Source organism: Saccopteryx leptura, chromosome 3, assembly GCF_036850995.1.
Source record: "Saccopteryx leptura isolate mSacLep1 chromosome 3, mSacLep1_pri_phased_curated, whole genome shotgun sequence".
Taxonomy (NCBI): domain Eukaryota; kingdom Metazoa; phylum Chordata; class Mammalia; order Chiroptera; family Emballonuridae; genus Saccopteryx; species Saccopteryx leptura.
Genome location: NC_089505.1, coordinates 37,547,357 through 37,669,252, shown reverse-complemented (window position 1 = coordinate 37,669,252; position 121,896 = coordinate 37,547,357). Strand labels below are relative to the sequence as shown.

Below are 121,896 nucleotides of genomic sequence, written 5' to 3'. Positions count from 1 at the left end.
ACAGGACTTTGCATTACCTGTGCATGAGGAGTGTGAGACAAAGGCCGCTATTTTGACCTAGCTGACGCTGTTAACAAAAAGAAAGCAGGCGTGAGGTCCAGTTTTGCGCATTTTCATCTTAAGCACCTACACTTACCGGGCTGAAAATGCATGCAAAAGCATCAAACATGGTCTGTGTTGCAAAGAAAGCTCTAGAAATTTTGTTTCTTCTCTTAAGACCTACCACTTTTTAAAATCCTTTGTCTTTTACGGCAGCGTAATACACTCGCAGACCCTCCCACATCACAGGATTTGGGGAGAGAACAGGTCTCGTCTGGCGGGACGTTAGGGCGCGCTGGTGATGTCACCGCGACGCGGGGCGTGCTCCTGCGTCTTGGAGGACGTCGTGCATCAGTACCAACGAGACACGGCGGGCGGGGCACCTCCTCTGCGCCTCTGGCTCCTCCCGGTAGGGCCCTGCGCGTGCTCGCGCGCCCCCTCGTGGCCGCAGGCTTGCAGGCCAGCCCCTGGCTTTGAGGCCCAGCACCGCGTCGCCCTCCCGCTAGCGTCCGCCAGGTCGGCGCGTGCGCCCAACTCGGCTCCGCCCAGCGCCACGCGAGGGCGACGCCTCGAGGTAAAGCCGCGAGGTGCTGGAGCGGACTCGGTGTCGGGCCGGCAGTCCCGGAGAAGCCGAGGCTCCGGGCCGCGGGGGCGGGGGCGATGGCTGACGAGCAGGCGCGCTGTAGCGCGGAGTCAGATCCCGGCGCTAAGGCAGCAGCGATGGCGGAGCCGACGGTGTCTTCATCGGACTCCTCCGGGGTCGCCCCGAAGTCACCGGCGCCCGAAGACTACAATAGCAAGTGCGTGTTCTGCCGGATTGCGCGGCGGCAGGAACCGGGCACCGAACTCCTGCATTGCGAGGTGGGCGGCTTCGAGCGGCCGGCGTGGGGACCCGGCCGTCCCCGAGCTCCTGGGGCGGGAGGCGCTGGGGGCGCCGGGTGGCCTGGGCCGTGTCGGTGGCCGGCCGCCTTCCTCCGGGCGGGCGCGCCTCCAGCGCTCTGCGCCGAGCCCGGGACGCGGAGTGACGAAGCGGGGCACTGGGGCCTGGCCCCGCGGGGACCCGAGTGTTTGGCAGAAAATCGCACTTATGGCCTTTGTTTTTTTGTAACAGACCGCCCCCCACCCCCGCCTTTCTAAACACTGCTTTTCCATTCTGCACATTCAAATGCTGATACCGAGGCGAAAACTGGGAGCAAATTGAGAATAGCAATTGTGAAAAATGCTTTTTGTGTTGTTGTTAGATTGATAGAAAATAGGCCGGGGGGAGTAGATCTACGGTCACAGTGGTACCCGGGGCCCCGGTTCCCACTGCAGGGTCCAGTTCCTAGAAGCACTGTCGGTTGTAGTGCGTGCACCTGTTAAGACCACAAAGTGTTGGCCCAGGTATTTAAGGACGGATATCGGATACACGCTTTCTTCTGTCGGTTCTACTTGTCTTTAAAAAAACAATCTTTTGAGAAACCAAAGATTTTCTTTGTATAGTTAGTCATTCATTCATTCAAATTAGTGGTGGAGATTCAGTGGTAAGTAAACGATAGTCGGTGTCCAGATTTTATAGTTTAAAGGGTGGAATGAATACCGATAGAGGAGGCAGCTGGTCACCCTGCCCGGTGCTCCTGTGAGATGATTTCACCGCCTGCAGTATTTTGCAAGCCTGTGGGAGGGACGCCGAACCCAGATTTAAAGGGTCCGGGAAATTCTTTCCAGAAAAGTGAGACGTGAAGTGGGAGCTGACCAGGCGAGAAAATAGTGTCCTGGGTAGAAATCGCCTCCAGAGGTTCATTTTGTGCCATAGGAGAACTGACAGAAATTCAGTCTAACTGTGGAGTATAGAGTTTGAGATGAAAGATGAGGCAGGAGAGATAAAGGACTATTTAAAGGTGTTGTAATTAATTTCATGGAATTTTATTTTTATCTGAAGAATGAAAGGAAGCTTCACAGTGTTTATTTAATATTGGGTTGGAGGAAGGGGTTTGATTTTTGAAAGATCATTCTGGAACCATTCTGTAGAGACCAATCTAGAGGCAAGGAGATCTGTTAAGAGTCTGTTGAAGTAACCCAGCCTGATGATGGGCTGAAATAAGAACGTGGTAGTGGGGATGAAGAAAAGTGGATCAATTTAAAGATATTTCGGAGGTAAAACAGGGCTTACTGATGGATGTACAATAGATTAGGGCAGTTGTTCCCCAGGGGACTTTTGGCAATGCCTTGAGACACTTGATAGTAACAGTTGTGGGGTCAGGGAGGACTGCTGTAACCTAATGGGTAGAGGCCAAGTTTGCTAGTATTATACAATGCACAGGACAGCCTCCTGCAACAAAGAATTATCTAGCCCCCAAAATGTCAATAGTGCCTGGGCTGAGAAACCCTGATTCTGATGTAGGAGAGGAGGCAGAGAAAGGGGGAAGTCAGGGATGATTTCTAGATTTCTGGCTAGGAGTAACTGGTAGTCCTGGTTCTATTTCACTAAGACTGGGAATATAGGAGGAGAGCAGATGGCCAGGTGAGTGGTGGGAAGTATCAGAGTGATGAATTCAGTTTCGGGAGTGTGGTGTTTGAGGTGAGTGTGAGGTATCTAAGTAGAGATGTTCAGCAAATGGTTAGATAGTTTGGCACTCTAGAAATTTGGATTTGTAGCCAGATTATAGGAACTGCTAGTTTATAGATGGAAATTGAGGAGATGACCCAGGATAGAGATATAGAGTAAGAAGTGAAGGAGGACCTACCGAGAATCCTAAAGAACACTGACATTACCTGACCAGGTGGTGATGCAGTCGATAAGAGTGTCAACCTGGGACATCGAAGTCCCAGGCTGAAAACCCCCAGGTTGCTGGCTTGAGTGCAGGCTCACCAGCTTAAGCGCAGGCTCATTGGCATGGTCACTGGCTTTAGCCCAACGTCACTGGCTTGAGTAGGGGTCATCAGCTCGGCTGGAATCCCCCGGTCAAAGCACATATGAGAAGCAGTCAATGAACAACTAAAGTGCTACAACTATGAGTTGATTCTTTTCACCTCTCTCCCTTCCTGTCTGTTGGTCTGTCTCTTTCGCAAAACAAAACAACAAAAACAAAACACTGACATTATAAGAGAGAGGCAGAGAAAAAGGACCTGAAAATGGGACAGAGAAAGAACAAAGAAATAGAAGGAAAAGTAGGAAAGCTCAGAGAAGGGAGTATGTCAAGACCAAAGGAATTGGCAGCTGTGTCAGCTTCTCTAGTTCTCAGGTCTGGGTTAGGTGACTGTCCTGCTTGTTTGTGGAGAGGCCAAGTTAGATTAGAACTAGTGTTGTCCCCAAAGTGATGGTCATTCGCCTCTAGGTGCACAGTTGCAGTGCAGTAGTGAGACGGAAGGCAGATGATAGTTGATTGTGAAGAACCTGGGGCTGAACAAATTGAAGAGAGCAACTATAGACAACTTGTGAAGGAAGTTTGGCAGTCTTGGGAAGGAAGGAAAGGAGTGATAACTGCAGGAGGAGTTGGAGTTGAGAGAAAGCTTTTCAAAGCAGTGAAGACTTTGGCATATGTAAATCCTGATGGGCAGATGCCAGTGGAGAGAGGTTTAAAACGAGAGCTTTGTCCCTGAGAAAGAGAAAACTCAGTCACTTATTCTAGACTCAGTATGTGAATGAGCACCTTCTCTGCTTGGGAACTGTTGGAGGCAGTGGGATACAGCACTTAACAAAACGTGCAGAAATCTCTGTCTTCATGAGCACAGGCGATAATCAGTAAGCAAAATACCAAGTAAAACACATAGTTTATTAGGTGGTGAAAAATACAAGAGGAAGATATGCAGTTTTTAAATATTCATCAGGAAAAGCTATGTGAAGAAGATGGCATTTGAGTGAAGGCTTGAAGGAGCAAATTACCTGGTTATTAAGAAGTAAAAAGTTTGAAGAAGCTTCTCTGGAGGCCAGGAAGGAGGATTGGGACCGAGAAGGATTGTTGTATAGTGATGAGGGTCAGCTAAGGTTGAGTACATTGTATATATAATATAATGTCTGTTCAACTGTGATTTTTTTTTTTAATCCTCTCAGCTGCAGGCTAAGTCTGGTTTCATGTAAGCTGGAAGTTGTGTTGACCCAGGATTGTGGCGTGGCCATGTGGGTGTTATGGAAATGCAGTGGGACAAAGCTAAGACTGTTTGGCTAAGGTTGGCCGAAGTGGTAGACTGAAGTCTCTGCTGAGTAGGGGAAGGAAGTGGAGATAGGGGCGGCTGACAGGGAGAAAGAACAGGAATGTCAGCTGGCTGCCTGCAAGGTAGGCTCTGCTGGACCGATCCACAGCGTCAGAAGGGGCCCCGCTCTGCCTCGTCACTGACTCTTTATTTTACTAAGTATGAAGTTAGGTTAGCAAGAGGGAAAGTGAGTTTGTTAACTTTGCAGAGTTCAATACTGCTTCAATTCCTAGAAACTGCTTTTAAATTTTGTACACTCTGGTACCAGTGTTGAAGAAAACAAATAGAAAATTAATACTAGTAGTTGTGGAAAGCTTTGTCTAAAAATAGTCATGTAGAGGGGGTGGGATGAGCATTTTTTTCTTTGTTAGAAACATTCTCAGCCTGACCAGGCGGTGGCGCAGTGGATGGAGCATCGGACTGGGATGCGGAAGACCCAGGTTCGAGACCCCGAGGTCGCCAGCTTGAGCGTGGGCTCATCTGGTTTGAGCAAAAGCTCACCAGCTTGAGCCCAAGATCGCTGGCTTGAGCAAGGGGTTACTTGGTCTGCTGAAGGCCCACGGTCAAGGCACGTATGAGAAGGCAATCAATGAACAACTAAGGTGTTGCAATGCGCAATGAAAAACTAATGATTGGTGCTTCTCATCTCTCTCCGTTCCTGTCTGTCTGTCCCTGTCTATCCCTTTCTCTGACTCTCTCTCTCTGTAAAAAAAAAAAAAAATTTATAAAAAAAAAAAGAGAAACATTCTCAGAGTAAATTATATGAAGACTTGGGGGACATTTTTATAGAGGAAATAGACACAGTAAATATTTTTAACTAATTTATACCCTGACTAGGGGGCACAGGATGAATCCATGAGTAGTCCATTAATACAGCATATGCACATACGTGTGCGGAGTGCTCCAAAAAGTTTTGTATCTTTTTCACATCGAATCTAAGATGATTTGATATGTAAGAGTGAAGTGAATAGTCACCTAATATTTAATTTGTATGTTTTACATTGTATTAATAATATATTTGTCATAAACATTTGGAAATTGTTGGGTTTATATAATGTAAGGTAATATACTAAAGTGCAGAGAAGAGAATTTGAGTCGGAATAATTTGAGTTACCAGCATCACTGTGGTTAGCTAGAGAAGAGTCCTCAGCCTGTAACCTCTGTATGGTGTTTTCCTTGTCGTGTAGTGAAGAATTAAAGCTTAAGCAAAGGCCAGAGTATGCGTTCTCAGTGAGGGAGCTGTCACTCTCCAGGGGTGAGTATTGGTTCTTGGAGGGCAATATCTTACTCTTTTTATGTATGAGGCAAAGCTATATGTTGAGCATATAAGCAGACAATGAGTATATCTGTGGTAATAAAATGCCATGGGGTATGATGGGGGAGGGGGAGACTTAAAAATGTCCTAATATGGGGCAATAATGAAAAACTGCCCAAGAAACACTGGGCTAGATGTTTATTTGCACTTCGTTTGAGACCATAATGAGGAAATACTAGTTTAACTTGAATGTTCTCCCCCTTCTTGAATCAAAATTGCCCTACACCTCAGAAGGCATGGTATTCAAGTGTTCTTTCAAATGTTATTTCTTTTTATTTGCTTTACATACCAGTCAGGGCTCAGTTGAAGGAAAGAAAAAATACTCTATTTTAAGCAGAAATTGATTTGCTCTAGACAGATATTTGCTTTAAAAATGTCATTGCCAGGCTGAGGAGCAGGTTCTAGAAAAGCCTCTGAGAGCGCCACCCAGAACAGCACTGCAGAGCTGGCCCACTGGGAGCTGTCTTCCCTGCTGCAGTCAGGACTGCCCGCGGAACCGGGTTCATGACCATTCTCTGGAGGTGTGATTCAGACAAGAGGAAACGGGGTTACTGCCACTTTTGAGTGGTTTTTCCAACAGCAGTACTATTGGCATTTTTGGTTGGACTGTGTTGTGCTGGGTTCTACCTATTCTGTCTATTGCAGGAAGCTTCATGTCACTGACCTCTGGGTTTTTAAATTCATTTTAGAGAGGAGAGGAAGAGAGAGAGAGAGAGAAAGAGAGAGAGAGAGAGAGAGAGAGAGAGAGAGAGAGAGGAGAAACAGAAAGAGAGAAGGGGGGAGGAGCTGGAAGCATCAACTCCCATATGTGCCTTGACCAGGCAAGCCCAGGGTTTCAAACCGGCAACCTCAGCATTTCCAGGTCGACGCTTTATCCACTGCGCCACCACAGGTCAAGACCTCTGGGTTTTAAATGTCAGTAGCATAGTTGCTGGACATGGCCCTTTCCCCTCCCCCATTACATGTTGCCATGGTGGCAGATACCGGCTGTGAGCCATAGGATAGAGGGTAGTAAAACTGTAACTAAGGTTTTACTAAGAACAATGGAACTGAGTCACCAGGTATGTATCAAGGAGAAAGAACACAGAGTGGCACATACCCTTCCCCCACCCCTACCCTGGTTTACCTGCTTGCTTGCACGGAAACAGAGTTTTGCCTGATGCCCAGGGCTTAGCTATTTAAACTGTGACCCCACCCAGTGGGTGCAGAACTTTCACCAACCTGCGCCATTGGTGCTGCCCCTATATGTAAGTAATAAAGGCTATGTCCACTCCATCTAGCCCTCCTTGTGCTTTCTTTGGGATCTTGCAACAATACTGGACTGTTTTACCAGGTCTGGACCCCCTGTGTTGCAGCATCCACAATCACAAGGGCACATACATATTTGTAGTCTCCTTTGAGAAACAGCACTGCTTCAGAGCTATGCTGCATCTGCCGGGTCCACACTGCTGGTCCATGCTGATACCAGAAAATGGCTCATGCCTGTCTCTTCTCTTTGAGGAAGCTAGTAACTAGACTCTCCGAGGAAGCTAGTAACTAGACGTTGGAATGGGCGGCGGGGTGGGGGGGGGGGGGGGGAGGGAGAAACTGTCTCTGTAGTCTTAGAGAGCTGGAACTAGCAGAAGCGACAGCTACCTTTGCTTCAGGTCAGCTTTTTTTCCCCTCTCTCTTCTTTTTCCAAGTGAGAGGAGAGGAAATAGACAGACTCCTGTTTGCGCCCCCACCAGGATCTACCTGGCAGCCCCCATCTGGGGCCAGGCTTGCAACTGAGCTTTTTTTTAGCATCCTCAGTGCCTGGGGCTGATGCGCTTGACCAATCAACCAGTTGAACCATGGCTGCGGGAGGGGAAGAGAGAAAGACTGTGTTGGACTGGTTAGCTTTTTAAAGCACCTGCATCCTAAGTACATCTACTTGGCAAGATCTGAATTCCTTCTGGGATTTTTTAGCTTATTTAGTTTCTATAATACAGAGTTATTTGCAGTGGAGGTAGTATGCCAACTACGTTCTTCACCACAGTTTATTTGTTGTATTTAAGTTGATGCTTAGCCCAGATAGTTAGATTCAGTGCTGATAATGAAGTCAAGATAGACTAGCTGTTTGTCTAATTCATGAGTTTTCAAGAAGGGTAAAAATTGATGTACTTGTCTGGGGCAGGAAAAGAGGCAGACAAATGTTTATTCTTTATTTATATAAAGTATAGCTATATTGTACAGGGTATACCCCTGTAGATATATAATATAGCTGTGATATTAAAATATCATGGGATGGGGGGGGGAATTAGGGAAAAAAATCATGCCTTAGGGGGGGCAATAATGAGGAAAGGTTGAGAAGACTGTTCTAATTAAATAATGGCCATAATTCCAACTTAAAGAAGGTGTTTTGCAAAGACAGACTAAAAGATCATGCAAAAGCCTTCTCTCTTACTGGAAAGTATCTGAAAGCCTAGTGACACCGTGTACTTTTAAGGCATAGAGGAGGGGTGTTGGTAGCTTCATCTTTCTGTTTAAGCAACTGTCATTTATTTATTCAACAGTTTTGCAGGCTTAGTATGTGCTGTTCACTTAGAATTCAAAGATAAATATGGCATGTCCCTCACTTTGAGAAGCTTGTTGTGATTTGAATTGAAAGCAGCAAATAAAAAAATTCTCTTTCAGTGTGTGTCATTAGGGATGGATAATCAAAATTTTGTATTTTAAAGTCACTTGACATCACCTTTCCTTTGTGTGGTTATGCTACCAACATGACATACAGTTAGGTTCATTTGTTTCTTTTTGCTTTCAATTTGTATGGATCACCTATTATTTTTTTTAATCCAGAAATGTATGTTAAATTTTTAATATTTTAAAGTCAAAATTGTGAAGCAAAGTACATTCAGAAAAATCTAGTTTCTATTCTTGTCATCTCTACTCTGTTCTTCTTCCCTCATAAGAAACATTTAAAATATGTTTTTTTCCTGACCGGTGGTGGCGCAGTGGATAGGGCGTTGGCCTGGGATGGTGAGGTCCCAGGTTGAAGTCTCGAAGACATTGGCTTGAGAGCACGGGCTCATCCAGCTTGAGTGCAGGGTCACCAGCCTGAGCAAGGGGTTGCCAGCTTGAGCACAGGGTCACCAGCCTGAGCAAGGGGTTGCCAGCTTGAGCATGGGGTCCCCAGATTGAGTGTGGGGTTGCCAGCTTGTGGGTATGTAATAGAAGTCTTAATATAATATAGGAAGGGATTACCTAATACCTTGTTTTTGCCACTTTTCTTTTCAGTTATGGCTCTAGTGGGAGCTATAGTAGACAAAAATTGTCATTCTCACCACAACTTGTCAGTCACCCGAAGCGGATATGAGCAGTATGGACAGTGATAAGGACACTAATGATGTAATATATAGAATTACCTTTCACCATTATTCTCATTGAAACCAAGATTACTAGCATGAGTATGGGGCCTCATTCAGATTGAATTTTGGATCCTGAAATGGAGAACTGATGAACTACGTTGTATTGTGGGAATTTTCCAGAGGGAACCTCTGCTTATTGATACCGGTTTTTATTTAATTTTGGCTAATTTTTTTTTATAAGATATTGAATAAGGTTATTTAGGGAATATATATTTTTCTCTTGGAAAAACTTGAAACTCAAATGTTAATAGATTGGAAAACTCCCTTTTTTGTTTCCTTTGCTTTTTTCTTTACATTACCGTATGGACTATGTAAACCAGAAAACTGATATAATGCACTGGGCACATAATGTAGTACTATAATGCGGAATTTGAACATTTCAAAGGCTTTTTTTTTAGAGTTAGAGAGACAGAAATAGAGAAGCATCAATCTGTTGTTCCACTTATTTATTCATTCATTGGTTGATTCTTGTATTTGCCCTCACTGGGTATTGAATCCACAACCTTGGTGTAACAGGATAATGCTCTGAGCTACCTGGTCAGGACCTCAGAGGCCTTTTAATGCTGTAAAGTGGCAAGTAAACAGAAAGAAAAGGTATTTGTACCTAATGGCTGTAAAAAACATTTAAAATGTAACCTCTGGATATGTAGATGCTAGGTGATGTTCTTGTTAATATTGAAGAGTATGCTGCTTTGGAAAGAAATTAAATGTAAAAAAGTATTCATCAATTTTACTATGATTCTGTAGTCACACCTCTAAAAGTACATATCACACCTTAGGGTAGAGATGGAGAAATATACAGTGAAATAATAATAATTAAAAAGAAAACTTTCTAGAGTGTTGATAATGAAGTTTTAATGAACTTTATTCATAATTGTTTTTCTGAAATTAACTTTATATAAGTCTTTTTATTCTCTGGAATAAATAAGCATCTCATGAAGTAAGCTAAAGCTTGTCTTTATGTACTGAATTCATAATCACAAAATTGCCCAGTGGACCTTAGTTGTAACAGAACTACCATTTTCATATCAGACTGAGATTTATGATATTTAAGACATGCCAGAATAGCATTCGGTAATTCTTTTTAAAAATTCACTAACAAACGATGTTTTTGTTTTTTTTCCTTTAGAATGAAGACCTAGTTTGCTTCAAAGATATCAAACCAGCAGCACCTCATCATTATCTTGTGGTGCCGAAGAAGCATGTTGGAACCTGCAGAGATCTAAAGAAAGAGCAAATAGAACTTGGTAAGCTGATGACAGAATTCTTCGTGGTTCTATCATCTTAAATTGGCATCAATTATAGCAATGGCAATTAAAAAGAAAACGTCTAATCAGGTGTTATGAAAAGGAGCAGTATGACTTTTTGAAACTTTCATTATGAAAAATTTTAAATATATACAAAAATAAAGAAAATAGTATAATCTCCATGTATTATATTTATCACCCAGCTTCAACATTTATTAACTCATGGCCAATCTTTCCTCATCTGTTAATCTTCTCCCACAGTGGGTTTGAAGTAAATCCCAGATATGTTGTTCTTACATTCCACTGAGTTGGCTCTGACTCCAGGAGACCCTCTGAATGACAGGGTCCTGTCCTCGGCAGCCCTGCTCAGCTCCTATGGACTCCTGCACATGGCTGTTGTGGAGTCGGTCCAGCTCATATTGGGTCTTCCCCTCTTCCTGCTGTCTTCTTTTTCTCCCAGCATTATTGTCTTTTCCAAAGAACCTTGCCTTCTCATGATTTATTTACTCTTTAAACTCTCTAAAACAGGGGTCCCCAAACTACGGCCCACGGGCCACATGCGGCCCCCTTAGGCCATTTATCTGGCCCCCGCCACACTTCTGGAAGGGTACCTCTTTCATTGGTGGTCAGTGAGAGGAGCATAGTTCCCATTGAAATATTGGTCAGTTTGTTGATTTAAATTTACTTGTTCTTTATTTTAAATATTGTATTTGTTCCCGTTTTGTTTTTTTACTTTAAAATAAGATATGTGCAGTGTGCATAGGGATTTGTTCATAGTTTTTTTTTATAGTCCGGCCCTCCAACGGTCTGAGAGACAGTGAACTGGCCCCCTGTGTAAAAAGTTTGGGGACCCTGCTCTGAAAGATAATGCTTTTTACGTTTTTTAAATGGTGGCTTTTCTTGACCCTGAAAATGAAAGGTGCCATGAAAAATTACATACAGATAGGTGATGTAGCATATGAGCTCATAGTGCCTGGGAGTGAGACCATGTTGGTACCTGCTTTGTAGTTTTTTGTGTAGATGAGATTGTAGTGTGAACTTTTAGCCTCTGAAAGGAGGTTCTGAATTTTGTCTTTTACAGGATTATCCTGTATTTTTATACTTATGATTTCTGTGACTTCTCAGTTATCATTTACTGAGATATTTCTAAGTTCATTTCCAAACTGCTTTGATAGCCTTTGTCACCAGTATTTGAGGTTAGTTTGCTCCATACTTTCAGGTAGCTACCAAGATAGATAAATTGGGCTGGATGTTTAAAAGTGAAACCTCTTTGATAGAAAACCTCAATGTGTAGTTCATTAGTATTTAGACTACTGAATTACCAGTTTTTCCCCTTAGTCATCTGTAGTTCTGTCAATACATTTCACACTCATTCCAACAGATGGAGGCCAGAATGCATGTAATATTACTACCTGGCAACAGCCACCACCATAGCCTTAAGTACTGATATACTTTTATACTTCTTTTTATACTGTTTTTTTTTCTTAAAGAGGGAGAAATTTTTTTTCTAGTACTTCTATTTTTTTATTAAAATTTTTATAACTGTTGCAAATCAAATGTTATTAATTTTGAAGCAGCATGGTGGGTACTTGAGATTTTATTATACTTATGCTGTTCTTTCTGATTTTGTGTACATTTGAATATCTCCATAATAAGTATTTTTAAGTTCTTGCAATTAATATTTTGGAAGTTCTTAAAATTAATATTTTTAAGTTCTTGCAATTAATATTTTTTATAAAGTTGGAAAACCAGTAAGCATATGGAAGAGCTCAATAACACTATTAAGCTTTGTGACTATAATTGACATTTTTAGAACTCCACCTAATTATATATAGGACACACATTTTGTTAAGAGCACATGTTCACCAAGATAGAGCATGTTTTGGGCAATAAAACATGTCTAAATATATTTCAGATCATTTAAATCTTCTCTGGTGACAATGAAATTAAAAATTTATCCTTGGACTAAATACTTTTAAATTAACATTCTTTTGAATAACTTCTAAATAAAAAGGTCAGAGAAGTCAAAATTTTGGATTGATTCGTAACAAAAATACAATATACCGTAATTCATGGAATGAAGCTAGAGCTGTGCCTAGAGGGAAATTTATAGCTTTAAATGCTCATATTAGAAAAGGTTTAAAATGAGTCACCTAAGTTTTCACTTTAGCATGCTAGAAAGAGGCAAGCAAATCAGACCCAAATAAGTACAGTGGTACCTTGACGCATGAGCACTTTAAATCATGAGTAATTAGAGAGGAGCAGTCACTTGCGAGATTTTTTGCTTTAAGTCACAAATGGATATTTGAATCACGAGCTTCCGCTAGATAGCCTGCCGAACGTTCTGGAAGGGAGGAAGAAACAAACTTCCATGTAAAGGTATTTGTTGAAACGGCCTCTAAGAGAAAGTGAGGTAAGTATGGCGAAAAAGCCAAAAGTCAGTGAAGGAAATAAATGATGATTGTTGGGCAAATATTTGTATTTTCTGAGTTTCTTCACTTTTATTGTTAAAAATGGCACTGGGCAGCTGTCTGTGAAATTGCTAATTACCTTCCTGCTTGGGAAGGGCCATTGTTATGCAAATGTATCCCCCCTTTGCCAGCATCTTCGCCTGACCTTGAAGGTAAATATACTTCATAAACCAGTTTATTTCTTTACATTCTCTCTTATTATGTATATATATATATATGTGTGTGTGTGTGTGTATTTGTTATTTATAAAGTACATTTTCTTATTTAAAAGCATATAAAACAAAAAATTCATGTGGTTTTGGGGGACTAGAATAGACTAATTGCATTCCCATTAATTTAAATGGGGAAATTCGATTTGACACATGAGCAAATTGAGTCATGAGCTCGGCCATGAAATGAATTAAACTCGTGTGTCAAGGTACCATTGTGTAAAGAGAAAAATAATGAAGAGTAGATATCATTGACAAAGGAAAGAGACAATAGGTTTTTGCTTCCATGTATTTTGGATCTGATTTTAAGTGAGAACATACTTATAATTGTTATTTTCTCTCTGTTGAGTCTTTTTATCATTATAAAATGTTTCTCTTTATCTCTAGAAATACTTATTGAGTCTAGTTTGTATGGTATTAATTTATCTACTCCAACTTTCTTATTACTTACTGTTTACACTGGTTATCATTTTCTATCCTTTCAACCAAATTGAATATTTGTATTTAAAGACTTGAAAATGGCAATGTAGTTGAGTCTTTACTTATTTTTTTAATGTGGTATGAAAATGTCTTTTACTTAGAGTTCTTAGTTCCTAAGCATTTAATGTAACCATTGACATAGTTGGATTTAGGTCTACCATTGTGCGATTTGTTTTCTCTTTGCCCCATTTGTTTTTCTGTTGCCATTTCTTCTTTCCTGCCTTCGTGTAGTTGAGAATCCCTCCCCCCCTTTTTTTTTTTTTAGTATTTTGCTTCATCTATTCCCCCCCTTTTTTTTTTACAGGGATAGAGAGAGAGTCAGAGAGAGGGATCGACAGGGACAGACAGACAGGAACGGAGAGAGATGAGAAGCATCAATCATCAGTTTTTCATTGCGACACCTTAGTTGTTCACTGATTGCTTTCTCATATGTGCCTTGACCGCGGGCCTTCAGCAGACCGAGTAACCCCTTGCTCAAGCTAGCGACCTTGGGTCCAAGTTGGTGAGCTTTTGCTCAAACCAGATGAGCCCGCATTCAAGCTGGCGACCTTGGGGTCTCTAACCTGGGTCCTCTGCATCCCAGTCTGATGCTCTATCCACTGCACCACTGCCTGGTCAGGCTCTATTGCCTTTTTTTTTTTTTTTTTTTTTTAATTTTTTTTTTTTTTCCATTTTTCTGAAGCTGGAAACAGGGAGAGACAGTCAGACAGACTCCCGCATGCGCCCGACCGGGATCCACCCGGCACGCCCACCAGGGGCGACGCTCTGCCCACCAGGGGGCGATGCTCTGCCCATCCTGGGCGTCGCCATATTGCGACCAGAGCCACTCTAGCGCCTGAGGCAGAGGCCACAGAGCCATCCCCAGCGCCCGGGCTATCTTTGCTCCAATGGAGCCTTGGCTGCGGGAGGGGAAGAGAGAGACAGAGAGGAAAGCGCGGCGGAGGGGTGGAGAAGCAAATGGGCGCTTCTCCTATGTGCCCTGGCCGGGAATCGAACCCGGGTCCTCCGCACGCTAGGCCGACTCTATTGCCTTTTTAAGAATTCCTCTTCACACTTTTAAAGTGGTTTCTCTAGAGAGATTAAAATACATATCCTGTTATTATCATAGCTTATTTAAGTTAACATTGTTTCACTTCATAAAAAATGTGCAAAACTTTGCTATACTTTATTATGTTATCTACATATTTTAGAGCCTCTACAACGTTAAAATGATTGCTTTAAACAGTCATATATGTGTTTTAAAGGGATTAAAAGATAAAACAGCCTTACACACACACACACACACACACACACACACACACAGGCTCTTTGTAGTATCCTAAAAGAAAACAATTACACTCTGGCTTGAAGTACTGGCCTTGTCATGGAAGTCTGGCAGCCTCCTGGCTTTCACACACACACACACACACACACACACACACACACACACACACTCACTCTTTGTAGTATCCTAAAAGAAAACAATTACACTCTGGCTTGAAGTACTGGCCTTGTCATGGAAGTCTGGCAGCCTCCTGGCTTACACACACACACACACACACACACACACACACACACACACACACACTCTTTGTAGTATCCTAAAAGAAAACACACACACACACACACACACACACACACACTCTTTGTAGTATCCTAAAAGAAAACACACACACACACACACACACACACACACACTCTTTGTAGTATCCTAAAAGAAAACAATTACACTCTGGCTTGAAGTACTGGCCTTGTCATGGAAGTCTGGCAGCCTCCTGGCTTTCTCTCTCACACACACACACACACACACACACACACACACACACACACACACACACAGCCTCCTGGCTTCAAGCCTGATTTAGAGAAGTAAACGTTAGCAACAAATTTACAGCCTCATAACAACTATGTAAATTCTCTCACTTCTACCCCTTTTAAACAGTTAATTACACCCTTCAGAAACAAAAGAAATCTAAAGTTTGTGATTGTGCTTTGAAGATGTCAGGTTACCAGAATTCTTCGAAAGGAGAGGAATATTCCATCTGAAGCTCATAAAGCACTGAGAGGATGAAGACGCCAAGGGCATAGGGTTTGGACCCCAGAACAGTTATACACCTATTACCTAGTCAAGGCCAGGCTGACGTCCCTAATTTAGGCTCTTCTTAATTCAAACAATTTTTAATTACTTGATCTCCTTATAATTAGAATTAGGCATCAGTAGGATCAGATGTCCTAAGTAGTCACTTGATAATATACCCTCAAGAGCCGTTCAGAGTTAGCCTGTGTGTGGTCTTTTGTGATAAGCTGAACCTTCATTTCAGTTGTAAGCTGAACCTTCATTTCAGTTGTTTATAAGCAAACTTCTCAGTAACTTAGAGCTATTGAATGTGTCTTTAAATGTTTACCTATTTTGATACAATTCTGACTAGGACCCAAAGAGTTAAGATTAATAACACTTCAGAATAAAAAAAAATTATTTTTTTTAAAAAGAAGGCCTGACCTGTGGTGGCGCAGTGGATAAAGCGTCGACCTGGAACACTGAGGTTGCTGGTTCAAAACCCTGGGTTGCCTGGTCAAGGCACATATGGGAGTTGATGCTTCCTGCTCCTCCCCCTTCTCACTCCCTCTCCCCCCCATCCTCTCTAAAATGATTAAATAAAAAATTTATTTTAAATAACACTTCAGTGAACTTAATGTCTCTAGTGTTATATAGTTTTTTTCCTGTTTTATAGTTGAGAACATGGTTACTGTTGGAAAAACCATTCTTGAAAAGAATAATTTCACTGACTTCAAAAATGTGAGGTATGTATATTTTCATATAGAAACCATTATTCACAGCTGGTTTTTCTAAAATATTATTTCCTCGTGGAAAAGGAAAGCAGAGATGGCAGACTTCGTAATTGAAATGGTTTTCCTGAAAGTGAGTGTATAGGTTGTTCGTAGTGTAAATTTAATTTAAAAACCTTCTTCCTCTCATAGCTCAACATCTTCTAGGAATCACCACTTACAGTTTGCAAAGACAAGTATATTCAGGCAGTGTGTAGGTAAAATAGTTACAGGTCCATGTGTCTTTGTTCAATATGTACATATAAAATTGTGTGTAAATTGAATTTCCTTAGAAAATATTTTATTTTATGTGATTTTAAAATACATTATTATATACTTCCAGCAAGAAATTATTTTGAATTGGTTGCCTGCTGGACAAAACTCTGGAATTTGTTAAAGGTTGAGCAAATGTCCAAAATAGGTCAATTTTGCAACTGATTTTTTTCTTTTAAAAATATTTCTGATACCTTGGGTGACCCGAGTAGTCCCAAGGCAGGTATAGTGGAGGCTGCTCTGACACCTCTGGACTGGAATTCAGAGAGACGGGAATTTTAATGCTATCCATGCTACTTGCTGTGTACTGTGCTTGCACTGTGTGTATAGAGCTCTCCGAGATAATAGCTGCTCTGCCTACTTGTAGACACAGATGAGACTGTGACAATCCTCTGAAAACCGGTAAGCACTGCCCAGTAGCGATAATGACAAGGAACATATGGTATTGGATAGCCTTTCCCCAAATGCAGCACATCCCTCCCCAGTCATAGGAGTGCTCGCTTGTTACGAGAATGGACTCTGGAGCAGGAGTCCAGAGCCCTAAGCCTAAATCCTAACTCTGTCACTCCCGAACATTAGGAATTTAGGAACTCTCTTACACTTTTGGATTTTGGCTTCTCCATCTTTAAAATGAAAGGTTTGAGGGAATCTTCTAGCTTTTAGATGACTTAATTCTACATTATATGACTCATATTTCACAGAGGGAAAACCTGAGTCTCCTTTTTTAGGTACTGGTGGAAGCTTTTCAATATGTGTTGCATATCTGACTTGCATTGTTAGTCCTGTATTGATACAATATAGCACTTTTCCTTCCACTTAGAATATGTGAACTTGCAAAATGATAAGTAGATTTTTTTTTAAGTAAGAGGAGGGGAGAAAGACAGACTCCCACATGTGTCCTGACTGGGATCCACCCAGCAGCCCCTGTCTGGAGCCGATGCTTGAATCACTCGAGCTATCCTCAGCACCTGAGGCTGACACTCCTACCAGCCCAGTCATCTTTAGTGCCTGGGGCCGATGTTTGAACCAGTAGAGCCACTGGCTGCAAGAGGTTAAGAGAGAGAGAATGGGGAGAGGAGGGTAAGAGAAGCAGATGGTCACTTCTCATGTGTGCCCTGACCCGGGATTAAACCCGGGTTGTTCCCATGCCTGGCTGGTGCTCTTTCCACTGAGCCAACCAGCCAGGGCCTGTAAATTGATTTTTAAGAGAGTCAATCATATTTAAATTTTTTTATTAGTGAAAGGAATTCTTTAATGTTTTCATAAAGCAAAATAGTATGAATAATTATAATCTAACTTTTCAATATTAAACAGAAACTTAAGTGATGATAAAGTTTTTTAATGATGATATAATAATTTCACTACTGAAATATTGATTGGTAAGGAAATGATTTACTGCTTTTATTAAAGGAGAAAGCACACCATCTACTGGCCGTGTCCCGGAATAATGGAACCATACTTGAGTGTCCTGTAATTTTTGAAAAACCAGATTCATTGCAGAGGCTTACCTTAGGAGAATTAAAGCAGCTTAATATGATAAAGACTGAAAGTTATAGGACGAAATACCAACTCAGAATTCATGAAGGTTATACTAACGCATGATATGCTGTTAAGGCCTTCCTTGATGAAGAGTTTATGCTACTGCACACTTAAACATGAAAAGAAGAGGAACTGGGTGAATACTCTGAATTGTAGAAAGAAAAACAGTAAAAGACATGTTTGGTGGAAAATCTGCCTTTGGTAATCTCTTTTGGATATCTTCAGTATTTATGGGTCTTAACATGAAAAAAATAGTGTTAAACTATTTTCGAACTGATTTGTTAATTAGCTCTTACCTTTCTCCTATAGGATGGGTTTCCATGTGCCACCATTCTGTTCCATTTCCCACTTGCACCTTCATGTTCTGGCCCCAGTTGATCAGTTTGGCTTCTTTTCAAGATTGGTTTATAGAATGAATTCCTATTGGTTTATCACAGTAAGTGTTGTTATACTAGTAGCATACAAAAATATTTGTCTTTTTTTGGAAGTTTTACATTTCTTGGCAACAGCTTTCACAGTCTTGATCATCTGTTTTAACAGATAGGTACATATAACCTGCATTTGGTAATAGTACCTGCCTCTAGGGTTGATAAGAGAATTGATAAAATAATTTATGTGTAAAGCACTTACAGCTTACCTTGAAAATAGTAAGTACTCAGTAAATGTTACTTGCAGCTTCTATGCTTATATCAACATTATTGTAAAAATTGAGTTATTGTAATTTTCGATAGTTTAAACTCCATAAAAAAATGCTGCAGCAGTAGTATCAACTACCAGATCTGAGGTTGAAGCTTTCAAACTAAATAACTGCAAAATTCTGCTTTGCTAGGACAAAGGTGTGATAGAATTCAGCTGGTTCTAGACCTGTGGCCTCACAGTCGAACCTTAACTATTAAATGACTCTTCCTTCCAGGGCTTCTTAACTAGTAATTAACCAGTTTCTTATTTTATGAGTCCATGATGCTATATCTGAATAATAATTCAGTTGCAGATTAAATAATTACCATTAGTTGATGCATATTATTATAGTCATAACACATAAGAAATTAAAAAGCATCTAATTTCTAGAAACTTTATATTTCAAACTTATTATTCCTCTCTTCAATTTGTCTAGATATTTTCATTTAAAAATAATTTAAGAAATGTGTGTGTGGGTGTGTGTGTATTTGAAATAAAATTGTGGGAGATACTGTAGAACAGTTGGTGTGGTCTCTAAAATATCAATGTGATAAAAAAAGAATTTTTTTTCTTCTTTGCATTTCTAATTTTCTACATCAGACATGCTTTTATAATAAAAATTAATTAAAAATACATTTCTGTAAAATAGTCATGGGGATATAAAGTACTGTATAGGAATATAGTCAATAATATTGTAATAACTATGTATAGTGTCAGAAGACTACTAGACTCTTTGAGGTGGACACTTCCTAAAATATATAAATGTGTGCCTGACCAGGGGGTGGCTCAATGGATAGAGCATTGGACTGGGACGTGGAGGACCCAGGTTCGAAACCCCAAGGTCTCCGACTTAAGCGCAGGCTCATCTGCTTTGAGCAAGGCTCACCAGCTTGAGCCCAAGGTCACTGGCTTGAGCAAGGGGTCACTCAGTCTGCTGTAGCCCCCCCCCCCATCAAGGCACATAAGAGAAAGCAATTAATGAACAACTAAGGTGCCACAGTGGAGAATTGATGCTTCTGATCTCTCTCTTTTCCTGTCTGTCCCTATCTGTGCCTCTCTGTCTCTATCTCTGTCATTAAATAATTAAAGAAAGAAATGTTTAATCTCTGTTGCACACTTGAAACTAATATATGTCCACTATTTGAAAAATGAGTTTGAAGAAAAGGGAGGGAATTCTGACCTGTGCTACAGTATGGATGAACCTTAAAGACATTGTACTTAGGGAAATAAGCCAAATAGTATATGATTCCACTTATCTGAGATACCTAGTATACTCAGACTCTTAGAGACAGGAAGTAGAATGGTGATTGCCAGCTGTTGGGGCCTATGATGGTGGGAGGGAGAGGATGGAAGTTACTTTTTAATCCATTTTTTTCATGGATATAGAGTTTCTATTTTGCAAGATTAAAAGAGCTTTGGAGATGGATGGTAGTGATGGTTGCATAACAGTGTGAATACACTTAATACCATTGAACTATGTATTCAATAACATGATTTAGATATCAAATTTAATTGTGTATTTTACTGCAATAAAAAATTAAAAAACAAAACATTCATTTTTGTAACTTTTTATACTATTTTGTCACATAAAATTTTAGTTGGAAAAAAACAAATGAACAAAGTTATAAGATTTGTTAATGCTTCAACCTGGGAACCTGAACTCTTAAACCTGTGTGTGTATTAAAGAGGTTTATTTTTTTAGATTTTATTTATACATTTTAGAGAGAGAAAGAGAGAGAGAGAAGAGGGGGAGGACAGGAAGCATCAACTCCCATATGTGCCTTGACCAGGCAAGCCCAGGGTTTTGAACCTGCAACCTGAGCATTCCAAATCAACACTTGATCCACTGCGCCACCACAGGTCAGGGTAAACCTGTAAATATATAAATGAGGCTGTGAAAATCAAGATAAAGATAATAAAGTATACTTCAAAATCTCTTATATATTGTTCCAGATATATAAGATGATTGAGAAAAGTATCTGAAATGATACAACTAGAAAACTTTAGTTTACTTTTAATTTTTAAATAGATTTTATTTGTTTAGGGCAGTTTTACGTTCGCAGAAAAATTTAATGGAAAGTACAGAGCTCCCATATACCCCCGTTCCCCACATAATCTATTGACAACCTACAATATAGTGATATATTTGTTATAATCCATGAAATAATATTCAAAAATCATTATAACCCAAAGTCCATAGTTTACATTAGGGTTCACTCTGTGTTGTACAATACATTCTACTGGTTTAGATAATGTATAATGAATGAGACGTGTCCACTATTATAGTATTATACGGAATAGTTTTACTGCCCTAAAACTCCCTCTGTGCTCTGCCTATTCATCTGTTCCTCTCCCCTAATCCCTGGTAACTAATGATCTTTTCAGTATCTCCACAGTTTTGCCTCTTCCAGAATCTCATATAGTTGGAATTGTACAAATTCAGATTGGCTTTTTTCATTTAATAATATGCATGTAAGGTTCTTCTGTCTAATGTACATTTTAAAACTTTATTATTATATTTATTGTTATTTTCTTAAGCTTTTTAATAACTATGCAATGTGGACAAAATATGCCTATTTATATACAGTGTAGAATACCTTTACAATAGTTTAGGGGTTTTTTTGTTAGATTTTTTAGGAACTAAATATGTATTATCCAGCTCGTCTGCTGTGGTTTATTATAATAGAGATGCCAGTGGAATTATTTCACATTGGCTATGATACCTGGAATAAAAAGTATATTTTTTAAATTGCAGGCTGATTATTTGATTGAAAAACTAAGAACATGAAAATGACAACAGTGGAAGATTTTCTTAATCTTGGCTCAACATAAACTAATATTTTGATCCCTTTTAAATCAAATTACAATGGTAGGGTTTATTGGGTTTTATAAAAGGCTGTTACTGAGTAACCTTAAATCTTTTCTGAATGTCTGTTTCCTGAGATCTGTGATATAGTTATGTGAATACTTTGTCATTGACTACTCTGTTTTAATGATTACTTGTCTAAGGTATAAGATACTATATATAAAATTCCATTAAAACAAATTCTGTTAATCAAGAAGGGCTCTGTATTTTTTAAAAGTTCAAATATTTTCATTTTTCACTATAGTCATTTATAATGAAGAATAAACTGGTATTGAGAGTATTTTGTTGGAGTCTTTTGAAAGAGAAAAACAAATTAACTGTCTCTTGACAGTTCTATGATTTTGCACATAAAATTGCAAAGTAAACAGTACCTTGTTTCACTGTGATCCCTGATCTTGATGGAAAGAATTGTATATATACAGAGGTTCCTTGGGTTACAATACTCCCAACATACAGCGTTTTGAGTTTATGACACTCACTTCCATAAAAACTTTAAAAAATTGAGACGTGAATGTTTCAGTTTATGCCGTTAGCATTGTACTTTTTTTACATTTTTTCTGTTACTATAGTACAATGTACAATACAGTATATTTATGTTCTTTTTCCCTTTTTTGTGGCTTAGTTGTGTTTTTATGTTCTAGATTAGGACATTACAACTGTGTTAGGATAGGTAAGTGACTTAGGCTAGGGTATGTTTTGACTTACACCAAAATTCGGGTTACATCACTGTCATGGGAACAGAACTGTGTCGTAACCTGAGGACCCCCTGTATGTCACTTTTACTCAGATTTCAGATGCTGGTTTTCACTTCTTGAAGCCTAACATTCATAATGAATTAGTCCTGAAAGCTGTATAATATATATAATTTTAAACAGTGACTTTGCAATAACAATCAATTTGACTCTCTGGGGGAATTCACTGTAATGGAATTTTATCTGTAAGAACATAAGCAGGGAAGAAACATAAAATGGTTATATTAATTTATTAAAACTGGAAGAAACTTGCTTTATGGCTTGTTTATTATACCAGAAGAAAATTAGAATTAAAAAGTGATTAGATCTAGCCTTTATCATGAAATGTCCTGGTTTGAAAGCAGAAATAGGCAGTCGTGGTTAAGAAAATTTATGTTAATAGCATAATGTTAATTTTATTGATATATCGGCCCTGGCTGGTTGGCTCAGCAGTAGTAGAGTATTGGCCAGCATATGGAAGTCCTGGGTTTGATTCCTGGTCAGGGCACACAGGAGAAGCAACCACCTGCTTCTCCACACCTCCTCCTTCTCTCTCTTTCTTTCTCTCTCTCTACCCCCCTCCTGTAGCCATGGCTCAGATGGAGTGAGTTGGCCCCAGGCACTGAGGATGGCTCCATGACCTTGCCTCAGGTGCTAAAATGGCTTGGTGGCTGAGCAACGGAGCAGCGGCCCCAGATGGGCAGAGCATCACCCCCCAGTGGGCCTGCCGGGTGGATCCCTATTGGGGCACATGCGGGAGTCTGTCTCTGCATCCCTCACCTCTCACTTAATAATAATAAAAAAAATTATTTTATTGATATATAATTTTATGAGACATTTTATTAAACATTTCTTTTGTTGCTAATCTAGACTCATAATATCACTATGTGAATGAAGACTAAGGTTCAAAAACTAATTCTACACTGTGCCAGTGTATTATAATACTATATATATATATTAATATAAATGGACATAAGGATTAAAATATCAATGTTAGAATTGGCTAAGATGACTAGTTTTCTTAATTTTTTGTATAATATTAAACATACTTTTAAATAATGAAATACTATTACAATGTTTAATTAAAACATTTGGAATCAATATTGTTTAGTTTATTCTTTCATTTATTCATTGAGCAAACATTTTTTGAGCATTTGTTGACCAGTGTACCAGACATTGCCAGGATTAGGAAATACAGAAATGACAAAGGACTGCCATCAATGACTAATACAGGGTCAGACAAAACCAGAGATTACAATTGTGTTAAGTGCTATAAAGTCTACAGAAGACACTGTAGAGGGAAACACTTTTGACAGGAGGTGGCTGTAGAACTGAGTGTTTAAGACTCAATTTTAGGCAAGTAGACAGTGGGACTTCAGGTTAAGATACCCAAATGTACTTTCCTTGTGTTTTGCTTCCATTAGTATTTACTTTATAATTGATATGAATGCCCAAATTCCCTTTTCCTCGTTGGAGGTGGAGAGAGGGATATGAGAGTAGGGCTTATGGACTCTCAAAATTAGATTTACAGTTTTTTGAGTACTGCTTTGCTAACTAGCTTGCTGAGCACCTACACAGATTCGCAGCTGTGAGGTTATATAAATCAGTTCAAATATGACCAGATACAGAAAAGGAATATTCAACATGTGCACCATGTTGTACTATGTGAACTTGAAATGATATAATTGACAATATCATGATAATAACATGTAGTACTTAAGGAATTTGCAATGCCTTATGAACCTTTTAAAAAATGAGATTAGCCAGTTGATTTAATTTATATAGGTTTATGCTCTCTCACATTAAGTTTTCTTTGTTGGAAAACCCTTGGAACCTCACACTTTTAGTGGCAGTTTTCTTTTACTTGTAAAGATTAGTCATCAAATTACTGCAATTAAAATTTACTCAGCTTTTTCAGTAGTTTAAGAAACTGTTAACTCTCTATAACATCAGCTCAACATAGTTAATTGAAAAGCTGTCTTGAAATGCTTAAATTAGTATCAAAAGCATTATTTATACATGTTATATTTTTTGTTTGTAATAGAAGAATTGTATAATTATTAATAATGAGCTATTTCAGAATGTACTTAGCTAAAAGAAAGCTGAATAAATGTGGAAAAAATACTGTGTCAAATTTTGCCTTTCTGAACTTTTTGTTTGTTTTTAAAGACTTGATTTTTTTAGAGTACTTTTAGGTTCACAGCACATTGGAGAGGAAAGTGAGATTTCTTGTATACCACCTCCCCCACACATGCAGAGCCTCGCCCACTATTAAGACTCCCCACCGGAATCGGGCATTTGTTATAATTGAGGAACCTACTTTGACACATCATTATTACCCAAATCTGTAGTTTACTTCAGGGTTCACTGTTACTGTTGCATATTTTGTGGGTTTGGGCAAATGTGTAGTGAGATGTATCTAACATTGTAGTATCACACAGGATTTTCACTGCTATAAAATCTCTGTGTTCTGCCTATTCACCCCTCCTTCTCCAGCCTCTGGCAACCACTGATCTTTTTTGTTGTCTGCATAGTTTTACCTTTTCTGGAATGTCATATAGTTGCAATCATACAGTATGTATTTTTAAGATGGCCTTCTTTTACTTAGCAACACATATTTGTTTCCTCGACATCTTTTTATGGCTTGATAGCTCCTCTTTTTAATGTGGAATAATATTCCATTGTCGGGATGTACCACAGTTTATACACATCTTCTGAAGGATGTCTTGGTTGCTTCCAAGTTTTGACAGTTATAAATAAAGCTGCTATAACCCCTTATGCAGGTTTTTTTGTGAACATAAGTTTTCACCTCCTGTGAGTAAATACCAAGGAGCACAATTGCTGGATTATATGGTAAGTGTATGTTTAGTTTTGTAAACTGCCAAACTGTCTTCCAAAGTGGCTGCACCATTTTACATTCCCATCAGCAGTGAATCAGAATTCCTGTTGCCAGAACTTGGCATTGTCAGTTTTTGGAATTTTGGCCATTCTAATTGGTATGCAGTAGTATCCTGTTGTTTTAATTTGCATTTCCCTGATGACATATGATATGTAGCATCTTTTCACATGCTTATTTGCTATCTGTATATCTTTTTTGGTGAAGGTTCCGTTAAGGTTGTTGGCTCATTTTTTAATAGTTGTTTGTTTTCTTAGTGTTGAGTTTTAAGAGTTCTTTGTGTATTTGGATAACATCCATTATTAGATGTGACTTGCAGATGTTTTCTCCCAGTGTGGAGCTTGGCTTCTCATTCCGTCGACATTGTCTTTTATAGAGCAATAGTTTTTCATTTTAATGAAGTTCAGTTTTTTAGTTATTTCTTCCTTGGATGGTGCCTTCGGTCCTTAATCTAAAAGTCATTGCTGGCCCTGGCCAGTTGGCTCAGTGGTAGAGCGTTGGCCCAGCGTGTGGTAGTCCCATGTTCGATTCCCGGCCTGGGCACACAGGAAAAGCGCCCATCTGCTTCTCCACCCCTCCCCCTCTCCTTTCTCTCTAGCTCTCTCTTCCTCTCCTGCAGCCAAGGCTCCATTGGAGCAAAGTTGGCCCGGGCGCTGAGGATGGCTCTGTGGCCTCTGCCTCAGGCGCTAGAATGGCTCTGGTTGCAGCAGATCAATGCCCCAGATGGGCCAAGCATCGACCCCTGGTGGGCGTGCCAGGTGGATCCCGGTCAGGCGCATGCAGGAGTCTGCCTCCCCACTTCTCACTTCGGAAAAATACAAAAAAAATAATAAAAATCATTGCTGGACTCAGGGTCATCCAGGTTTTCTCTGACTCTATGAATTTTATAGTTTTGCATTTTACATTTAGGTGTTGTGTTTTTAATTTTAAATTCCACTTTTTCATTGCTAGCATATAAGAAAGCAATTAACGTTTGCATATTTTGTGTTCTGCAACCTTGCTATAATCCCTTATTGGTTTTATTTTGTTTTTTCTTTAATTTACTATATAAATGATCATATCATCTGTGATCAAAGACAATTTTCTGTCTTCCCAATCTGTATACCTTTTATTGTCTTATTGCATTAAACTTTCCAGTACAGTATAATGTTGAAAAGGAGTGGTGAGAGTTGACATTTTGCTTTGTACCAGATCTTAGTGGGGAAGCTTTGAGTTTCTATGATGTGAGCAGTAGGGTTTTTTTTTTGTAGAAAGTCTTTATCAAAGTTAAGGAGGTTCTTATCTAGTTTTAGTTTATTAAGAATTTTTAACAAGTGTGTGTTGCATTTTGCCAAGTGTGTTGCATTTTCCTGCATCTATTGATATGATCATGTGATTTTTCTTTTTGGCCTGTTGGTATGATGTATTACACTGAGTTTTGAATGTTGAACCAGCCTTTCATACCTGAGTTATCCCACTTGGTCATCTGGACTTTTTTTTTTTTTTTGTATTTTTCTGAAGCTGGAAACGGGGAGAGACAATCAGACAGACTCCCACATGCGCCCGACCGGGATCCACCCGGCACGCCCACCAGGGGTGACGCTCTGCCTACCAGGGGGTGATGCTCTGCCCCTCCGGGGCATCGCTCTGCCGCTACCAGAGCTACTCTAGCGCCTGGGGCAGAGGCCAAGGAGCCATCCCCAGCGCCTGGGCCATCTTTGCTCCAATGGAGCCTTGGCTGCGGGAGGGGAAGAGAGAGAGAGGAAGGAGGAGGGAGGAGGTGGGGGCGGAGAAGCAAATGGGTGCTTCTCCTATGTGCCCTGGCCGGGAATCGAACCCGGGTCCCCCGCATGCCAGGCCGACACTCTACCGCTGAGCCAACCGGCCAGGGCTGGACTTTTTTAATAGCCCTAAAAACAGAGGTACAAATGAAAGATGTTTAGTGAATTGGCCTATTCTAATGTATGGAAAGTTCACTGTCAAGGGATGTAGGTATACCTCTTCTTTAAGAATCCAAGGTCAAAAGCACAGTCTTTATTATTACAATACTCTTACATTTCTAGATTTTTAAAAATCTTTATTTTATTGATTTTAGAGAGAGGAAGGGAGAGAGGTAGAAACAGAAATATTAATCTGTTCCTGTATATGCCCTGACCAGGTATCAAACTGGCAACCTTTATGCTTCAGCGCAATGCTCTAAACAACCAAGCTATATGGCCAAGGCATACATTTTTAGATTTTTCCCCCCCACAAAGTTAGAAGCGGGCAGGCAGTCAGACAGACTCCCACATGCACCTGACTGGGATCCACCTGGCATGCCCACCAGGGGGTGAAGCTCTGCCCATCTGAGGCATCGCTCCATTACGGCCGGAGCCATTCTAGTGCCTGAGGCGGAGGCCATGGAGCTGTCCTCAGTGCCTGGGCCAACTTTGCTCCAATGGAGCCTTGGCTGTGGGAGGGGAAGAGAGATAGAGAGGAAAGAGAGGGGAAAGAGTGGAGAAGTAGGTGGGCGCTTTTCCTGTGTGCCCTGGCCAGGAGTCGAACCTGGGACTTCCACATGCCGGGCTGACACTCTACCGCTGAGCCAACTGGCCAGGGCCTCTAGATTTTGATGTCAAAATTCATCTACAAAAGTTGATGCCCACACATTCATTAAGTGCCCACTACTCCAGTTTACTAAAATGAAGCCAATACCTGTTGATTAAGCTGTTTATGAATTGGCTTCTATTCTAGCTACATAAATACAGTGTACTTCAAAAGTAAGCTTACAGTTGTCTGTATAGAAAATAATATAATAATATAGTACAAGAATAAACTGTTTCATGTTCTCACAACTGTAAAGCTATTTTTGCCCCACTCTGTATAAAAATCATCTCTGATTTAGCTTAAATGTACTAAAATAAACCTGGTTTCATTGCAATTTCATTCCCACTGCAAAGAATGAAATTAAGGATTGACCCGAAGAGGAGAGGCATCCCAAATTTTGCAGGCCCTAGGTTAGGCTTCTTCTGGAAAACTTTCTATTTCAGCCAGCAGCTGAAATAGGAGGAAAGTTCTCTAGCCTATATCAATCAGTCTGCCATCTTAACTTCTGCCTGGAAATTTGCATCTGCTTGATTGATTATTTGAATTGCGGCAGCATTAGTTTAAGGATGACCAGGAGAGAAGGCTGAATCTTCAGCCTGTCCTCCTTCACATTTTTTTTCTGTGTACAGAACCTGTTTCACTGGTGGCAAATTAGTGGGGCCTAATCAGCAAACAGAGCTTCAGATTTGCTCTGGGGGGTCTTGACCAGCGGACAAGATCTCCTTTTCTCCACTTCTGCATATCTTGCTTCTTGAGAACTTAAGCTCCAGGAACTGAGTCCTACTTAAATCACCTACAGCTGTTTAAGTTTGAACTGATGCCTCAGAGGCCCCACTCCTTCAGTGTTGTTTCCTGAGAGCACCTGATGTTCTCTCTTCTTCTGTTCCTGAATTATCTCCATTAGGATTAAAGAGGCTGGAGGCCCTCTGGCATCTCATGAAATTAGAACTGCCACAGGAATGCTTCACTAGCAAAGTTTCCATAGTTCTTATATAATATGTTCCGATAAAATTTTATTCTCCAAGCTGTTCTAAAGCCCCCTTTGTTTTTATTCATTACAAAAATCTTCAATTATTAATATATTTGCAAACTTTTCACCATCTTATAGGCGCACAAATCCCTGTGGTTCTCCATGATACCCAGTCCCTTTTCTGGAGTTAGATGCTCCATCTGATACAGGTGTATGAGCAGTTTTGACATCACACACGACCTTTGCTGTTGGGATCTGTTAATTCTGGTCCTTGCCTTTCTTCACTGACTCTGTGTCCAACACTGTAGTGGCTTGGTATAATGAGAACACAGCACTCTCTTCTTCAATTCCTGGTCCTTCCTTCCCAGCCAATGTTTCTGGTTTTTAATAATCAACGGTTTGTACCAGAGGCTTCAGTGCTTGCACAACAGGAATCTTAGGGGTGAAGCCAAATATCTTAAAGTTCTGCCCTGGTAGGTGAAGCAGGGACTGAGCTTTGGATAGTTCTCAGAAGAAAAACTTATGAATTTCTGCCCTTCCAGTACATATATATTTTTAATTGCCTGGATTCTAGCTTGAATACCAACTTCCAAAATCCATACTTTCCTGTGGCTCCTTTACTGTAGTAAAAACTCAGTAACATTGAACGGGTCTGGCCCTGAATCCTGCAAAGGTAGTTTAATTGATGTCGGAGTATTTTTACACTAACCCTAATGGCCTGTGCAGGGTTCATTTCTATATCCCTAGACCATGTATCCAGCAGTTTGAGATTCATGATGTAGATGTGGATGCTTTCTCCTGCTTATTTCTAGAATGAAGATCTGCGGGGATTTAGTCATTTATCGGCCCCATACAACATGCCAGGTACTGTATCAACACTTTATGTACATACTTCACTTAATCATAACCATCCCTTGAGGGAGGCAGTGTTGTCCCATATTTTTATTAAAACAGGCTAAGGGCGGCTAAAGAATTTGTTTATGAGCATATAGTTGGTAAACAGTGGAACTGAGGTTTGAACCTAAGACTGACACCACACACAGCCTATGTTCTTAATCACTACTACAAAGCATCTGTTCCTGGCACGTGGTGCTCAGGTGTAGGATACCTATTCTTTTGTACTTTACGCAGTATTGCAGTGGAATGCCAAAGAAAGCTCTCAATAATGATAAAGATTCAGTACTCTCAAATTCAACATCACATATACAAGGAATATGCAAATTATTAAAATTTATAAATAATGCTACTACTTATTTATGTGCTACAATGACATTTGTGCCAGAGTAAATAGTTAGAAGCAGTTTCCATCACTGTTTTAATATACAATCGGCTGTGGTCACGGGAGTCTACTATCACAACCTTGTAAATATTGAGTAGTTACTCTGAGGAAGACATTGTTTTGTTTTCTATTGAGGCCCAGAATGAACCGGAAGAGATGTTCTTGAGCTTATTCTAATGGGCTTGCAAGGCATGTATCATTAAAAAGTTATTGCAAAAACAAACTGTACTAAATGTAAGGTGACCAATCGTCCTCCTTTAGGGAGGACAGTCCTTTTATAAGTTCCGTCCTCCCTCGAAAAGTGTCCTCCTACATGTCCTTTTTGATATTGGAAGACTAATCTGTAAATGTCCATATTCGATCGATGCAGAGTCAATCCATTGCGTGTGATGTGACATATTTGTATCTAAATGAGTACCTTTTTCTTAGTTATTAAAAATTAATAGGCATGTAAGCATAATTACAATATAAAATATTGTTTTTGTTATGCATTTATATTATAGTGTATTATTTTTGCAATGAATAAAATGTTTCTTTTATTTATGATATTGTTTCCTTTGATTTATTTTTGTCCTCCTTTTCATTGTAAAAAAGTTGGTCACCTTAACTAAATGTTAAATGAGTGGTCCAGGTAAGTCCCCAAAGCCTAGAATGGTTCAAGAAGTCTGCAAGAAAAGGGGACATTTGGGTCCAGTTTGGCAGAACTAGGGTTTGAGGAGTTGCAGAGCAGGATGGGAGTACATCCCAGGTGGAGAAGTACTGGGAACTAGGCTGTCTCATCGTAGCCAGCTCCTGAACACCACGCGGCCGCTCCCACTAGCTACTTGTAGTTCGGGACCTCCACCACAAAGCGCCTAGCAGCGGCGACAAGCTCCGAGCACCGCCAGGCTCAAATTGCCCAGTGAGGATCCCCGGGACAGCGCCTGCCCCGCGCTTGCGTTTCCGGCCTTCAAGCTCCTCCTCAGCGGAAACGAGTATGTGGGGGGGTGTGGGGGGTGTGGGGGCGGGGCCCGCGGGGGTTGCGCATGCGTGCCGTGGCGGCTGCAATGGCGTTGCCGTGCTCCCTGAATAGATATCTGCTGCTCATGGCGCAAGAACACCTGGAGTTCCGCCTGCCGGTGAGAACTCTCCGCAACTTCCAACCGGAGAGGGCTGCGCAGTGGGGGTCGGTGTGCAGGTGGCGGAGAACCGCGCAGCCCGAACACGCGGGGGTTCAGGAGGCGTGCTAGTCGGGGATGTCACGCACCCCCAGTCCCTCGGCCCCTGGGACGGGTCCTAGCTGGGCGAGGGGTGTGGGAGAGAGAAGTCCGAGACAGACTTCCTCAGCCTGGCTAGCACGTTCATTCATTCCTCTCCCCCTGCGCCAGGTGCCGGGGTCAGGCAGTGGATGTGACTGTCCTCTTGCTCCAGGAGCTTTTTGTCTAGCGAAGACTAGACAGCCGGCAGACATGCTCAGTGCAGTGTTTTAAGTATCAAATATGCTGATCAAACTCTGGAGGAGGGTGGACTGCTGCTGCTGGTGGGTGGTAGGGATTAGTTGCTGGAGAAGTTGGGAAAAGTTTTACTTATTCATTCAAGAAACATTTTCAGAGTACCCCTAATTGAATGTGCAGGACGCTGGGGATATAACGGTGACAGTTTCAATCTTAAAGGAGCTTACTGTTTAGGCAAAGGGCTGAGCAGATGCATAAACAGCATTATGAAATGACGTTGGTAGTTGCTGTGATAGATGCGCAGGAAAACATGAGAACATATAGAAGGGGGAATCTGATCCACCTGCAGGGTGTTCGTCTTTGAGATGATTTCCAGGAACAGTAACTAAAGGATGAGTAGAGGTTAGCCAGGCCAAGGAGAGAAATAAGTAAATTAGAATTACAAGCTATTCTTATTATGGATTACAAAGTATGTAGCAGATAAATTTAACTTTTTTTCTGTATAAAGCCACATAGCTACAATTTAGAAGAACTGAAAACTAAATTGTGACCTGACTCCCAAGTCCAGCGATTCAAATTTGTGTCACCCATGTTGCAAAATGACTTTGGAGCTACCTTCAGTGATGATCTATGCTAGTTCTTGGTCTGGATGTATGATTCAGCTGAATGCAGCCCCTTCTAATCCCAGGGATTTAAAACAAGCAATCAAACAAAACAAGGTGTGTTGCATAGACAAAAGGAAAAACAGAAAGGGCCACTAAATTTTCAAACCTTCCGTTTTTTCGTTTTGTTTTGGTTTTTATTTTTGGTCTTGAAGGACTTTGTGGTCTGGGAATACTTTCTCTCATGGTGGCTGCGGGTCACAATGACTTTGGTGTTAAAGGCTTCTTCTCCAAATTGGGATTGTAGGCACCCAGCAGTGGGGACACTTACCTTTCATAAGGTTACCTCCTCTGTAACTACTATGTAGAGGAGTGGGATTAGACCTTCTTTATGTTATTTGAGGAGACAAAATTTGGTAGGAGTACAAACCAAAGTTTGTATAGTCACCTTGCGTTTATCATTACAAAATGATTGTTTCATAGAATATACATGATATTTTAGTTTTGTGTACTTGATGTTTTTTTTTTTTGTATTTTTCTGAAGCTGGAAACTGGTAGAGACAGTCAGACAGACTCCCGCATGCACCCAACTGGGATCCACCCAGCACGCCCACCAGGGGCGATGCTCTGCCCACCAGGGGGCGATGCTCTGCCCCTCCGGGGCGTCACTCTGCTGCGACCAGAGCCACTCTAGCGCCTGGGGCAGAGGCCAAGGAGCCATCCCAGCGCCCGGGCCATCTTTGCTCCAATGGAGCCTTGGCTGCGGAGGGGAAGAGAGAGACAGAGAGGAAGGAGGGGGTGGGGGTGGAGAAGCAAATGGGCGCTTCTCCTATGTGCCCTGGCCAGGAATGGAACCCGGGTGCCCCGCACACCAGGCCGACGCTCTACCGCTGAGCCAACCGGCCAGGGCTACTTGATGTTTTTAAGGTAGTTATTGTGTTCTCTTTCTAGTTTTATATCTTTATCTAGAAAGAAGGGGAACTTACCATAATTTGTGCTTAATGAATTCACAGTGATGTTCCCTAGTTAATCATTTATTTCTTTTTTAATTCAACATATATTAATTTGTCTAATTAAGTGAAGACAACAAACAATACGTAATGGGACTCTCTTCACTCTTACCTGTTACTTGGTAAAATTGTTGGTCTTTTAATCATAATTAACACATCACTAATGACTTTAGTTTCTAGATAAAGAGTGGTTCCAAATGTGGCTTGTAAATGGATATGTTAAAAATACTGCGCTAGTGCTCTGGCTGGATATTTCGGCTGGTTAGAGCATTGTCCCTAAGCTCAGAGGCTGCTGGTTCCATCCCTGTCAGGGCACACACAGGAACAGATCTATGTTTCTCTCTCTCTCTCTCTCTCTCTCTCTTTTCCTTCCTCTCTTGCTAAAATCAATAAATAAAAATTTTAGGCCCTGGCTAAGCTGCTCAGTGGTAGAGCTTCGCCTGGTACATGGACATCCCAGGTTGATTCCCAGTCAGGGCAAAAAAGAGAAACGACCTTCTGCTTCTCTCTCTCTCTCTCGCCCTCCCCCCTTCCCAGCCAGTGGTTCTATTGGTTCCAGACTTGGCCTGAGGATAGCTCAGTTTTTCCCAGCATCAGCCTCAGGTGCTGAGGATCGCTCAGTTGATTTCCAGCTTCAGGCCCCAGATGGGGTTGCCATGTGGATCCTGGTCGAGATGCATGTGAGAGTCTCTCTCACTTAAAAAAAAAATTAAATAAAAAAATATTGTGCTAGTAGTCAAAAGTTAAAGTACCTTCTTCTAATCAATTGACAAAAAAAACCCATATATCTACTTGAGAAGTAGTGAAAGGAAATTAATAGTCTCAACATTATAATTTAGGACAGTCTTTTAAGAAAATATTTTGGGTCATATGGTAGTTTTATTCTTAATTTTTGAGGAACCACCATACTTTCTTCCATAATGGTTGTACTACTTTACATTCCCACCAACAGTGGATGAGGGTTCCTTTTTCTCCACAGCCTCTCCATCACTTGTTATTACCTGTCTTGTTGATAATAGCTAATCTAACAGGTGTGAGGTGGTATCTCATGTAGTTTTGATTTGCATTTCTCTAATAGCTAGTGAAGATGAGCATTTTTTCATATATCTGTTGACTATTTGTATTTCTTCTTGGGAGAAGTGTCTGTTCATGTCCCCTTTCCATTTTTTTATTGGATTGTTTGAATATTTGTTGCTGAGTTTTGTGAGTTCTTTATATATTTTGGATATTAGCCCCTTATCTGAGCTGTTGTTTGAAAATATCTCACATTTAGTTGACTATTTGTTTTGCTGACAGTTTCTTTTGCTGTGCAGAAGCTTCTTAGTTTGATGTAGTCCCATTCGTTCATTTACCCAGCAGTCCCTCTACTGGGTATATGCCCCCAAACTTGAAAACATGGGTACATAAAGACACACGCAGCCTCATGTTCATCGCAGCATTGTTCACAGTGGCCAAGACATGGAAACATCCAAAATGCCCTTCAATATAAATTGTATAAAGAAGATGTACATATATACAATGGAAACTACTCAGCCATAAGAAATGATGACATCGGATCATTTATGACAACATGGATGGACCTTGATAACGTTATACTGAGTGAAATAAGTAAATCAGAAAAAGCTAAGAACTGTATGATTTCATACATAGGTGGGACACAAAATTGAGATTCATGGACATGGACAATAGTGCAGTGGTTACCAGGGGAAGGGGAAGAGAGAAAAGGGAGGGGTTGGTGGGAAGGGGAGGGGCTTAAAGTGAAACAAAATATAGGGTGACAGAAGATGATTTGACTTTGAGTGATGGATGTACAGCATAATCAACTTTCCAAATGATGTGGAGATGTCTTCTCTAAATCTATGTGCTCGGGTTGACCAATGTCACCCTGTTAAATTTAATTGTCTAGATAAATAAATAATGAAAAGAAGAAAATATTTTGGCCATATAACTGTAAGAAGCCGTTAAATTTTCATATCTCTAGATATAGTAACCCTACTTATTGTGACTCCTAAAGAAATCCAAAATATGGAAAAAGCCATATATTCATGAAATGTTTATGTAAGTCTTATTTTAAACTGAAAAAATTGAAATGTTCAGCCTAAAGTATATTGTTTCCTACTGAAAAATTTACAGTCTTGATGCCAAGGAGGAAAATGTTTATGATATTAAGATATAAAGGGAAGCCTGACCAGGCGGTGGCACAGTGGATAGAGCATCCGAATGGGATGTGGAAGACCCAGGTTCGAGACCCCGAGGTCACCAGCTTGAGTGCGGGCTCATCTGGTTTGAGCAAAAGCTCACCAGCTTGAGCCCAAGGTCTCTGGCTTGAGCAAGGGGTCACTTGGTCTGCTGTAGCACCCCGGTCAAGGCACATATGAGAAATCAATCAATCAACAACTAAGGAACCCCAACAAAGAATTGATGTTTCTCATCTCTCTCCCTTCCTGTTTGTCCCTAGCTGTCCCTCTCTCTGACTCTCTCTGTCTCTGCCACAAAAAAAAAGAAAGAAAAAAAAGATATAAAAGGAAGAGAAGAGAATCCTAAATGTGCTTGCGAACGTGTTATTTCCTGAATATTCTCAAATCATCTCTGTAATTTATTTTATTGCTCCAGTATCAGATTACTAATCTATAATTCTTGTAATCTGGGTTTTTTTCTCTTTTCGAAATCAGGACATTTTCTGATCAAATCTTTTGGCACCTCTCCTAGTGTATAAAATTTCTCGAAAATCGCTTACTATTTGTGACTGTAAAATTTTTCAGAACCAGTAGTTGTAATTGATGGTGTTAAACTTTAAAATGCTTTCGGTAGACCAGTCCACTCTTTTCTTTTTTAATTGTATTATTCCTGTGTGTTTTAATAGACTTTGAGTTCCCTGTGTTAAAATGCATTCTCTGTAACATTTCCAATATAGGAAATAAAGTCTCTGCTTTCCCTTTTTGGAGGCCAGTTTACCAATAATCAAGAAACTTATGGAAAGGTAAGTTGAATTTATATTTTTCATTAGCTCATATGTAATATATTTATAAATAGAACCTTAAATTTGAAGAGAAGAACTGTAAATCTTAAATTTGTATTTGTGTCGTTACTTGTAGCTGTTACCAGGGGCAATTGAATAAAAAGCATATTTTGGGAAAAATTGTGGTCTTGGGAAATAATTTAGATTTCCAGTATTTACTTATTTTACTAGTTTATAATTTTTTTTTCTTCTTTTCCAGGTGAGAGATGGGGAGATACAGAGATAGACTCCCACATGCACCCTGACTGACCAGGATCCACCCAGCAACCTCCCTCTGAGGTGTTGCTCTGCCCACCTGGGGCCGTGTTTGCAACTGAGCTATTTTTAGTGCCAGAGGTGGAGACTCCATGAAGCCATCCTCAGCCCAGACCAATGTGCTGGAACCAATTGAGCCATGGCTGTGGGAGGGGAAAAGAGAGAGAGAGAAAGAGAAGGGAGGGGGAGGAGTGGAGAAGCAGACGGTCATTTCTCCTGTGTGCCCTGACAGGGAATCAGACTCGGGACATCCACACATTGGGCTGACACTCTACTACTGAGCAAACTGGCCAGGGCCTCGTTTAAAACTTTAATTCATCACTTGAACCATAATTTGTACCTTTTTCTTCATTGAAAATAGGACTGGCTTTCTTTAATGAATTGGAATTTAGCTGAATTTCAGACATATATTGGTATTCATTTTCAAATTTGAAATTGTGTATGTGTGAGATTATGAATTTATGAGCTTTCTCTTTTGTTTTTGATAGTTTATCAGTATGTTAGAGAAATTTGGGAATACAGAAAAAAAATTATTCATAATTTTTCCTCCTTAATGTGACCAATAGTTAGGGATAGTCTTCTAGTTGTTTTTTTTCCCCTAGTTTTTTTTTTTATAGACTTTTCCCCCTCAGCAGTAATGCTGTTTATGAACTTCTACAGTCTCTTTTTCACTTGGTTATATTCATATAAACACCCATTTCTACATAGTCTTTTTCACTAATGATGTATAATATTTTCCATTGATTAGTTCTGTCATAATTTATCTAATAATTTCATTTCATTCAGGTTGCTTTTTAAGTTTTTCCTAATAATAATAGTACTAGGATGACCATCTTTCTTCCTATTTGGATTATTTTGAACTTTTTTTGTAGGGTACTGTAAATACTGGAAGAAGAAAGACTGGGTGTGACAGGGAGTATTTCTTGCGAAGGAGGAGAGAAAAATTCCTGATGTTGGTCGTGTCCTCCTGAGTGACTGGCTTATTGTGGAAGGGAGAAGAGGGAGAGTGTGCATTTAACTGGCTGAGGGGATGAACTAAGGCCAGGGTTCTGCTGGATTTTGCTGTGTTCTAGAGAAGTGCCTATAATTTGGGTCTGGAGACAGGGTGGGGGAAAGATTCCCTCAAAGTACCTATCATTTTTTGTTTTAGCTAGAATAAGAAAAATTAATAATAATGTAATGATTTATGCTATTCCTTCATCGTTATTTCAGAGCTACCCCCAACTCAGGTGACCACAACTACCTAGAGGAAGAGGGATCATAGAAGTCAGAAATAAAATAGCTGTATTATAAGGAGAAATGATTAGCAACAATAAAAGATTTCAAGATTATACTTTGGGATTTTACATATGTTAATTATTTTTGGTTGAACTATATAAGAGAGCAACTATAAAATTAATGTAAAGTTTAAATAGCCTTAAATTAGCTGATCCTTTCCTTTATAGAGTTACTTATCAAAGTATTCTGACATACTATAATATCCTAACAAATTACCTATTAAAATAATTTTTTTTTTTTACTGTTAGACCAATTTTAATTTTGGTTAGAGTCAAATCATGTATTATCTAAAAGTAGCAAATAGGAATCTCTCCTTATTGACTTGAATAAAAGCATATGAGGCCAGTAAGCCTCTTAGAGAAGTACATTGTGTATTGCTTTTTTCTTTCAGTCTCCTTTTTGGATTCTAAGTATTCCCTCTGAAGATACTGCCAGAAACTTAATGAAACGGACAGTGTGTGCCAAGTAAGAAAAACTTACAGTGTTCTCCTGCAGAGAGTATACCATACTTCTCATATCGACTCTGCCCTACTTTTTGCTATGGTGGCACAAAGTAGAAGGGGTTGGTTGTTGGGAGGTCAGTTTAGCTTGCAGTTACCTGCGTTTGCCACTGGGTGGGGGTGGGGGAACAGAGGAGAGTTACCTGCTGCAACAGGGTGAGAAAATCTCAGTGGTGAAAGGCAGAAACACTTATTTTGGAATAATTTTTTTAAATTTCTGTATTAAGCAGGAGTATGTTATAAGACATAAATGTTACATTATTACATAGGATAAATTCCACAGTTAAAAAATTATAACCAAAGTATTGAAATCCTAAAGATGTTTTTTGTAGACAGTTTTTAGTTGGATGAGCAGAGTGAAGTGTAAGACTTCAAGTGAGGACTGCCATGAAATAAGTTACACTGTTTCATTTGTTAGAGAAGGGAATTCTGATGATCATGGTGTGGATTAATGTAATTACGTTGTTCACTGTTTATCCTAGAATTCATTGGCATCTGCTGTTTTTCCCTTTCGTGTCTTCTTTTTATTTTATTATTGGAAAATACCATGTCTTTGGGTTTGAAAATTAAACTATATTTTCAACACGCATCTTAAAATTTGACCATTTTATGTTATCTTTGAGTTGCTTTTCTTCCTGAACATTTTTGCAGATTAGTGAATGTTTCTTTTCCTTAGATAGTATAATATTTAATAATGCAGTGTGAATATGAATTTACCTATATATATAATTTTACTAATGTGGTTGACCATTTTTTATACCATGATAGGTAATTGCTGTGTTATTGAATAGACTATAACTCCATATTTAGTTTAATTCATTCTATCAAAAACTAGCCCTAATAATCTAATTTCTTAATATGAAGCTTGTTAATGGGTCTAACTTATTTATTTATTTAATTAAAAAATTTTTATTGATTGATTTCAGTGAGAGAGGAACGAGGAGAAAGAGAGAGACAGGAACATCAAGCTGTTTCTGTTTGTGCCCTAACTGGGGATCGAACCAGCAACCTTTGTGCTTCGGGACAATGCTCTAACCAACCAAGCTATCTGGCCAGGGCACTAATTTATTCAATAAAAATGACTAGAAAGTGCAAATATAAGTTTAAAAAGACATCCTTAATTAATCATTACTTTAGATGAGCATCTTAAAAGTTATGGCTCTAAGAAGTCTTTGTTTTCCAAAGATACGGTTTATTAAGTTTAAAATGGTTACTTGGGCCCTGGCCGGTTGGCTCAGCGGTAGAGCGTCGGCCTGGCGTGCGCGGGACCCGGGTTCGATTCCCGGCCAGGGAGCATAGGACAAGCGCCCATTTGCTTCTCCACCCCCGCCCCCTCCTTCCTCTCTGTCTCTCTCTTCCCCTCCCGCAGCCAAGGCTCCATTGGAGCAAAGAAGGCCCGGGCGCTGGGGATGGCTCCTTGGCCTCTGCCCCAGGCGCTGGAGTGGCTCTGGTCGTGGCAGAGCGACACCCCGGAGGGGCAGAGCATCGCCTCCTGGTGGGCAGAGCGTCGCCCCTGGTGGGCGTGCCGGGTGGATCCCGGTCGGGCGCATGTGGGAGTCTGTCTGTCTCTCCCGGTTTCCAGCTTCAGAAAAAATACAAAAAATACAAAAAAAATGGTTACTTGAGGACCAAGAATTTGTATATTTCCTTCAAAGCTCAGATCTTCGGATGCATATATTTGATTAATGGTACAGTTAATACTTGTGTAATGTTTATAAAATATTTAATAATTTCTTTGGCTGCTTTTTATTCTCTGTGCATTTTGCATGGTTGAGGTTGTATCTCAAGTGATAGGTAAGAAGGAGAAGTACTGCTGTAGAGGCCTTCTCGCTATAAATTGAATAGAATGAAAAGGAAGGATTCATTTTCAGATGATAAAATTCACAATTGTAATTGTAGCATTAATTGTGCCAGAACTAAAATTGACTATTATAAGCATAGATTTAAAACTAAAATTCAATTTTTTGTGTAGTTGAGTAAGTATTGAAAGTTTACTTTGTTGTTTTCTTTTAACATGTAATCTTTTGAGCATAGCGCAAAAAGAGTGAAAAATGTAACAAAAACCTCGGTATCTACCTTGTTAAATCGCAACATTTTGAGATATTTGCCACATATTTTCTTTTTTAATGAAAAAATATAATTTTATAGAAACCATTGATGCTCCTGTGCACTTTTCCCACTTTCATCCCCTCCTCTCAAAGAGTAGTTTCTTAAAGCTTTTTTTTTGTCAGAAAGGTTTTATACTATTCTAATCGGTGAAGTAGTTTAGATCATCACTGATTTCATATTAGTACGTTGACATCCATGCTTATTTATGTAGCACCCGTGAAAAACGTGGCAATCTGTGTAAACTTTATAATCTCTAGGATAGGGATCATCATAGTGTAGTCTTACACATGAAACTGTTCATTCCAAAAATCAAAATCATCGAAGGTATTACTATAAATTAATATTCCAGTTTTACCTGAAGCTTATTTTGTCCAGCTTTTTATTTTGAACACTTTAAATACAAATTTGTTAATGGTTTGTAAATCCTTTCTGTGAAAGAGGACATGATGTTATTTCATATTTTATTGATTCTAGGTAATTAGAAGCATTAGTTGTTCCTATGTTATACTGTGTGATATCACGAGGGATAATTATGATTTATGGAACTCTGTGCACCTTTTCTGAGTGGCTAAGGATTCCTGGATTTTTGCATTTTTGTTTTTGAGAAGCAGTGTGTAATAGTGGTAAAGAGCGTGGAGTCGGGAGTCAGTTGGATTGGATTTGAATCCTAGTTTCAATTGCTGAGAGTTATTTAATCCCTTTATGCCTCAGTTTTCTCATTGTTTAAATGGATAGTAATACCAGCAGCTACGTCAGAGTCCTATGACCTGTGAGGTTTTTCCTTTCCGGAGGGTGAGTTAAGTATGCTTTCCCTCAGTTATGCCTCCAGGAGTCTTTCTTCTCTCTTAGTTTCATGAATGCAGTGTGCTTTGCTCTGTGTTGCGTCCTAGTCGATGATTGCAAGGAAATTTTGCTTGTAATCGTTTTAGTGTTCCTTGAAATATATAGAAGCTTGAGAATATTTTTATATAAGATTTTTTAATAATAGTTATGAATGTATTTGTTAATTACTGAATAATAGCTAAAGATTAATAGTAACATTTTTAGCTGGTCATTTTTCCTTTTGTTTTATGGAGAAGACGTTGAGAAAAATTGGATTTCCTGCAGCTTTTCACCCATTTCACTAAAATAATTTCAGTGATTTTACTGCATCATTTGTGTTCTAGTACAGAATACAGTGATGAAAAGTTGGGAAAATCTTGACATAAATTTCTCTTCTTTTTTTTGTGTGTGTGTGTTTTTCTGAAGTTGGAAATGGGGAGGCAGTCAGACAGAATCCCACATGCGCCCGACTGGGATCCACCCGGCATGCCCACCAGGGGGTGATGCTCTGCCCATCTGAGGCTTTGCTCTTTTGCAACCAGAGCCATTCTAGCGCCTGAGGCAGAGGCCATGGAGCCATCCTCAGCGCCTGGGCCAACTTTGCTCCAATAGAGCCTTGGCTGCGGGAGGGGAAGAGAGAGACAGAGAGGAAGGAGAGGGGGAGGGGTGGAGAAGCAGATGGGCACTTCTCCTGTGTGCCCTGGCTGGGAATGGAACCAGGGACTCCTCCATGCCAGGCCGACGCTCTACCACTGAGCCAACCGGCCAGGGCCTTTCTCTTCTTATATGTAAAGTTCAAGTCTTATTTGAACTCAAGCTATATTTGTTTCCAGGATACATGTTTTTTTTTTATTTATAGCTTAGAAAACATGGGCAATAATTGTTTCAGTGGAGTGAGCATAAAGAACTAGTGAAATTAGCCTTGGCTGTGTGGCTCCGTTGGTTGGGACGTTGTCCTGATGCACTGGGGTTGCCGTATCGATCCCCGGTCAGGGCACATACAGGAGTCAACCAATGATTGCATGAATAAGTAGAACAACAAATTGATGTTCCTTTCTGTCTTTCTCTCTTACCCTTCTCCCTCTCCCTCCCTTCCTCTCTCTCCCTTCCTTTCTCTCCCTTCCTCTCAATTAAGAAAAAAAGTAGTGAAATTATTGTTACATACTACTGTGTGAACTAATTTCCTAACTGAGGTTAGTATAATCATTTATTCCTAGGTCCATATTTGAACTATGGGGTCATGGAAAATCGCCAGAGGAGCTGTACAGTTCTCTTAAAAACTACCCTGTGGAGAAGATGGTGTGTAACAAAACATGGTTTTATATAGTATGTTTGCAGATACTGTGGAATTACCAAGTTTAAAGAATTTATTTGCTTTTATTTTAGGTTCCATTTCTACATTCAGATTCTACATATAAAATAAAGATTCACACATTTAATAAAACATTGACACAAGAAGAAAAAGTCAAACGAATAGATGTAAGTGAATTTAGCATAAACCAAAAATCCTGTGAGACGAATGTAGTGTGGTCCCTGTTGATATACAGGAATGCCCAATGTCTGTTAAATACTTATTTTGTAGCACACTGTGTGGTACGTATGGTTCATATTTTGTCTTGAATCCTGATACCAAACTTATAAGATAGCTATGATTATATAAGCACTATTTTTCCTTTTAAATTTTTATAAGACATTAGAATTACTTTTATTTTGTAGGCTCTTGAGTTTCTGCCATTTGAAGGAAGAGTAAATTTAAAGGAGCCACAGCATGTATTCTCTCTTTTGGAGGATTATGGTTTGGACCCAAACTGCATTCCTGAGAATCCACATAATATTTATTTTGGTAGATGGGTAAGGAAGTTCTTTTTACCTATTTCAGTCTCTTTCTCTTTCAAAGCTAAATGTTAGGCCTTTTTATTTAACGTTATATATAGACCTTTATAATAGCTGAACAGAACTGCATGAATTAAAATCTGGAAAAATAGGTAGTTATGCGTTTCCTTAGTTTTATTTTTCTAGAGATTCCTATGAAATGCAAGAGGTTGTTAGACATAGGGCCTGGGTAGGAAGTGGTTGTACCTGGAACATTAACCCAAGACTTGTTAGAAAGTCTGAACTGCTTTTTATTTTTATTTATTTATTTATTTTTTTGTATTTTTCTGAAGCTGGAAACGGGGAGAGACAGTCAGACAGACTCCCGCATGCGCCCGACCGGGATCCACCCGGCACACCCACCAGGGGCGATGCTCTGCCCACCAGGGGGCGATGCTCTGCCCCTCTAGGGCGTCGCTCTGTCGCGACCAGAGCCACTCTAGCGCCTGGGGCAGAGGCCAAGGAGCCACCCCCAGCGCCCGGGCCATCCTTGCTCCAATGGAGCCTTGGCTGCGGGAGGGGAAGAGAGAGACAGAGAGGAAGGAGGGGGTGGGGGTGGAGAAGCAAATGGGCGCTTCCCCTATGTGCCCTGGCCGGGAATCGAACCCGGGTCCCCCGCACACCAGGCCGACGCTCTACTGCTGAGCCAACCGGCCAGGGCCGCTTTTTATTTTTTTTATTTTTTTATTTTATTGTATTTTTTATTAGAGACAGAAGGGAGAGAGAGAGAGGGAGAGAGAGAGAGAACAGGGGGAGGAGCAGGAAGCATCAACTCCCATATGTGCCTTGACCCCGCAATCCCACGGTTTTGAACCGGCGACCTCAGCATTCCAGGTCGACACTTTATCCACTGCGCCACCACAGGTCAGGCTGCACTGCTTTTTAAAGAAAGCTGAGCAAGGACACAGTGCTGCGATAGCTGAGGGATGAGTTCGTGGGGCTCTCCAGCCTCGGTGTCCGTTCTGAAAGAAATGACATTACCACAGAGCGGTTCTGCTCACTTCCCTTCGGCTCCGCGTGGCTGAGTGAAGCTGTGGTTGGTGCTAAGCAGGGTTGTTATTTAAGAGAAAAAGATGGATAAAGCTTACTCACCATGAACTCCGGGAAAAATTCCAGTTCAGTTCAAATCTGGTTTGAAAAGCCAAAGTAAATGACAACACACTAAGAAATAAAAGGTTATTGTCCGTAACTACCCACTCATGTTTTTCTTTTTTTCTTTTTAAAAGAAACAAGTTTTAGCAGTAGTAAGTAGAAAGAAGTTTTCATCATTGAGATATTGTGGTGATTTTATTGTGAATGATTATTTTAAATCTGTTCTGTACAGTTACACTAATTTGAAAACTATCTCTGATCTAGATTGCGGATGGACAAAGAGAGCTTATTGAGTCATACAGTGTCAAAAAGAGACACTTTATTGGAAATACAAGCATGGATGCTGGTTTGTCATTCATCATGGCCAACCATGGAAAAGTGAAAGAAAATGATATTGTCTTTGATCCATTTGTTGGAACAGGTATATTTATATTTAGCTGTTAAAGCTCATGTAGAGATGTTGTTTTATGTAAAAGTCATAGTAATATTTTCGTTAAAAGGTTAAATGGACAAAGTAGTCTTTTAATTATCATTAATTAGTGGCTAAGAGACAACAACATATTTGTGTAATAGCTAGTATTAAACACTTTTGCCACTTCAAAGATGATGCTGATAGAAATTTGTGGGGTTTTTCCTAAGTAAACCACTAGAGGGGAGTGTACCATACATTGTAATACACATTTTGGAAAAGGTGTAAAGCTGTATAGTTGATTTTAACAGGAAAATTCTTCGTGGAAAGAAAGACTGAGTGACAAAAATATGTGTTCGTCTTTTAAAATTGATGGTCAAGATGAAAAAAAGTAGTTAATGTGCCTTATCTTTGATTTGGTTTGTAGACGTTTATAAGTAAGTATGAAAGTAAGAACAGTGATTAAGTATCAGTGGGATAGAGTGTGACTGCTGAGTTCTTGACCTGGTTTCTATACACACTTGATTGAATGTCCTCATAATTAAATTTGTGTGGGAGTACTACAATTCTAAGTTTACTTCGTCTGAATCTATAAGGACATGTTCTTGCTTCAACCCATTTTTGCTTGGTCTTGTCTATACCTAGGGAGTACTCATATTTAGGTTTGTCTAGCTAAATTTATTGATTCAGATTATGTAGGAACAAATTATGCTTGTGGTTGGAGTTTCTCCCTGTAGCCATCTTTTCCCGTCAGAAACTTTGTAAGCAGTGATGATGTCCGTCGCTAATGTTTGTTGAATAGTAAATATGTCAGGTTCTATATTCTGCACTCTCATGTTTCCATCTAATTTAATTCTCATAAAAACTAAAGTTGGAGATACTTTTAAAAATCTTCATGAAGAGGTTATGGCACAGAGAGAGAAGTAACTGGGCCAAGGTTATACAGTGTGTATAAATTTCATGAGATTCAAACTCAAGCAGTCTAACTCTAGAGCTCAGACTCTTTCATAACTACGGTCAGAGTGGCCTCTCTCTGCGTTAGGATGTGCCAGCCAGCTATTAATTCGCCATAAACTAACTTGAGGACTATGACTACATGTAATTATGAAGATAGTATAGAAAAAGTCAAGAGATACTGATATGATTTTCTGTGTTTGTTGTTGAATTAATCTTCCTTTGAGTTTATGTTTTCCCATTTGACCATGGTCTGCATGTGTCCCACCCTCAGCTTCCTACCTGTTCCTTCCTTTCCTATCCTTATCCTAAGTGCCTTCCCCGACTTTTCCAACTTTTACTGGAATTCATGCCAAATTTATAGAAAAGTTAGAAGAATAAAAATAGAACAAAGAACACCTACCTATCTTTGACTCAGATTAAACTGTTGTTAACATTTGGCCTCATTTGCTTTGTCATTTGTTTTCTATTTATGTTTATATACAAAGCATTTTTTATTTTCTGCACCATTTGAAAGTGTGTTGTGTCTATCATGTCCCTTTACCCCTCAAGTACTTCAATATATATTTAAGAAGAAGGATATTCTCTTACATAACCATGGTAGTTTTCAACGTTAGTAAATGTACTGTTGTTGTTTTTTTAATTTTTCCATTGACTTGAGAGAGAGAAGAAAGAAAGGAGAGAGAAAGAGAGAGAAGCATTAACTCCCCGCTCTGCTTAGTTACTCCATTCAGTAGTAAATGTACTATTAATACAATACTTTAATGTTTATACACCATTTTGTTAATTGATCCACTCACATCCTTTATACAATCTCTTTTCCTTTCCAGTCTAGCATTGGTGTTTTGTTGTCAACATGTTTTTTAAAGATTCTATATATTGATTTTACAGAGATAAGGGGTGGAGGGCAGTGAGAAGTGTCACTCATGGTTGTTCCACTTTAGTGCCTTGACTGGGCAAGCCCAGGGTTTCAAACCAGCGACCTCAGCATTCCAGGTTGACGCTTTATTCACTGTGCCACGACAGGTCAGGCTTGTTGTCAACATTTCTGTGATTCCTTTGCTATGGAACATATCCAAAGCCTTTTTTTTTCTTTTATGCAGTTTGCACTTCTGAAGAATACTATTGCTTCAACCTTTATTTTTTATCCAGCATATTCCTCATTTTGGGTCACTTGATGTTTTGTTGTAAAGTAACTAAATCCACAATTTCGCTGGTGTTCAGAGGCACGTATAAGTTTATGAAAAGTTTTATTAAAGGAGGAAATTTATTAAATATGCTGGCCGCATATGGCTGACACGGGGCAACAGACCCAAATTGTGCAGCCCCTCAAAATAGTTCAGAGGCTGTTTATATATTCTTAATTATACATGGGAGGGGAGAAAACCTGACATCACGGCATAAGTTTATACCTTCTGTTTAGAGATACATACATTAACCACATGCTTTCAGGAGGGGAGAGGTAGTTTCCATAGGGACAAATGCCTAGAAATGGTTCATCAGTATAAGAAAAGATTTTAATTTAATCTTTTTCTTCCTGTACCTGGCTAGGTATGTGGGAAGGTCAGAGAATTGAAGTCTTCCTTTTCTGCATTTACAACACAATGCCATCGGCCATCTTAGTTTTGATGCTAATCACACAAGCGTAGAAATCACACTTTCAAAATCTTTCTGCACGCCTCGCCCAAATTAATAAAATGTTCTTTAAACTTCCTAAAATATTAATATTCTGTAGCTTTTGGCACCTTACAGCAGTTTCCTCATGATCAGACTCAGCTTATGAGTTCCGGACGGGACTGCAAACATCAGTGATAATTTAGTGTTCTTCTCAGGCCGTTCACGAGATGGCTGGCTGACCCTCATTGGTAATGTTAGTTTTGATTAGCTGGTTAAGATCGTGTTTTATTTTTCCACTCTTTGATTACCATTTTTTTCCCGTTGTAAATAGGCAATCTTTAGGGGACACATTTAATATTTAGGGGACCATGTTAATATTCTGTCCTGCATCTAAATCCCTCCTCATCCCTGTCAAGTTGTCAGGTTTATTATCCTGACAATTTGATGGCCGCAAAGTCATGATTTTCCAGCTTCTGCACTCCACATTTACCAGTTGATAGTCACTCTATGTAAGTAAGAGCCTTTTCTTTTTTCCTGTGTATTTATTTATCTCATATTAATGTGAACTACTGGATTCCCTCTTTTCCCCCCAGAGGTCTATAATTCATTCCTTTTAATTAATTTTATTTTGTTGCTCAGATTGTCCCAGATTTGCTTAGTGAGAGACTTTTTGCATTGGCTCTGACTTTGTGACATGTTTCTATCTTCTCTTTTTTTTGAACATTTTTTAACTTTTTAAGAAAGGCTCATCTTCTAACTGCCCACACCCTGGAATCAGTCTCTTCACCAAGGAACCCTTGTTTCTTTTAGTGGGGAATGCTATTAGAAACCAAGATCTTGGAGCTATTATCTTTGTTTCTAGACTTTCTTGTCAGATCAGCTAGGGAATATATATATGTGTGTGTGTATGCATAGTATATATACAAATATATATGCAAACACACACATATTCATACATATGTACTGTGTATACACATAGACATACATGTGTATATTTTAGAAACTGAGTTTTCACATATACTACAAATTCAAGTCCGTCCTTACAGATTTCTTTCTTATGCCATTGCATATTTACATGTAGCTTCTTCCACAGTGAGAAGCCAGGTTCCTTGCAACATCAACACTTTTTTACTCTTTTGTTCATCCCTATAATGCATCTAAAATAGTTTCAAAATTGCTTTGCTCATACCACTAAAAAAGAATCTTACTGAGAAGATAATTTTTCTGGATATGTGTTCAATTCTACTCTGTGTAAGGGTCAATAAAGGAAAAAACTGTGCTTTCTTCTTTTTCCCATTCATTTCAAAATTGAGTTGAGTTGACTAGTTTGTCCTCAGTTTTGGATTTTCTCCCTTCCTGTCCTTGTTGGTTTTCTTTTCTTTTTGAATATGCAAAAGATTAATTTGCTTCAGTCAGAACTACACAAGAAGATACACTCAGAGAAGTGTTATTCGTTTTCATTCTATTTCTTTATCCCTTGTAGGTAACCAGCATTTTTGTTTGCTAGTTGATTCTTCCTTTGTTCTTTTTTTTGGTAATGATGCAGATATATGTAATTTTATTTCCATTTTTTATGAAAAAGATAGCGTACTAAATATATAGTTTTTAACTTTGCTTTTTTACTTAATAGCATTTCCTGGAAATCACTTCCTAGTTCAGAGAAATTTTTTTTCCTACCCATCTCCCACACCCACCCCTCTCCGACCATCAGTTTATTCCCTGTATCTTTCTTTCCTTTTTATAATTGTATTCACGGTGTATGTACTGTGATATACTCAGTTCCTGATTCTTGGACATGGATACTTGCCAGTATTTTGCAGTTACAAATACTGTTCGGAGTGAATAATCTTGTACACTTATATTTTCACAATGTTGGAGATATATTGCTAGGGTAAATTTCTGGAAGTTGGATTGCTGGGTTGAAGAGTGTCTGCATATGTAGTTTTGTTAAATGTTGTCAAATTCTTCTCCATTGTACCGTTTTGCATTCTGCCAGCAATGCATGAGAGTGCTTGTTCTCTCGTGACCTCACTATTATGTATACTATGAAGCTTTTAAAATTTTGCCATTCCATTGGATGGAAATTTTATCTTAATATAGTATTAATTTGTATTTCTCTTATTATGAGTCAAGTCTAATAAGTTTATTTATTTATTTTTTAAGGTTTTTTTTTTTAAGTTTATTTTTTTAAGGGTAATTTTTATGCCTTTTTTTTTTTTTTAGTATCTTTCATGTCTTTTGCTCATTTTTCTGTAGACTTTTTGATTTGAGTTTTAAAAGTCCCTTATATGTCAGGGACATAAGCCTTCTCTTTCTCCATATATGTATATAAAATATTTTCTCCCAATTTTCCATTTATCTTTTGATTTTGCATAGAATTGCTTTTTACCATGCAGAAATTTTCCCTACATCTAGTTTATAGAGGAATTAAGCTATGTATTTGTCTAGTAGTTTGGTAGTCTCAATTTTTTTTTATTAAGTCTCTGGTTCATTTTGAGTTTATTTTCTTTTGTGATATGAGAAATGGATCTAATTTATCTTTTTCTAAATGCTATATCCTTTATTAATCCTTAATCTTGTTTTGGGGCTTTAAAAAACTTTTTCTATAAAGTAAGAATAATTCTTTGAGATACATACAACTATATAATGCTTAGACCCACATGCATGTAGACCAGACCATAGAGCTTAAAAATAGAGTTCCCAGTAGAGGTAAAATTTTCTTCCTTTCATGCAGATTAGGCTGGGTATATTATGAAATGCTAATTTCCATAGCCAGCAAGGTCTTGATTACCTTTATTTTGATAAGGGGTGAAAATACCTACCCCTAAATTCCTTTAGGGCAGCTTGTGAGAGTGGGTAGCATATCTTGGTCATTTGTGTATACATAGGACAGTTAATGAAAAATTGCAAGAGGAAAATCTTTACAAAGGTGCTGCTAAAATACATTTTATAATTTGTGTTTGTAGTTTAAGTGTAGCTTTAGAACTTTAGCTAGTTTTTGGTGCCTTTGTTTTGAAACTGATAATAGCCAATAATTGTGAATAGACACCAATCTTAAGCACAGCTTGTCCTCTATGTAGGGCTGTTTATCTCATTGATGGGTAGTACCTTCTGAAGGGTTGGAGAAGAAGCCCTGTCCTCTCCTCCATGGCCATAGTTTTTCGCAAAGCATTTGATGATATCTTTTTCAGCGTTTTTAAGTAATTCAAGTCTATCAATCCCTTTTCCATTTTAAAGGTACAAAATTGACATATATTAGTTTTCTAAATGCTTTACCCACTGACTACTTAGGACCTGTGATTTTGCCAGGGTTATAGATGAGGGTAGGAAGCTTCTGGGAAACTAAAAGGAAGGATGTAATCTTTTCCTGCCCAAATACCTCTCTTTTTCTCTTAAATCTTCTCCATTGTCTTGAAGGACATTATGACCTGTAGAAACACACTTTTCATTCCATTTTAATAAATACGTTGATTCTCATTTTAGTAGGATTTTTTAAAAGTTGTGTATCTCCCTTTTCCTGAGGGGGAGCATACATATCACCAGATCAGTTCTCAGTAGTTAGGAAGTGCTACTGTTCTAATATGAGCATGGCTAACGGAGTGACCAGCATGAATGTGTTGAAGACCTACAATGACACAGGCCTGCCTATGATGTGACACAAGGCTTGTGAGTGATAGACAGCTCTTATTCACCGAGTGTGCAGCTTAATTTAATTTATTTTGTTTAATAACAAATTTTACTTTTGTTTCTCTAACTGGTAAGCTAATGTATATTTACTTCAGTTGCTGCTGGCCCCAAAGGGGTAATACAGCATAGACTACCATAAGAGCAAATAGAGTTAGTTTTAAATCCTTATTCTATCAATTACTATGTGACCTTGGATGAGATTCTTAACTTGTGTGGGCCTCACTCCCGTCATTTGTAATGTGGTAATAAGCAATATATTGTGAGGATTAAGTGAGGTCATGTATGTCTATGAAATTCCTAGAAAGTTGCCTGTTGCGTGGTAGACATTCAGTGAACTGCACTGGTTGTCATTATTATATTTTAATTATTATTTACTAAGAAGTTAATGACTTTTTGGTGAAAGGTGTTAGATATAGTCAATATTGAATAGTTATGATGAACAATTGGGCCGTGAATTTATTTTATAATCTCTTATTTGGCCAATTCCCAAGATACTGATAATCTGCAACTCTTGGCAAATTATGACAGCAAGCAGGAAATTGAAGGTTAAAATCGTAAACTTTCATTCCTTGTCTGTAATGAGAATAATTGGCACAATCGGCTGCTGGTATAGGCAGGTGTGGGACGGTTTCTTGGTGGAACTCCCGCGGCCATAGCTCTGCTTCCGGCTCCCCTCCCCTCTCACACGCGGAACAGCGCCTTCAGTAGTGCAGATACTCCCAGGTGCTACTCTGTTCTCCGCGGCCTCTGCTACTTTCAGATGGCCCAGTGGTGTGAGGGAAGAAATAAATGCAGCTCCTTTTGAAATTTGATCATTGCAAAATCTTCAATGCAGATGCTGTGAAACTGACTGCTAGTTCTGGGAGGAGACTACGGGGGTTGGGGGGAAAGTGAGAAGAGAGATCGTAGGTCTCTGGAGGTCTGCGTAACAGTCTCTGCTTCCCATTTTGCCCACAACTCTTTGTACTTTCCTCTCCTGAGTTTTGTAGTTTATCTGTTAAAATTTGTATTCAATATATTCTGGCAGTATCCTTTGCTTAGGCCGCTAGTTTAATTTATTGGAATTTTTTTAAGGATAAACTAGATGTACTAGTATCTCCATTATTCTCTCTTTTTACCTTTTCTTTCAGCAAAACCAAAGCCAGTCTCTCTCATTTTCACACTTTTATGAAGCTTTCTTAAATATCTGAAGATGAAAAGCATAAATTGATTTTTTATCATATATATTAAGTTCACTTATTGTGTCCTTTTACCTATATATTACTACCCTAACCTTAAGTGGTTGCTATTTAAGTAGTGAGAAATTAAAACCCTGAGTTCATGGTGTTTTTACACTTAGGAGCGTATAGTAAGATACCTTGTAAGCCACTTTACCTGTCCCCTCTGCACTTCACCCCTTCTCTTATCACTCCTTCTGCCAGCAAGCTTCCAGGAAACTCTAGCTGAGGTGCAACTAAATGTAAAAAATGCTTCAATTTAATGGGAAAAAAACCAACTAGATAATTGACAGTGATTACCCAGTGTCCAGTTCAGAGGAGCTAATTTATAATGATTTTATTTATAACTTAAAAAGCTTAAAGCACACAAAGTAACTAACAGATGCAGTCTAACAGATTATTCATCTCCTTTCAGCAGTGGACTCTAAATTGGGTCTTCTCAAAACTCACTGTAACCAGTGGATAAGGTTCTGTTTCAGGAAGCACAGGAAAGCTTTTCTGTTCCCCTTGACAACTAGTTCTTCTAGGTGAGTATCTGCCTTGATTGGCAGAATTGTAGTAATTCTTCGTAATGTGGGTGAAGTGATTTAGTGAGTATTCCAAGTCATCTCATACAGTTCCTTTCCCACATAGGACTGTGCCACTCATAGAGTAAGCATCAGCGGTCTTACTTACCTCTCACAGAAATGCTTTTGCATTTTGTATGAGGGAACCTAGGTTTTGGTTTTTGCTGTACTTTTAGTCCTGCATTTCTCTTCTTCATGGACTCCAATAGAAAGAAGCCAGTTATAATATTTTTCATGAGAAAAGTATTTTTAAATACATGTCACCAGACTGTTTTAAATGGCTATGGAAGGAACAATATTCATTTATAGATCTTGGCCCTCTGGAGGCACTACCCATCTTAATTTTAGAGGATTACTTTCAAAAGGACATAATGGAAATAAGCCTAGTTATTTTTCCTTGTCCCAGTCTGTGCACAGTCTATGAATGTATTTTTGATTTCAGTTTGACTGACAGACCTTTCTATAGCATAGCTAGTAGGACTTGCCCAAACAGTAAGAGTGTTTTAATTTGGATGATTAAAAAAAAATGAGGTTCAGTGAAAGTACAATTATTAAATAAATTAACTTTGTGAAATTTTAAAGAACAATTTGAAAATATTATTGCCTTTTATTTCAGATGATTGCATTAATTAATTTTTAAATCTTTATTAGGATTTTTCTTTATATATGAGTCATTAACACCTGTTAGATTACTTAGATCAGTCAAATTATATTGGGATATCTGTTCTTACTTTGATCATAGAATTAGTAAACAGAGAAGTGATTGTATTAATTATTTTTGTGTATGTTTCATAATAGTAATTCACAAATTCATATTTACAGTTTTAAAACAAGATCATTGCTTCACTAAAGAAATGTTTCTTATCCTAATATTTTAATTATTGCAAGGATTAATGTCCTACATATTAATTATGCCATCTTAATGATTTGAGACTCTGTGACTTCAGTGGCAATTGAGCCCAGTTGTTAGAATTTACTTATTGCCAACTCTTTTGTATAGCAGCCTTATATGCTTATGTGGAAAAAAAGAAAAAGAAAAAGAGAGAGAGAGAGCATGATGCTTTGTATAGATCTCTCAAAATGAGATGAAAATAATGTCAATATGCATTATTTTCAACCCCCCAATGATAATTTTTCATGAATGTTGCAATTTAAAGTAATGATGCCAAGTTAAATAGTAATTACCAGCTTTGTGACCAATGTAGTGAGCTTAGCTTAGGATATTTTGTTTTGTTCTATTTTTTTGGTTCTGAGGCCTGCTAATTATGGCCATGACCAGTGTCATTCTAGGGTACTGGGCCCGCAGCTATCTCTAAGAGTCTGGACCAGATGTAGTACGGGAAGAAATAAGAGTCTGGGACTTTCTGGCTAACAGATCATAACTGTGTGATTTTTCAGGAGGCCTTCTGGTAGCATCTGCTCACTTTGGTGCTTATGTGTATGGGACAGACATAGACTACAACACACTTCATGGCTTGGGTGAGTAGTGATTCTAGACGGTGTCACAATCTCTGCTCTGGTACCAACTGTGCCTTTAGAGTAAATAAAGGTATTTGTATGGTGTTAACCATCTATTTTTAATGTTAAATACAGAGTTTTGATATATATAATACAGTTTTACAGCAATAAGACTTCATTGGATATCTGCTTTTTATGAAGTGATCCAGTATGTGCAGAGTAGTCCCCTGGGGCGGTGGGGGTCACAGTGATGAGTAAGAAAAAGCCCTCCCCTCAGAGGTGTTGTGATCTTAGTAAGAGATTTTTTTAAAAGTAGGCAAACTATAAGGTCATAAACTTTAGGGTTGGGAGAAAAGAATAGAAGAGTGATTAGCCATTTTGTAATCAGCATGTCTATGTTAATAAACATACAGTTTCTGTTTAAAGATTGCTTGCTTTTGAGGGTATTTTGGGAAATACCGTAATTTAAAATCTAGAGGCTTTGCTGCTACTAATGTGTTATTCAGTGGAATTGAATCAAACTGAAAAAGTAATTCCTTATAGCTGAATGGTATGAAAAATGTCAGGTTTCACCAATGACTTTGAAATTGTTTGTATATATCTAGTTCCATTATTGTAACTACTATCAACCCTTAAAATGTTCTTTTCCTTTTTCTTACTCAGTATAAGTTACTATATAGGTGAGAATTTATTATAGTTTATTTTCTTTTGCTGAAGCAATTTGATACATTGTTCTAATGACACCTGTCTTTTTCCCTCTATTGACTATAAGGAATTTAGTGATATATATATCATAAGGAAAATGAGTTCTATTTTATCAAGTTCATCTAAATAGGCTAACCAGAAAGAGATATTCTTCATGTGTAATATGTAAGAGTAGACAAAGTGCTAAGAAGAATTCTTTCAGTTTGCTTGTAAGAGAAGCGGTATGTTTTCTTTAAGGCAACTGTCATATATAATTTATTTGACTTTTTTATTTATGAAAGTTGTGTGAAACAGTTATGTCATAACCTTTCCGTGCCCGTGGGTAGAATTCTGATGGATGTGGAGTTTCCTCAGAGCTTATCCAAGATGCTGTTAAGGCATATCTTCCTGATTCCTCCTAATTCTTCTGATCTCTTACCGCACTCAAATGTTCACAAGTTTCTCCTGCTTTTAAAAATACAAACCTTTTCTACCAATCCTTTAGGGGCCTTCTAGCTACTGTTTTCTTTTACTCTTACTTTTGCCAAAGCACTTCTCGAAAAACTATTATTTACCTGCCATCTCTTTTACTTCACATCTCACTTTCTGGTGCCCATTACTTGCCAGCTTTCATGCCTCATGAAAACTCGAAGGCCACAGACTTACACCGTTTGGCAGTGTTGGCCTTCGTAAAGCCCCCTGGGTTTCTGAGACAGCAGTCTCATCAGGCCGTACTGTTATTTCTTATGTTATGTCCATCTGAGCCTCCTTAAGGCCCGGAGTTTTCTTGTTCTGTGCTGACATGTTGCTTTTCTCCCGGCATCTCTCCGCCCGCTCCTCCTGTCACGCTACACGCTGTGCACAGTCATGTCATCCTCCTTTTGACTTTTCAGTTTTGATTTTGTTATGAAGTAGGTCATAATGCAGAAGAATGTATAAAAATAGAATAATTATAAACCAAACACATATGTTACTGCCACCGAGGTTAATAATGTTCTTCATTCTTATGGATTTACTTGTTTATATACTGATGTCTCCTATGTGTATATATGCTGACCTCCAACTACCTGCTGAATCTCTCTCTCTTTTTTTTTTTAATATCTCTTTTTAAATGTTCTGTAGGTGCCTCACGAGCCAGACTGTTGTACCTCAAACGAATCTCACCTTTTTTTCTAAGCTTGTTTTTCCTGTTGGTTTTTCCCAGTTTGATTGATGATGTCATCATTCACGTGTGTCTCCTAGACTTTGGAACTTCTTCTTTCAACCCCTACTTTAACTTTTGATCTGTAACATCTCCATTTTGCCTCCCCTCTTCATGGTCACAGCTCCTGCATTTCCCAAATTAGTTCCATTAGTTTGTTTTATTTATCTGATTCATCCCTATTTTTAATGAGACTGTTGGCTGCTGGGGAAAAGAAATCTCTAGTCAACTCTGTATCTTACTAGTCTGCACTTTGAAATCAGTAAATACTGAATTAGTGTTTTAAGGCAGTTTTACTTGAAAAGTGAAGAACAATATCAGATGTCAGTACATTTTACTGTCCAAAATATATTTTTATAAGTTGAAATAAAAATAATTATTTGTATAACTAAAGTTAAGATTTTAAGTGAAAGCAAGTTTTATTTGAGTAAATGTCAGTTTAGATGGGTTAAACATTACTTTTAGCTAAATGATAAGAAATAATAATGCTTGTTTAATTCAGTACTTCCAATCTTCCTTCTTCTTCCCCTCAGGAAAGGCTAGTCGGAAGAACCAGAAGTGGAGAGGCCCGGATGAAAACATCAGGGCCAATCTCCGTCAGTATGGCTTGGAGAAGCACTACCTTGATGTCCTGGTTTCAGACGCATCCAAACCTGCCTGGAGAAAGGGCACACATTTTGATGCAATCATCACTGATCGTAAGTTTGTTTTTTACAAAAGTAGTACAGTGGTCCTTGAGATATGAGTTTAATTTGTTCTGTAATCGAGCTCATAATTCAGTCAACTCATATATCAAACAAATTTTTCCCATTTAAAATAACTGAAATAGATTTAATCTGTTCTAGCCTTGTGAAACATCCCCAAACCATCCTAAATTATGAAAAAAGACATGTTTTTAATTAAGAAACACACATGTATACTTTACAATGCATAACAAAATATATGAAATAAAAGAAAAAAGTGTTATTTAGTACTGTATTCTCACCTTGGAGACAGACGAGTGCTGCTAACGGAGATGAATGGTGGAGGAGGAGGGAGGGAGGAAGGGATGCAGGCACTGTAGACACATAAACTAAAACTGCACTTTCTTAACACTAAATGTAAACTAAAACTGCATTTTCTTTACTTTAAAGAAAACTAAAACTGCACTTCCTTAACTTTAAAATTAACCTAAGCTTAACATTACATATTTTTCATTTAATCATCACCAGTTTTTGCCTTTTTGGCTGCAGTTTTGGCATTTTCACTTGCAGAACTTTTGAATAAAAATCTATCCAAAGAGGTTTGCTTTTGCCTGCCTTTTAAAATGTTATGGAAATGTGACAAACAAGTGTCATTAAAAAGTGCTGAAGCACGACCAGTTGAAACTTTTTCTGGGTGTTTCTTTTCAATGAAACTTGAAAGCTTCTCCCACATTGCCAGCATGTCTTTAATTTCACTTGTAGAAATCACTTCCTCCGACTCTTCCTCCTCCTCACTAGTAATCTCTTGCAGAAGCTGCGTATGTTGCATCATCTGTAGCTCCTTCTACTTCTCAGTTGAGAGTTCCTCCTCATGTTCCTCAATGAGCTCATTTATGTCACCCTCATCTACCTCCAGACCCATCGACTTTCCAAGAGACACAGTCTTCTCCAACGCTTTTACCTCAGTCTTGGTCTCTGGTTTGAATCCTTCGAAGTCCCTGTCTGCAACAACATCAAGCCATAACTTTTTCCATGCCGAGTTCAAGGTTCTTCTTTTTTTTTTTTTTTTTTTTTTTCATTTTTCTGAAGCTGGAAATGGGGAGAGACAGTCAGACAGACTCCCGCATGCGCCCGACCGGGATCCACCCGGCACGCCCACCATGGGGCGACGCTCTGCCCACCAGGGGGCGATGCTCTGCCCATCCTGGGCATCGCCAGAGGCCACAGAGCCATCCCCAGCGCCCGGGCCATCTTTGCTCCAATGGAGAGGAGCAAAGGGGAGGGGAAGAGAGAGACAGAGAGGAAAGTGCGGCGGAGGGGTGGAGAAGCAAATGGGCGCTTCTCCTGTGTGCCCTGGCCGGGAATCGAACCCGGGTCCTCCGCACGCTAGGCCGACGCTCTACCGCTGAGCCAACCGGCCAGGGCCAAGGTTCTTCTTGTAACCTCTTGCCATGCCAAGTCAATAATGTGTAAACATATCACGATGTTGTACTGATCTTTCCAAAACTCTCGAAGGGTTAGAATTGTATTCTCAGTCACGTCAAAGCAGCAGCGGAACAAGAGGTTTGTGTAAAGCTTTTTAAAGTTAGAAATGACCTGCTGATCCATAGGTTGCAAGATTGAAGTCGGGTTGGATGGAAGGTAGAGGACTTTCACGAATTTGAACTCGAGAATGTCATCTTCAAGACTAGGTGGGGGGGCTGGAGCATTATCAAGGATTAGTAATGCTTTCATCAGGAGTTTATTTTCTTGAAGATATTTCTTCATTCAGGACCAAAGATGAGATTTACCCATTCAATAAAAAACTGCTGCATAACCCATGCCCTAGCATTGGCGCGCCACATAACCTGCAGTTTTTCTTTAAGAATCTTGTGAGTCTTAAAGGTTCGAGGATTTTTGGAATGATACACTAGCAGTGGCTTTACTTTACAGTCACCACTAGCATTTACACACAATTCAAGGGTCAGACAAGTCCTTCATGGGTTTATGGCCTGGCAGCTTCTTCTCTGGTGATGAAAGTCCTCTGGGGCATATTTTTCCAAAACAATCCTTTTTTGTCACAGTTGACCACTCGTTGGGGGATGTAGCCTTTCTTTGTGATAAGTGCAGCAAAACGTGCGATGTACTCCTCAGCTGCTTTAACGTCAGCACTCGCAGCTTCACCATACCTTACCACTGACTTGATGCGAAATCGCTTCTTGAAATTTTCAAACCAGCCATGACTTGTTTTAAACGTATCTTCTGCTGCCTCTTTTGAGGTTAATGGTTCTTTCTTCTTCAAGTTACTGTAAATAATACGTGCCTTTTTGCATATTACAGTCTCTGTCACTGTATCTCCTGCCAGCTCTTTCTCTTTCTCCCACACCAGCAGAAGCTTCTCCAGTTCTTCATGGATATTTGTCCTTAATTGGGACAGAATTGTAGTTCCTTTCGCTGGATTTGCGCTTTTGATGGAATCCTTTTGTTTAAGGATGGTACAAATTGTAGATGTATTGTGGTCGTACAGCCTTGCCAGTTCAATCACTCGTATACCACACTCATGTTTTTCTATTACAGTGGTACCTTGAGATACGAACAGACCAACATACGAATTTTTTAAAATATGAGCTGCGCCTCGGTCCCTATTTTTGTTCAAGATCCGAGCAAAATTCTGAGATATGAGTCGTGATTTGGGAAGCTGCCACTAGTTGGCGCATTGGCACACAGGTCCAGTATCAGCAGTTTGATATACGAGTTGACTGACTTACGAGCTCGGTTACAGAATGAATTAAATTTTTTTTTTTTTCTATTTTTCTGAAGCTGGAAACGGGGGGAGACAGACAGACTCCCGCATGCGCCCGACTGGGATCCACCCGGCATGCCCACCAGAGGCGACACTCTGCCCACCAGGGGGCGATGCTCTGCCCCTCCGGGGTGTCGCTCTGCTGCGACCAGAGCCACTCTAGCGCCTGGGGCAGCGGCCAAGGAGCCATCCCCAGCGCCCAGGCCATCTTTGCTCCAGTGGAGCCTCGGCTGCGGGAGGGGAAGAGAGAGACAGAGAGGAAGGAGTGGGGGAGGGGTGGAGAAGCAGATGGGCACTTCTCCTGTGTGCCCTGGCCAGGAATCGAACCCGAGACTCCACGCCAGGCCGACGCTCTACCACTGAGCCAACCGGCCAGGGCCTTCAGCTTATTTTTTAATGCATATATTTGTTTTATTTTATTTTTTTATATTTGGTTATAATTGGTTATTATTATACCTATTGGAGCCAAAATGTCATTTGCAATTATGGTATCAAATTTCGAAGAAGACGTTTAAGGTATCACACATTTTTCCATGGCTAATCTTTAGTGTTTTTTGTAGTGTCTGTTTTCACTGGCATCACCTTTCTAGAGTTACAAGAATCCTCTGAACCACGGGGCTTGTGAGCCACTGAGCATCAGGAATGTGCTTGGGAACTGGCTTCCCATGCCTCCTGAGTTCCTGGGCTCTTCAGGGGTCCTACAGAAGAAGAGAGCTGCCTTTTCCAAAATGTTTGGCAGTAAATCTATAAATATGGCAAGTGTATCCCACCAGCCCTTCCATCTTAGCCCACTTTAGTTCTTTCGTAACAAATCTAACAATAGAAAAATCATCAAGGCATTATAATATCAGTATGAATATACATTGTGAAAGCTGGGTGACTTTTTATTAACTATCTGTTATTTGCTCTCATGTATAATTACATAAAATATGATTTTTTTTCTCTGATCACTTGAGAGTTAATTGCATACATTGTTACCCTTTACCCATACAATTCTGTGTGCATTTCTTAAGAACAGGGATAGTCTCTTAAATAGCCAAAGTAGACGTAATGATTTCAATAAATCAGTATAGTAGTGTAATCGACAGTTAGTCATCGATTTTGTCAGTTGACTCAGTAATATCATTTATAGCATATTTCTCCCCTTTAGTATAGTATCTAGTCTAGTGTCAGGTATTAGCATTTAGTAATCTTATCTTTTAGGCAGCCTTTAGTTTGTATCACTTTCACAATCTTTCTCTGTCTTCATGACACTGACATTTTTGAAGAACACAGGGGCCTGCCCACCCTCCCAAATCTTTTAAATAAAATGTTCCTTGTGTCACACATTCTGAGTTGGAATATTGCATAGGTGACATGTACAATTCTCAGGGTGTCACAACTGGAGGCAGATGATGTCCAGCTGCCCCTCATTGGGGATTAGGTGACTTTTGACTCTCTGTTACCTGTGTTTTCTGTCTAGCTCCATATGGTATCAGAGAATCTACAAGAAGAACAGGTTCACAGAAGGAAATACCAAAGGGGATAGAAAAATGGTAAGTGAAAGCTAAGTATGATGTGTTGCTACTTTGAGAAGAGCATGTTGCTTCTTTATAGTTAACTTAGTTTAATAGCCTTAAAGTGTTTCACTGATTTTGAAATTTTTCTTTGTCTAGTCCAGAAAGCCATGTTCCTGTTTCCCTGAGTTATCATCTGAGCGATATGTTTTTGGATCTGTTAAACTTTGCAGCTGAGACCCTCATATTAGGTGGAAGACTAGTCTACTGGTTACCAGTGTACACCCCAGAGTATGTATATTAAATAATTTTATTTTTAGTTTCATTTTTCTATGGTATTTACACATTTAGCATAATTTTTCCCTGTCTACTTGTATTTCAGGATAATATCTTTGTGTTTAATGTGTGATAGTCTTTGTTTACCTCCATGTGTGTATAAAACAGTTCTCTTTCTCTTATTGATTGAATTACTTTGACCTTTTTATTTTACATCAGGGGTTGGTAAACTATAGCCTATGAGCCAGATGTGGTCCTCAGGCTGTTTTTGTAAGGTTCTTGAGTTAAGACTGGTTTTATATCTTTAAAGGTTAAAAAAAAAAGCAAAAAGGAATATGTGACAGAAACATACGTGGCCCAGAAAGGCTACTATATTTACTCTCTGGCCTTTAGAAAGTTGCCAACCCCTGTTGTATGCTACACTTAGCTCAGTGCCTGTTACAGCTGTTCAATGGCTGTTTTTCTGGGCCACAGATAGATAATGTCTTTCTTTTCTTTTCTTTTCTTTCTTTCTTCCTTTCTTTCTTTCTTTCTTTCTTTCTTTCTTTCTTTCTTTCTTTCTTTCTTTCTTTTTTTCTTTCTTTCTTTCTTTTTTTTTTTTTTAAGAAGCAGAAAGACAGATAGGAGGGGAGAGAGATAAGGAGCATCAACTTGTAGTTATGGCACTTTAGTTGTTTATTGATTACTTTTTCATATGTGCTTTGATGGGGGGGAGGCTCCAGCTGAGCCAATGACCCCTTACTGAAGCCTGCAAACTGTTGTTCAAACGAGTGACCTTGGGCTCAAGCTAAGATTATGGGGTCATGTCTATGATCCCACACTCAAGCCGGTGACCCCACACTCAAGCCAGGTGAGCCCATGCTCAAGCCAGCCACCTTGGAGTTTTGAATCTGGGACATTAGCATCCCAGGTCTACACTATCCACTTCACTACTGCCTCATCAGGTCAACTAGGTAATTTTTAACAACATAGTTGAATGGTTCATGTATTTACCACGAGTTAGCTTTAATCTATTATGGCATTATGACCACCTTAAATGCAGTAAATCTTTTAAAAAGCTAACACCAAAATAATAGCTATGCATATGTCTTAGGCCCTGATAATGTTCAACATTATTGGTTTGGGTTTTATTATTCATTAATTATTAACTATCAATAGTTATATATGTCAACAATGAGAGACAAGATGTCTTGAACAAGATGATATCTTTATTTTATTGTTTAAAATTTATTGATTTTAGAGAAAGGAAGAGAGAGAGAGAGAGACAGAAACACCCATCTGTTTCTGTGCGCGCCCTGACTGGGGACCAAACCAGCAATGCCTGCGTATCAGGTCGCTGCTCTTACCCAGCCGAGCTACCCAGCCAGGGCAAGGCGAGATCTTTAGAGTGGAAAGATAATAGCAGACTCAAAATTGGGCTATTTCTTCAGTCTGCCATAAAAATGTTTTTTAAAAATTATTTTAAGCAAGTAAGCTTGCTGCTGTAATTCAGCTTGTTTAATGCAAGAACCAGTTTTGCATAGAAATAGACAAATGTGTCCTCTGAAAATATTAATAAAACCCCATTTACCATGTCACATATAACATACATGGGACCTGGCAGGATGTTGAATTATGTGAACGTCGCACTGGGAATAAAGAAACAAATAAGCCTGCTGGCTTTTAACTTTTGATAAGTCATCTCACTCCTTGGAATTAATCTTCTTTATTTCTAAAATGAAGAGGTGGAATGAGATTAGTGCTGGTAACAAAATATAAGCCCAGTGACAAATGTATGACTAATGTTAGGCCCGGCCTTTGTAACTTCCAATACAATGTTTATGAAACAACAAAAAACAGCACAGCTTCCAACTGGCATTCCGAAAAGACAGACAAGTTTAACACTGTTCTAAAATGCTTTTTGAATATTTATGTACAGTAAATATAAGAAAAAAAGACTTACATGTTATCATCAAGTTCAGACATTATTCCTTCAACCCAGGACATTTTGAAAAGTGTAAGACAGCACAAAGTACTACCTAAAAGCTTAGTTCTTTGTTGAAGAATTGTTAGAGCTGATGATTGAAGAGGATTTTCTTGTTGTTTGGCTAGTTGAAGTGCAGAAGGAACTGCCACTCAAACTTCTGCTTTTCTTCCTTTGGTCTTGATTCTCCCCACTCTAGTATATCAGACTTTTTGCCACTATCAAGATACTCTGTACACTTTGTATCTTTTTTCCTTTGTTCTGTCTCTATTGCTTGATATACCATTCTTCCCTTAGCTGGTAAAATTCTGTCATCTTTCAAGGCATGACTTAATTGTCACCACCTTTGTGACATTTCCCAACCCTCCTCAGCTGTATTATCAGTCCTTCATCTTTGTTCTCATAGTTTATTCTCCCTCATCGAGACTTGCAACATAAAATTACTGTAGATTATTGGTATTTGTGGGTCTGTTATTCACAATTTCAGCTACTTGAAAATGACCCTGAAGATCCATGTAGTTAGTATTCACTGGACAGGGCATAAATTCAACTCCTGTGTGTTTGATGTTACAGAGTTGCTAAGCTACTGAATGCACATATCCATATAGTGTTGTTTTCTAAGTATCATTGCACACAGGTAAGTTTCTTGAAGTCATCAGAAACTGTGTTTCTTCGTGAACAATGTTCTTTGGTAGACATCCAGTTGGCGGTGCTCGTAATAAAAATGCTGACAAAGTGAAGAAAGTGCCTCAAAGTAGGATTTGGGGATAATATTTAATTGTAATAAAAATTAATTCTGTGGCTCAGAGCAGTGATCAGAACATGCTGTTCATCTCTCATCTAGGAAACAAAAAAGTAATCCCTTAAACTGTTTTCAGTAAGTGCTCCAATCAACACAAAATCTGTTTCTCACATGGGAGGGGAAACTGTAGTAATATTTCAAAATAGCCTGAGGCATGCTGATTAACAGGAAAATAAGTGACTTTCAAAGTTGACTCATGGAAAAGCTAGGAGCCTATAGACACAGTTTTGGGGACTTTATAATTATAATTTTTATACCATGCAAGTTACCCTTTTAAAGTGTACAAGTCCCTGGTTTTTACTATATCCACAAAGTTATGCAGTCATTGCTATTATCCAATTTCAAAACATTTTATTACTCCCAAAAGAAACCCCATACACATGAGGAATGTCGATCACGTCTGTCCCTGGCAACTACTTATCTTTCTCTGTGGATTTGCCTGTTCTGGCTGACTTAGGTTTTAAAAAGATGCTTGGATTGTAGGGGATAGTAATAAAAAGGGAATTAAGAAACTGTACTATTCTAATAGTCTAGGCATAGTACACATTTATAGCTTCTATTTAATATATAGTTTGTACACAGTTCATTGCTATGAAATACTGTATATTAGTAAATATTTAGTAAAGAATTTTTTGTTAATTGCTATTTTTTTAGTGTGGTGTTTTGGAAGTATACTGTTAAATTGATTGGCTTGTTAATACTAGAGTAGTGGTTAAAAACAAATTTGTTATTGATAATGATTACCCAAATGATGTTCCTTCCTGCTTAAACTTAAAGATCAATTGAGAGCAAGAATCTAAAACATATAACTTTTTTCTTCTACTGTTAAACCAAATACTGGTGATTTTGTTTTAGCAACTGACCATCATTCATGTCATAATTTTTTTTTATTTTTGTGACAGAGACAGAGAGAGGGACAAATAGGGACATTCAGACAGGAAGGGAGGAGAGAGATGAGAAGCATCAATTCTTCATTGAGGCACCTTAGTTGTTCATTTTTTGCTTTTTCATATGTGCCTTGACCAGGATTCTGCAGCAGAGAGAGTGACCCCTTGCTCAAGCCAGCGACCTTGGGCTTCAAGCCAACGACCATGGGGTCATGTCTATGATCTTATGCTCAAGCCAGAGACCTCGGGGTTTCGAACCTGTGTTCTCCGTGTTCCAGTCTGATGCTCTATCCACTGTGCCACCACCTGGGCAGGCTCATGTCATAAATATTAATTAAAGTTGTATTGTTTTTGTACTTCTGATTTATAAATTTATTTTTGTTTTTATAGTTATATAAGAGATATAAGCATAAGAACTTTATCTCTAATTTATCTTTGTTTATATTTAAGGGATGTTTAATAAAAATACATTTTCAACTCCACCAGAAAGTTTTTTTTTTCCCTTTAAAAAGGGTGCATTACTAAGTTTGTCAAACAGTTTGAGACATCTGTAAACCCTGCTCTTTGCAAACATAAGGGCAAGGCTCTATCTTCTGTCTTACTACTTTTTATTTTAATCTCTCAACTGTGGTGTAGAATGTGTTCCTTCATATCATAAATGCTTTGTATTAAGACTCCAAGTTTGATTTTAACTGATGTTATAGAAGTACAACATTTCTGACAATATAGTGAACATTAGAGAATTATTAGGTGAGGTGAAATCTGAAAAGGTCATTACTTGTTGGAAGCCCTAAGGAAGGAGGCCGAGAATGACTTCAAGAGAATTCCTTCACTGATAATAAAGTGAAGTGCATTATGAATGTTGCTTGGTAAGTGGGTGATGAAGGTTTTGAGCATGTGGTTGAGGTAACGGGGAGAGCTCCTTGGAAATCAGAGAGACCTAGAGAAGTCCATGCAAGAGTGCTGGTGATATCATGTAGACTCATTAGAGAGCAGGCTAGCTGAGATGGTTGTCATTTACCTGAGTTGCTAATCGGCATCATTCCCATTTTGGATCAGAGCTTTAAATTTTCCCATATCATAAATGTTTCCAGAGGCTGTCTAGAAAGGTATAAAGATTTGCAGAGGAAAAGTAAACACTGACAAACCCCTCTGCCATTGTTCTTCTGCATTCTGCTCTGGAACTGGTTTTCCCATGTCTGTCACTCACGTTTCCTTTCAAGATGATACCAACAGGGCCCTGGCCAGTTGGCTCAGCGGTAGAGCGTCGGCCTAGCGTGCGGAGGACCCGGGTTCGATTCCCCGGCCAGGGCACACAGGAGAAGCGCCCATTTGCTTCTCCACCCCTCCGCCGCGCTTTCCTCTCTGTCTCTCTCTTCCCCTCCCGCAGCCAAGGCTCCATTGGAGCAAAGATGGCCCGGGCGCTGGGGATGGCTCCTCGGCCTCTGCCCCAGGCGCTAGAGTGGCTCTGGTCGCAATATGGCGACGCCCAGGATGGGCAGAGCATCGCCCCCTGGTGGGCAGAGCGCCGCCCCATGGTGGGCGTGCCGGGTGGATCCCGGTCGGGCGCATGCGGGAGTCTGTCTGACTGTCTCTCCCTGTTTCCAGCTTCAGAAAAATGAAAAAAAAAAAAAAAAAAAAAAAAAAAAAAAAAAAAAAAAAAGATGATACCAACAACCTGACAGATACCAGGTTCTGCACTCCTACAGCCTGACTGCCCTGCTCTAGGTGACATCCTCTCCAGCCTCATGGGACCTGTGCTGCAGAGCAGCGGTTTCTGCTGCTCATTACCCGGCTTTGCTTTTATTTCATGGTTAATGTGATTAGAGAATTGATGCCATTTGTAGCATTTATTTTAGTGGTAGTCTATTTGAATAATCTTATGCATAACTTGAGTCCTGTATTTTTACAAAGTTAATTGGGGTCTTTTTTCAGATGTGGTAATATGAAAATACATTGCTTTTTAAAAAATCCAGATTGTTTATGGGTTATGTAAACAGTGTATATAAAATATAACGAAACAGCATGTAGTGGGGGGAGGTCTTACGCCTCACTGGGTGCCCCCTGAGCATCCTGTGTGGGTGGACATGCGAAGTGTTTCTAATAGTCAGCTGTCCTTCCTCAGATACACCGAAGAGCTGGTCCCCTGGCACCCTTGCCTGAAACTCATTAGCAACTGTGAGCAGAAGCTTTCCAGTCACACGTCAAGGCGTTTGATCACCATGGAGAAGGTGAAGACGTTTGAGGTAAATGTGAGGTATTCTGGGGATAAATTCTGGAAGGATCAGAAGTCAATTTTGTTTTTTAAGTTTTCCTTTAATGGACTTTGAAAATATTAGTCCTGGACCTTTTTAAAAATTATCAATGAATTCAGGAAAAGACAGAAGTTGAAGAGGTTTGTGATATTTGGTGGGGTTAGACGATTGAAGTAGAATATAGAAGGTGAGTAGAAGACTGGAATTAAAATTAACTTGAACCTCTCAGGCTTTATTTGACATTCTTGCTGCCAACTCGGTTCTAAAACTCTTAATTAAAATACTATTGTTGAATTAGCAATCTGCTAGTTACCTTTTTTCTCCAATAGCATAATCTACTTGATTGCAGACTACACTGAAGAGAAACTGTCACTTTATATAAGAGAGAAGGTAATTTTGCCCATCTGTAAGGGCCCAACACGTCTTCTCTCTCCCCTCCTGTTGCCTCCTCCTCACACACAGCACACAGTTTAGCTTGGGAAGAAAGCATAAGACATCTGCAATATTTCATATTAATTAAATGCCCAGAATGCTCTTTGGACTTAACCTGGATTGACAACCAAAACCTTCCCAAATTCACTAGCGATGTGGGCAAGCCCCATCTTTGCTTTGGGTCTATAGGATGAGCAGAAAAGAGCAGTGCTATGGCCTCAGCGCCTCCTTCATGGGCCTGCTCACTCTCAGTATGTCTTCTTTGGAAAAGTGTCTATTTAGATCCTCTGCCCATCTTGTAATCAGACTTTTATTTTTTGCTGCTATTGAGTTGTGTGCATTCTTTATATATTTTGGATATTGACCCTGTATCTGATATGTGGTTTGCAGATATGTTCTCCCATGCAGTAGGTTGCCTTTTCAATTTGTTGATGGTTTCCTTTGCTGTGCAGAAACTTTTTAGTTTGATGTAGTGCCCCATGTTTATTTTTGCTTTTGTTGCCTGTGCTTTTGGAGTCAAGTCCAAAATTGTCATTGTTGGGACGTATGCTGTGGAGCGTATGTCCTAGCTTGTGTTTTCTTCTAGGAGTTTTATAGCTTCAGGTCTTTATTCAAGTGTCTAATGCAATTTGAGTTCATTTTTGTGGATGGTGTAACATAGTAGTTTAGTTTCTTTTCGTATGGCTGTCCAGTTTCTCCACCACCCTTTATTGAGGAGACTGTACTTTCTCCCATTATGTATTCTTGTCTCCTTTTATAAAATTGATCATGTTTGCACGAGTTTATTTTGGGGCTCTCTATTCTGTTCAGTTGATCTATGTACCTGTTCATTTTTATTTATTTTATTAATTTTTAGAGAGAGAGAGAGAGAAACAGAATCATCAGTCTGTTTCTGTATGTGCCCTGACCAGGCATCGAACTGGCAACCTCTGCATATTGAGATGAAGCTCTAACCAACTGAGCTATCCAGCCTGGGCATATGTACCTGTTTTTATGCCAATACCACCTGTTTCGATTACGCCAGCTATGTAATGTAGTTAGAAATTGGAGTGTGATGCCTCCAGCTTTGTTCTTCTTTGTTATTGGTGTGTCTATTTGGGGTCTCTTGTGATTCCATACAAATTTTAGGATTTGGTTCTATTTCTGTGAAAAGTGCTGTTGGAAGTTTTGATAGGAATTGCATTGAATTTGTATTATGGACATTTTAACAATATCCTTCCAGTATATCCCCACAAGCACGGGTTATCGTCTCATTATTTTTCTTCAGTTTTTTTCCTCAATGTCTTATAGTTTTCAGTGTACAGATTTTTTCACATTCTTGCTTAAATTTCTTCTTAAGTATTTTCTTCTTAAGTATTTTCTTTTTGATGCAATTATAAACGGGATTGTTTTCTCAATTTCTCTTTCTGATGTTTCATTATTAATGTATAGAAACACAACTGATTTTTGTGTATTGATTTCTGTGTCTTGCAACTTGACTGAATTTGTTTTTTAATCCCAACTAGTTTTGTGATGGAGTCTTTAGGGCTTTATATAAAAACATGTCATCTGCAAATAGTGACAATTTTACTTTCAAGTGTGGATGCCTTTTATTTCTTGTTCTCACCTAATTGCTTTGGCTAGGAGGACTTCCAATGCAATGTTGAATAAAAGTGGCTAGGGTGTGCATCCTTGCCTTGTTCTTGATCTTAGAATAAAAGCTTTCAGCTTTGAGTATGATATTAGCTGTGGACTTGGCGTATCTCGTCTTTATTATGTTGGAGTATGTTCCCTTTATACCCACTTAGTTGAGAATTTTTATCCTGAATGGAGGTTGAATTTTGTCAAATGCTTTTTCTGCATCTATTGAGATGATTATATAATATAATATTTATTCTTCACTTTGTTAATGTGTTGTAGTATTTGTGGTTGTTAAACCATCCTTGCATCTCTGGAGTAAATCCCACTTAATCATTGTGCATGATCCTTTTAATGTATTGTTGAATTTGGTTTGCTAATATTTTGTTGAGGATTTTTGCATCTATGTTCATCAAGGATATTGGTCTATAGTTTTATTTTTCTTGTGGTGTCGTCTCGTTTTTATATCAGGGTGATACTGCCTCATAAAATGATTTTGGAAGTACTCTCTTCTAGTTTTTGGAAGAGTTTGAGTTTAATTCTTCTTTGAATGTTTGGTAGAATTCAACAATGAAACCATCTGGTCTTGGACTTTTGTTTGTTGGGAGGTTTTTGTTCTGATTTAATCCCCTTACTAGTTATCTGTCTATTAAGTCTTTTCTTTCTTTCTTTCTTTCTTTCTTTCTTTCTTTCTTTCTTTCTTTCTTTCTTTCTTTCTTTCTTTCTTTCTTTCTTTTCTTCTTTCTTTCCTCTTTCTCTCCCTCCCTCTTCCTTCCTCCCTCCCTCTTTCCTTCCTTCTCTCCCTTCCTTCCTCCCTTCCTTCCTCCCTCCCACCCTTCCTCTCTTCTTCCCTCCCTCCCTCCCTCTCCCCTCCCTCCCTTCCTTCCTTCCTTCCTTCCTTTTTTAGAGAGATAGACAAACAGACATGTAAGAAGGGAAAAGATGAGAATCATCAACTGTAGTTATGGCTGTTTAGTTGCTCAGTGATTACTTCTCATACATGCTTTGACTGGGGGGCTCCAGACAAGTCGGTACCTTTTGCTCAAGCCATAGACCTTGGGCTCAAACCAGTGACCTTGGGCTTCAAGCCAGCCACCTTTGGGCTCAAGGCAGTGACCATGGGATCGTGTCAATGATCCCATGCTCAAGTTGGCAACCCCATGCTCAATCTAGTGAGCCTGTGCTGAAGCCAGTGACCTTAGGGTTTTGAACCTAGGACCTCAGTGCCCCAGGTTGATGCTCTACCCACTGTGCCACCACCACTCAGGCCAGATTTTTACTATTTCTTTATGACTCAGTCTTAGAAGGTTGTATGTTTCTAGGAATTTATTCATTTCTTCTAGGTTGCCCAGTTTGTTGCTATGTAATTGTTTATAGTATTCTCTTATGATCCTTAGTATTTCTGTGGTATCAGTTATAATGCCTCCTTTTTTATTTTTATTTTTAATTTTGTTTCTATTTTAATGGCAAAATGGTGGACAGTTTCACATTTGCTTTCCCTTGGGTTTAATTTGTTTAAAAAAGTCTTGTAGTTTTTTCCAGTTATAATATATATTTTTCTAAGCAGCTTAATCTGATACTCAGAAGAAGAAACAGAGAATGATCTAAGAATGCTTCTGAGAATTTTTCTTCTACATAAAAATAATTAAGACATTCACCTTAGATATTTTTAAAGTTTTAAAGACAGTATTAATTTTTGTTTGGTTGCCTTTAATCATTTTACTTACATCCTTTTAAAATTTATTTTTAGAAACTATAAAACCTAATGCTCAAGTCGTTTTTGAAATGGTCTATGCAAGATCAAATTTAGTCAGTGGTTTTTAACTGTATGGAGTTTACTATAACTGAAAATACTGTCTTGTTAAATTCATCATGTTTGGTTTTTAATTAACTACTTCATTTCTACCTTCTGTTTGTATAGAGAGAAGTGTATATAATTGCAGCAAGATCTCAGTCCTTTATAATGCAAGTGGTGACATAAAATTGTCAAACAGTTCTCATACACATCTAACAAATTATTCTTGGGCTTGTTCAGCGTTGTTGATTTTGGCAATGGAAGACTATTAATTTTAGATTTTTACACTTTTGTATACTGTATCTCTTCGTTTTTGATTTGTCACTTGTTAGGTTTAACTTCAGGATAACTTTTAGCCCACTTGATAGGTTGTTATAAAGTGTTCTCTCTTCCCCCCCTCTTAAAATGTAAACATAAATGCAAAAACTGTCTAAAGAATATGGATTTTTATAAAATTTTGTATCTTTAGATTATTATAGTTTTTAGATTTATTGAACATTAAGAGTAAAGAAGAAATTTCTTAACAATGGTAATGAAATTATGAAGACACCTGATAAAGCTAGGTTTGGGGTCACTATTCCTTGTTTATATAGTCTGAAAGTTAAGTGAATGATAAATAATACTTTAATAATGCTTTATTGTTTACAAAGCATTCAGATGCATTAACCTTATTATTTTGCACATTTTAGAGATTAGGAAGTGGCTGAGTTGAGACCAAAACTCCTCTTTGTAGTTGAAATTCTGTATCATTTTTCTTATATTATGTCACCTCTTTACCAAAACACATTTCTACCTTTAAAATATACCAAGATTAAAAGACAAATATTCTTGGGTGGCTTATTACTAGTTTCTTTTAAAGACAGTCTTTCCTTATCACTGGTAGGGCCATGGTAGAATGTGATTTATTTTACTAGAACACATTTTTCATGTTGTACAACACGATGCTGCTGTCTGTAGTTATGGTAACAGTGGTTACTCCGATAAATGTTTTTCTCTTGCGAAATTATAGGATAAAAACCTGATCTCCAGAGTTGTCCACAACAGGTCAGAATACGAGTATAATAGTTATATCTTCAGTGAAAGTCACCTAAAAAAATACTCTCTCAACCTTTTCCGCCAATCTACTTGGATGGACAAAGGAGTATCCAGAGTAGCCATTTTCTTTTTCTTTTTCTTTTTTTAAATTTTTATTTATTCATTTTTAGAGATGAGAGAGAGAGGGAGAGAAAGAGACAGAGAGAGAGAGAAGAGAGAGACAGAGAGAGAGAAGGAGGGAGGAGCTGGAAGCATCAACTCCCATATATGCCTTGACCAGGCAAGCCCAGGGTTTTGAACCGGTGACCTCAGCATTTCCAGGTCGACGTTTATCCACTGCGCCACCACAGGTCAGGCAAGAGTAGCCATTTTCAAGATGTTCTTGAAGTCTTTTTTTATATGTCTGAGCCACATTTAACAATAGTTTGCCATTGCACTAAATGGGCCATCCTGTGCCCTGTTTGTTTTGGGGCTCTTTTACCTTATGTGCTACACACTCCTTGTGATTTGAGAAGGACTGAAATATTGGTAAGTTTTAGTCTAGATATATTGGACATTAATTTAGACTAAAGTTATAATACTGTGTAAATCGGTTGTCATTGTTTTTGCATAGCTAGCTAGAGTAGTTCAGATGATTTAAAATAAAGAATGTTAGATGATCCTAGTGGCAGGTGATGAAAGTCTATGTAATTTTCTTATTTGGGACTGTAAGAAGGAGTCCAGTTACACGAAGCTGATGAATGCTTCATTAATCAGAATGGAAGGGGGCCCTACCTGAGGGCTTTGACTAAGGGACTGAAAGATTTTGAAGCTGTGGAGGAAGAAAGCACAATTAACATTATAACAGCATATTTCAAATGAGGAAGGGTAAGAAGAGACACTGAGGTCACTTGTTTGAGACAATGACTTATTGAAGTGGAAGAAATTAGTTTTTGTGATAAGTAGTTTATATAAGAATGATAGTGAAGTAATATTGATAATCATAAACTGGTGTTTTGCTGACGTAATGCTTGTTCCTGATTCCATTGCACATGATCATTTCTCATAATTAATGTTGACAGTTTTTTCTTTGGCAGCCGTTTGAATGAAAGGCGTTTCCTTCTGGGTGACTTTTGTTTCTGATATATATATATATACTTTTCTGCCTGTCTATTCCAGGATGGTGGACAATTTCCTTATGATTAGAGCTATGAAAAATTAGAGATTAGGTATAAAGATTTCAATCATATAACATGCCCAGTGGGAAATAGTTGCTACTTCATTTATCAGCAAGAAAAATAAGACAGGATGACACTATGTTAGAATGTGTTAATTGGATATGGACTCAGTGTAGGTCTTAATTCAATATTCATTACCATCAAAGTGTGAAAGTGTGTGTGTGTATATGAGAGACAGAAGACTTTAAAAAAAATTATTTTGCAAAACAAGGCAGAGGGAAACTACTGGCATTAGCTATAAATTATAAGTTGAAATGTTTGAGAAAGGCTTATAAAACAGAATCCTGGCGATGCTGCATATCCTGTTGCGTGAATTCAGTGTTGGGGATCATGTCATCCACTTCTGAATGAATTGCTTTTGCTGTTAAAGCTACTTTTCATTGAATTTAAATCTTACAGGGTTATCATTTTACTTTCTCTTTTATTCTGCAAGTAAATGATTTTGCCAAACAAACTGGATTTTTTAAGTTAATGCTGTTATAACAGTTTTAAGTTATTGTTTCTGGTAAGCCAAGAAAAAGCAAGTCTCTCCTCTACCGGCTCCATGATGGGATTGTTGTATTAATAGATGTCTGGGTCCTGCGTATGGTACTCTGGATTGGACTCTTAGTGTGAGACAGAGCAGTTCACTGAGGGCAGAGCACCTGTGCTTACGGTCTAGCTCTAATGCTCATATTTTCAAGCTTGACAGTAAAATAGTCTTTAATATACTGGTGCTATAGAATTTTAGTCAGAAGTCTGTTGCAAAATATAAAGTATGATCTGGAATCCAAGGTATAGATGGTTTAGAGAAATGGGAAGTTTATGTCTGGAGTCAGCATAATCCTCTGGGGCTTCTTATATAAGTCTCATCTGACACAGTTTCTACTTAGTATTTTTTCTTATTTATCATGTTATTTAAGTTATCTTTGTAGTGGTTTTCAAATTGAAAACAAACATGAACTTGTATCTTTTTCCCATCTGCGTAACTCACCAAGAATTCAACTCTGAGATTTTAACTTGTACTTTTTTGTCTATAAGTGTACAGTTTTATGAATAATTATAAAGTGAGTATCTCTGTAACCATCACCAAGGTCAAGATCACAGAGGAATGCAGCACCCCAGAAGAAGCACCCCTCTTTTGTGGCTACTTCTCATTACAAACACCTCTCCCAGCAGGTGTAACCACTAATCTGACTTTTATGGTAATCACTTTCTTGTTTTCCTTTGTAATATTTTCACTGCTGAATTCATCCCTAAGCAAAGAAATTGTTCTTGGTTTTGCTCTTTATATAAATATATGTGTATTCTATTAATTTTTTTAATGGAATGTGACAGTTTTAAAAAGTCATCTAGGAAATGAGTACTCTCTATGTTAAAGCAAGCGAGTCTGTGTGCGTGCCTGTACAGCTTTGGCCCTGTTACTCCCCCTTCGCTGCTTGGTTAGGGTCAGTTCAGTTCTGCTACATTTTAATTAAACATTAGATACAGTAACGAATAAGTTGTCGTTACATTTTTATCTGATGTATTGGCCCTGTATTCTTTTTATAATTGAACTGAAGTTTTGAGTGTTAGAGAATTGTCAGCATTTAGTGGAGAGCATGAGGAAGTGCTCCGGGGCCTGTACCCTCATGCTGGCACGGGCAGCCAGGACGTCCTCTCTACAGTTAGAAAGAAATCATGTGCTGAGTGCCTGGTGTCAAAGTTCAATCATTCAATGTCATCTCATTTTCAGAACTCTAGATAGGAAGATTTTAATGTAGAAATATTTTAATAGACTTTAGGAAATTTAATATCTTGCAGAGTAAGGACATTTTAAAAAAAGTTACAGGCTGTATGTAAATACCTAATTTAGGGATGAAGATTTTTAGCCTTACCTTGTTCCCATTAATAATGCTAGAAGTTTCTCTTAATAGTATTAGATGCCAGACTTGTGACCTCCTTGTCCTTGGTTTGGAAATGGCCTCGTGCTGTTTATAGTTGTATAACTTCAGCACAAGTGGTTTCTATAGCTACTGTCCAGGACCAGATGCAGAACAGTGGGAAGCTCTGATAAGGGGAGCAGGATTTTTAAACAAAAGCCGGACATGGGTAATTACCCTGAGGCTGAACTGAGGCCTGTTACACGCGGCACTGTCATCTATGTTTCATTCTGCTCTCTGCTGATTACAGGAAGGAAAGCCTGCCCACTGAGTTTCTCTTCCATCCCTTTGCCTTCTTCCTCTCACCTTATTTAAGAATGTATAGCAGAGCGTTAATGTTCATGAATCCAAAAGTCTTTCTTGACAAAGTCAGAGATGAGCGTCGTCAGTGTGGTAGCTTTCGCTGGGATGACAGCACTACTGGTTTTCACTCATCAGAGAATAAGTTTCTTAAGCCATTTGTATTCAAGTGTTTGCAGTGAAACTGCTGTTTTGTATAAACTACTGTCACTTTGAGAGTATAAATGACTTAAGGTTAATACTGGTGAGGTAGAGGAAATCATTATCTCATTATCAGGAACTGTCAGTAAGTAACAGGACGACTTAAACCTGACCTATCATTGAAATAGAAGCCATTTGGTGTTCCTCCGAATGGTTTTCAACTTCATCCCCAAAGTGACACCTTTCTGGGGAAATCTCTTGTTTTTAAACAGGAATTTTATAGACTGATGATTATCCTTAGATATTTTCACCAAAGTTTGGGGGATTCTATAAAAGTAACTCGCGGCAGTACAGGAACACTATGGGAGGGCATCTGGGCTTTAGTCAGGCTGTGGGCGGGGCTGGTGTGAGAATCGAGGCCACAGAGTTGGGGGGGGGCAGTTTGTAGCAGAGAATGGGAGGGTGGGTGCGAGGAAGTTGAAGGAATTCACACCTGATGACTCCTCTTTTCTCTGTAAAGGAGTTGTAAGTTTTTGCTGGGAGTGAATAAATGGATATTAATTAACATAAGGTCGTGAGGATGGGTGAAATTTTGGAAAAGATGCCATGAAAAATGAGAAAGAAAACTGTCTATAATAATTTTTACATTTATGTATTTTTCTGTATTTTTGTATGTTTTCTTTCCCTGACTTGATTACATGTTCCCCAAGGGAAAAACCGTGGCTTTCACCGCTCGGCATGTGTCCGTGAAACTCTTTGTGTTCGGTGTTGAGGCTAAATGGACTCATAGGCATAGTCTTTATCCTGAGAGAACTTACACAATGGGAGAAATGGTTGCCCTACTCATTTCGACTTAATGTGCTTGGCGTGGTAATGATGTGTGCAAGGTGCTACGTAGACACCAGAGAGCACCTGCTTGAGGTGATGGTGCTCGAGTCCGGAGAGGAAGCCAACAGTTCAGCGAAGGAGCCGAGACTGAGAGGGGCTGTGCGCATTCAGGGAACCCTAGGCATTGTAACATGAGATACTGTGTATTTGGGGCAGGAACGGTAGGAGATGCAGTGGAGAATCAAAAGAATTCCTGGTGCTGAAGGTCTTCACATAGCAGAGAGTTCTAGGTTAATCCCGTTGGTGATGGCAAGGCCACGAGGAGGTCAGGAGAGTGGCGGAGGTTGTCGAAGGTCACCGATGCTTGACTGTGCAGCAGGTTTGAGTTGGGAAAGATAGCCTGCGATACCGGAGCCGAGGCCCCTGGGATGGTGAGCAGAGATGCTGAGGCTGTAAACTAAGGAAGGCAGGACTGGAGATGGTAGAGGAGATGCTGGAACTGAGGGTTCTGCGGAGGCAGACAGGGCAGGATTTGGTGACTAATTAGATAGTTGGGTGAGGGACGGGAGTTAAGGTTAAATTTCAGAAATCTGGCGTGGGATACTGAGCGGATGGTAGTTTTGCATATACTTTTCTCACCTGCCCCTGAAGGAGACAGTGCAGTGCTGCCTTCCTCGGCTACTGCTGTGGCCTTCCGCCTGGTTTCCCTGCATCTGCCGTGTCTCCTGCATCCTGTTTCTATACAGTGGCCACAGCAGCTTTGAGAATGTAAATAAGTAATGGAACTCGTCTGCTTAACAGTCATCAATGACTTTCTGTGGAAGTTAGAATTAAACCACAAATCCTTCAGATAACCTGTGAAGCTAACCCGTCTCCTGGCCCTCCCCGATTCCCCTGTGCCACTCTCCCTGGTATTCACCACGCCTGCGCCAGTCAGGCCCTCTCCCTGATTCCCCTGTGCCTCTCTCCCTGGTATTCACCACACCTGCACCAGTCAGGCCCTCTCCCCGATTCCCCTGTGCCACTCTCCCTGGTATTCACCACGCCTGCGCCAGTCAGGCCCTCTCTCCGATTCCCCTGTGCCTCTCTCCCTGGTATTCACCACGCCTGCGCCAGTCAGGCCCTCTCTCCGATTCCCCTGTGCCACTCTCCCTGGTATTCACCACGCCTGCGCCAGTCAGGCCCTCTCCCTGATTCCCCTGTGCCACTCTCCCTGGTATTCACCACGCCTGCGCCAGTCAGGCCCACTCCCTGATTCCCCTGTGCCACTCTCCCTGGTATTCACCACGCCTGCGCCAGTCAGGCCCTCTCTCTGATTCCCCTGTGCCACTCTCCCTGGTATTCACCACGCCTGCGCCAGTCAGGCCCTCTCCCTGATTCCCCTGTGCCTCTCTCCCTGGTATTCACCACACCTGCGCCAGTCAGGCCCTCTCTCCGATTCCCCTGTGCCTCTCTCCCTGGTATTCACCACGCCTGCGCCAGTCAGGCCCTCTCTCTGATTCCCCTGTGCCACTCTCCCTGGTATTCACCACACCTGCACCAGTCAGGCCCTCTCCCCGATTCCCCTGTGTATCTCCCTGGTATTCACCACGCCTGCGCCAGTTAGGCCCTCTCCCCGATTCCCCTGTGTATCTCCCTGGTATTCACCACACCTGCGCCAGTCAGGCCCTCTCCCTGATTCCCCTGTGCCTCTCTCCCTGGTATTCACCACACCTGCACCAGTCAGGCCCTCTCCCCGATTCCCCTGTGCCTCTCTCCCTGGTATTCACCACGCCTGCGCCAGTCAGGCCCTCTCTCCGATTCCCCTGTGCCACTCTCCCTGGTATTCACCACGCCTGCACCAGTCAGGCCCTCTCCCCGATTCCCCTGTGCCTCTCTCCCTGGTATTCACCACACCTGCACCAGTCAGGCCCACTCCCTGATTCCCCTGTGTCTCTCTCCCTGGTATTCACCACGCCTGCGCCAGTCAGGCCCTCTCCCCGATTCCCCTGTGTCTCTCCCTGGTATTCACCACACCTGCACCAGTCAGGCCCTCTCCCCGATTCCCCTGTGCCTCTCTCCCTGGTATTCACCACACCTGCACCAGTCAGGCCCACTCCCTGATTCCCCTGTGTCTCTCTCCCTGGTATTCACCACGCCTGCGCCAGTCAGGCCCTCTCTCTGATTCCCCTGTGCCACTCTCCCTGGTATTCACCACACCTGCGCCAGTCAGGCCCTCTCCCCGATTCCCCTGTGCCTCTCTCCCTGGTATTCACCACACCTGCACCAGTCAGGCCCACTCCCTGATTCCCCTGTGCCACTCTCCCTGGTATTCACCACGCCTGCGCCAGTCAGGCCCTCCCTGATTCCCCTGTGCCACTCTCCCTGGTATTCACCACACCTGCACCAGTCAGGCCCTCTCTCTGATTCCCCTGTGCCACTCTCCCTGGTATTCACCACGCCTGCGCCAGTCAGGTCCTCTCTGATTCCCCTGTGCCTCTCTCCCTGGTATTCACCACACCTGCACCAGTCAGGCCCTCTCCCTGATTCCCCTGTGCCACTCTCCCTGGTATTAACCACGCCTGCGCCAGTCAGGCCCTCTCCCCGATTCCCCTGTGCCACTCTCCCTGGTATTCACCATGCCTGCGCCAGTCAGGCCCTCTCTCTGATTCCCCTGTGCCTCTCTCCCTGGTATTCACCACGCCTGCGCCAGTCAGCTACTTTCAGGTCCCGAAAAGTTCTCACCTCCTCCTAGTCTCAGTCTTCTCCGTTGTTTCCTTGCTCATTGTGCTTCTGAGAATCTTTTCTTACCCTCTCTTTCTATGCATAAGTTTAATCCATCCTTTAGGGTTCAGATAAATGTCACTTCCTCAGGGAAGCTTTTCTTGTCCATTTTCTTCACTCCATCTAACCCGGACTCATTCTGAGGGCACCTTGTCTTCTGAGTGTTTAATCACCATTGGCAAGTATGTGTTTGGGTATGTATTGGTTAATGTCGGCTCCCACTACTAGTGTGTGGGCTCTGAATTCACAGTCCTGAACTGTGCTCACCACTCAGTAAATATTTGTGGAGTGAATAGTAACTGTTCATTGATTACTTTGGGCCTTTACAGAATAAAAGAAATCAAATTTAACAGCATTTAAATGATCCATTTGAAGGAAGAATAGAAACATAGTTAAAGCTAGCTAAAAGTTTTCTGTTTGAAAATTTACTGAATTTTATTTTCTTGACGTCACTTCTGAAAAATCAGTGTGTTCTAGTCCCATGGTGCCTAAGCCTCATCTGTCATGAGAAGCAAACCAAAAAAGTAGCTAATTCCATACTGTGGAAAATCATAGCACCTCTGGTCTATTTAAGGAGGAGATGATAACAAAGAATGGCACATTTCTGGGAGAAGGCAGGAATGAGAATGTACCCAAGTGCAGTTCTCAGTGAAGTCGTCTTGAGTAATTTCTATTGCTCTGTTTGTGAAACACTCATGGTATATGCTTCTCATGGTATAATCCGGAGTGTCATTAGTTCCATTTACAGTATCAGTTTCAGGTACTGCAGATTACATAGTTTTGTGTCTTTCTTGAGAATTTGTTTCCCTTTAGATTATTAAATTATAAATGGCTGAAGGGTTTTCCTTTTAATATCTTCTTTGGGTTTTTGTGATGCTCTATTTCAAGGTAGGGGTTAAGGTCGTTAATGTACTTTTTCTTTTTTTGTAATTCTAGGTTGGACAGAGATGACAGTTATCCCCTTTAGAGTCACCAAGGTGAATATGTATTTGTATATTTCCACATCATTCTTTAAAAAATGAAATGGTGTGAATAAATGCTGATTCCTTCTAAAGAAGAATAGCCATCCTGATCATATTGGTGCTCTGTGACTCTAGATGTTTACAGTAGTCAGGACTCAAAACAGCGAGGGAAAGAGCACTCACTTCTCACTGTCAGATGTATTGGTCAGCTCTGTTTTAAACCAACCCTATCCTTATCAGGAAATACTATAAAGAAGATTTATCTGCTTCCGCCAGCAGAGGGCAGTGTACACATACAAGTACATTACTATTTGTAAGGCTTCCTTTGGTTTCTTTGGCAAGTGTGTTAAAATTCCTCGAGTGGTTTATGTTTAGAATTAGCTGTACTGATAGGACAGGAAATTGGCTGGGTGGGAGAGTGGTTAAAGGGGTTTTGTCTAAAAGTTTAGATCTGAAATACGTGCTACCATAATGTTGCTGTTCAGTGAGGAATGTCCTCTAAATGTCAAAGTCCATTTTGAACGACTCACTAATCTACCATGTGGGAGGTTAAATCTTTAACCATTGTTTTGATGTAATTTTTACTGTGAAGAAAAAAGAAAGGAAGGAAGAAAGAAAGTAAAAGAGAAAATGTGTGATGGGAAAAGCTTGAGCTAGTGCCACTTACTAGCTGCGTGACCTGTGGAAGATTATTTAAAATTCTTCAGTCTCCCTTTCCTTATCTGTAAAATGTAGATAATAATCTGTTGTAAAAAGATGCAGAAAATTTAATAATGGGTTTACATAAAACACATATTTGTAAATATATATTAGTTGCTTTCTTGAATGAGGACTTTTCTATTTCTTGTCATACTGACAGTTGCTGTTTGTCTTATGTGGTTCAGTGACAGGTCGGAAAGTTGTATATTTTCATTATAAAGCTGTTTGTAGCTAGCACAGACTTTCATACCGAAACTCTTAATTTCTGGTTATAAAAGATAATAACAACAGACAGTGTAATCAACAAACTTAATATTGTATCCATATCTCTTTAACTGCTATGTGCTCCAAAATTTAACCAGTAGTTATGAAATTTGGGAAAGCTGGTCTGTAATCTTTTAATGCCATCGTTTTCTTTCTTGGCATTTCCTAATTCTTTATGTGTTTTTATTTCCCATGAGGTATTTCTTGCTTACTTGCTTAACAATTGGTAGAACTCTAGGTCTGTGACACACACAACCACCGGTAGACAGATTTGGAAGTGTTAGGAAAACCAGAAGTCCAATCTGGGACTAGGACCAGCTTGAGTTAATGAGGGACGTCAAGGGTTGTGTTGCTTGAGGATACTCTTGTCCTTTAAGTAAGCACTTTGGCCTTCGAGATACTGAGTTGAAAAAGAAATCTGTAGATATTCTCACTTGAGATGGGCAGGGAATGCAAATAGAGAAGAGGCATGAAAAGGTGGTGAAAAATATGTAGAGTTGAATATCATCATCTCAAGTGTGAGTCCTGGGATACTAAACTAAAGATAGGATGAAAGAAAAGAGAATAAAAAGTTTGCCATTTTCTTCTGCATTGAGGTAACAAATTCTGAATGTTGAAAATAGTGTATTTCATATGGACCAGGGTATATTTGAAATGTGTATTGTTCATAGGTATATGATATTGCTATATATGGTATATATGTGATAATATGTTAGACCATGGATGTACTGAATGTTTCATGTGGAACATTTTCTGACCCATGACTTTGCCACCCAGTGAAAATGCTGGCCACAGTCCCTGGAGGGTCGGGCTTACCCCGAAGCGGGACTTACGCTGCTAGGTACTAGAATGGCTCTTGCCAGATCCCTGGCTGCGTACACAAGGGATTTGGGCTTTTTGGTCTTCCTGGAGTTTTTGTTAAGTCTTGTTTCACAATCGGGTCAATCAGTCTTATAAGAAGAAGCATTTCGGCAGAGGACACAAATACGTACCTCATGTGTATGTATTTCCACTGCTCTCTGGAAGGTACAGAAAAGAGGGTTCTTTCCCCAGAGGTTGCATTTCTGAGGTTGATAGTCTTTCCAACTTTACCAGTAGTGCATTTTTTCTCTGCTCCTGGATCCTGGTAGAAATCAACCCATGGTCTGTTAGGAGCTTATTCTGCTTTTACTTTATTCTGAGGGAATCTTTGAGGTCTATGTTTTCTAGACAGTCATTAATTAGTGTAAGTTTTTCCTATTTATATCCTTCCGGTCAAAGATAAGCTGTTTTGTTAAGTTCTTTATTTGGTCCAAGGTGAAGCCTGTCTTCCCTTGTGCTTCGGCTTTTGTCTCCTGCACCCTCCAGTGAGCTGCACGGGGGGGGGGGGGGGGGGGGGGGGGGGGGGGGGGGGGGGGGCTGGCTCTGGCCCGCGAGGCACGCATGCGCATGCGTCAGAGTCCGAGTCAGTCGCAGCCTGGCCTGGGCTGTCTCATCGTGCCTCTGCCTTCTGAGCCTGCACCTCGAGCCGCGCGCTCTGTCCCATCTTGTCCTCCTCACCACTGCAGCTCCGGGACGGCCCTTGAAGCGGTCCGCAGTGCGTTTCCATCAGAGGTGATTTCGTATGGCCTTGGGGAGTCACAGGCCGGAGAGGACAGAGGGCAAAGCTGGGAAGGACCTTATTGCTGATCCCTCCTGTGCAGGAGATGAAAGTGAGAGGACACTCAGCAAGCTGATGTGTGGCTGAACTGCCCCCCAAACATCAAGGGAAGCCTCAGAATTGGGGAAAGCTTAAACCCGTGTGGATTTTAGCCAGAAATGCTGCTGGCATATTAGGTTTACATTTAATAAGTTGAGTTTGGTCTCTGTATGAAGAATAGACTGGAGAGGGAGCCACTGAAGACAAGGCAGCTGGCTGTGTGGGGGAAAAGCAAGGAGACATGGGGAGGTTTAGACTACATAGCTGGACACGCGGCAAAGAGAAGTGGACTGGATACTCAGGGTGCAGTCTTGGGGTTGAAGACTAAATATGGGAAGAAAAGGGATGAGGATTTGACCCAGGTTTCAGATCTTGAAGAAGAGGTGGAGAATGAGGGAGCGAGCTGTGAGGAGAAGTAGCAGGAGACATATCACCACTTAAACTGGACTTGTAAATATAGGATAACCAAGTAGAGACATTGCTTCCAGGGTTAAGCCAGTGTAGTTCAGGAAGTAGACACATTTTCTTGTGGTCCTATTTGACATAAGGACAGACTTTAGAACACCTGGAGAAGTAGAGGATGGCGCGACCCTCCGGTCACTTGATGAAAGTTGAAATGCAGAAGCTGAGGCTGAACGCAGGAACCCTGTTCTTTGTTGCCGTTGTCCCAGGCACAGTCCTGAGACTCGGAGCAGAATTGAATCCCCCTCTGAAGTCGACTGTACTCCAGGGCTCATGGTATCCCTCAGGCATGCCTAGGACACACACATCTCCTCCTGGTATGAAAAGTCTGAGTCACTGAAATGTGTCTTCTTAGGTACTAGAACTAAGTTCATTGTACTTCTGATCCACTTGGTTCCTTTCTGGGTAATCCTTAGTCCCGTCACCTGTTCATTCCCAGAGATACTGCTCCTTCTTGAGTTGGGGGGAAAGTTAGTTCTTTTGGAGAAACCCTCATTATCTTGTAGTTAACAGTGCAGTCCCTGGGGTCAGATATACCTGAGTTCTAGCTCTGTCCTTCAACAGCGGTGTTACATTGGGCCTGCGCTCTTACGGAATAATCCCTCATCTGTACATAGTGATAATAGTGTACTAGTCTCTGAGAGCTGGTTTGTTTGTGTGAGGTAGTGCATATAAAGCATTTACTATAGTTTTTTTTTTTTTTTTTTTGTATTTTTCTGAAGCTGGAAATGGGGAGAGACAGTCAGACAGACTCCCGCATGCGCCCGACCGGGATCCACCCGGCATGCCCACCAGGGGCGATGCTCTGCCCCTCCGGGGCGTCACTCTGCCGCGACCAGAGCCACTCTAGCGCCTGGGGCAGAGGCCAAGGAGCCATCCCCAGTGCACCTGGGCCATCTTTGCTCCAGTGGAGCCTTGGCTGCGGGAGGCGAAGGGAAAGACAGAGAGGAAGGGGGGGGGGGTGGAGAAGCAAATGGGCGCTTCTCCTATGTGCCCTGGCCGGAATCGAACCCAGGTCCACCGCACGCCAGGCCGACACTCTACCGCTGAGCCAACCAGCCAGGGCTTTTTACCATAGTTTTTGGTTCATAATAAATACCCAGTAAATTCTGCTTTTCTTTTGATATTCTTTAATTATGTACCTACAAGTTGACCAGATAAAATATATCCTTTATCTTTTGGGGATTATATAGACTGAAGTTAGGAACCATTGGCATGTTTTTTGGTACTGTAATATACCTAGTGCTATAAAATTTAAGTAGCTACTTTTCTTTTTGAATCAGGAAATCTGGACATGTTTAATAATTTGGTTTTTGTGTGATTTGTTTTTAAAATTCTATGGCAAATAGTTTTTTAATAAACAAATCAGCCAATGTAATCTTATTGCGGCTATCCCTGGGCTTTTATTAATGTTGGATGTGAGGAAAGGGTAAAGATATGTATCTTGTGCAGGAATAAGAAAAAGTATAAAGATATTTTTAGTATTGTTATATTCCAGATATGTTTGTAGATACCGTTTTGACACTGAAACCAAGCCAAAAATTTGGCTTCTTATTTTCTAATTGTGTCTCCATACCTATTCTCAAAATCACATTAGTCCACATGTAATTGAATATAAATTTAGAGAAGTACACGGGAAATGAGATTTTGTTTCTAATTAGATGTTTTTCATGGTTTGAGATGGCAAGTGAAATTGAATGAGATGTTTCAGGGTTTTTCTTGCAGGCTTCTAAGCTGGAAAATACGACATGCTCATCCAGACTGATATTGCAACGTCCAAGTGTTAGTCTGAGCACTAGTCCTTATCTGTCTCTGAGGGCTAGCAGTGCAGAAATCACTTGTTTAGCTTGTATCTTCATTTTCTGTTTTGACTTTAAGTTGCGAGGTATCATTTATTTTGTTAACAATATAGATGTACCCCCCACACAGTTTGATTTATCTGTGTGACATTATGCAAATGCAATGGTTTGCTGTTATATACCTTTGGAGTAGAAGCTTCCTTGTTAGGTAATTCTTCTAGTGATAGAAGATTTCAGTTTGTGCTGAACTAGGAATCAGAATATGCACGTGGTCATCTCAGCTCGTGTCGCTTCGATGCTTCTCTCCTTCCTCCCTGGGCCTCTGTTTTCTCAGGACAAGTGTTTGTCTTCTCTGTACAGAGGATTGTGTGGATCAAATGAGGTGAGGTATTGATCGATGAAAACACTTTGGGTATACAAACAAGATACAGATATAAAGTAATGATCTATTTCTAGTCCAGAGAATAAAAAGCAATAGAAAAGCGAATATGGACCAGAGAGTGAGCTTTTGCTTCAAGTAAGTGACTGCTCTAGTTGCGAGCTAACTAAAGAAATTAACTGAAACATCTTTCTTTTCTGTATTTTACAACCAACCAGAACCGGGACCAGTATTCACATCTGCTAAGTGATCAGTCTCTGCCATACCAAGGTCATAATTCTTTCCGTGAGAAATATTTCAGTGGGATAACAAAAAGAATTGCCAAGGAAGAAAAATCTAGCCAGGAGTGAAAATTAAGATTTTGACAATGGAGAAAGAATAAGGATTTGATAGAAGAGACGTCTGGATGTGAACTTCTATGTATGATGCAGAAAACATGTACTGTTTTAAATAATTTTCTATAACAACATAAATACTACAAAGTAAGTGAATAATTCTTTTAAAATTAGCTTTTTTTAAATAGATTATTTTGTTGTATGTGGTCTTTTGAACCTTATTTAATTTATATTTGTACTTTCAAGTATCACGGAAATTGAAAACAGTTATATTTTTGGTAATTAATTTACAAAGGGAACTGATATTGTTGACTTTTTAAAACAGCTGTGTACCGAATATATTGTAGGCAGTTAATAATGGTTGAGGATTTATTTGTTAGGTAGATTTGTTTAAATTTGGTTTTTGATTGTAACTGATGTACATTGCCACTAATAAAGCTTACTGGGGATTCCTAAAATTGTGTAGTATTCGGTGCTTTTCAGGGGGAGTGTGATGAAGGAAACAATTTTTATTTATAAATGCTGGACAGGTAAGTCATAACAGCGATCATGGTGACGATGAGAAAGGCTAGGACCTGACAACCTAAAAAGCTTCCAGCCTCATTGAGGCCTGCCCGCATCTGAGGCCGGTCTGTACCTTGGATTTGCTCCTGCATTCCTAAACCTTGACTGTCGGTCAAGTTAACTACCCACAATTTTTGGTTTAGAAAGTAACTGATAGTTAAAAGCGGTAACAACAGCACAAATCCTTGATGGTTTCCTAATGGTATTAAGCCTAATCAGAGCTCTTTGAAATAGAAGCTATATTTTTCTTGAAGGAGAAACTTTGCTGAGTCCACATTGTGTCCACCATGAAAATATCTCGTTTGAAAACCACTACACCCATTTACTGCAGGATGCCGATGCCTTTCCTGCTCTCGGTGGTCAGCTGTCCCTCAGCAGGCGGCCGTAAACGAGTCTTCTCCCTCTAACCAGAGCCTATTTTTGTTGATGTTACTGTTACTGTTTCAGTGTTACTGCTGACTTTTATTGACTTACAACTTGAACGTGCATGGGTTCAGGCCTCCAAGGGCGGTGCTGCCACGCAGAGCGGGGCGGGCGGGCCGCGTAGTTCTCCGCCGGGTCCTGTGCCCCGGTCCTGTGCCGCGGCCCTGATTCGCAGCACGTCGCAGACGTGCCCGTGAATGTTTTGTTGGGGATTCTGGATGTGATTTGTGGTACACTGGGGAAAATCTAAATGTATTCAGGGAGGGTTTGTTTTCAGTGTTTCTGTTATAGACCATCTCGTTTAAAAAATTTTTAAGGTTTATGTAGGAGGCGGGTTTGAGCTGACTATATTTGAAAGGAGAGATTTTAGTCTTATACCATTTTTCAGTTGTCACAAAAATTAGTCTAAGCGGTTCTGGAAACGTTGCCACATTCATTTTAGTCCCCTTTTCCTTAAAAATTACCCACCGTTTAAAAACATTTTAAATTATCTCTTATTCCCACTAATTGGGGTTTTCTAATCTTTGATTCTTCATTATTGTGAGGCTTATTTTTATGTTTATCATGAAGCCGGGTCTCCAATCCCTGAAATGTTACCAGGCTCAGATTGTGACTTTGGGTAATCTTTTTAAAGTTGGTGCTTGCCAGTTTTGATTTTAGAGTAGAGGCCTCAAGTTCTCGTCTTTAAAAACGGACTGTATTTTCTGGCTTCGGGATGTGACTTTCTGCATCAAGCACAGCAGACCGTTTCCGGGATTGCTTTAGTCCATGTGTGCTCTTCATGCACTTACTAGAAATATCACTCAGTGAAATTTTGGGTAGTTCTTGGAGTCTGAATTTACAGTATAATCTGTGAGTGAGCCCTAGGTGGTCTGTGGGCTGGTCTATTTAATGTTTATAATATGACAGAATCTATCATTTTCTTTCTGGCATATATTAAATATCCATAAAATACAGTCGGTTACCTTGGTTGTGTTTCATCAGAGGTGGCCTCCTTCTTACCCGTCCTGGTGGGGATTTTTTGCTGTGATAGCTGGGAGGGAATAGTGGAGTAGGTGGTCTTTGGTGTGTTTAGCCAGAGTGGCCAGCAGATTTTTAAAGTCTAAAATCTGCTACATACAAATTTCTCAGCCACTTCCTGCCCTGAGTGACCCACGTTTGGGCCAGCTCACCACTAACTTCCTTATGAGTAATTCTTTAAATACAAAGATTGAGCAATAAAACATTTTCAAACTGTTTAAACTCTGGGAGGTAAGTCAGTGTTACCACTCTATCCTTGCAGAGAAAACTCACTTAAAACTTGAGACTCCCTGCATGTTAAGGCAGAACGGTATTACAACTTAGGAGAACCTTATTTCAAGTTTGGTACAGGAAGTAGAGTTTGCATTAACATACCAGATGCATTGTCGTGAATGTGTTTATATTATTGGATGAAAAATGTGCCTTAAAAGTTTCAGACATAGAAACAGCTTTTGAGGTAATATGTTTTATACTCTTATTATAATTAAATTAAAGAAGCAGGGATTTGACTGTTTTTTAACATCAGGAAATTAGATGTTAAGGTTGTGTTATCTAGATGCCAATATAAGCAAATCCAGCTCTTAAAGGCCTGAGTCGTTTGGGTTAGAAAAACTGCTGACATCCTATGCTGGAAGTATTATCGCATATTACTTTTCCAAAGAGATATGGAATAAAACAATGTTTATGTATTGAAAATTGAAGGTGACAGTTTTTGGGAAGGAAATGTCTTTCTTCACCACCATTTTAATAAGACCCCTTTGAAAAAACAATGGAACTAAGCTGACATTAATGGTTTGGATAGAAGGAAAAAAATCCCTTGTTGACAAAGCAGGGCGTAAAGAAACAAACTCATTAATGGCGCATAAGAGTAGAAATGGACATGGGTGTTGGCTGAGAAAATTGATGACCTTATTGTTGATTTTCCTGTTTGACCAAGAGGGAATATTATACCAGAATTAAGGACCTTGGCTCTTTTTACAAGAGCATGGTTTTGCTCCATTACAAAGTTATTTAGAAAACTAAACACTTATAATTATCTTTTTTTCTTAGAAGGATTGTATTCATAGTATAAGCGAAAGTCTACTTTCATTTCCAACTCACCCACTCCCATTATTCTCAGATATTTATCAAGTAATGTGGTTTGTAATCCAAACAAACAACAAAAAAAGTGCCTTAATCCAGAAGATACATATGGACACAATAACACTAGACTGATGATGTTTGTGCTTCACTAAAACATTGAGATCTTCTCTAAAACAGCGTGGTTTGAGAACATAAGGTCTAGAGTGTAAAGAATTGTAATGGAATGATAAACAGATCTGTGATTCTATCTAGCCATAGAATCATAGAGGCAGCACATTCCTGTCTTTCCTTTGGGGTGAAAAAGCTTACTAGGGAACCTGACCCTATTCCCTTAAGAGAGGCCTGCCTCAGGATGTTCACATGTTTCACTGTGTGGGATAAGCAAATTGACATTTAGACATAACTGAGGCCAACCTGGAATTTGGCTCTTATCCCTTCCTTCATAAGCCGTTGTAGACAGGCTCTTAGGGGGCTGGAGGCTAAATTGTCATGGCAGTCTCTTAAGAAGCCTGGGTCATGGGACAAAATGGGGCTTACTAGATGAATGTTAAGATAAGCCAGCTTCACTTTGTGTGTCTGCTAGCCCTATTCTTGAGTTATAGGGATGCATTTAGTATATTTTTGTTCTAGAATTTGAATGTTCTTACTAAGATAATCATATTGCAGTGATGCCAAACTGAATTGCCTAAAAAGGAATCTGCTTTGACCTCTCTGACTTTAAAAATCTCTCCTTTAATCAAGCTTTCCTGAGTCTCTCCGGAGGGCTTATTGGAAGAACTCTATTTTGTCTAACATCCAGCAGTGAAGATTAGCGGGGCTTAAGTGGGAAGTTAGTCAAATTAAATAAAAAAAATGGCTGAAAAGAAAATTAAAATAGAAAATGTAAATGGCACTTGAGTTGAAGGGTTATTTTAAAATTTTTATTTATTTATTGACTTTTAGATAGGAGAGAGAGAGAGAGAGAAAGAAGTGGGAAACATCAACTCATAGTAGTTGCTTCCTATATGTGCCTTGACCAGGCAAGCCCAGGGTTTTGAACCGGCAACCTCAGCATTCCAGGTCAACTCTTTATCCACTTCGCTACCGCAGGTCAGGCTGAGTTATAGGTTTTAATGGACTGCTCAAGTATTTTATGTAACATGTTATATGTTTGTAAAATGGATATTAGATGGTCAGAACTGGTATTGATGAGCTTTAGAAATCTGTACAATTTTGTTTATTTGATTATAAACTATGGATGACTGGAGGATCTCACCACAAGTCAGAGCTTCCAGCATAAACTGCAAAACCTTTTCTTTCTTTCTTTCTTTCTTTTTTTTTTTTTTTTGCATTTTTTCACTTTCTCTACAGTTTATACTTGTTGGGAGACAGTTCTACATAGATGTCTTACTGTTCTGTCTTTCTAAGGAGGCACTGACTCCTCCATCCTAGACGGTCTGTGGGGGATGTGTGAGCACCCTTGAAAGACAGAGATACTGTCTTCACCCTACTTGCCCCTCCCCCCTCTGAAAAAACGACTATTAGCAAACTGATTGGCTCTTTCCAAAACTGAGCACCTGAGTCATCCGGCCTGAAAACTCCACTGTGGAGTGGATCAGACTCAGGACAGCCAAGGTGAGAAGGGCCCAGTACGACTCACTTGTCAGATGGATGTGGTGTATTTAAGAGTGCAGCTGGCTTAGCCCAGTGGTATCTTGGATTCACATGAAAAAGTGGCAGCTATTGGGGGAAAATTCCACTGCCTGAAAAAAGGTACAGGCTCGGTGGTGTCTTTGATTAATAAAGATTGCATTTAGGGGGTTTAAAAATACGTTTAGGTTGCAGTTCGGAGATTCCTCTGAAGGCCTGCCACCTCTCACTGATGGATTGGCTAAATCGAAACCCGGTGGCGGTCCATGGGCCGCTGGGGCCACTGCGTCTCAGTGCCAGATACACAACTGAAAATGCATGCGGTTGTCCTGTTGTTCAGTTGTCAGAACTCAGAGCCATTCTCACAGCTCCAGCCAATAACCTCCTTGCTGAGCCTTGTTAAATTTCTACTGTCTCTTTGCTGCTAATTACCTATGGTTTTGCCTGTCACATGGAAAACTGCAGATTGGTGGACTAAAGACACCCTTGAAAACAGTGGAAACATGGCTGCTGACAGAGCTCTCTGGGTCATTCTCTGAAGAGACAACTAGAATAAAGCAGCTGATTGAGCTGGTACCACCACAGGATCTGTCACTGTCGCCTGGATCCATCCCTGCCCCAGACATGATGGCACACCCACCATTCTAGACAGGATGCAAAGTAAAGGATTATGTTTCTGATGTAGAGCTACCATTTGGTGCCAGACTTGGGAGTCCTGCCAGAAGTCGACCTGGTCGCCTTGCGGTGAAGGAGACCGCGTTCCATGACGTGCCCAGCCTGCTCCTGGCAGACTGATGACTTCGGATCTTTGCCCCTACTCTCGGGGCTCTAGGCCGTGCGTCATCGCGGTTGACACTTTCTTGGGTTACAGTGCTGCTGTTCCAAGTCTGGTCAGTTGACTCCAGCCACACCGCTTTTAGCCCTTGAAACTGATCTGTGTCACGTGTTTGGCTTTCTGGACCACTGGGTAGAACAATGGTATTATATACCCTTTATTGCAAAAGCCACTCAACCATGGGCTGATATTCAAGGTATTTGATAGGCTTTCCATGCTCCATACCATCCACAGACATCTGGAATTTCTGTGCTGGAAATTTTCTCTACATTTGTTTTTTATTTCCTCTGGCAGTCCTGTACCACGCCTTCTCAGGAAGGCTCAGTACCTTGCTCCAACATTTGCTCTGAAAGGTGCAGTCGTTTATCCTTTGTCAGACACCTGAGTCTTTTAATCAGTGGGGTTCAACTCAGAGACAATTGGTGACTAACAGCTGAGTCCCAAGCTGGGAATATTTTCTAAAACCACCAACAAGGCTACTGGCACAGTCTGGTCCGGAAGGACTCCTCTCCCTGGTATGCTTTATCATTGATGTTGAAGCAGGGAAATCAGTATTCCACCTGAATTGTCCTCTTTGATTAATTCTTTTCTTTGCATTTTCCTCTAGATCCCCCCAAGAATGTTATTTTTTTTCTATTTTATTTTAATGGTAACCACTGGAAAACAAGTTGCATGTGTTATTCTACTTGACCTGTTAGACATGTTCTAAGGCTGCTGGTGACGGGCTGATGCGAAGGCTCAGGAAGCCGTGTGTAGGGGAGCTCCCGGGATCGCAGAACCCTGAAGGGTGACGTCCGGACTTGGGACAACAATGTAAAGCTATAGAGTATGGCAGGAGAACGTTATGCATCCCCCTACCCCCCCAGCCCCTGCTTTCCCCACCAAGAGCTATCAGAATTTCAGAGGGAAGGCGATAGTATAGGGCTCGGTCTGACTATAATCAGCTGACATGCTGGTCAGAAGGTTAGAGATGTAAGGGTCACAGCTGGAGCAGTGGCAGCAGAGATTGAGCAGAGAACATTGAGAAGATAAGCAGGTCCTGGGAATTGATGAGGAGCAGGGATGAAAAGTAAGGGATGTCCAGGGTTCCACCTGGGTTACTAGACAGATGGATGGCATGATACAGACTGAACAGCAAATGGTGGGAAAAGACGTGTTTGGGCTTGGACATCCTGAACATGCGGCATCTATGGCATGGCCATGGAGCACACAGCACAGCAGGCTGTTGAGAGTGCAAGGCCGAAGCTGGACAGGGATTGCGTACGTGAGGAGCAGAGGTCTCCATGTGGGACAAATAACTATTGAGTTAAGACGTGCTGTATAGCTCTGAGGTTCATTCTGTCGCATTTCCCCCCTGCATGATATGTGTTTAGCAGAGAGAATTGACACGGCCTAAGACTCATGGAATTGGATCAGGCGATTACACATTTTAAGGCATTTATGCTCGGATTACTAAGGAGATGAAATGAGTCTGTTGTGCTGCAGAGCTGCAGAGAGTGGCACTGGCTTCGGGATGGTGTGCTTCCGATAAGGTGGCTGCGTGGGCCTGCTCCGTTTATGTCAGTGTGCTACATCATGAAGTTGGGACTTAAAGAAACCAATATGCTGTTGTTAGTTGTCTCTTAAGAAAAACCTGCTAAAGAAACACACGGGCCACCAAGGTTAGGACTCAAGATATGGAGAAAGAAACACGGAATTTTCTCTCGCTTCTTCTTATCCTTTAAAATTAAAAATACCTCTCTTTTCTTTCTCTCTCTTATTTAAGTAACTACATGGTAGCTGGTGGGCAGCCACATAAAAATTCCAGGGGAGGCAAAAATATGGGGAAATTTTTAATTAAATTGGGGTTTTGTTTGCTTTTGCATTTATTGAAAAAATATTGAGCCCCAAATCCCAATTTCCTCCTACCTCCTTTTATATATCCTCTGCATTTGAGAGAGTGCATGACGAAACCTCTTTCCAGCTGTGGGCCACCTTGAATCCTTTTCCACTGCTGCTCCAAATTTGGATTAAACTGACTGGTTGACAGTTTCACACAGAAGTCCTATCAGGAAATGTCCTACGTCCCCTTAACGTTTAGTTCTCGAATGGTCTTATCTTTTGCAGCAAAATAAATGAATGAAAAAGAATTGGTTTTTATGGGATTTTGCCTTTGTTAGCTTATTTTCTTTCTTAGTTTTGGAAAAATGGATCAGGAACCTGAAAACCGAACGTTTGGCCTCTCGCCTAGCTTTCTGGACCCCAAGAAAGGAGGCTAAACAATGTAAAGTGGGTCCCCCAGAAATGGAAAAGGGCAAGAGGGTGCTGTGTAATGAGTAAGACTTCTGGGGAGATGTGGCACGTGTTCCCAAGCTGTAAGTGGTCCAGGAGTCTCAGTCCTACAGGTGATGTCACCTAGTGTCTCAGACAAGGGCTCGACCTGGAAGCCTGTCAGGGTGATCTCTGTGGACCTTGTTGCCGTGCTCAACAGTGAAAAAGACAAAGGCCCATTTTCAATGAGCTTATAATTGGGGACTGGGGATGGTGTTAAGTAGTCAATTGAAATAGTGGTGTCTTTCCAGAGGGTAAGGCTAGAGCAAGTGTAACAACAGCACTTAGTCCCCCCCCACACTTTTTTAGCAAGAGAGGCAGAGAGAAAGAGCTAGCAGAGACAGAGATAGACAGGAAGGGAGGGAGATGAGAAGCATCAACTCTTTGTTGCGGCACCTTAGTTGTTCATTGATTGCTTTCTCATATGTGTGTTTACTGGGGGGCTCCAGCCAAGCCAGTGACCCCTTGCTCAAGCCAGGGACCTTTGCCTCAAGCCAGTAATCTTTGGCTTCAAGCCAGCGACCTTTGGGCTCACGCCAGCAACCTTGGGGTCATGTCTATAATCCCACACTCAAGCTGGATGAGCCTGTGCTCAAGCCGGCGACCTCAGGGTTTCGAACCTGGGTCCTCAGTGTCCTAGGCCAATTCTCTGTCCCCGGTGCCACTGCCTGGTCAGGCCACTTAGCCACTTCTCACAGTGGTAGGGTGTAATGTCCAGATGTTTCTTTTATTTTGATATTTGGGGCCTTGCTCCTCCCAGGGTCAGCTACTTCCTAGAGGTAGTAAAGGACTCACCTGCAAGTGTACGTTTTATATATACCAACTAACCAGTCCAGAGCCTGCACGTGCCACCACCAAGCTAGAGATAGCTTCTTACTCTGGTCCACTATTCCCCATGTACTCACTGCAGGACCAGGTGTCAAGCAAGCAGGGACAGACCTTGCACCCCAGAGCCCACTGAAACTACTCAAACTAGCCCATCCCAACCCTGCTTACCCTGCCTTGCCCACTCCTTCCTTTCCCAGTCCCAATGAGGACCCTTGGCCACGTTTTCCTCTTGTTCCGTCCTGCCTGCTGGCCACCCCGGAATGGCTCTGCCCTCTTCTTTTGGAACCTCAAGGCACAAACTGTCTTTTCAATGGCAATTGTCTTCTGGCTGTTGGTCTCACCAAACCTGAATAATCATGAGATCTACATTTCAAAACAAGAAGGTGGGAGGAGATTAGATCAAGGAAGACTGCTGAGAAATGATGAGATCTGAGTAGACTCCTGAAGAAGGAGAGAAGGAGAGAAGGAGGGAGGATGCCAGATGACGGACTGCAGGTGGCGAGGAGGGGGACGGGGACGGGGTGGGGGTGGGGTGGGTTCCAGCAGGTGGGTTGCCATCTGGAAAAGCTGATTGGGACAATCCCAGTAGTTCCTATGCCTGGGGTTAAACTACATATGTTGGATGAAGGAGGAAATGAAACGGGCAGAGAAATGAGGGCCAGATCATAAAGGATTTACCTGCCTTGCTGCCGAGTCTAGGCTTAATCTGGGAGAAGCTCCCTACGGTGAGATTTGCTCCCTTATGATTATGTCAGGCTCTTCAGGAAGTTTTAGCTTCTTACAAAATGGTACCCTGTGGCTGAGGTGCTGATATCCTTGACAAAGAGGTTCTGTGACTGTTTTTCCCTTGGTTCTGGGTCTTAGATAATGACCTCTAAGTTTGGCAAACTTCATACAGTAAGCCCCCCAAGTTACAAACATCTGACTTACTTGCAACCTTGTACTTACGAAGGGAGCACCATAAGGGCTACTGGTAATCAACTGCAGTTGGACATGAGTGAAAATCACTTCATAGAGTTAGTCAACTCCCATGGCAAAGGGCTAACCGATGAAGACCTTTTGGAACTAGAGCAGCCGATGATAGCACTTAGGGAAGACAAGAGGGACCTAGAAACTCCAGAGCCAAAAGAGTTTTTTCCAAAAGAGTTAGCTCATGTTTTTTGTTTCATTGAAGCAGGAATGGCAAAGTTAGCGTGGCAAGATCCCAATACAGAGAGGGTCACCAAAGTTTACTGTGCAGTTACCGAAGGCCTGAGATGCTACAGGGCCATTTATGATGAGAAAAAAAAAAAAATAAAGCCCTGTCAAACCTCCCTTGATGCCTTCTTCAAGAAACCGAGTCCAGCAGCAGAATCAAACCCTGACTCGCTAGCCCCAGTCCCATCCTCTCCAACAAGTCCATCATCCTCTGCATCATCCAAGATTGTTTAAGGTTGTATTTGAAAATGTCTAGGTATTTATATGAACAGAAAGGTAAAAATAAATACTATGTTAAGACAAACATCTGTCTAAGTTGCATTTAATAGATAAATATACCTGTTCCAACTTACATACAAATTCAACTTAAGAACAAACCTACAAAACCTATCTCATTAATAACCCGGAGACTGCCTGGAGCAAAGCGTTACCTTGGAACCTCGGTCTCTTGATCTTAAAGCCTTGTTAGGTTCCCAGTTACACTGTCTCAGAGGTTTCTCAAAAAAAACACAGTAACTGTGACCCTGACTCACACATACTTGCTCCAGCGCCAGGAACAGTCTTGTGTTTGCCTCCCTCAATGAGGGAGATGATTTTTATGGATTTGCTTTCCACATGGTGCTGATGGCGTAGACCTGCAGAAGAATAAGCTGATGGAAATAAAGATGGTGGGCTGCCAGCTTATGTCTGTCCTTTGTTCCGAGGACAATTGCAAACCCTGTCTCCGGGAGCTGCTTCTCTACTCCAAAGACAAATGAGTTGTTGAAGTGTCATGATGTTGAAATTCTAGCAATACACACAAAGGCTATTTTCCTTATCAACCTCAAGGAATCTGCCATACATAAAAAATTGTTCGTGATTCAAACACTGTTGCTCATTTCAGAACTTTCCCTTGGGATCCATTGTCTGTCTTCTAACATACAGAGTGTCCCCCTAAGGAAAATGGTTCAGAAACCTCAGCATTCTCTTAAACATCTCCTTGAAAGAGCCAACCAAGAGCAAATAGCCTTTTTATTTTTTCTTTTGAGCCACCATATCCTTTTAAAAATCTGTCAGAAATAAGAATGACAAGATGGGCAGGCTGAATCCCTAAGGCCCTGTTTGTCACTTTGTGCTCTCCGGTGCCCACCTCTGTCAGCACGCACTTGCTTCTCCTTGGGCATTGACCGCATGCCCGATATATACCAACCAGTAGCGGGGGGGGGGCAAGGAGGTCTATTATGCCCTGGGTGCCATTCTCAGAGGGGCGCCAAATGGTCTCCAAGACAGACAAGAAAAGCGTAGTAGAAGCATGGTTAGGGGGGCGCCAATAAAGTGTCGTGCCCCAGGCGCCAGTTATGTTCCTACGCTACTGATACCAACCACCAACCACCAACCACCTTGGTCACAAGGAGGATAAAGGTGTATTTCTTAGGCTAAAAAGCTATACATAGTCTTTGAGTAATGTAATTTTTGTTAAATTATTAATACGTCGTATTTACTCTGAGTTCCAAACTCTGGTGGTACTTAAAAAGGACCAAGCGAAAACATCAAAAAAACAAGACTCTGCTGCTCTCAGTCTACTGTTCTCTGTGAGATGCGAGGGTGGTTGGGAATGCTGAGGAGGTGGGGGGGTAGAGGGGGTCTATTTCATCTTAGAATAATTGAATATTTTTCTCATTTAGTGTGTATTATTATTATTATTATTATTATTTTGTATTTTTCTGAAGCTGGAAACGGGGAGAGACAGTCAGACAGACTCCCGCATGCGTCCGACCGGGATCCACCGGCACGCCCACCAGGGGCTAAGCTCTGCCCAACAGGGGGCGATGCTCTGCCCCTCCAGGGCGTCGCTCTGCCGAGACCAGAGCCACTCTAGCGCCTGGGGCAGAGGCCAAGGAACCATCCCCAGTGCCCGGGCCATCTCTGCTCCAATGGAGCCTTGGCTGCGGGAGGGGAAGAGAGAGACAGAGAGGAAGGGGGGGGGTTGGAGAAGCAAATGGGCGCTTCTCCTATGTGCCCTGGCCGGGAATCGAACCCGTGTCCCCCGCACGCCAGGCCGATGCTCTACCGCTGAGCCAACCAGCCAGGGCCAGTGTGTATTATTTTTTATGCATGCTTTAACCATTGTCTTCACATGTTCATATTTCCTCCTATAAAGTTCTACAACCATTTTTATGCCTCCTCAGTGTCCCCAGTAAAACGTTTTCTTTGCCTCCTCTTCCCCTGCCAGTGGGGTCCCTCAGCCAGCCAGCTCCCTGTCCTGGAAACAACCAGTCACAGATCGCCCAGCTCAATGCCAACATGGGGTAGTCCGAGTGTGAAGACATAACTGCAAAACCCATGTGGAACAATGGCAAGAACAAAGAACTAGGAGTTAGGTGGTTTATCCCAACCTATCAGGACAGCTTTGAATTCATCTATTTCTCCCTGTTAACATAAAAACAATAATGACATTCCCTTAGCTATCTCCCTTGGACTGGGAATCCATCGAGATGATGTGTATAAATGCACTTTGAAAAATTGTTCTATAAGGAAAAAGAAAACCCAGGGCCTAAAGCTAAACCCACCAGTCATGTTTGTTATGGGAAGGAGTTGAATTGTCCAGGATATCGCCCAAGAAACTCTTTCATTTGTTTGCAATGAGAAGATGTGGAGAGGTTATTGGGCCCCAAAGGAAGGATAAAAGGTAGATTTATTTCCTGTCAGTTTTCAAATCCTCTCCTGCGTTCTGCTGTCACCTACGGGAAGGGGTGGCCTCTCTTAGATGCTTAACTAAGCAAAGAATGCAAACCCTTTTGTAGCTGCCTGATCTGCCACCTTTGGGGTCAGCCGAGGCTTATTTCCTGGGCTGCTTGATTCCTTTCTGGTTTGTAGAGTGGTTTTCAATCAAAGAGAGATACGGGACAAGGCTGCTTTGAAAACTGTGTGAGTTGGGAGAAAATACAGACTGCTATAGAGCTATGACTTCAGGGTTGATAGCAGCATCCTCCCTGAGGCGAAGCTGGCCATCGACTTCAGAGGAAGTTGTACTTGGGAGAGGAATGCAGACTCCGACTCTGCCGTCCCGCTGACTGTGCATGTGTGAGGGGGCCTGGCCCGATAGTCTGGGGCCGGAGCCTCCTTTATCCACAGAAGATAGGAGGCGAGGAGCGGAGATAAGGCGGCCTTTCACTTGTGTGTTCCCGCACCTGGCCCCGGAGCCTGTGTCTGGTGCAGATAGGGGCCCCGGGTCGGCCCACTGGGGTCTGTGTGGTGCCGATGGAGAGAGAGAGCCCTGCGTGTGGAAGGGACCAGTGTCCTCTATTCCAGTGAACTCGAGTGCAGTTTTATCAAAGGAACCCTGAGCTTATGCCCTCTATCTGCTTCTTTCTCTTTTAAGAGACAATGATTGCTTTGCAGAGACTCCATGAATGATAGGCTTATTTTGAGCATTGCTTTTGTTTACAAAGCAGCCTCAGCAAAGCCCCAGGATGCCTGGGATAGCGTCTGAGGTTGGCAAGCCTTTGTCGCTTCCTCTCTTTCTCTACCCTCTTCTCCATTCCTGTGGGGCCAGGAGTAAAGCTTACTAAACTTGACTCTTTGATGTTTGGACCTGAAGTGTTACCGTATCTCTCCATGTATATAAGAGGCACCTTTTTTCTGAAAAAATTTGGGGTCTAAATACTGGGTGCGTCTTATACAGTAGTTGTGGCATTTCAAATGCCAGAGATGGAACTGAGGATGAGGCAATATATGAAGACAGTGATTCCTCATCAGAAACAGATGAGGACAAGATAATGGATGGGAGTTTTGACAGTGATGAGAAGTTGTATGAATTTTATGATGAATAACACTTGAGTTCAATAACTTTATGTAATACTTTTTTTTTTTTTTTCAAATTTTGGACCCCAAAATTAAGGTGCATCTTATACATAGGAGCATCTTATACACAGGGAAATATAGTATGTCTTAGATTATATTTGAAGTTACTGATCTTCCATGTATTAGGGAAAAATCAGCTACTTTCAGTGTGTTTGTGGTGATTTATCTTTGAATGTCTGGGTGGAGACACTGGTTTTATTCGTTACTCTATCGGAAGATCTCTGGAGAAGTTGGGAGTCCCCCACTGAAAGGCCTTGATGACTTTTTGGTCAGAGTCCAATATAAGTCAGAGCTCTGTCATTGTAGGAGAAATCCTAATGACCAATGAACCAAATAGGCTTGGTTAAACAAGTCATATAAAATGCACAGACACCAGGAGCTTTCTAATGGGTCTGGTAATAGTTAAAATGTTTCTGCTGGGCAACAATTAGTCTTTAGGAAAAACACAGAAAATGTGTCATTTAGACCATGTAGTCAATCAAATCCACCATCTGTATGCGAGTTGATTTTAGTTTTTTGACAGTGATGGAGCTCAGGGAACATAGGTCAAGACCGAACAGCCTAAGAGATGACCTGCTTACTGCCTGTTGTCTTCAAAGTCTTTCTACCAGAGGATCTTTGCTGAAGGGCAGGTCTGGATTGAGAGGCTGAACTGGGCAGGTCCATCTCCCAGTGGTGTTTCTAAAGGAGTGGGCCAATGTGAAGGCCTGAGTGGGCTGGATTACATGACTGCCCCTCAGACAGGCTTAGGGACCTGCCTGGGGTCTTGAGGTTATTCCTTTATTCTCCACTGGACATATCGGCTCCTTGCACCTCTGCTCTCTATTGACACCACTCTGTCCTTGTTAGTGACCACAGATGGGGCAGGTAACAGCTCTACTCTAAACTGGGCTTGCTACCAGATTTCTAAGTTTCTGTTCACTCCTAAGATTCAGGACCCAGAAAGGTCCCAGAGGTGATACAAGGTAAAAGTATGTCACACTATTCATAATGCTTCTCATTACTCTCTCAGTGTATTTGAAACCAGACATCATGTAGCTAAAATGAGCGTCCATAACAGTTCTTATAAACAGAACAAAAACTTGAACAGAAGGAAGGAAAAGCAATTAGTGGATAGAAGGCAGAGGCTGGAGGTAAGGAGTTTCTGTGAGCTGCAATATTGATGATAATTATTACTAGCCTTACTAAATATTTAATAGGCTGATATGATAAATGCTTGTTATATATAATATTTAATCTTCATAACCATTCCAGGCCCTAGGAATTTTATCCATTTTAAAGATGGAGAAACTGGAAGTTACAGAGATTTAGCTAAGTAACCGTTAAATGTTGAGTAATGTTGGAGGTGGGATTTGAACCTACATCTGATGAAATATCTATACTTCTGGCTGTTACGCTTTACTACTCAAAGCTAGCAACTCTTGTCTCCTACAGACTGTAGGTTTCCCCAGGATAAGGCCTGAAGCTCATTCTGCTGGGTGTTCTCAGTGCCTAATCATACTGTCTGGTTATAGGAAATTAATTAAATCCTCCTCTCAAAAAATTATAAGGCCTCCGTTGATGTGGAACTGTACGTAGTCATGTACAAAGACGGCTCTGAGGAAATATTTAGAAAATTGATCTGGAAGAAAATTTATCAGGAAGAAAAAATCATGGTCAATGGAAATGTGGGCAAGAACCACGTGTGCTGACGATGACGCCTTCCACGCATCAGCATTCTGGTGAGAATGCACAGACCTGGACCATCAGGAACCAGAGGGAGATCATGGAGACCCTGTGGGTTTATTTCACAGGCGTTACAACGTTCACTCTTCGCAAGCAGGTTCTGTTTTCTCCTTCCTTTCTTCATGTAGACCCAACCGAGACCTGGTTGCAAGATTTTTATTCTATTTCTTAAATTTGGAACCTTAAGTCAAGAACTCAGTTTTAAAAATTGAGTTCTTTTTTTTTCCTTAAGGGTTAGCGTCCCAATTACCTACAGTCTAAAAATAATGCTTCGCCTCAGGACCTGACATCCGCTGTTCCTGTTTTACTTCTATCTTATCACTGGCTCTCCAGCCCCAGCTGTCCCCCCAGAGACTGAACCACCGGAGGGGCTGTGCGGTGCCCCACCCCTCCTTCGGGCCAGGAAGGCCAGGTGCCCCACAAGAAGGCTGTTGACTGCATCCCTAAAGAGAGAATAATAGGCTATTCACTGCAGGCTTCGTCACTCAGTGCCTCTGTGACAAGGTGCAGACTAAAACACCTCCCAGCACCCAGAAGGTCTGGGTTGGCCCTGCTCACAGGATGTGGCCAGTCGGTGCCAGGGGGTGAGGACGAGGCCTGGGCTCTGTCCAGCAGGCACACAATAGATGCGTTTCAATGTGCCCCTTTTTCCTTTTGATTGAGAAATGAATCCCCCGACTCTGATGACAGACAATGTCTCATTTTAAGGCTGGGGTAAAGTCTCTGTGTTAGATTTCTGAGCCCAACAGCATTTTAGGATGCAACATAAACCCCTTATTTTCTGCTTTCAGATCAGAGGACAAATACATTGTTTGTGTAGTTTCTGTGCTCAGGGGGTTATTCTGCTTGGGTTCCTAAAACAGAATACCATTGACCCTAGTGGCTTATAAACGGCAGAAATTTATTTCTCATAGTCCTGGAGACTGCAAAGTCCAGGATCAAGGCCCAGTAAGAGTCTGCTTCCCAGTTCACAGACAACCATCTTCTCACTCTGCCCTCACATGGCACTACAGAGTTCTCTGGGACCTCCTTTCTAGGGGCACCGATGCCATTCCTGAGGCTCCGCCCTCTTGACCAAAGCATTTCCCCAAGGGCCTAGTTCTTACTGTGATCATAGCGGGACCTAGGATTCCTAGGATTTCAACCTGGGAATTTTGAGGGGGCACAAACATTCAGTCCATAGCACTCGCATGAATAACATCCACAAGACTCAATTTAGTGGGCACTTTCAAGCTTCTTCTCATATTCTTCCAAATGTTGGCAAATGGTAGTTGGCCTGTTCCTGGGGGTGTTGGTGAGACGCGCAGTGGCTGAATGAGCGATGGCGTGAGGGGCGACGAGAATCCCAGCCGTGGGGCCACAGGTAGGGAGGTTCGGTCCTTGGCTGCCTTGCCAGACATCAGCATTGCCCTAGAGCTGGTGAGAAATGCTGACTCTCAGGCCCCAGGCTGGGCCTGCCAAATCAGACTCTGCCTCTTAACAAGGTCCCCAAGTGATTTACATGGACGTTGACATTTGATAAGCACTGCTCCAAACTCAAAGCAAGTTTCCGTTAATACCACATGTGTTACAACTATTATCGTCTGCTAGCAGGGAAGAAAGATGGCTAAAGTCTAACAGAGTTCTTAAACTTTTGTTATCAAGGTTAATTATTTGTTTACTTAAACTAAAATGGCCTGCTTTCTCTGAAACCTTTTACTGTGAATCAGTAAATCACAGGCTTTTTTTTTTTTCACAGATGTCACAATTATCAGAATGAACTAAGAATCAGCCCTTTTGTTTTTAAGCCACTGATGCCTGTAACCTGTACAGCCTGACATGTGACTATGTTGGTATCCTTCTCTGCCATCCGTAGCCAGTGTGCAGCCATCACACCATTAGAAGAGAGTGGCTGTTGTGAGCAGCTGTTGGTTTTGCTGGCCCGGGTAACTGTTTCCCCTTCATTTCATGACAGCACATTCCTGCAGGTTGGTGGGGCTGCTGTCAGTCAAGGTCCCCCTCCATTGGCCAAGGGTTGGCAGGTGACCAAAATGGGGCCAGTTGGGACACCCTCTGATTGTGAGACCATTGTAATAGCTAACAGGGCCACTGCTGCCTGGATCCCACGGTTGCTGGGTGCCGCGCTGCCCGGGGCCGGGAGGTTCAGCTTTTTCTCTTGCTACTATCCCAGGCTCCTACAGTACCGTTCATTTCTAGTTGCCTGAGGTAGCCAAAGTTCCTTCTCTTGGTCCAGAATAAAGAACCCTAGCTGAGCAGAGGGATCTGACTATGCTTCATGTTGTAGAAACCCAAGTTTGTTCTTAATGACCAGGGAAGGCACTTAGCAAATCCCCACAACTTACCACTTTGTCTCGCTCACTGATTGTGTTCTATAGCTCGGTATAAAAAAATGTTAAGGTTGTCCAAATGTTATTTACAATTTTTCTTCCATACTTTATTGTATTTTTCTATATTACGTGTATATCTGTGAAAATGCTAATATTGATGAATAATCATCAGAATACATACAGGTGATAACATCAACCTTGACCTCTGTGTTTTTTAGTTTTTAAACTTATGACTTTGGTATTCAGGTGCTCTTAGTACACTTAGTACATCCCAAGGGAATTAGAAAGTAGCCATGGGACAAGTAAGGACATATGTATAACTAATCTGTCAACTGGAAAGTAATAATGTTAGTACAGGTCAATCCACTTAATGACGATCCAAAGAAGTTACTTAGTTGACAGATGTTAGTTTTATTTATTCATAGAGCTGCATAAAAATTCACACACCTTTTCCACAAATGTACTTCTTAACTTTATTCATGAACACAAAGAGCTGAAGGTGAATACAGATTAATAAAACGGATAAATAATAACGATATAAAATATCAACTTAATCCCAGAGGATAACCAATAGGTAGCTACTATTCCTATAATGCTTTAGGGAAAATCAGAGCTGGAGCCTGATGAGAAACATTAGCTGATATAAATGAATAGATTGATATTTATTGGACATGTGTTTATAATAAATAAAAAAGAGGTTATGTACCATGTGATTGCATTTTATAATGTTATTTATAGTAAGGTTACATATAAATGAAAGTAGTTCAGTGTCTTACAGGGGTTATCTCTGGGTAGTTTAGTTTTATTTTATTTGTTTGATTTTCATTTCAATTATGTGTATTTTCTGATTTTTCTCTTAAAATGTTTTTGTAACATGAAAAAAGGAAAAGGTTATTTTAGGTTAAAAATAAATTAAAGACTTAATGGACTGGTGTATAAATTAATTTGGGAAGATATATCAAGGATTAGATATCTAGACTAAACCTTGTTATGCCATATAGAAATTATATAGAAATACTAAATTTTCCTGGGAATGTGGGAGGAGTCTTTTTAGGTATTATTTTGAATTAACCAAATTTAATGGAACTTAAAGTAAGAAAATATTTTTTCCAACAATTCTGATTAACTTAAAAATGTCCTGCAGTAGGGCATTAAAAAAAAAAGGAATAAATTAAACATGTTATAACAGATGTTGCTATTTTTTTTTAATCAAAGATTCTCAAATTTTTTTTTTCTTCTATTTTATTTATTTATTCATTTTAGAGAGGAGAGAGACAGAGAGAGAGAGAGAGGAGAGACAGAGAGAGAGAAGGGGGGAGGAGCTGGAAGCATCAACTCCCATATGTGCCTTGACCAGGCAAGCCCAGGGTTTTGAACCGGCGACCTCAGCATTTCCAGGTCGCCGCTTTATCCACTGCGCCACCACAGGTCAGGCGATTCTCAAATTTTAATGTGAGGATGAACCCCCCGGGGATCTTGTGAACGTGCCAATGAGTCTTGAGTCAAGACCTGGGAGTCTGTTTGCCTCTGCTCCCAGGTGGAGCTGGGTGCTGCTGGTCCACAGGCCACACTTTGAGTGGCAAGTGATTCCCATTTAATGATGTGGGAAATCACTCCAAGGAAGGGAAAATGCACAACTGCTGAGCAAGAGCTTTTACGGACAAGGGCAGAAAAGCGGGAGGGTCTGAGCCTGCTGGGTCTCAGACCCAAATGTTTCATCAGATGGGAACTGAGGTCTGAGATCCAGGAGAGGTGGGATATTGGATCAGAACATATGGAGATGGGCTGAGGGGGGGACTGAGAGAGACTGTCCCGTGACATTATTCTTACAATATTCTTTGATATAATATTCCTGAAAATGCTACTGCTGCTCTCCATCACCCAGCGAATTAGAATGAAATAGATGTTGGCAACTTCTGCGGGGGATACTTTGGGAGAATTGGCTGTTTGTGCGCATGGGGGCAGGGGAGAGAGAAGGGGATGGTGAGTCTGAAGGTTGATGCTGGCTCCTGAGCAACTGGAGGGATCATGCGACAGTTTGGGACCGTGTGACAATTTGGGACCCCTGGAGGGATCATGCGACAGTTTGGGACCCCTGATATCTGGTGTGTCTGAGGGCAGCCCAGGGCATTTCTAAAAATCTGCCTGTGTGCTGCCCTCAGGATTAACCAGAACCCTATGAACACTTTTTAAGAACATGTAAACAGTTCCCAGAGATGAGGACTTTCTCTTCTCAAAATGGAAATTAGAATACCTTTAATAAGCTGATGCCAGAGTAGCCCAAAGTTGTGAGCTCCTAGCTCAGGCATGGCCAACAGTTTTTGCCCCCAGGCCAGATTAGAAAGAAAACTTTTTCACGGGCCTGACGAAATATTAAAATTAAAAAATGTTAAATACAAAAACAATTTGTTTAAGTAAACAAAATTTTATCATGTAATTTGTTTATGAATAAATGTGAGTGAAAAAAATTTAATATATAATACTATTTTAATAAAAATATATTTTAATAAAAATATAATTACATACCATATAAATATCCAAACTGTATCACAATCAATCAAAACAATATTTAATTAATAGAATGAGCTTGAAGGGGTTATATCGCAAATAAAATAATTATTTCGTTTGACAAACAGCCTGGACATGTTTTCAGTTATCAACTGCAGCTATTGTCTGTGCTACAGTGCCACTTGATTCAGCACACTTGACCACAAAAATAACGAATTGTTTGACCTTGGGTGCACACTGGCAAACTCCGCCTAAAAGAATGTGGGTTTCACATTGCCGCTAAACGTCAAACACTTCATATCGAGTACAGATGAGTACAAAAGTTGTAAATCTTTATAATGGAATTTTTTTAAAAGATAAAGAAGTATCGCGAATCCATTTGACCAATTATTGGAAGTTAACCCTAGATTAGTCACATACAGAATTCTTTTCAGTGTATCACTATCTTCTTAAATATCTCTATTTCCAATAATCAAAGACGCTTCCACTTCTGAGTAGCTGAGATTTTAAAGTAGCGGAGAATATTAAAAATTTAATCGCGGGCTGCATAAACTCATTATGCAGGCTGGGTTCAGCCCGTGGGCTGTATGTTGGCCATGCCTGTCCTAGCTTGAGATTGTGTAGGGGAAATCGAGGCAGGAACTAATGTATCTCTATTCCTGACTGACATGCATTCTGAATGTGGAATGGCAGTCTCACAAGAAAAAAATTATTTGCCTCCAAGATACAATACAAATTGCAATCAAAGACTACAAACAATCATTTGAAACTGTATTTAATAAACTGTGACAATTTTGAGAGCTAACACTAGGTCAGAAATCTGGTTTACTGAGGCCAAAATATCATGTAAATTAGGAGGCTCAGTGGTGTATGTGCTGTCTCTTACTTGTTCCTTCAGCAGCCTTATTTTGTTTGTTTAGTACCTTTGGTGCAGCGCAGGGATACTTAAAAAAGATAATTAACTGAAATGACTTGCTACTAGGGGAAACCTGCTTTTACTTCAGAAATGAAGGCTGATCCTCCAGGCAGCGTCCGGGCCTCTGCTGGCTAAACTGTGGTTAGGCAAGCTTGGCTCATTCCTGATGTCTTTATTCACTAATTACAACCTCTTGAGCAAAATGACTTACTCCTCTCTGTGCCTTGATGTTCTTAACTGTGAAATGGGAATAATAATAGTACCTATCGTACAAGATTATAGTAAGGGTTGTAGAATTAACCCATGTAAAGTGCTTAGAAGAGTGTCTGATAGACAGTAAGTACTCAATAATAATACTTAATAATTGAAATTATATTGTTATTCTTTAGCTATTGTCAATATAAGAAACTTCCAAACCTGTAAAAAAATTTTTTATTCAGTGAGAGGAGGGGAGGCAGATACAGACTCCCACATGCGCCCTGACCAGGATCCACCCAGCAAGCCCACTAGGGGACGATACTCTGCCCATCCATTGCTCAGCAACTGAGCTCTTCTTAGTGCCTCAGGCAAAAGCCATAGAGCTATCTTCACTGTCCAGGGCCAACTTGCTCCAATGGAGCCATGACTGCAGGAGGGGGAGAGAGAGGAAGAGAGAGAGAAGTGAGAGAAACGAGAGGGAGGGGTGGAGAAGCAGATGGGCACTTACTTCTCCTGTTTGCCCTGACTGGGAATTGAAACCAGGACATACACACACTGGGCTGACACTTTACCACTGAGCCAACCAGCCAGGACCTGTAAAAATTTTTTATGAGTTAATTTGAGCCAAACTGTCGACAATTGCTGGGAAGCAAAGTCTCAACAAATTTTGAAAATGTACAGAAAATGGCAGTTTTACCACTTATTTTATACATTAGAATCAAAGGGAAAGACATAAGGGTTTACATGAAGTTAATGATAGATTAGGGACCTGGGGAAATCACTGGGATTGAATAATAAGTAAAAATGTATATACTGAAACTTCTTTTACATAAGCAGGAATAAGATAGTTAATAGTTAATTAAGGTAATAACAATAACAATGAAGGGGTTTATTGGTTTCTGCTCTGGTGGGGTGCCTGCCCTGAGGGGGGCAGAAAAGAAGATGACCCATATATTCCAAAGACATGTTATCAGGTATGTTACTATAGATGCAAAAGACAACAGACAGGCTCTGTTAGGGTGAGCATTGACCTTTCTTTAGAGAAAAATACCTCCTTAGGACATGACTATCCACCACCATGATCTGGTTTTAGTTAGAAAGTTTTTAATTTCAGACCATCCTGCATGGTTCGTTTAGGTCTCTGAGTCTGCAAGGCCATCATACAGGGCTCAGCTGAGCTGGTCAGATTTAGTCTGTGGCCCCGTCTTTCTTTTTTTTTAATTGATGCTATACAGTCATGGAAAAATTGTACTATTTCTCTAAAATTATTTCTTTTATGTTCAATGAGGATAATAGTACCTATTTCACAAGCTTATGAGTATATAAATGGACAGATGCTGAGACAGGTGCTCAGACTATGGACAGGTGGAGCTTGGATGCCACTGGGCCGAGCTGGGGAGAGTCACGGACATTTACCTGGAAGCAGAGACTCTGCAGGGAATGGACTAGGATTCAGGCCCCTTCCCTTGAGGATTCAGGGCCCTTCCCTTGAGGATTCAGGGCCCTTCCCTTGAGGATTCAGGCCCCTTCCCTTGAGGATTCAGGCCCCTTCCCTTGTTTGAGGGTGCCAGGAAGCTATGATGTAGGCAAGGCTGTGAAAGTAGGTGAGCAAGTCAAAACTTGAAAGAAACACGCTTTGTAGGCTAGGACCAAGTCTGGCCTCTGCCCCTGGGCCTGGGTGAGGAAGGGGTGCTCTGGGCCCAGAACTTATCTTCCCTGGTTTTGCTGCATGAATCACAGGTCCAGGCTGTCATGACATGACCCTTTGTATAAGCCTGCTGCCAGGACACTCCGTTCTCTTGCCTAGAGAGATGCTGGAAGCCCCAGGTGAATTGTCAGGCCTGCCCTGAGCAGAGGGCCTGGGGAAGGCTGATGGTGCAGCACGGGTGAGGCTTGGGGGAGTGCCCTCCACCTGGACAGCCTGGACATTGGCTCCACTAGCCAAGGTGAAAACAAGGATGTATTGCTCAGTGGCTACAATGTTGGGCGGCCTGAGCAACTCCTTTCACGACTTTATTTTTTAAATTAAAAAAAATATTGTTTTGAAAAAAAAATAAAAAAAAATATTGTTTTGTAAAATATATCATATACAGTAAGATGCATAAAGCATTAAGTATATTGCTCAATAAATTGTCACAAAGTACACACTCATGTAACCATCACTTAAGAAATAGTATATTGCAAAAGACCACTTTCCCAGCATGATCAGCTGGGTACCTGCTCAGTGGAATCACTCCCTGGCTTTCAGGTAACCACTGCATTGCTTACCTTACAGTTTTACTACCTATGAATGTGTCTTGAAACATCACAGTTTAGCTCCTTTTGTTCAACATTTTCGTAAGACTCATCTATATTGTCCTATGTAGCTGAATTTTGTTCATGTCCTTTGCTGTATGCATATATTATAGTTTACAGTTATTTACAGTTTTTGGCATTTTTGGACAATGCTGCTGCAAACATCCTTTCGTATGTCTCCTGGTGAACACACACATGTGTCAGGTTGGGTTTATACCTTGGAATTGACTTGCTATGTCATACTGTTGTACGTATTTTCAATTTTAACAGATTATGCCAGATATTTTCCCCCACTGCTCTGCATTATGACCCTTGGCAGAGCAAGTCAATGATCCCTTTATGATGAGTTTGTTTTAGGGCTTTCTCTTGTATTCTACTGATATAATCATACATGTTTGTGCCAATACCACATGGCCTTAATCACTATAATTTTAGATTGTGATTTGATATTGGAAATCTGGAAAAGTAAGTCATCCTACCTTTTCCCTTTACTTCTTTTTCTTTTTATTCAAAAGCATCTTGTCTACTCTTAACTCTTTTGTATTTCCCTAGGAGTTTTAAAACTCCTAGGGAATTTTTTTATTGTCAAGTACAATAAAAAAATCGGTTAGAATTTTGACTGAAAGACTTTCTTCATTTCTTCACCCCCCGCCCCACACACATGCAATTTTTACTGAGTGAGTCCAAGAAAATTACTTTTGAGTTAGCCCAGGTCTTCCAAGTTCAGGTACACCAAGTTCAGCCATGATCACCATGCCAGCAGTTTGGCATTGGCTCCTTCTATAGGAATCAACCTTCAGACCAGTAGTTGTGGAGTTATTCAGTCTTGAGGGCTATCTAGTTCCCGACCTAAGGGAAGGGCCAAGACCGAGTCAGGAGATGAGTGAGCATATCTACGGATTCTTGAACACATGAGAAGTGGACTCCAGGAAAAGACAAAAGTCTTCTAATTTGGGAAGGGAGAACTTGGAGTCACTGTAATTCAAGGTATCAAGGTATGTACCTAGAAGCTGGTGAAATTCAATAATTCTGGTCCCATGATGACTGACCGAAAGAGTGGAGGGTTTCTATTAGCCCCAAACAATCCCAAGTCACAAAAGATGCTCATGAGTCATCTTCCTCCCTTCCCTGGCTTTTCCCTAACTACCTGTAAGGCAGGGCTTGACTGAGCACACAGGAAGACTGGACTGTGAATGTCAAGCAGTGTGTTAAAGCAGCAGAGGACCGATGATGACTTGGCAGTTTGTGATCAGAGCAAGGGAATTTGTTTTGAGCAAATATGTCCATGACACCAAAGAGACAAGGTTGTAAGTAACTACTAGAATGCTGAGTTTGTATCGACTGTGCCTTGTTTTACCTTTACCATTACTGGGACGATGCTGAAAACATCTCCAAACAATAATCATTTGGGTTTCTCTGGTTTTTACCTAGTTTTCTTTTCTTTAAATAAAGCAAACTTCTCAAAACAACAAAGCTCCAACTTTGAAAATATACCTAGGTGTTCCTGCTGGCTTAGTTCCTCTGGACCCTTGTCTGAGCCCTGCAGCTGGAGACAGCCCTCATGCCACGAAGCTGCATGCTCTCCGATTCCCCTTTGTTAACAGCTGCATGCTAGGAACTCTCCACGTGTGGCTGCCAGGAGAGTGTCTGTTTCCGGAACCTGTCACCCAGGACCGCCAGCACTCAGAGGCATCGTCCCCTCTGGTTATTGGAGACTTCTAAGGAACAGTTTTTCTTTTGTTTTTGAGGACTGTAACTGTGGACATAATGGGAAAGATTGACAATAGTGATACCTTTGGTTTCTGTAGATGAAGGAGGTTTCTTGTTAGTGTCCTTGAAACAAACAAAAAAAAGCATCTGTCAGAAATGCTCGGTTAAAATACCCTTTATTTTTGAAGAGTCAAATTGAAAAGATGGAGCTACTTCCCAATTGGTCCCTTTGGGAAGATTTGGAGCAAGCAAAGGCTCCTATGAAAGTGGGACCACGTGAATCCAATTAAAACCACATACACAGAAGACAAATGAGGGGGAAACCGCGCATCCCTGTCTTTTCCGTGCTCTCTGGATAGAAGCTTAGTCTGGAAAGAGAGAATAACTCCTGGAGAGAATGATCAAGATATGCTTTCCATCAGGGAATGAAGAAACTTTCACCACTTTTGTGTTCACTCTAGGATGCCTGTATCAGAATCAAGAGACATATTGGGTCTGACCAGGTGGTGGTGCAGTGGATAGAGCGTCGGACTGGGATGCCGAGGACCCAGGTTTGAGACCCCTGAGGTCGCCAGCTTGAGCGCGGGCTCATCTGGTTTGAGCAAAGCTTACCAGCTTGAACCCAAGGTCACTGGCTTGAGCAAGGGGTTACTCGGTCTGCTGTAGCCCCTCGGTCAAGGCACATATGAGAAAGCAATCAGTGAACAACTAAGGTGTCACAATGAAAAACTGATGATCGATGCTTCTCATTTCTCTCCGTTCCTGTCTGTCTGTCCCTATCTATCCCTCTCTCTGATTCTCTCTGTCTCTGTAAAAAAAAAAAAAAAAAAAAAAAGACATATTGGCTTCACAGGGGCTTCCTGTTTGCTGCTAGTGGTTGGAATCCAGAGAACTTTGGAAAATGCAAGGCTTGTCCTTGTTGCACAGACACCTTTTTCTCTTGTGCCCCTTCTCATGTAGCTGCTACTCCCCCATGTTCTCTCTCTCTCCAAAATTTGGATAAAAAATGACTTTCAGGTCTTACATTCATTTTTTGGGAGAGATGTTTGCAAAACCAGGTAGATTCATGAGGTCAAAAAATTAAGTGAAGGGCTCAAGCTCTGAAGGTGGAATTCCAGGAATCAGCCAATTGGTGGGAGGGTTTGAATGGTTTTCTCTCCCTCTCTCCCTCTTCCCCCTTTCCTCTCTTCTTTCCAATAGAAGTCCTAGACCCAGTGCTTGTTTTTGAAGGAACTTGCATCCTAGTTGGTGACATCATCACACAGTAAACTAAATTTAAACAACAATGACAATATAACAGCACCACTTATTCAGCATTTACTTAAACGATGTGCTCAGTGTCTTATATGTTTTATCTCATTGAATTCTTAAAAACAGATCTGTTAGGTTACCACATTTTTAGTATATGTGCTGCCGAAGCGAGCACAGGTTACCACATTTTTATAGATGGGAAAGCTGAGGCTTAGAGAAAGAGCTTGACCGATACTACACATTTACAAAGTAAGCAAAAGGATCAAGTTGGTGTGGCTTCCGACCCTACACTGTGCCTTGCAGGCTACAATAATTTGGACTGTAAGAGAAATAAAATAAAATGCCAGTGAGGGAAGATTTGTAGAGTTGACGAGACTTGAGTTGGGGAAGGAGGTATGGAAGAAGTAAGCAAGTGAGTGTCACTTATGGCCTTATAAAGCCCTCAACTCTGGCCAGTTCTTTGCGTGCAGAAGCAACAGCCATCCTCATGGTCATTACGTGAGTGTTTAGAGTGTAGTAGTTTTCCATTCTGAGTAGAAACTTGTTATCATTAATCTCTGCGTGCAGCTCTGTTTCCTCTGGGGGCTTCCTTTGGATACTGATAAATCTTTCTAATTAGCTGTAAAAATGATGAAAAGTAGACATTATGTTTTAATCATAAGCCATTTGGACCATTGGCATTCATATGATAGCTTGAATTCCTATTTTCCCCTACAAAATTGCTTTTTGTTTATGGCATTTTTAGTAGATCTCCTGTAAATCCATAGAGTTTAGGATTACAAAAGCTATGAACTGTCTTTAGTAACTCAATCACAGAAAAGCAAAACAAAACAAAAAAACTTGACACATTGTTAGTGATTTATTTTCCTTTGTGTTGGTGGGATATTAAAGATCTTTGAGACCTTAGCAGATAATTCAATGCAGGCCTGGTTCTAAGGATAAAAGCTGGCATAGTAATCAGTAAGGGAAACTTTTTTCTCCTCAGAAGCTAAAATGAACTCTTCCGAAAGCTGGGGAGAAGAACATGGGATTGGAAGTCACGCTATAATTGGCCTTTAGTATTAAGATATAGCATCAGAACAGGTTCAGAACATAATAATGGCCATAGCTGGAAAAATCAAGTCTCAGCTCAAGTCTTCTGCATGTCGTGGCCTGTCAGTCATTCTCCAACCTCAGCTTGTATCAGAATCATTTGGGTGGGGTTTCCCACAACACAGGTTGCTGGGACCCAGGTAGAGTTCCTGACTCAGTAGGTCCTGGCTGGGGCCTGGGATTTGCATTGCTGGCAGGTTGTAAGGTGCTGCTGCTGATGCTGGGGCAGGTACCAAAGTCTGAGAGTCTGACTTCCAGTCCCAGCTCCGTGCTGATCAGCTGTGTGACCTGACTACTTCTTAGCATCTTTTCCTTTGAATCACCTGCACATCCTCTAGTGCAGGTTTGAGAACTACAGTGATATATCTGATAGCATCTGCTGTTTTTTTTTCATTGTTCCTTCCAGTTTGAGTGGAATCTGCTTTGCTTACAACATTGATAGAGATTTTCTATTTGTAGGGAATTCTGAAGTTGAAACAATGCTACCCTTCATATCAAAATATATCATTGACCTATCCTCAAGCAAATATGGTCTCCAAGTGGTATTTTCATGAGGGTGACAGATCTGTAGCACACTGCTAGGTTAAGGTTCCACTCCACAGTCAAGGATCAACAGGAAGCTCACTGAACCCCACATGGTTGAGGCCCTGTTGTGTTCTTATTAGTCACATGCTAACCACTGAGCCAATCAGCTCACTCTGTGTTTCACTGCCTGCCTTCTGGCTAGGACTCTTGGCATTCCCATGAGTACTTGCAGGGGTAACTATATGAAATGCCATACCTCAGCTTCCTGGAATACTTGAATTTGTGGACATCAGTTCTCAAACAAAGGATTTATCCAATTCTCTGTGACTTGTCCTTCTGAGAGATAAGGCACAACTAACTTGGTTGTCAAGTCATGACCTTTGAAAAGATGCCCATGGCTCCAAATGGATGCCTGGCTAGTTCGTGGCTGATTCCATTGAGTGAAACCGGTCAATCCTCCTTGCTCTCCTTGCCTCTGTGCCTGTGCAGTCTGCCTGGAAGGTTTTTCCTCTGCACTTTCACCTGGCTGGTAGTCCCTGAAGATGAAACTGAGGCAGCTTTTCCTTCGGAAGGCCTTTCCCCTGCTCCTGCTGCACGTGCTTCTGTGCTACGGCCACCATAGCACTTGGTGCTGACTGCGCAGGAATTGCCCGTTACCGTGTGCTCCATGGACTGCACGCTCTTCAGGCACAGGGCGTGGGTTTCATTCTTTACTACAGGAGCACATTATTTGTTGAATGAATAAATGATATCTAGATTTTTTTGCTCATCAGAATAGACCTTTGGGGTGGAGATGGGGACATATATGCTAAAATACATGTTTTGGATAGCTAAAACAAACACACAAAAATTACTTGGAGGCCATTACAATGGAGAGAAAAACAATAGGACCCAGGAGTTGTTACTTAATTTTTTTGCTACTAGGCCTCCAAGGCAATGTCTGTTTTTCTACACTTTTTTTTTTTTTTTTACGTTTTTTTTTTTTTTTTTTTTTGCATTTTTCTGAAGCTGGAAACAGGGAGAGACAGACAGACTCCCGCATGCGCCAGACCGGGATCCACCCGGCGCGCCCACCATGGGGCGACGCTCTGCCCACCAGGGGGCGATGCTCTGCCCATCCTGGGCGTCGCCATGTTGCGACCAGAGCCACTCCAGCGCCTGGGGCAGAGGCCACAGAGCCATCCCCAGCGCCCGGGCCATCCTTGCTCCAATGGAGCCTTGGCTGCGGGAGGGGAAGAGAGAGACAGAGAGGAAGGCGCCGCGGAGGGGTGGAGAAGCAAATGGGCGCCTCTCCTATGGGCCCTGGCCGGGAATCGAACCCGGGTCCTCCGCACACCAGGCCGACGCTCTACCGCTGAGCCAACCGGCCAGGGCTGTTTTTCTACACTTTTAGTGCCAAATGTCTTTCATTGATTCTTTTTTCTTAAAAAGTAACTTTTTACATGCTCTTTTTCTTAATCACAAAGACTATTGCATCTAAAAGGACTTCTCAATTCCTTATTTCAATGAAACCTAGACAAACAGGAACTTAACTAGGCAGAATCCTTAAATAACTGGATCCCACCTGAATCAGACATTAGTGAGAAAGAAGCAAACAGAAAGAACAAATAAAGACTTGTTTTCATGACTGGCTGCCAGAAAAAGTCTGAAGGTCAATACTCAATCTATTTTTTTTTTATTTATTCACATATATAAAAGTAATTGATTTTCATGGTGATGTTCAATCTTTAAACATCTCTTAATTAAAAAAATAGCAACTATAAAGATGAATATATTTTAGAAAAATTTTTAAAAACTCAAAAAATCATTTTAATGTAATTGAATATTCTATTTAGGGAACCAAGTTTCCCACATTAAGTCCTAAATGCCAGTTAAATGCTGTCTATAAAAAAAAAAACTGTCAATGAATTAATTGTGGAGACATGTGCATTATACCCTAAAACAGGGATCCCCAAACTTTTTACACAGGGGGCCAGTTCACTGTCCCTCAGACCGTTGGAGGGCCAGACTATAAAAAAAACTATGAATAAATCCCTATGCACACTGTACATATCTTATTTTAAAGTAAAAAAACAAAATGGGAACAAATACAATATTTAAATAAAGAACAAGTAAATTAAATCAACAAACTAACCAGTATTTCGATGGGAACTATGCTTCTCTCACTGACCACCAATGAAAGAGGTGCCCCTTCGAGAAGTGCGGCGGGGGCCGGATAAATGGCCTCAGAGGGCCGCATGTGGCCCGCGGGCCGTAGTTTGGGGACCCCTGCCTTAAAACAGCTCTTTTGTACCCATTCTCTTTTAAGGAAAACTTTCAAATTTCCATGTTAAAGATGTCAGAGTAAATGACTGGGAGACTTTAAATAAAGTAAGGCTATATTTAACTGTGACTTCACATCTGTCATAGAGGCTGCAGCTGAACAATGATATATGAGGGTGCAGCAGGTAGGTCCCCAAGTCTTAGTGACAGTGTTACAAAGTTTGTTTCTTGTTCACATGGAGCCCAGTTTGGGTTGGGGGTCCTCCATTGGATAGCTGTCTCACCTCGCAAAGGAGCAGGAAGTTGGAGAAGGCATGATTCCCTTACTCATCTTGGCCTAGGAGTGACATGTGTCACTGCGGTTCAGAGTCCATTTGCTTAGATCTAGTTACAGGGCCCCAGATACCTAGAGGCGAGGCTGAGACATGTGTATGAGCACCTGAATCGTCAACGAGCATTCACTGCTTCTGTCAATTATCCTTGACAATTAGATGCAACCCACTCCCTTCTTCTGCCTGTCTAGCATACTACTAAAGTGGATGGGTGAAGGGTAGGGATGAGGAGAAACTGAGGAGAAGGGGGCATATGTAATGGATATCTACTATCTCTTCTGGTAGCAGAACAACATTTCCTTATGAGAATCATCTGTCTCCCAATTTCTGTTCATATCATTCGGGCTTTTCCTCCAGAGCTGGGCACGTGCCCTCTACCCGACCCACCAGAGAGGCCGTGAGACAGGAGAGCCCTTCTGTTTGGCCTCCCTAGCTTTCCAGGATATGGACACCTATAAAGCTGATAGCTGTGCCAACAAAGTGACACCAGTGGATGTGTCTGCTTGAAAATAAGGCCAAACAGAGAGACTGCAGAGCCAAGAGAAAGGACCAGAGTTTGGATGACACTGATAGAACCCCCGGACCAGGCAGTGCCAGTTCTGGCCTCGACTTCCCCAGTTGTGTGAGCCATGCATTTCCTCAGTGTGAGCTGGGATGAGCTTTCTGTAACTGCAACTAATAGAGAAGATCTAGCAGTTGTCACTCCACAAAACTTCAAAACAGCATCCTTGCACCACTTTGTCTTTAAGCCCCAAATGCTAGCAGTTGCCTAGGAAAGTACAGCTCATGGTAAGCACATTTACATTGCAGAGCTATTGCTTTTGTAATATAGATACCATCTAAATGAGGAGTGACTAAAGTGTCCTGTATGTGTGCCTTTTCATTGTAGTTCAACTATCGGCAATTTTTATAATTACCAGTTGGCTGATTACTAGCTGAATCAAAACGGATTTTTGTCAGATCATTTTCACTGGCAAGAAGGCAAATATTCAAATCAGCTTCAAGAATATTAAGGGAGAAACCTTCCTTTTTCCCTATCACCTCCATAAAAATAGGCTTTTAGTCCAATATCTGAAATAAATCTGAATAATGTTTTCTCTGGCTATCGCGCCGCAAAGGTTTCAATCCCACAGTCAGATCCCAGCTCTGCAGAGTGTGTCCAGTTGTCCTATTTAACCCCACACTTCTGGAGAAAATTTGAAAGAAGATATGCAATGACTCTCTGGTGACCCAAACTATTGTAACCTCAGTCTGTAACTCACATGACATTTGCTTACTTTCTTTCCAATAGGCTGATTAATTATTTGTCTTTATTTAGTGTTCTAAATCAGGAGCCAAAAGAAGTTGGAGCAGCTGGGGCCAATTTTTAAATTTAAAACTAACAGAGCAGTTTGGCCCTCTGACGTGGAACTGAAGAGTGACTTTTCTTTAACATTGTCATCACCACAGTGTCCAACCTGCTCCATTCCAGATGTGCAACATCTGGGCTTTGAAGAGTGTGATTAGGAAATCAAACAAGACACGTAGATATCCAAAATGAGATAAGAGGCTCCAACAGATTACTTTCCTTTCTTATGTCATTTCTTTCATCTGATTCTGTCCAAGTTTGCTGGAAACCTCTGTCTGGAACCAGAATTCCTTTTCTTTTACAAGCAAGGCAACAAAGGGAAAGAAAGTTATATTGTCTGCAATAATTCAATGTGCTGAATAAGAATCCATCTGGAAAAAAATCCCCTCAATTCTCTTGCATTGAATGTGCTTAGATCACATGGTAAATTAAACTAAAATCCTCCTACTGGATAGAAAGTGTTACTGGCCCTAGGTGGGTGGGAGGAATCAAGTGTCCTCTTAGAAGAAATTTTCTTTCTTCCCAGATTGTGGCTTTTCCTTCAAAATATATAAATAAACATTTTCTTCCTTATGTTAGAGTAAACATTGAACAACACCACTGACAATTGCAAATGACAATAACTGGTATACAGCAGCTTTGACTGGGAAAAGCCTATGTTGTGCTTTAAGTAGGATTCTCTAGGGGTAGAAAAAGGTTGCTCATTTGCCGATTAGCCTGTTCTTCATTAAAACTCTCCTTACATGGCTAACACAATCACCTCATGTCTAAAACATCCTGAAGTTACATACCAAGTCTGGTTGAAACTCATTGTCTCAGTTGAATATTAGCATAGTCTTAATAATGGAGCAAACATCCTTTGTCAAGTAATCATTGATTATTTGTTGGACATACTCTCCATGCTCACATGGTATTAAGTGAATTGGGGCAGTGAATCCAGTCCCTACCTTGTTCACAGTCTGGTTGGTGAGATAATACTAGTACAGATTAAACAGTGGTTAGTAGCAAAAAGCAGTGTACTACATTAGATGGTATACACAAAACTTTTTTTGTGTGTGTGTGTGTGTGACAGAGACAGAGAGAGGGACAGATAGAGACAGGCAGACAGGAAAGGAGAGAGATGAGAAGCATCACTTCTTTTTTGTAGCACCTTAGTTGTTCACTGACTGCTTTCTCCTATGTGCCTTGACCGTGGGGCTACAGCAGACCGAGTGACCCCTTGCTCAAGCCAGCAACCTTGAGCTCAAGCCAGTGACCTTGGGCTTCAAGTCAGCGACCTTTGGGCTCAAGCCAGCAACCATGGGGTCATGTTTATGATCCCATGCTCACGCCAGAGACGTGCTCAAGCTGGTGAGCCCACGCTCAAGCTGTTGACCTTGAGGTTTCAAACCTGGGTCCTCTGAGTCCCAGTCCAATGCTGTATCCACTGCGCCACCACCTGGTCAGGCTACATGAAAACTCTTTAGGAGCTCATACAACAGGCTGCACTCATGAGAAATGACAATGCGGTGTGGGATTGTTCTGGGATTTAAGAAAGGTTTAATCGCAGACCATGCACCTCACCCCCTTAAGTGTGCCTGAAAAGCACAACCCTCAGTCACGAGATAGACTGGCTTGGGAACATGGGTACACTCAGGCTCATTCATCATCTGTCCTGAGGAAACAACATTTGCACCTTACTTATTGTGGCTTTGTCACATAAATTTTATGCTCATTGGAGGGAATATTTATCCATAATCTATTCCATCCTTTCTGATTCTTACAAACGAAATCTCTGTAAGGTAAACGAGTAACTATCCCAAGAGAAGTACAGAACTCAGTGCTGGAGAGGACACTTTGGGATTGGGAGAATTGCCTGTGAACTCAAATGTAGGTAGAAAGATAGCCCAGCAGCATATGTAAATTGTTCCCTCATGTAGAAACAATAGTGTGCTTTGGATAATTCAATAGAAAACATTAGTCATTTATCATCCTTAATTATCAGTCATCTCTAACTGCATCTGGTTTGTATTTTTTTTTATTAGAAAGCTTCTTTCTTTCTTTCTTTCTTTCTTTCTTTTCCTTTTTCTTTTCTTATTTGAGTTGGACCCAGGCATTTTTTTTCCTTCCATTCCTGATTTCATTTTGTTATTCTTTTAAAAATTCCATCACTAATTCCCATGATGTGAGGAGGTTTCTATTTCATAAGGCACAATAAATCAAGCAGCTCCTCTGTCGTAACGTCGTCCTTACTGTGCATTTGTCATAGGCTCTGGATCGCTGAGTTTACTTAAGGTTAGAGAATCGGGCTGCTCCGAAGACAGGCCCAGCCAGCGCCGCCGACGGCGTGCACGTAGCCGGCAGCCGAAGGTACACAGCTCCCGTCAGCTTGACAGGCAACAGCTGCTGGGGACAGTCAAGTGGCAAAAACTGACCCTGGAACATTTGGAAGTTTGTGTGCTTTTGTTCTGCTACTCTGGCCAGTGTGTGGTGGCTGAGGCGCACTTTTCTGTATAATAGTTTTCTCTCATAAAATAATAGTAACAACTAATATTTTTCAAGAATTATCTATATACTCTGCATTATGTGATGGTGTTTTTATGAACTGTCACATTTAATTCTCACACCAGCCCTTTGAGGGAGGCAAATAGTGTTATTTACGTCTTTGCGATGAGCAAACTTAGAAAGGAGTGGTTGCTTGTTGATTTTTTAACAGGGGAATCCCTTGACCACAATGGTGGAATAAATAACTCAGAACCTCAAACCTGCAGGAGGTAGGCCTAAGTTACAGTTTCTCCAGAGGGCATGTTCTTGACCTGAAAGTCCTAGGACAAGATAAATAAGCTCCTTGTTTTTTCTCTCCATCCTACGGGGTTTCTTTTTACTGAAATTGCAAGTTTATGTGGAAGGTAGCAGGGATATAGTCATCACCAGAGTGCATTGGGCTGCAGAGATCTTTGGTGGTGGCTACTTGACCATGGTGTCCCAGGAATGAAATAGATTTCTGACCTTAATTATAGATTCAGAGCCTTCTGATTGAAAGAAAGTCTAGGTTTCCTTGAGGAAGGAGCCTTCATTATTGCATCATAATATACCATAAGGCTTCCTGCAAGTCTTTTCTCAAAGGTACCTGCAGCCATTTGATAGATGACTATGCAGCATGGAAAAGGAACTTCCGCGCTTGACCAGGTGGTGGCGCAGTGGATAGAGCATCAGACTGGGATGCAGAGGACCCAGGTTCGAGACCCTGAAGTCGCCAGCTTGAGTGTGGGCTCATCTGGTTTGAGCAAAAGCTCACCAGCTTGGACCCAAGGTCTCTGGCTTGAGCAAGGGGTTACTTGGTCTGCTGAAGGCCCATGGTCAAGGCACATATGAGAAAGCAATCAATGAACAACTAAGGTCTCGCAACGAAAAACTGATGATTGATGCTTCTCATCTCTGTTCGTTTCTGTCTGTCTGTCCCTGTCTATCCCTCTCTCTGACTCTCTCTCTGTCCCTGTAAAAAAAATAAATAAATAAAAAAAGGAAGAAAAAAGAAAAGGAACTTCCTAGTATTAGCTCTTATGTTAATTTCTATGACCCAAACTACCCACTGTAGTCCACCAGTTAATATGGGGGTTTTCAGCGATCAGTAAACAGAAATTCAAGCCCAAGTTTAACTCACAGTGAGCCCAGTTGGTCAATTGACCCGTCCTGTGGTTACTTCCCTAGTTCCTGAATGTATTGTTGGAATAGTTGGAATGTATAATTGGCAACAGTCAGAATCCCCACATTGGCTCACTGACCCATCGAGTAAGGGTTGTTTTGGTAGGAACGACAAAATGGAAGTTTCTGGAACTTCCCATCCCTATAAATATAGTAATCCAAAAGCGGTATCACATCCCTGGGGGAAATTGTAAAGATGAGTGCCATTATCAAAGGTTAAGAGAAATACCTATCACATCACCCTTTAACTCACCTTTTTTAAATTAAAAAAAATTTTAAGCAGCGATTGGATCTTCGATAATTACTAAGAATCTTAAACTTAATTAGGTGGTAGCTCCAATTGCAGCTACTCTCCCAAACATGGTATCTCTATGGAAACCAAAAAACACAGGAATTCTGCTTTTGACCTGAGTAATAGCTTTTCCTCCAAACCAATTTACAAAGACCACCAGAGGAGGTTTGCTTCTATCTGCCACAGCTAGCAGTAGACCTTCACGCTTGAGTCAGACAGGGCTCTATGTTGATTCTGCTCT

The 121,896-nt window shown here is 40.7% G+C and overlaps 2 protein-coding genes across 2 annotated transcripts; both read left to right on the top strand.

Moving 5' to 3' along the window:
* The first annotated feature begins 595 nt into the window (after nucleotides 1–595).
* HINT3 (histidine triad nucleotide binding protein 3) lies at nucleotides 596–21,761 on the top strand. Its single transcript, XM_066373302.1, has 5 exons — nucleotides 596–900; nucleotides 10,043–10,160; nucleotides 16,032–16,101; nucleotides 18,247–18,373; nucleotides 21,371–21,761. Exons 1-5 carry the CDS (start codon nucleotides 700–702, stop codon nucleotides 21,401–21,403), a joined length of 549 nt encoding a protein of 182 aa, XP_066229399.1. The 5' UTR covers nucleotides 596–699; the 3' UTR covers nucleotides 21,404–21,761.
* Nucleotides 21,762–30,940: 9,179 nt separating this feature from the next.
* Nucleotides 30,941–85,900, top strand: TRMT11 (tRNA methyltransferase 11 homolog). The gene is made up of 13 exons (XM_066371788.1): nucleotides 30,941–31,040; nucleotides 35,882–35,947; nucleotides 37,911–37,984; nucleotides 42,168–42,249; nucleotides 42,337–42,429; nucleotides 42,667–42,801; nucleotides 44,179–44,335; nucleotides 53,763–53,843; nucleotides 56,241–56,405; nucleotides 60,635–60,707; nucleotides 60,828–60,959; nucleotides 66,722–66,842; nucleotides 85,342–85,900. Exons 1-13 carry the CDS (start codon nucleotides 30,948–30,950, stop codon nucleotides 85,471–85,473), a joined length of 1,404 nt encoding a protein of 467 aa, XP_066227885.1. The 5' UTR covers nucleotides 30,941–30,947; the 3' UTR covers nucleotides 85,474–85,900.
* The last annotated feature ends 35,996 nt before the right edge of the window (nucleotides 85,901–121,896 follow it).

Excerpts from the sequence above, each read along its gene's own strand:
- HINT3 (XM_066373302.1), top strand. The coding sequence starts at position 700 with ATGGCTGACGAGCAGGCGCGCTGTAGCGCGGAGTCAGATCCCGGCGCT. Across the intron at positions 901-10,042 it reads CCGAACTCCTGCATTGCGAG|AATGAAGACCTAGTTTGCTT; the intron begins GTGGGCGGCTTC and ends TTTTTCCTTTAG. Across the intron at positions 10,161-16,031 it reads GAAAGAGCAAATAGAACTTG|TTGAGAACATGGTTACTGTT; the intron begins GTAAGCTGATGA and ends CCTGTTTTATAG.
- TRMT11 (XM_066371788.1), top strand. The coding sequence starts at position 30,948 with ATGCGTGCCGTGGCGGCTGCAATGGCGTTGCCGTGCTCCCTGAATAGA. Across the intron at positions 42,430-42,666 it reads AAAAAGTCAAACGAATAGAT|GCTCTTGAGTTTCTGCCATT; the intron begins GTAAGTGAATTT and ends TTTATTTTGTAG. Across the intron at positions 44,336-53,762 it reads TGATCCATTTGTTGGAACAG|GAGGCCTTCTGGTAGCATCT; the intron begins GTATATTTATAT and ends GTGATTTTTCAG.